The sequence below is a fragment of the Aquarana catesbeiana genome, linkage group LG09 (assembly GCF_042186555.1).
Source record: "Aquarana catesbeiana isolate 2022-GZ linkage group LG09, ASM4218655v1, whole genome shotgun sequence".
Taxonomy (NCBI): Eukaryota; Metazoa; Chordata; class Amphibia; order Anura; family Ranidae; genus Aquarana; species Aquarana catesbeiana.
In genome coordinates this window covers 98,661,752-98,805,930 of record NC_133332.1, presented here as the reverse complement: position 1 = coordinate 98,805,930, position 144,179 = coordinate 98,661,752, and the positions used below count along the sequence as shown (strand labels likewise).

Sequence of the window (144,179 nt, the reverse complement as noted above, 5' to 3'; positions counted from 1 at the left end):
CACACTGAGCAAGCGGATGTTCACAGGGCGGATCATCATGGATCCGTCCCGTGTGAAAGAGGCCTTAGTCTAGATTTGTCTGTCAGTTTTCCAGATGGATCCAGAGTGAACAACATTGTATGTTTATAGGCGGGAGGATGTAAACAGATGTCCATTTACATCTATTTCAGTCCAAGTCAGTTTATGTTCGCAGAAAAAAAAAAAAGTCAGTGTCCTTTTCTCCTTTTGTGGGCTTAAATTGATGTTGTCCTCTTATTCCCACTTTTATGCAAGAAACATTTTTTAGTTCAATCTTATTTTATTGAGAAAAGAAAGGATATACAAATAAATCATTCAATAATACGTAGATAGAAATAAACAGTATTACAAGTTTAGTACCATATGTTCTTAAGGGATAGATAATTCGTTGGTATCAATTCGTTTTCATGATGGATCTGATGAGGCTTGTGTGAAAGGAACTGTAAATGACCAAAAAGTATCTTTCTTGCCTAAAAATAGATTTAAACAGATGGCATCCGTTAATGTCCACAAAAATGAAAAAGGATGCAAACATTTTCAGTTTTCTCTAAAAACAGACTCGGGTGTAAACAGAAGTTCGGCCGTTTACATCTGCCCTCCTATAGACATACATTGTGGTTCAGTCTGGAATAACCAGGAAGACTAGCACACAGATCCAGACTGACTGCTCCTGTGGGTGAGCACATGTGGATTTTCTGGACTGTTTTGACACATCTACTTCAGCTGTATCAGGATGGTTATACTGATCAAAGTATAACTAAAGGCAAAACTTTTCCTTTTTTGCGTTTAAACAGAGTTGGCCATACACATCTAATGCTTCCCCAGTATTGCTTGCAAAAAGCACATCCAACACCAGTGCTGTTATGACATTTTTTCTCACTGCCAGCAATAGAATGCTAATTACAGCTGTAACCTGGATACTGCATTGGGCTCCCTGACAAACTCCAAATCTACCAGAGAGGGCTGTCTGACTGGAAATAATAGGCCTCTAGTTTCTAACCAAATTAACACTGACTATGCTGTTGCTAACCAGATACCTTGTGACCACTACTTAGGCTTTAGGTCACATGAGAGAGCTTAGAAAGTGTTTGTTTTTTTAGTTCACGGAAGAAAGGAGTTTATTTCTACACAAACGATGTGACATGTGGTATTGATTCAGGATAAAGTGCATCTAAAACCTAAATCTAAAACACACCCAGCGGGCTGAAAGAAAAAAAAAAACCTGACAGATTGCTGTACTAACACATGCAATGTTAGTACAGCGACCCCCCCTCCTGTGCTATTGTGCTCTGACAGGTGGACCGCTTCCCTCCGCCAGTACACATTGATCAGCGCTAGCAGCCATCCGCTGTATTTCCAGTTGTCACAGCAGGGACTGGGGGGGGGGGGGGGCACAGGGGCAACTGCAGCAGTAACATGTTACATCTGCACCTCCCCATCCACAACTCACTTCTGCACCCTCCATTTGCAACCCCCCTCTGCACCCTAAGTCCGCAATCGACTTCTGCCCCCCCATCTGCAACTCACCCTTAAACTCCCTAACTGCAGGTCACCTCTACACACTTCTCCCCTTCTACAACTCACCTCTGTACCCCCCGAACCGCAGCTCACCTCTACACACTTCTCCCCTTCTACAGCTCACTTCTGCATCTCCAAACTTTAAATTCACTCATGGTCAACCAAATTGAGTCATGCAGACCACCACCAAAACCCCCTTGTGTGTGCGCTGACCTCTCAGATGAGTTTGCTACTTACATGGTCCTGATTAAAAACAGAAAGTGCAAATGTGTCAACGAATATATCTACCTGCAGCTGCCAGCAGAAACTGTTGGTTTATCATTTAAAGGCTTTTTTGTCCCCTGTAAAGAAGGGTCCATCTTAGAGGTAAGTGCACACTCAAGGTGGTGGTCAGCACAACTTAATTTGTATGGATTTTACTTTTTCACACAAGCAAATTTTCTGGTATAAGAATAAGGTTCTGAAAATCCACAAAAATAACTTTGAGTGGAATAATTTTGAGTGGATTTCATTTTTTCACACACTGACTTATTTACCTTTGAATGCAAGAAATGCAGAAATGTTGACGTGTTTCACGCTGTAGTCAGTGCTTAACCGGTTCCCGACCGCCGCACGCCATTGTACGTCGGCAGAATGGCACGGCTGGGCAAATGGACTTACAGGTACGTCCATTTGAATTCCCCGCTGTGCCATTGCGTGCGCGCTGCCGGCGGCACACGCGCGCACCGGCCGGGAGCTCCGTGAGTCGGGTCGCGGGTCCCGCGGACTCGATCGCTGCGGGGATTCCGCGATCGCCTCACGGACAGGACGAACGAGGAGATGCTGATGTAAACAGCATCTCCCGTTCTGCCTAGTGACAAGTGTCACTGATCACAGCTCCCTGTCATCGGGAGCTGTGATCAGAGTAATGACACTTCTAGCCCATCCCCCTACAGTTAGTAATCACTCCCTAGGACATACTTAACCCCTCCCCGCCCCCTAGTGGTTAACCCCTTCACTGCCAGTGTCATTTACACAGTAATCAGTGCATTTTTAATCGCACTGATCGCTGTATAAATGACAATGGTCCCAAAACTGTGTCAAAAATGTCCGACATGTCCGCCATAACGTCGCAGTCACAATAAAAATCGCTGATCGCCGCCATTACTAGTAAAAAAAAAAATATTAATAAAAATGCCATAAAATTATTCCCTGTTTAGTAAACGCTATAACTTTTGCGCAAACCAATCAATAAACGCTTATTGCGATTTATTTTACCAAAAATATGTAAAAGAATATGATCGGCCTAAACTGAGGAAAAAAAATGTTTTTTTATATATTTTTGGGGGATATTTATTATAGCAAAATGTAAAAAATAATGGGTTTTTTTCAAAATTGTCGCTCTTATTTTGTTTATAGCACAAAAAATAAAAATCGCAGAGGCGATCAAATACCATCAAAAGAAAGCTCTATTTGTGGGAAAAAAAGGACGTCAATATTGTTTGGGAGCCATGTCGCACGACCGCGCAATTGTCAGTTAAAGTGACGCAGTGCCGAATCACAAAAAACGCTCTGGTCAGGAAGGGGGTAAAATCTTTCGGGGCTGAAGCGGTTAATCATAGCTATGATTAAGCACTGACTACAGTGTGAAACACGTCAGTTTCCTGCATTTTTCTGCTGTGGCATGTATCTTTGATGATCGTTATTCAATAAAGGCAATATATTATTTTGAGTGCGGCTGTCCAGGACTTTTTCTCACTACTTCATTGCACAAGCATTACCGGCCTTCCTAGAGCGGTGATATCTTTCTTTCTCATCTTTTGATATACCCATAGATTAAATTGTCAGTGGCTGGATTGGGCAATGATGCCACGTCTAGGGGTTGAGCCAAGACCAGATCATTGACAGCTCTTGCCGGAAATGACCGACGACCAGACAAGTTGGAAAACTTGCTCTGATACCTTCTGCTTCTTCTTATATGCTGGTGCCTGCAGCCCTCTTGTCTGCATAGACATAAACACAAATTCTTATGCCGCGTACACACGGCCGGACTTCCCGACGGAAAAAGTCCAATGGGAGCTTTTGGTCGGACATTCCGACCGTGTGTATGCCTCATCGGACTTTTTCTCTCGGCATTTCTGACGGACTCAGATATAGAACATGTTCTAAATCTTTCCGTCGGAAATGCCGACTGAGTTTAGCCTGTTGGCAAGTCCGCTTGTGTGTACGCGGCATTAGTTGATCCAGTTGGGCCAGATGCATCACACTCTCTTGTCTATGGCTACGCCTACATCTCTACACCATTCAAAAGTGAAAGCTTTACTGTTGAGGGTAAACAGCAACATAAGAAGGTTTGATGACAACCATGTGCGTTCATTCCTATCTGTAAAAAAAAGTGTATTAAAGGTATGGAAGTGTGTTAGCTTAATACAATTATTTTGCCTTCACTTTTTTTTGTATATACATTTTTACAATGGCAATAAAATACCTTGTGTGCAGCGACAGCTCTTGAGACTTTCGTATGTGTAATTACTAAGCTTTTTTAAAGTATACAACCCTTAGTATGCACCAGAGGCGTGGGGGGTGCAGTCCGCACCCGGGTGACACCCACTAGAGGGGGACACCCTCCCAATGGTGAGGAAAGCCCTGGTATTTTTATTTTTTCAGCTGACCCGTTCACCCCGCAGCCCACTGGGCTGGAACAACACACCTCCAGCGCCGCGCCTGGTGTGTCACTGTGTGAGTGTGTCCTCCTTCTTCTTCTTCCTCCTCCCTACCCTACTGAGCCAGCGAGCCTCAGCCTGCCACATCTCACACTGCACTGCAGACATGATGATGACGTCACTACACACACTACTAGTATCTTCTGAACAGGTGCGGGGGGGGGTCCTGGTTCCACTGCCAGCCCGAGCCCAGGGTGAGGTGTGTGTGTGTGTTTGTGTGTGTGTGTGACGAGGGTGACTCCATGTTATACCGCACCAGGTGACAAAAACCCTAGTGACGCCACTGGTATGCTCACATGTACTATCAAGTGTACTATGTACTATCAATAGTACAATATTGTATTTATCAGCAGAGAATGGGATTAGGATAATATTGGAGGGAGGAGATAGAAGAGTATTATGTTTCTTTCTAGGAATTTAGGTCTTGAGATGATTGTGAGGTCACACTAACAGAAAGATTTGCCAATTTCCACAGGTCTCAGGAGGATCACTGGTGAAGCTGTACATTGCTAGCTGACAATATGGTGTGTCCTAGTAAGTAACGTCTAATTTTCTTATCATTACCTTTCTTTCTTTCTTCTTTTCATCATCTGTTTGCTTGCACGCTTCTACCTTTCTTATCCAACCTAGCCCAGGTGTGCATTTGGATTTCATATAATGCAAACATGTTATCTGTGTTACTCTACTATTTATCTCCCCCTTCATCAGTCATAAAGGTAAAGGATTACAGTAAACAAATATTGCTCATACATTTAGTATTTATTACAAAGGAGACTATTTATTATATTTTAAGCAATAAAGAAACCCTTGATCTTGACATGCATATTCACAAGAAAGTTCACATTTAGTAATCTCCCCAGCTTCATGTTGGACACTCAGCGGGATCAAATAAATCAAATTGTACATTACAAATCTATTTTAGTAGTTAGTATTGAATAAAAATTTGAATAGGAAAGTAATTTGTTTTTTGCTGACTAACTCTCTATATGTAGCACCCTGATGTTTAAATAGGGTTGCTATTAAATTTATTTGCCAAATGATAGTTGCCTTGGTCAATTGTTAGGAGATCAATTAATTTCGCCCTAATTCTGAAATTGCTGCCCTTCTTTCTTCTGTCGCTAGGTGGCTGGATATCTGGTGATATTAGATAAGACAAGGGCATTGCAAGGACAGATTAAGAATGGATGGGGTGTCTCAGCCAATGGGCAGGGATTTTCTTGGATCCCTTAGCCTATTTATTTGGGTGGAGTCAGGTGATCAGGGTTCTGTGCCACCTGGACGGCTGTCTGGGTGCATGTGTGTTGTATTGCCCCGGGCTACTAGGCCAGAAACCTTAGGCCTATCCCGGGGACATCTGGCTACTAGGCTGTCTGAAGGCCTATCCAGAAGCAGGAGAGCAGCATAGGGTTGGGACTATGGGCTTGTAGTCCAACTAGAAGTAACGGTTCCTCTGGCCAGGGAACCAGTCGTGGTCGGAGGTAGAAGGAAAGCTGATGTCACTAAGGTACCACCCACCTTGCTACTGGAGAACACAGTGAGTAAGCTGAGGCTAGTACCAGAGCAGACTTCTGGCCAGCCGGGGATGGTGAAGAAGTGGGAAAGCTTCAGCAAGTTCCAAGTCAGGAACCCAGCAGGACAGCAGAGGTGACGCTTGTTGAGTGCCAAGCCAGGGACCTAATGTGCCAGCAGGGGTGAAGCTTGAAGAGTATCTGTGAGTGACTAGCCAGGGACCCAGCAGTGAGGTGGGGGTGATGCTTGAGGTAGATACTGAGTGCTACAGTGAAAGAGCTCAGGGGATCCAGAGGCTAGTGGATCTGAAGTCTAGTTAGAGAGACTGGGAGCTCCTTCAGTGAAGACCCACAGTTAGTGAGTGTGGGGTAAAGAGAACTGTTCGTGTTGCCTATAGAAGCCTCGGAGTCTGCCAGTTAACATTGCATCTACCTAAGGGTGTCCTGGCCCTAACCTTCTCTCCAACAATTCTGTTTAAGAGACAATACATCTCTTTGCATTCGAAAAGTGTCTGGCGCCCACCTGTTCATCTTGCATTACACCCACCATGCCATGTAACCCACTCTACACTGAAGGATGTCAGCTCTCCCTAAAGCAGGCCATACACAGTCGAATTTCGAACAAATTTTCTTTTCAAAATCAGAAAGTTTGTTTTTTTTGTGATCTGATGATGCCACCATTGATTTTCAAAATTCGGCCGACCAAACCTTCAATTTCACCGCATGTTGCTATAGAAAATAATTTTCGTGGCCGGGAATCTTCTTTTCTCTCCGTAAATTTTCTTTTCTTATTACATTTCTCGCACGATTCTCCCATCATTGATTAGAAAATCGTTCGTTTTTCAAAAAATTTCCATGTCCAATTCCTCAAATTTGATTGCCGCACGAAAATCGGCCGTTGCTGCAGCCCACTAATGGTGCGAAATTCGTACGAAAATTCTTTGATACGATTTTCGAAAGAAAAATCTTTCGAAATTCGAACCGTGTATGGCCGGCATTACTCTAGAGGTCACTATTGGGCTTAAAGAGGCCCGGGACTTTGCTACATATATTTTAGTGCATATATCAAGAATACACAATTGTGCTTTAAACCACAGTTTTATTAAACACGCCAGAACACTCCAGTCAGCTCTCTCAGCCATTGGCCAATCGGCAGACCTCTTTCGATCATGCCCCTTCGACAGAAGCCAGCCGACATTTGATCCGCCTGTACTAGGCTTAGAGGGTGAAGGCTTGCAAGCATTTTATAGAGAATGGTAAGCATTTTGATGATCTGTGTACCATTTTTATGCTATTACTCAAGGGATTACTGAATTTACACAATTAATCCACTATAAAATGTCAAATGTGAGTGTTGATCTGTAACAGCTAATCAGCTTTTATCAGTTTAGAGCCAAAGGATCAATGAACGATGCATTTATTCTTTTGCTTCAGCTGGGTACATACTATTCATTTCTTTTTGTTCAACCCAGCGTTGAATGAAAAAAAACTGTCAGCTCCGGTCGGAGCCGCTGTACTGACCATGTGAGGTTAGTACAGTGATCTCCCCCCCGCTGAGCTGTTGTGTTCTGACAGGGGGAGCCCCCCCCCCACAGATCACTCCAATCAGCGCTCTCTGCCATTGCCTAAGAGCGCTGATCAGGAGTCGGTTGGATACACGTCCGAAAGAAACCAGCTTCAGTCGCACAGACCGACATACACACACATTTTTATTTAACTGGCTGCTGTCTCCCTACATTTGGCTCGTGTGTACCCGTTTTTATTCACATATGCTGTCCATAAACAGCTTTGTGTTCGATTTTCTCTATCAGCTCAACAAAAATGAACAATTGTGCATTGTAGTGACCTAACTGATTGTAAGTAGATTGTAGGGTTGCCACCTCATCCCTTTAAACCCGAACACCTTTGAATTACACAAGTTCTGAGGCTGATTTAATGCAGATAAGGCACCTAGTGAATTTAATTACCACCTTAATCAGCAACAGAACCTTTGTAATTCATATGTTTTCTGGTTTAAACGGATGAGGTGGCATTCCTAGTAGATTTTTGAGCTGGGGCCACATAGTATTTTGTTTTTGGTAAATTTTGAGATCTAGGAGACTAAAAAAATCAGATTCTTTGGGGCCAGTTTTATATCTATTTATAACAGACATTGTGGTAAGGATCTATCATGATCCTGACTTTTCTGTCTAATTGCTCTTATATTCCTGAGCATAGGTTTCCACCTGAAAGTGATGCAACAGTGACAGAGACAAAAAAATAATTTTTAGTGGAGCGGGGAAGGAGAAAATTTTCTGACAGTGTTTTTTATTGCTATGTCTGCCTTTGCACCTCTCTGACAATCACTCTTTCATTTCTTATATTTATTCATTGTGTTCTTGAAGGATTTGAAACCAAGGATGATGTCTACTGCTTTTCTCTGGCCAAGGCTCTATACTATGTTGCTTCTCCTGTGACGGTGGGATTTTATGCCCCATGGGGTAGACGCAAGGACTTTCTACTTAACAAAATTGAAAGTAAGTATCAAGCACCACACTATCCCCTACTTCAGCTGACAATAGAGACCTGCTGGAGCTATGAATCGCAATGTGAATTCAGCCTAATATTGGAGTACCCAGTCTTTGCATGCAAGGTTATCCATTGACCGATGGTTCCTTAACACCGATTGCAGGGAGAGTGCTGATCATCATCTGTAGCACAGGGACCCACCACTACATCACATGCAAGTTGCCTGATGAGCATAAACAGCCAAGTCTGGTTATCGCTAGTTTAGAGGACATCAAGGTTCTAGATAACATATTGAAAGCACTGGCTGTAACTAACTAGGAGGGCCCATACAATGGCCCAGAACACATATTGCATGCTATCAAATCAGAGTAGGATATATGAACAACCCGAAGTCAACTTTTTATACAAGACAAATAAAAAAAAGACTATAGGATGAAGGCCAAAAGCAGCATTGGAGCTAATAACTTCAAGAAGTAAATGGAGGATGGAGGGGGGTAATAGTTTATTGAAATAGGATGAAGAGTGGAGACTGGTGGTGAAAAGGAAAGGACTTAATCATGTGTGAGTTTTCCAACAATTATTTGAGCGGAATTTAACATCTTCCTTTATGCCAGAATACTTGGGTATTTAGACATGTGGACTGCCGAGAAATTTGTTTGTTTTCTCTTCATTCGTTTTTGGGTTTTTTTTTGGGTCATTCGTTATGATCGAAATTCGTTATTTCGAATAAATTTGTAACTTTAAAAAAATTCAAATTCGTTACGTTCTATTCATTTAGATGCGGTACTCGTTATTTTGATCATTCGTAAAAATTGAAAATTCAAAAACCTGAAAACTCGAAAATCCGGAAAATAAGAACGAAAATCCAAAAATAAGAATGAAAATCCAAAAATTTGAAAAACGAAAATCCGAAATTATAACTAACTAACTAATAATAACTACCCTGTTTCCCCGAAAATAAGACCTAGCGTGATTGTCAGTGATGGCTGCAATATAAGCCCTACCCTGTTTCCCCGAAAATAAGCCCTACAAGGACTTTAACTAGGGCTTTGGGGGGTAGGGCTTATATTGCAGCCATCACCGACAATCACGCTAGGTCTTATTTTCGGGGAAACAGGGTAACTATTAAATTCTAGGTATTGGAATTTACTTTCAAATTTGGCTGTTAGTGAACGTAACGATTACTAATGTATCCGAAGTTACGAATTATCTGAAATAACGAATGCCGCATCTAATTGAATGGAACGTAAAGAATTAATAATAATAAAATATTATTATTATTATTATTTATTATTATTAATTTGTTACATTCCATTCGTTTAGATGCAGCATTTGTTATTTCGGATAATTTGTAATTTTGGATAAATTCGTATTCGTTACGTTCACTGACAGCCAAATTTGAAAATAAATTCTATTACCTATAATTTAATAGTTAGTAATAGTTATTATTAGTTAGTTAGTTATTATTTTGGATTTTCGAATTTTCGGATTTTCGTTCTTTTTTTTGGATTTTCGGATTTTCGAATTTCGGATTTTCAAATTTCGGATTTTCGTTCTTTTGAATTCTTTCAAATTTCGTTCTTTTGAATTTTGGAAAAAATCATTAAACAGGTTTTCGTTAATTTGAACTAACTAATTTGTCGAATTTTGTCAAAAAACTAATTCGGAACTAAACAAATTGCACATGTCTAGTATTTATTGATTATAAATAAAGAAAAAATGTCATCCGGGAATTTCTGAATTGCAGCTGGTTTAAAGCAGTATTAAACCCCAAATCAAATATTTATTATATTGCAGGTTACCAATTCTTAGATTTGATGGCTGCATTTGTTTTCTTTTTTAGGCTTTCTTCTTTCCTTTATTTTCATCTGTTGATCCTGCCAGTAATTATTTTGTTTTTCAACAAAGCAAGATCTCCTACAAATTTAACAGTTAGGCTTCGAACACACGGTACGAAAATCAGAAGCGAAAAGTCTGAAGCTGTCTGCGGATTTTCCGATCGTTAGTACGGTGCTTTCGACAGACATTTTGACTTTTTCATCAGACAAAAGCTGGATTTGCAGGCTATAAAATGTTTTTTGGATGTGAAATCTGATCTTTGAATGGTCAGTACAGAAATCCGTCACACAAAAGTCGAAAGTACAAACACGCATGCTCGGAATCAAGGAACGACTGGAAAGAATTTGGTCTTGTATGCTACCTTTCGTAATCTAGAAATAACATTCGTGACGGGGCAATTTATGAAATGTCATAATGCAGCGCACATTCTCATCTTATTTAATGGGATAATAATGAAGCTGCTTTGGTGGTGATACTGATGTAGTTATGCCAAACATATTTTAAAAGGCATTTGTTTTGTACAATCTGAATATCGCAAATCAACGCTCACCAAAATTCTACTAACTTCTACTAACACGAAATTTAGCATAAGGGGCCCAAAGTGTAGCGCTTGAGAAATTAACTTCCTCTTTATACTCTCATAGGTGGTCACTACGTTCGTGTTTGTCAAACGACAATAGTTAGTATGCTAGAAAAAATCCTGAACACCCGCTTTTGACAAAAATCAGACGCTCGGTCATCCAACAATCAAACCGTGTGTACGAGGCTTAAGAGTCGAGACAAACCATTTACCACTTACAAGAGAGTTTATTACCAGCTTTTTTTTGTTCATGTAAAACATTTATCCCAGAAAGAGAAAAATATTGCTGTAACTGCTTATAATGTATTAGCTGGAATTTGGCTTCAATTTGTCAGTGTATCCAACTCTGCTAATCCATCTAACATTCTCCTTCCCCCAGACTGGCAATGCTGTTGTCCAAGGTTGCCCTGAACTCCTTCATCCAGAGTGGAGGCACTATGTGTTAATGGCCAGATCACCAGATTTAATACCACCTTAAAAACTAAAGCAGCATAGCTTCTACTACTGCCTTTGCAATGACTTCATATTCTTCTTTCTTTGCTTACACTTTATTTTTCTAATTTAATTTACAGAATATCTATGTTGGGAATCATGGAAAAAAGAACAGGATGAAGTTGCCAGGACCACACAGCAAACAAGAAAATGCACAGGAAAAGACCTCATCAAGCTTATCTTCTTTATGATATTTTACCATCCTGTCATCACGGAAAAGCACAAAGAACGAGAGAATATACGTTTTATCTTCATCCGTTTCAGTGCATGGGAATACGCAGGTAGTGACCAGCTCTGGGCTGGTCTTGTTACCACCCTCTGTGATGGTATTGAAAACTACTTTGGACTGGCTCCTATAAGCGTCTATCGAGCCGTAGCCAGAAAAACCAAAATTATAGATGCACCACTCAAACAAGAATGGATTAGTAAGAAGTTTCTATGTATCCCACTCTGGATTGCCATCATTTTAGTTATCTTGATTGGAATTATTGTTGGTGCTTTGTTTATAATATATGGTTTTCCATTTGGTAGCCCAACTGGAGATATGATGGCTGCTGCTGAAGGTGTTGGAGCAACTGTTGTTGGCATCTCTGCAGCAGGGATATTGAGAGTAGCTATTATGACCATTAAAAACACAATTATCACCCAAAAGGGTGTGGTGCAGCAAAAGATGAACCGGACAGACATGAGTTCCCAGCTGGGCTTCATGAGTGATGTAAAGCGGGAGGTTAAGGTCATCACCCGTTACCTACAAGTCATGGAAGTTTTCCAACGGCAGAAAATTAAAGTGGTCCTAGAGATCACAAACCTGGACAAGTGCATGCCAGACAAAGTTGTAGGAGTCTTAAATGCCATGAATATTCTACTTTCCGATCCCAGTGCCCCATTTATTTCTATTCTAGCCGTGGACCCCAGGATCATTGTGGAATGCGTAGAAAGCTCACTATTGTTAAAAGGCATGGCAAACAATGGATATCTGTTCCTAAACCGTATTATAACTCTGCCTTTTTGCATTCCCAAAATGGACTCTATGACTAAGTGTTACCTGATGAAAAATATAGTTGAAGGAAAAGGTGAGCTGATAAGAGAAACTGAAGAAGAAAACATAACAGATTTAGCAGAGGTACCAAATGAGAAAGAACAACTCCTTCGACAACGAGCTCCCCATCAAAACGATTTTGGAGTCCAGGACTTTCCTTCGAATTTTGGATGCTCTGGAGAACTAATGCAAAGTAGCAATTTGCTTGCAGATAAAGGACCGCAGACAAAAACCTTAATTGACGATGCCTTCGGATACCTCTTTAATGAAATAATGAAAGATTATATTACTGACAATGTTGTCCACATCAGAAGGATAGTAAACACTATCACCATAACAATCAGACTTATGATAAGAGATGTGCCAAGGACTGAGATTAAGCCTCACAAAGTAACAGAATGGGTACTTCTGGCAACACAATGGCCTTGTCGCCTTAGTTGGATATTGCAGTGTATTGAAGACGAACAGCAGAGGAAGTGCCTTGATGAAACTGATGCAACAGGAGAATCATCTATATACTCTCGAACATTCCTTTGGGATGTTTTTGAGAAGTCTTTGGAAGAATTAGATGCCATAAAAACAAATCTCAAACAACTTTTGGAGCTGGATGGGGACCCAGAGATTTTCCACAAACTATTGTATGGAAATTTCACAGTAGCAGATGCCAACTTTTTTTTGCCATTCACTGTCAATTTAGACCAGTCCATTAAGAGACAGATGGAACTTTTAAGAGGCAGCAACAACTTGTGGGAATCTAAGAAGAGCAACAGACTGACCATGTTGACTTTACTGAATATGACCATAGATGAAGTCTGTAAAGAAGTAAGTGTATTCTTTTATTACAATCACTGCATGAAAATAAATGTTTCTATGCTAATACTTTTTCTACAAATTACTGAACATTGCCTTGTTGAACAAATCCACAGGGGTTAGCTGAGGTTAAAAAAGATCTTTACCAAATAAGCAATAAGTGTATTACTATCATACTACAATACATAGGACAATTGTCCCCCCAAAAAATGTCAAGCCCTTTTATTGTACATGCATTCCACTTCAATTCATATTTATGCGCTATATCCTCTTTCCTTTTTTCCAGATGACTAAATTATGTTTCCGAGAGGACAACTTCCAGATGTATGTACAGAAGATAAAAGAGCACAATCTGAATGGCAGAGCCCTGGTCTACAGTGATAATAATGAGATTAAAGATGTTTTATGTATGGGTCTAGGAGACTGGACACTCTTCAGTGTATACTTCTTAGGTGTACTTCCACCACCTCCTGCTGCCCCCACAACAGCCCCAGCTTTTGGCAAGCAGGAAGCACAAAAACTTGGTGTTGGATTCAATGACAAACTATTAAAACAAAGCAAAATGTCACTGTTTATTTCAAATGAAGATATTTCCTAAACCATGTTCACATATACTGTATGGAAACAAAATTTATAAAAACTTGATGATCACACCTATATGAGCTTGTTGGACATCTCATTCCCAAACCATGAACATTGATATGAAGTTGCTGTCCCCTTTGCTGCTATAACAGCCTCCACTCTTTTGGGAAGGCTATATGACCTGGCTTTGTGTACAGGGGCAAGCTCATGCTGTAACAGGAAAGAACCTTCCCTACGCTGTTGCCACAAGATTGGAAACATCTTTGTATGCTGTAGCATTAACAGTACCCCTCACTGGAGACACCTGAACTCAATCATTTCAAAAGTGAATTCATGCTTTTGGCCATATAGTGTTGTAAATAACTCCTTTTTACGGGTCCTCACATTTCACTGGCACTGTTCTTATTCCTCACTTTTCCTTTGCGTACATCCATCCAGTAACATTGACAATAATACCACAGATCCCACCATGTATTGTGAGTTTAGTTGTATAGCTAAGCTGCTCTGGGCACAAATGCAAAATATAAACTAATGGTTCATGATAGATTCCCACTGTCAAGAAAGCTTACAAAATACATAAATTGCACATTGCCATATTTTTTTGTCTCCTGTTCCCCTGATGACGCTGTTTGATTGTGAAACATGTTGGGTGGGGCTTAACTTGTGATGTCAGTGCGCTTACCATATGGCCAGCGGCAAGGCATCAGTACATGCTGTACCATGCTTTATTTTCTTTTACGTCTGTAAATACCTCTCTATTGTTTTAATAAAGTGTTCGGCGATTTTACACTATGTGTGGCCTCTGTTCTTCTCCATGAATGCGGAGGCGGCTTGATCTGACATGCTGATCCTTGGGATCACTGAAACCTAGGTGTCCTGCTATTGCCATTGATGAATGTCTGGAGGTCTGATTATTACATGCCTGGCTTGGTGGTGGGGATCTTTCATATTTGGTAAGAGGCCAATCTTATTTGTGGTGAAGTGCACAAGTGTCTTGGTCATCTCTTCAAGATACATTCACAGAGTCGGTGGATAGTTAAATGTTTTTACTTGTTCCTGGACAAAAATCCTGAATAAAAATGTCAAAAGTGAAATGCTTGTTTTTATTTTTTAAATGTATTGACACTCTCAGTGGTCAAATGTTATGACCCCAACCATGAGGCTCCATGCACACTGAAGCTCATAAACAGCCGTTTTTGGGAGCTTGGACATTTTTTTAACAGCCCATAAACTCCCCTCTATGTTATCCTATGTGTCCATGCACACATGGACGTTTATCACCAGTGGAGTTAATGGGCTGTTGTCTGAACGCCCTAAAATCGCGTTCAGGAGCTGTTTTTCTGACCACAAAAAAATGCTTAAAAACGTTAAACGGCATAAACGCTGCTAAACATCGACAAACACTCAAAAATGTGGCTCACCAGCGTTTTTTAATGTTTTTGATGCATTGAAAAAAAAATATTCTTAAAGAAATAAAACGCTAACCCGGAAAAACGCTATTGCAAAAACGTTAAAAAAACGATGAAAGACTCACTGCAAAGCTACTGGCATTTTTATAACATTATTTTAACTTCCAGTGTGGCATAAAGTATTAGTTTGCTAAAAGTGATAAATCAGTTGAAGGTGGTGTTTGATATCTGTATAGCACTAGTGGCAAGATTTGCTTTCTTAGGGGATAGCTCTGTATCCTTTCACATAGGGGATTTGATTTAAATTTTCCTGTAATTCTAGAAAGTTCTCAAGTCTCCTGCTACATTCTCTACAATACAATTGTCACTTAACCTACCTGGCAGTATGATTATTTCAGATTTTTGATGCTCAAAGCGGTACAATGTTTTGTCTTGAAATTTGGCGTTTTACATTGTAGGCCTGTAATTCTTAGGAATAACACACTCCAAACAAGAGTCTAGTAGACATCCTGGGTATGATAAAGTTTGAAACACAAAATCATAAATTATAATATAATAAATAACTATAAATAATTATAACAAATAATAATATAATAATGATTCAATAATGTAATCAAATCAAAAACACTGAAATTTGCTCAGTTGCAGAATTGTCGCTGTCATTACTTTCAGTGTTTGATGACGAATTTCCCACCAAATCACTACCGCTCAACTCTGCAAGTGATTCTAATTTATTATCGCTGTTTTCTAGCTGGTCTAAAACTGCTTTTGATGTAAAGGGACGGTTTTGGTTGCTATGGACAATCTCCAGTTTCCAGGCAGAAAGAACAGTATTTATATTATATAACTGCAGGCAGGGCACTGGACAAACCACTAGGGACAAAAGGGATGTGAAATAATTTGATACAGTAATGTAATCTGTAAGAGTACAGTGTACTGTATGTATTGTGTGTGTTTCACTTTTTGAATTTGGCGCCGTTCTCCATCCCCATGCAACACAACACTCGAAGGGAACGGAGCCCAGCACTGTGATACATCAAGCGGAGACACAGCCGCCGCACACAGCGGGAGGACATCACAGGATCCTGGGGACAACGTAAGTAACTGTACCTGGATCCTGCGATGCAATCCCGAGTGTGGCTTGGGGTCACCGCTTTTGGCACTGAAAATCCACCCCGAGCCACACTCGGGAATACCGTCAGGGAGGTTAATAGTAAGGCCGGCCATAGATGAAGCAAATTTCTTTTCTGCCACCACGAGTAACAGACAGTGTTGACAGGGGAATCCCTCCCACCGAGCCAATGTTTTCTCCCGGCGGGGAAACTGTCCCTGCCGGAAGAAGACGGTAATTATTCCTAGCAGTGTGATTTTGACGCAATTTGCGGAGCGTTTGTGAAGTGCGACTTTGATACATTTGTTTATGTTTTGTATGTGGTTTGCACATTCTATGGGGCAACATCGCACTGTAAATCACACCAAAGTAGCACAGGACCCTTTTCCAAATTTCATTGCAGCTGAGCTGCATTGATATGAAAGGGCACCATGTTTTTTCCATTGTTATCAGATTCAGTGCCACCCAAGTCGCATCTAAAATTGCAGCAGTGTGAATCAGGACTTAGTAGTTTAGTCAAACTGTGGGTGACTATGTGTACCTAGATAGAAGCACATGGTGGGAGGATGGTAACATGCACATCTGAGATTCAAAATGTTTGCATAACTGGACACTTGTAAGCAGGGGCAGTCTACTGTCTCCATTGCAGGTGGCTCTCAACCGCAGTGGCAATGCAAAGGGAGAAGAGGTCATGCGGAACAGGGTTCCTCTATGGTTTCCTGAGTCACTGGGGCAGCGAACCATTTGGATGCTGGCCACTCATGTGACTGGTGGCCATCTCAGGTGTGGCAGAGTCTATTTAAAGTGTTACTAAACCCAGGACCCTGCATTCACTATATCTGGTCTCCCACAGTACACAGAACATGGAAATGCAATTATTTTAGCAAATATAAACTGCTAAACTACATTTCCTCATCAGCAGTATATAGCAGACTTGTGACTTTTATCAGTGTCCGGCTGAGCACTGATTAAGGGTTGTAGGAGGAGTTTTCTTTCTCCTCTGACTGTCCTATGAGGCTGCATGCCTCCTGACCCTCTGTCCGGACAGTGCTGATTGGCCCTGTGCTGATCACATGCACCCTACAAAAAAAAAAAAAGAAAAAAGAACTCTCTAGCAATATACAACAAATTCAGCATGTGCAGAGTGCTTCCAAGGCTCTGTTCTGTCAGTAGATGGATTGGGGACCGTGGAAGAAGGGGAGCATCAGAGAAGATAGGATCAAACAGCCTGTTTGTGCAATGCGGAGTATTAACTCCTTATGTTCAACAACAACAATAACAAGCAATAACAAGCACAATAACAAGCATGCTTTACTGCATATACAGACTGATTTTACTGTTGTGGGTTTAGTAACACTTTAAGACCCTGGCCCCTGGGTTTGGTCTGCTTTATGCAAGTGGGTAGAGTCAAGAAAGGTACCCCATCTGTGGGGGACAGTATTATTGATAGGGAAAGGTTCCTGATGAGGAGGGAAAGTTTCTCTGGATACCTTCCTGATTGGGCACGAGACGGCCAGGCCGCATTCTTTTCCCTCTCAACAGATACTGTCAGTGCGGTTGGAACCTGTTGTTTCATGTTACTGGAACTGTGAGTGTGCGCAGCTGGGTAGCTGTCCCACTGGGTTTGTTGTGAGCTGTTGCTGTATTAGACCCCTTTCACACTGGGGCGGTTTGCAGGCGCTATTGCGCTAATAATAGCGCCTGCAAACCGACCCGAAAGTGCCGCTGCTTTGTATCCAGTGTGAAAGCCCTCGGGGCTTTCACACTGGAGTGGTGCGCTAGCAGGACAGGAAAAAAAGTCCTGCTAGCAGCATCTTCGGAGCGGTGAAGGAGCAGAGTGTATACCGCTCCTTCACCGCTCCTGCCCATTGAAATCAATGGGACAGCGCGGCTGTCTCGGCTGCTAGCAGGGGGTAAAACCGCTCCGCTAGCGGCCGAATACCGACGGTAAAGCGCCGCTTACAATAGCGGCGCTTTACCGCCGACGCCGCCCCCGCCCCAGTGTGAAAGGGCCCTTACTTCTATAAAAGTTTTCAATTGCATCTGACTGTGTGCATTGCTGCCGCCGCACCACACTGCACCCCACCTACACACTGATTATTCTCATTACTATTTTCACCCCTTCTGTGCTACATAGGGTTGCCACCTTTTTTTCAAGCCAAAACCGAACATTTTAGCGGCACAATTTTTTTTCTTGTGGAGTATACATTATAGGGTTGTAAAAGATCTAGGACACCTTTGAGTGCCTTAAGGAGAGTAGTATTGCAGCGCGCTAAGTGCACCACGGTGAGTGTTTGCCAATGTGCATTGGGAGGGGCTGAAAGGGGCATTGTTAAATGTAACAAAAGCATTCTTGTACCCATAAAATATGATTAAATTATAAAACAAATGTCACTGTAAAAATATGAATTAGTCTACCTTAAAAGCAGACAGTGTCAGTAAAGCAAAGGATGGTGTTAGAAGGGCAGTGAATGGTGTCAGTCAGCAGAGCAGTGGATGGTGTCAGTAGAGCAATGGATGGTGTCAGCAAAGCAGAGGACAGTGTTAGTAGGGCAGTGGACGGTGTCAGTAGGGCAGTGGACGGTGTCAGTAGAGCAGTGGATGGTGTCAGTAGGGCAGTGGACGGTGTCAGTAGGGCAAAGGATGGTGTCAGTAGGGCAAAGGATGGTGTCAGTAGGGCAGTGGACGGTGTCAGTAGAGCAGTGGACGGTGTCAGTAGAGCAGTGGACGGTGTCAGTAGAGCAGTGGACGGTGTCAGTAGGGCAAAGGATGGTGTCAGTAGGGCAGTGGACGGTGTCAGTAGAGCAGTGGACGGTGTCAGTAGAGCAGTGGGCGGTGTCAGTAGAGCAGTGGACGGTGTCAGTAGAGCAGTGGACGGTGTCAGTAGAGCAGTGGACGGTGTCAGTAGGGCAGTGGACGGTGTCAGTAGAGCAGTGGACGGTGTCAGTAGAGCAGTGGACGGTGTCAGTAGAGCAGTGGGCGGTGTCAGTAGAGCAGTGGACGGTGTCAGTAGAGCAGTGGACGGTGTCAGTAGAGCAGTGGACGGTGTCAGTAGGGCAGAGGACGGTGTCAGTAGGGCAGAGGACGGTGTCAGTAGAGCAGTGGATGGTGTCAGTAGAGCAGTGGATGGTGTCAGTAGGGCAGAGGATGGTGTCAGTAGGGCAGTGGAACGGTGTCAGTAGAGCACTGAATGGTGTCAGTAGGGCAGTGGACGGTGTCAGTAGAGCAGTGGATGGTGTCAGTAGGGCAGTGGAACGGTGTCAGTAGAGCACTGAATGGTGTCAGTAGAGCAGTGGATGGTGTCAGTAGGGCAGTGGAACTGTGTCAGTAGAGCACTGAATGGTGTCAGTAGGGCAGAGGATGGTGTCAGTAGGGCAGTAGTCAGTGTCAGTAGAGCAGAGGATGGTGTCAGTAGAGCAGAGGATGCCAGTAGGGCAGTGGATGTGTCAGTAGACCAGAGGATGGTGTCAGTAGTTTTTTTATTTATTGATTTTTTTTACAAATGTATTTATTTTTACATTTTTTAACAGTCTTGTTGGGAGGCTTTGGTGAAATAGCAGGGGTCTAAACCAGGGATCCTCAAACTACGGCCCTCCAGCTGTTGCAGAACTACACATCCCATGAGGCATTGTAAAACTCTGACATTCACAGACATGACTAGGCATGATGGGAATTGTAGTTCCTGAACACCTGGAGGGCCGCAGTTTGAAGACCCCTGGTCTAAACAGACCCCTGATAGCTCACTTTTGAGACAGAGAAAGGGACTGAGGGCAGATTCTCCAGTACCTTTTTCTGTAGCTTTCTATGATGCATAATAAACATAGTAAATTGGAAGAAATTTACTGTGTGTACCCAACTTTACCTGATTTCCTCAATCTCTGTGACTGGTCCCCTGCAGTTTCTGTGAAAGTTTTGACAGGCTGTGGTCACACTCCAGCATCTTCATTGTACCTTAAAGGGTTAATGTTCCTGTATGGTATGCAATGATGCTGAGGCTTTGGGTGAAAGAGGAGAGCACTGCAGCTGGCTGGAGCATGGAAGCATATACAGTATCTCACAAAAGTGAGTACACCCCTCACATTGTAAATATTTTATTATATCTTTTCATGTGACAACATTGAAGAAATGATACTTTGCTACAATGTAAAGTAGTGAGTGTACAGCTTGTAAAACAGTGTAAATTTGCTGTGCCCTTAAAAGATCTCAACACACAGCCATTAATGTCTAAACCGCTGACAACAAAAGTGAGTACACCCCTAAGTGAACATGTCCAAATTGGGCCCAAAGTGTCAATATTTTGTGTGGCCACCATTATTTTCCAGCACTGCCTTAACCCTCTTGGGCATGGAGTTCACCAGAGCTTTACAGGTTGCCACTGGTGTCCTCTTCCATCCCTCCATGAGGACATCACAGAACCGGTGGATGTTAGAGACCTTGCGCTCCTCCACCTTCTGTTTTAGGATGCCCCACAGATGCTCAATAGGGTTTAGGTTTGGAGACATGCTTGGCCAGTCCATCACCTTTACCCCCAGCTTCTTTAGCAAGGCAGTGGTCATCTTGAAGGTGTGTTTGGGGTCGTTATCATGTTGGAATACTGCCCTGTGGCCCAGTCTCCGAAAGGGGGGGGTCATGCTCTGCTTCAGTATGTCACAGTACATGTCGACATTCATGGTTCCCTCAATGAACTGTAGATCCCCAGTGCCGGCACTCATGCAGCTCCAGACCATGACACTCGCACCACCATGCTTGACTGTAGACAAGACACACTTGTCTTTGTACTCCTCACCTGTTTGCTGCCACACATCGCTTGACACTATCTGAACCAAATAAGATTATCTTGATCTCATCAGACCACAGGACATGGTTCCAGTAATCCATGTCCTTAGTCTGCTTGTCTTTAGCAAACTGTTTGCTGCCTTTCTTGTGCATCATCTTTAGAAGAGGCTTCCTTCTGGGATGACAGTCATGCAGACCAATTTGATGCAGTGTGCGGCGTATGGTCTGAGCACTGACAGGCTGACCCCCCACCCCTTCAACCTGTGCAGCAATGCTGGCAGCACTCATACGTCTGTTTCCCAAAGACAACCTCTGGATATGATGCTGAGCACGTGCACTAAACTTCTTTGGTCAACCATGGAGAGGCCTTTTCTGAGTGGAACCTGTCCTGTTACACCGCTGTATGGTCTTGGCCACCGTGCTGCAGCTCAGTTTCAGGGTCTTAGCAAGCTTCTTATAGCCTAGGTCATCTTCATGTAGAGCAACAATTTTTTCAGATTCTCAGAGAGTTCTTTGCCATGAGGTGCCATGTTGAACTTCCAGTGACCAGTATGAGAGAGTGAGAGCGATAACATCAAATTGAACATACCGGTTCCCCATTCACACTTGATACCTTGAAACACTAATGGGTCACATGACACCGGGGAGGGAAAATGGCTAATTGGGGCCAATTTGGACATTTTCACTTGAGGTGTACTCACTTTTGTTGCCAGCGATTTAGACATTAATGGCTGTGCGTTGAGTTATTTTGAGGGGACAGCAAATTTACACTGTTATACAAGCTGTACACTCACTACTTTACATTGTAGCAAAGTGTCATTTCTTCAGTGTTATCACATGAAAAGATAGAATAAAATATTTACAAAAATGTGAGGGGTGTACTCACTTTTGTGAGATACTGTGAAAGTTTCAATTTCCCCCCCCCCCAGCACTGCAAGGATGGATTTTTTTCCCTTTCCTGGAGTTGGGCTCTATTCTAGCACCATGTCTCTTGCTGTTTATGCTCAAATGTTTGACATGTTTTATATCAGGAATATACTGGGACTTTTCAGGTTCTACATAGAAGTATTCCACATTATCAAAAAGAATGATTTTTAATAAGATAGTGTGTATATGTGGGATACATCCATGTGCAACCTGAAAAGTCTCAGTACATTCCTGGCATAGTCAAGATTTTTACTTTCTCTTTCAGTAAACTTACAGCACAGAATCATACAGTTTGGAAGGCAGAACAGGTTGGGACTCACGGAAGGAGAATATGCAGTCTGGCATCCATCCTCTGTTATCTTCAGTCTGCTCAGGGGTGAGCCTTGATGTCTGCTGGGCAGGAAGCAGTGATCAGGGCTGCAGGGTAAGGTCTGCCCATCTGCAGGAGGAGCTACATTAGGCGGCACAGTGGTGTAGTGGGTAGCACTCTCGCCTAGCATTAAAAAGGGTCGCTGGTTCAAATCCCAACCACAACACTACCTGCCTGGAGTTTGCATGTTCTCCCTGTTCCTGCGTGGGTTTCCTCCGGGTACTTCAGTACTCCGGTTTCCTCCCACACTCCAAAGACATGTGGGTTAATTGGCTTCTGTCCAAAATTGGCCCTATATGAAGGTGAGTTGGGGACCTTGGATTGTGGGCTCCTTGAGGATAGGGTGCGATGTGTGTGTGGAGTGCTGCGTAAATTGACGGCTCTATATGGGTACCTTAAATAAATAGAGATAATTGTAGACACGCAACCACACTCACTCGGGTTGAACTGGATGGACTAGTGTCTTTATTCAACCTTACTAACTATGTAACTATACATTCCCAATCCAGCCTGAGAGCAGCCTGTGCCCGGGAGAAAGTGTGTTTCTCCTGTATGGAAAGGGGGTGTACTGCTGCCATAGAAAAGAAGCCGACTGCCAATAGATATGGGCGCATCCTCCTCACTACTTTTGGGCATGCTTTATTATCAACAGAGACTGAGGCATAGCGTGATGTTGCAGTCTCTGTACACAGATTCTTCAGCTGCCTCCCCCTTGTCTGAGCCACCTGTGGCTCCCTCCTGCGTGCAATCAGTGGCAGGCAGTGTGACTGCTGTACTGAGTAGCCAGGCTAGGCTGAGCCCCCGGCCAAAGTTCGGATTCCCCTACACTCAGCATTAGTGCGGGGTGGGCTCACACTGACCTGCTAATGGTGAGACAGAGGGGGAGGGGAGACACACATCATCCACTGAGCTGAGCAGAATTGTCACTCTCGGTGCAGTCCGATCTGAATGATGTGTCCGGGTCTAGGGCAGATGAAAACCAGAACACATCATTCAAAAATCGGACGGTCCGGGAGAAACCCGTACGGGTGGCAACCCTAGTGCTACATATGGTATGGTTGTTGGCAAATCTAGGAGGCCTGAGGCTTCTATACGGGTTGCTGAGTCTAGATTACTAGAGCACTGCAAAGCAAAGTAATGAACTATAAATCCTTAAAGCAATTAAAGGGACCTACAGTGCCTTGCAAAAGTATTCACCCCCCTTGGCAGTTTTTGTGTTTTGTTGCCTCACAACCTGGAATTAACATGGATTGTTTGAGGATTTGCATCATTTAATTTACAGAACATGTCCACAGCTTTGAAGATGTTTTTTCTTATTGTGAAGCAAACAACAAATAGAACAAAATAACAGAAAAAGTCAATGTGCATAACTATTCACCCCCCTAAAGTCAATATTTTGTAGAGACACCTTTTGCGGCTATCACAGCTCCAAGTCGCTTTGGATAAGTCTCTATGAGCTTGCCACATCTTACCACTGGGATTTTTGACCATTTCTCCTTGCAAAACTGCTCCAGCTCCATCAAGTTGGATGGTTTGCGCTTGTGAACGGCAATCTTTAAGTCTGACCACAGATTATCTATTGGATTGAGGTCTAGGCTTTGACTAGGCCATTCCAACACTTTTACATGTTTCCCCTTAAACCACTCAAGTGTTACTTTAGCAGTGTGTTTGGGGTCATTGTCCTGCTGGAAGGTGAACCTCCATCCTAGCCTCAAATCACACACAGAGTGGTACAGGTTTTGCTCAAGAATATCCCTGTATTTAGCACCATCCATCTTTCCCTCAACTCTGACCAGTTTCCCAGTCCCGACTGCTGAAAAACATCCCCACAACATGATGCTGCCACCACCATGTTTCACTGTGGGGATGGTGTTCTTTGGGTGATATGACGTGTTGGGTTTGCGCCAGACATAGCGTTTTCTTTGATGGCCAAAAAGTTCATTTTTAGTCTCATCAGACCAGAGCACCTTCCTCCATACATTTTGGAAGTCTCCCACATGCCTTTTCGCAAACTCAAAATGAGCCATTTTGTTTTTAGCTGAAAGTAATGGCTTTCTTCTGACCACTCTGCCATAAAGCCCAACTCTATGGAGCGTACGGCTTATTGTTGTCCTATGTACAGATATTCCAGTCTCTGCTGTGGAACTCTGCAGCTCCTCCAGGGTTACCTTAGGTCTCTCTGCTGCCTTTCTGATTAATGCCCTCCTTGCCCGGTCCATGAGTTTTGGTGGGCAGCCGTCTCTTGGCAGGTTTGCTGTTGTGCCATGTTCTTTCCATTTGGTTATGATAGATTTGATGTTGCTTCTAGGGATCAACAAAGATTTGGATATTTTTTTATAAGCTAACCCTGACTTGTACTTCTCAACAACATTGTCCCTTACTTGTTTGGAGAGTTCCTTGGTCTTCATGGCAGTGTTTGGTTAGTGGTGCGTCTTGCTTAGGTGTTGCAGCCTCTGGAGCCTTTCAAAAAGGTGTGTATATGTAATGACAGATCATGTGACACTTACATTGCACACAGGGGGACATCATTTCACTAATTATGTGACAGGTAATTGATTGCACCAGAGCTTTTTATGGGCTTCATAACAAAGGGGGTTAATACATACGCACATACCAATTATCAGTTTTTAATTTCTAAAAAATTGTTTTATGTATATATTTTTCTAATTTTACTTCACCAACTTAGACTATTGTGTTCTGATCCATCATATATAATTCAGATTAAAAAAAACATTGAACTAAAGGCTGTAATGTAACAAAATTGGTTAAAAAGACAAGGGGGTGAATACTTTTGCAAGGCACTGTAACTGCATGCAAACATTGTCAGATACAAGCCAAATTAATTATTTATTTATTTATCCAATGCCAGTAAAAAGTTCTCTACTTTTTACTGGCAATGGAGAAGAGCTGGGTCCATATCTTTCAATGAAACATCTTGGCAGCTAATAACTGGTTACGCACAGTTTCAGATGACCCAATATTAACTGAAAAATGTGCATTCATTGTGTTGCATGGTATATTCTAAAATCATATGTGCTTTTCAGTAATTAAAACAAAACCCACTTTATTGGGCAGCCCAATCAAATGAAACAAATTTCCCTTTAACCACTTCTGTCCCTGCTATAGCTGAAAGACGGCTACAGTGCAGGACTTAATTGCCGAGTGGGTGTCAATAGATGTCCTCCTGTGCATGAGCTGCCTGCACTGCACGCTCTGTGATCACCGAGTCAATGAGACTCGGCTGACAGCGCGAGGAGAAAAAAAAGCCGATTGCCAGCTTCTGTCAAAGGGACATCGGTCCTGAACAGGGAGAGCCACCACTGCCTCATCTGTGTCCACCAGTGCCGCCTGCCAGTGCCCACCAGTGCCGCCTGCCAGTACATATCAGTGCCCACCAGTGCCACCTACCAGTGCCCACCAGTGCCGCCTATCAATGCCAATCAGTGCTGCCAATCATTGCCCATCAGTGCCTCATCATCAGTGCCACCTATCAGTACTGCCTATCAGTCTCACCTACCAGTGCCCATCAGTGCCACCCATCAGTGCCCATTAGTGCCACCTATCAATGCCCTTCAGTGCCGCCCATCAGTGCCTCCTCTCAGTGCCACCTATCAGTGCCCACCAGTGCCACCTATCAGTGTCCATCAGTGCCGCCTTATCAGTGCAGCCCATCAGAGTCAATCAGTGCAGCCTATCAGTGTCCATCAGTGCCACATTATCAGTGCAGCCCATCAGAGCCAATCAGTGCAGCCTATCAGTGTCCATCAGTGCACATCAATGAAGGAGAAAAATTACCTGTTTGCAAAATTTTATAACAAACTATAAAACTGTTTCGTTTTTTTTCAACATTTTCGGTCTGTTTAATTTTTTTTTTAGCAAAAAAATAAAAAAACCCAACAGTGATTAAATCCCATCAAAATAAAGCTCTATTTGTGGTAACAAAAAAATTATAAAAATTTCATTTGGGTGGAGTGTTGCATGACAATGCTGAAAGCTGAAAATTGGCCTGGGCGGTAAGGGGGTTTAAGTGCCCAGTAAGCAAGTGGTTAATAAAGCAATGGTCTTTAGCTACATAGGCTGATTGGCCTTCCTTTGGGCCAAAGCTGCTTGATTTTGTGAAAGATTGAATTCGGTGGATCTGTGTCTTTTTCAACTTGATTTTATAAAGTTTATTTTTAAAGACAGTAAAGAGGCATACTGTATTTTGCTTAGCGAACTTAAGCTAAAAAGCAAGTCACAGCATGTCTCCTTATCCATAGCCGTGGCCTACGCAAATCCTCCTATTACCTTCTACCCACGAAAAGAAAGCAAATAAAGGCTTGCCAAAGTAAACTGTTTTCTTCATGAAGCTCCTACCTACCTAGCACAAATATATTGTGGAAAATACTTATCTCCACTGTGCAGTTCATTTTGCACAGAGTGGCCCCGATCCTTGACTTCTGGGGTCCCCCAACGGCACTCGCGGCTCCTCCCCGCATCGGAAAACCCCCTAGGAGAAGCGCTCTCCCTGGGGGTTACTGCGCGCGCTCCCGAGTCCAGCATTTGCGTCCATAGACACGGAATAACGGACTCGGCCAGAGAGGGTTTGCGCGTCTCCGGTGTGGGAATGATAGGGCTCAGGTGAGTAAAACAGGGGGCTGGTCAGCATCACGAGTCTTTTCACCTTAATGCATAGGATGCATTAAGGTGAAAAAACACAAGGGTTTACAAGCCCTTTAAGAGAAACGCCTGAAAAAAGAAAATAATGTAGCTAGGGTCACATTACTGTGATTTTGCATGCTTTCTGACACACAGAGAAGTTTTCTGCTCTTTAGAAAAATGCGTCGGGGGTGGCATTCATTTAAAATGTCACCCCCATGCATCCGCAACTATGGCACGTTAGCACAAGTGCAAAACCGCATGGTACTGCTGCACAATGAGGCTTGGTGCAGCATGATTATAAAAAATAGTCGAGGACTTCTTTCCCTACGTTTCTTATGGGTAGGGCAGCCCATTGAAATTAATACGCTGCCATACCCACAATGTGCACGTGCAAATGCGCATACACAGATTTGAACCAAGACTAAAGGTAGGTAACCTGCAGTATATCTTTTTTTTTTTTTTTTTAGTTTACATCCACATAAAGCCTGTATGACTGATAATTAAAAAATGCCATCACTGCCTCAAAAGTTAAAGCAATAATGGCGTGGAGCAACAAAATCTAAATGAAAAAAAAACCTAGACTGCTGCAGGTTTCCTTGATCAATTTTATAGACTTTAAAAAAAGCTTTTATTGCCCATCCAACTTCCTCATATGATTTTTAAGCAACTTAAATGTTTAAAGTGGTTGTAAACCTAAGACATGAAATATGAACAAAGCATATTCCTCTATAGTGTGTACTTGTCTCAATTAAGAGCAATAAATGTTATTTCTGTCTGCTGATTAGTTCCTCTGCTATCAGTACGAATCACTTCTGGCAGGTGTTCCTGAAATCAAAAGAAGAAAGGTGACCGGGGCGGGGAGAGACCTCCAGCACACAACCTGTGACTGACAGCCTCAGCTATGTTCTTTGTGCTGTGTGAAGGAGGGGGTGTCCCTTCCCTCCAATCAGCTCTCAACTCTTCTAACTGAACTCTGCAGTGTGTCATTTCAGCTCTACGTCCCCATTTTCTGAAAGCTCAGACAAGCTTTAGAAATGTTGGACTTTGAACGAATGTAGAGAAAAGAATATTGCAGATAAACAGGTATAACTTATGTAGTGGGATTTGTTTCACCTCTGTGCATCACCTGAGGCCAGTCACAGGGTTTACAGCCACTTAAATACAGTGGAGCAAAAATGAGCATAACTTGTCACCTGTCTTTCAAAAGCTACAATTACTGCACAAACAGCCCAGCAAACTACTCGCTCACATTGTATTTTCCTAGCAAAAACTGCTATAAGCTTAACTACCTGGTCTAAAAAGGGGAAGAACCTTAGTGTTACTGTCCTTCGGATTATGCAATAAACAAAACGTTTAGTTATTTAAAGTCTGGGTGGAGTTTTATTAGTGGGCATCAAAGGATTAGTTTGAGCTATGTGCTCTGCTCATATCAGCACCGTGTGAGTTAATATTTATTTACTTGAAAATATAAAACACAGTAAAAAGCAACAATAGATATCGTGAGAGAAATGGATATGATTCACAATGAACCTCATTTGTTAAAGTGTCATTAAAAAGTTCCAGCACTATAGTGTGAGGGTAACCAATCACCTTGCAAATGTCATTTTCCAGTGCATTTTTTTTAAAAACCACTTGCCGACCATCGCATGTACATATACGTCCCTACTTTGGGGCGGATATCGTTGTTATGGCAGCAGCTAGCTGCCATAACCCTGGTATCCCCGTTTTCGGCCGGCGGTCGGCTACAAGATAAAAGTGGTCTCTGCAGCGGATTCGCCACAAGATCACTTTTATCAGTGGCAGGGGAGGCCCCCCTGTGTCCTTTCCCTAGCTGTGCATGGAGACGAGTGAGGGGAAGATGGCCCCCACCCGTCTCCATGACACTGCAGGGCGGAAGCGACGTCAAAAAGTCACTTCCGCCCTTACGTCTTAAAGCCACATTTTTTCAATGTCATTTTTTCAAATGATTTTTTTTATTGCATTTAAGTCCAAATATGAGATCTGAGGACTTTTTGACCCCAGATCTCATATTTAAGAGGTCCTGTCATGCTTTTTTCTATTACTAGGGATGTTTACATTCCTTGTAATAGGAATAAAAGTGACACCATTTTTTTTAAACAGTGTAAAAATAAATAAAATCAAGTAAAATAAATAATAAAAATATATATTTTTTTAAAAACGCCCCGTCCCGACGAGCTCACACGCAGAAGCGAACGCATATGTGAGTAGTGCCTGCATATGAAAACGGTGTTCAAACCACACATGTGAGGTATCACCATGATCGTTAGAGCGAGAGCAATAATTCTAGACCCCCTCTGTAACACAAAACATGTAACCTGTAGAATTTTTTAAACGTCGCCTATGGAGATTTTTGAGGGTAAAAGTTTGACGCCATTTCACGAGCGGGCGCAATTTTGAAGCGTGACATGTTGAGTATCAATTTACTCGGCGTAACATTATCTTTCACAATATAAAAAAAATTGTGCTAACTTTACTGTTGACTTATTTTTTTTATTCAAAAAAGTGAATTTTTTCCCAAAAAAGCATGCTTGTAAGACCGCTGCGCAAATATGGTATGAAAAAAAAGTATTGCAATGACTGCCATTTTATTCTCTGGGGTATTAGAAAAAAACAATATATAATGTTTGGGGGTTCTAAGTAATTTTCTAGCAAAAAAATTAATAGTTTTAAACATGTAAACACCTAAATTCCAAAACGAGGCTGGTCTTTAAGTGGTTAAACAAAAAACTGTTGGCTCGTGACAGGCCATATACAAAGCAACCAGTAAATATGAAACATTTGACCAGCCTACAGTATATATTTAAAGCTGAACTCCAGCTTTTGTTACACTTTACATAGTTTATTTGGGCCAAGCTGACCCAAACAAACTATGTCCCTCACTAACCTGTGAGGCCGCTCGATGTGTGGTATAAACTGTATGTATAGTAGCTGGGGCTACATACAGCATACCGCACTGTGTTCCGGTTGCGAGCCGAGACCTTCCTGTCTCATACTCGGAACACAATAGAGTCAGAGGTTGTGACATCATCGGCCAACCTCTCTGACTCAGCCAATCAGAGGAAGATTTGTATTTATTGCTAGAATGCATTGCTTTCTATGAATGGCTGAGTGCCACTCAGACATATTCTATTGTGTTCCAGGTATGAGACAGGAAGGTATCGGCTCGCACCTGGAACACAGTTCGATATATCCTCTGTGTAGCCTCAGCTACATACAGTTTATACATCACATCCAGCGGATGGGTCTGAACCAATGTTTGGTTCTCACAACTATCAAGGATCAGGTTTCTGCCCTTCCTATTCTGTTTCAGTGACTGCTGGCCGCTCACTCCTTGTAAGACCTCCATACAAGGTGTCTCCCATTTGGCTCCTCATGTCCAATCCCTGTTGCTCTGTGGTTCTTTCTGTAGAAGCTGCTCAGAAACCGCTGTTTTAACCCATTAAATATTCAGCTTTCTACTCTTGCCCACAGGGTAACCCATTAAACATTCAGCATTCTACTCTTGCCCACAGGGTGAATTTTGTTGTAACTATCACCTCTCCAAGGGGAGTGGCTGAACTGGTGGCCTTATTCTGCAAAGAACAATTTTTGGTTCTGCCTATGGACAAGGTGGTGTTGTGGTCCAGAATTTCCATCTTGACTAAAGAAGTTTCTGCCTTTCATCTCAACCAGTACTATGGGGGTTATTTACTAAAACTGGAGAGTGCAAAATCTGGTGTAATTCTGCATGGAAACCAATCAGCTTCCAGGTTTTATTGTCAGTGCTTAACTGAACAAGCTGAAGTTAGAAGCTGATTGGCTATCATGCACAGCTGCACCAGATTCTGAGTGCACCAGTTTTATGCTGGCCATACACTATACAGAAAATCGGCCGAAAAATCGTTCGTATGGACACTTCGTTCGTTTTTCGGCAAGTTAGTGGGTACAAATCGATAATCGTTTGTGACGTTTTTGTGGAAAAAAAACGAACGGCATGTTTGGAAAATTTCTGCCGAACGTACGATAAATTGCAAGGTTAATGTGTTTCCCGTCCGAACTGCCTGCACTAGGTATATGTAAAAAAACGAACACAAAATTATTTATTCATGTCCACTGAACAGATTATCGGTCATTATATGATGGCACGATCGTTTGCGGTCACGGTCGAACGTTCGTTTTTCGAAAATGGGTTCGGCCGATTTTCTGTATAGTGTATGGCCAGCATTAGTAAATCTACCCCATTGCTCTTCTGTTCCTCTGTCTGGCTTCATTTTACCTAAAAGAAAGTTCACTTCAATGTCTTTGCTGATATATTTGTAGGCTGTGCAAGTCTATCTCTCAGCTATTATTTATTGGTTGAACTAAATGGACTTATGTCTTTTTTCAACCAGACTAACTATGTAACTATGTAGCTATTTCTTCTCTCAGAAAGACGTATTCACTTTAAATTGTGGTAAATATACCCTGTAAGAGAGCATTGGCTTCTCCTATCTTTATCTTTAGGTGGCTCAGGCAGACTATCATCCATAGTTATGTTCTCAAGGAACGAATTCCATCATTTCCTTTCAAGAGGCACTCTACTAGATCTATGGGCACTTCTTGGGCTCCTTAGCATTTGCAGCTGTTTCCAAGATTTGCAAGGCTGCCACCTGCTCTTTTGTTCTCACTTTCTCTAAGTCTTACAAGGTAATTATTTCAGCTTCAACTGATGCTAGCTTCGGGTGTAAGGTTTTTCAGGAGGCTTTTGAGCTGTAAAGTTCTCTGTTGTTTTCTTGGACCTGTTAGTTTTTTTGGAGTGTTGCCCACCCCTCAGCTGCACTGTTTTGAAACTTCCTGAAAGTTAAAGACTCCCTGTGTACTTCAATGGAGGAAAAAGAAAATAGGATTTTTGTTCTCACTGTAAACTCCACTTCTTGGGGACCATTGAGGAACACAAGTCTCAGCCCTCTTTGTTTATGATCATGCTCTTGGTACTGCTTTGCTACAAAACTGAGGCTGTTAGTGGGAGGAGTTATCCTAGTCTGGCCTACAGTTTTTTGTTTGCCAGTGTCCAATCCTCCTGTAGTTGGCAGTATAACATGAAGATTATAGACTCCTGTGTCCATCAATAGACTCCAAAAAGGTTGAAAATTTAAGCATTGCTATGCCTTGGAGTTGTCTGCACTTACTGGCTAGTCTGTGAAATGGAGGGGCCTTTGGAAGTGCATTGTTATCTGAAAATTGCAGATCCCCAAAACACGTAACCTTATTTTGAGAACCTAGTTTTTCATTAGGGCTAGTGTGTATATGACAATTGGGTTCTTTCTAGTGCCAACCCAATAATCTATCTACCTGACTCAAGAACCCAGACACTACACTGTTTACATTTGGTGATAAATTATTGGTTCTTCTAATGGTAGATTCCTCTGCCACTAGCATCTTTCTAGCCACAATCACAGTATACATACCCCAAAAAAGACATTAATCTGATACGTCAACAGCTAAGAACTATATTCAAATGTCAGTTATAGAAGGAACTTTAAAGCTCACTCCAGGCAGAATACTATGAAGCTTTCTTCAGGATTTGGACATGCACTTTCCATCCTAGGTAAATGGTCAGATGGAGACAATTAACAAGTCTTTATTGCAAAATGTGAGGTGTTATATAGCCTAAAAGCTTTGACAAATTTTGATTCATTTGTGGCATTTGATTTTATCAACTTTCTCTATTTATCTTCAAGATTGTCACCCTTCAACATCCACCATATTTTCTGAGCTTGTAAAAGTTTCACAAGCTTCTGGAAGAAAATATTTAACACAATTTCAGAAATAACTGACATACTGTCTTCCCCAGACTCGGCAAAGTGAACAGTCTATTTGCCTTTAGTAAATCAACCCCAAGTACATCATATATCCCATTTAGGACACCAAGAGAAACCAGTACTATGATAACTACTACACCAGTCAATTAAAAAAAATACTTTATTGTAAACTTTACAACCTTTTTAGATCCGTTGTCTTCAATTCACCCAACTTTACCTATATGTAGCCAAAAAATATTTTAGGAAAATTGCATTTTGTATGCCAACATGACTCACCAGCTGGTTCCATTACCCAGATTGCCATTTCACTACATTTTGGCCTTTATCCTGGCCTTGAATGGGTGCTATTTGCTCTGACCTTGGTCTGTAACCTGACCTCAAACTGTCTTGTCTATGATCTCGACTTCTAGAGTCTCACCTCCTTGACATATCTCTAAAGTTGCTTTTTTTTAATATCACATCCCTATGAGGCCCCAAAACATTGGCAGATTATCTTATATGACAATGCATACCAAAGCGGTGAAAGTAACACTACTGGAGAGCTGATGACTTTATGTATTTTGCATTGAATTATATGAAACCATCTTTGGCTGTCATTGCACCCACTTTCTCAAAGACTATGTATTAAATGGAGTACAGCTTGTATATATGCTTTACTAATATTACATCTGCCACCAGTGGGGTGAATCTTTGGGTTGCCATCGGGGGCTCTGTTTGAGACCCAATGCTTTTATATACTGTATGTCTCAGAGGAGCCACTTGACCTACTGCCAGTGTAATGTAGTTGCTGACAGATCTTTCAAATGTATCTTAAAGATAGTTGCATGACTATTTTTATCCCAATGACCCCAATATTATTAAGTGGGGTAATTATTTAGCCCATTGACACCAATTAACGGAGATTCTTTTATTCCAACTTAAATCAACAGTGGTGTTTATTTTGCTGCTACTGACAATGAAGATAAAATACCTTAATAGCATGGGGTCAGTGGAATAAAATTAGCCATATTGGGGTGACAGTGGGAGATAAGTAGGCCCAGCTTACCTGTAAAATCCTTTTCTTTTAAGTACATCACGGGACACAGAGCCATAGTAGTTACTATGTTAGTTATAGGTCACCTTCAGGTGATGGACACTGGCACGCCCTAAATTAAAAAGTGCACTCCCTATATAACCCCTCCCACTGGTGGGAATACCTCAGTTTTGTAGCAAAGCAATACACGTGTACAGGGCTTTTTTTCAGCGGTAATGCGGGGGGATACAGTTCCGGCACCTCCAGCATTGAATGTATGTATTAGCATGGGGTGTGGAGTGTGCTGGAGGGTCTATTGATGTTGGCTGCTGGGGGATCTATTGTCACTGGTGGGGATCTGATTTTGTGTGAGGGTCTATTGTTGCTGATGGAGAATCTATTGTTGCTGGGGGGGGGGTCTTATGTTGCTGGAAGGGATCTACTGTTGAGGGAAAGGTCTATTTTTACTGGCTGCTGGAGGATCTATTGATGCTGGCTGCTGGGAGATCTGTTGTTGCTGCTGGGGGGTTCTAATGTTGCTTGGGTGGATATTTTGTTACTGGGTGTGATATTTTGTTGTGGGTGGTTCACTGTTGCTGCAGGGAATCTATTGTTGTTGGGGTGGAGTCCATTGTTGCTGGGGGAGTCTATTGTTGTGTGGGGATCTATTGCTGGGATTCTATTGTTGCTGGCTGCAGGGGTTCTATTTTACTGCTTTTCTTTTTATCATTACCATGTTCCATACAAATGATTTAGCACCACAAAATTATACTCAGTTCTGTATTCTCTAAAAGGGGCAGTACTGGTAGGTGGGTAGTGGGTGGAATCAAGGGACGGTGGTCAGAGGTGGGTAGGGGGCAGAGACAAGGGGTGACTCAGACGGGGGGGTTCCTGCACCTATTATCCGAGAAAAAAAGCCCTGCACGTGTATACCAAAGAAGGGAGAGACCTCTGTGTCCCGTGATGTACTTCAATGAAAAGGATTTTACAGGTAAGCTGTTATAAAAATCCTATTTTCTTATTGTACATCACGGGACACAGAGCCATAGTAGTTACTATGTGGGATGTCCCATAGCAATGCCAACTGAAGGGAGGGAGACACAACAAAAATAGGTCACCAAGAGACTAGAGGACTCATACTGCAGCCTGCAGTACACTGTGCCCAAAGGCGATATCCTCATGATCTTTTACATCTACTTGATAGAATCTGGTAAATGTATGGACTGAAGACCAAGTTGCGGACTTGCAGATCTGAGCCATGGAGGCTTGGTGATGCACTGCCCAAGAAGCACTAACAGCCCTGGAGAAGTGCGCTTTAATATGAACAATCACTTGACGAATCCATTTAGAAATAGTAGACTTTGACGTTGCCTGTCCTTTTTTTTTTTTTAACATAAAGTTTATTAAAGATTTTAGACAAAATAAAATAAAACATTACATTGCCGTTTATACCATCCAATAAACAAATATCAAGAATTGCTTCACATATCCCCACATGCAGTACATATTGCAATATTTCCATTAGTATGTACTTATCAGAGTAATATCAGACAACTCCTACCCTGTCGTACCAAGGAGGTATTCAGGATCTACCCTAAGGGGGGGGGGAGGCAAAATGGCGGAGCAATCCTACCCCTAGGTAACATTTAGATTACAACTATGGAATGGTAAGGTGTTTTGCTTTTACCCATTCCGACCATATTTTCCCAAACTTTTTTGCAGTTTCTGCCCATATACGTCAGTTTGTAGAGTGGGAGTGCTGTGTTTATCAGTGATTGCCATAGCTGTTTAGTAGGTGGTGAGTTTTGGTTCCACTTCAGCAAAATAGCATTCCTAGCATAAAACGTGGTGTAGAAGAGGAACAGCTTTTTACCCCATGTTAAGTCAAGGAAGTTACTTATGCCCAGAAGAAGAGGAATCGGGCCGTACGGGACTGATAATTTCCCAATGTTATTGATTTCAGCTAGGATTTCTTTCCAGAATTCCGTCACTGCAGGACAAGACCAGGTTATATGAAAGAAGTCGGCTTCATGATAGTTACATCTGGGGCATGTAGCCGTGCGGTCAGAGTAAATTCTTGCCAGGCGAACCGGGGAATAATATGCTCGGTGGAGGAACTTCAGCTGAATATATCTGTCTCTGGCCGAGATCACAAGGGGCAGATATTGTTGGACACCCTCCTCCCAATCATCATCTGTTAGCTCCGGGATATCCCTCTGCCATAAAGCAAAGAGCCGGGAGACACCAGAGGTATCCAACGTAATAAACAGACTGTATAAGGTAGACATCGTTTTAGTTTGATCAGGGGATCTAAGCAATTTCTCCACCGGCGACATCTCGAGTGAGATCGAGGAGGGGAATTGGGATCTAAAAGCATGTCTTAATTGGATGTACCTGAAAAACATATGGTTCGGGATATCACGGTCGTGTTTTAGTGCATCAAATGCAATCAGCTGCCCCTGAAGCGTTATGTCGCTCAGTTTTGTTATTCCATATCTGGCCCAGGCAATAGGATCAGGTATGGAGCGAAAATGTGGTAATCGAGGATTCCCCCACAGTGGGGTCTCAGGGGACCACCTCCCAGAACCACCCACCTGTCTGGCCACTGAGTCCCACACCTTCAGGGTCGCAATCATAGGAAGGGTGACCCGAGAGTTAGATCTAGGGCCCCTATGAATCAGGTTTCTAAGCTCCGCATATGAACCCAGCAACGCCGCCTCCAATGAAGAGGCAGGGTTAGCTGGCTCCTCCGACAGCCACCACTTGACCGTCACCAGGACCGCCGCCCAGTAGTATTTCAACAGGGACGGCAGTGCCAGGCCGCCAAGCGGCGTGGGCATCTGCAGCTTTACTTTGGCCACCCTGGGAGCTCTCCCATTCCAGACAAAGGATATCACAATGCTATCCAACCTCTTAAAAAAGCTATGTGGTATTGGTACAGGGGCTTGGCGGAAAAGGTACGTGAGCTTAGGAAGAATTGACATTTTAATTAAGTTAACTCTTCCGACCGGTGTCAGGGGGAGTGACCTCCATCTGGCACAGCTCTGGGATATCTGCTGAACCACCGGGTTGAGATTGAGAGGGATAAACTGCCTTAAGTCCCGATGTATCTCAACTCCCAGGTATCGAAACTGAGAAACCCTCCGCAGCTGTCCATCCATCTGCAGGCCCCCTGTCCCAGAATGTAGGGGAAATATCACTGACTTCCCCCAGTTTACTCTGATTCCTGAGAAACACCCAAAGTTGTCTATAATTGACAGAGACGACTGTAGCGAGCACCCATCATCCTTCAGATACAGTAGGGTGTCATCTGCGTACAGGGACACCTTTTCTTGCAGTGATCCTCTGTCAATCCCTTTAGTTTGTGTTGATGCCCGCAGAAGTGCCGCCATAGGTTCAATTGCTAGAGCAAAAAGTCCCGGGGACAGGGGGCACCCCTGTCGCGTTCCTCTGCCCAAAACAAAGGGCGAGGACAAGACTGTTCCGGTACGCACCCTGGCCCTCGGCGCCCTATATATCAACCTGACCCAGGAGATGAAGGATGGCCCAAATCCGAATTTGTTGAGGACCTCCCAGAGATAGCCCCACTCTACTAAATCAAAGGCCTTCTCCGCGTCCAGAGAGGCCACCATTTCCTCAGCCCCTCCCCCATCTCCTGAGGCCAGGACTGCATAAAGCCTTCGCAGGTTGATATCTGTTCCCTTGCCAGGCACGAATCCCGATTGATCTTCATGGATCAAGGTAAGTATAATTTCATTTAGACGCCTGGCAAGAATTTTGGTGAGTACTTTGGCATCAGAGTTGAGCAGGGAGATGGGCCGGTAGGAAGAGCACAACTGTGGGTCCTTCCCCCGGTTTGGGTATTACAACTATGATGGCCTGGGACATGGATGGTGGGAGGTCTTTGTCCTGCAGTGATTTTGTAAACATGTCATGCATTTTAATAGTCAGGTCATCTAGGTACTGTTTATAGAATTCAGGGGGGATCCCATCCTCCCCTGGAGTCTTCCCTGTCTGCATAGATTTCAATGCCGCTCGCACCTCCGGGATCGTGATCGGGGCGTCTAGATTTTCCCTCGCCTCAGCAGAGAGAGTCGGGAGGGTCACCCCCTCTAGAAAATTGTGCAGCTCATCTGGGGAGTAATTTACCCTAGTAGAGTACAGGGCCTCATAGAATTCTTTAAAGCATCGATTGATGCTCAACGGGTCCGCCACTTTAGTCCCATCCTCCCTTCGCAAACTCGCAATGGTAGAGATTGGAGACTGCTCCTTGGAGATCCAAGCCAGTAATCTACCTGGCTTGTCACCATGCTCGAATATCTTTTGTGTTTGGGTAAGCTGACGTTTATGAACCTTATTTACTCTAAGCAACATTACCTCTCGATATGCTACCTTCATATTTTGAGCCGCGATAGGATTAGAAGTCATGGCGAACCTAGACTCCAGATCCTGTGCTCTGGCCTCCGCCTCCTCTAGTGTAATTTTATCATTGTTCCTTTCTCGTGTAATAGATGATAGATAGCACCCTCGTATATAGGCTTTAAATGAATCCCAGACCATCGCCATCCCTGAGGAAGCGGCATTAGTCAACCAAAAACCTTTTATCTCTTTGGCCACCTCTATTTCTATGGTCGGATGTTCAATCCAGAATCTAGAGAGTCGCCAAAGTCTGTCTGCTTGGGGAGTGTGAGTTTGTATTGTGCAGAGTAGGGGGGAATGATCCTGGGGAGCATTACACCACTAACATAAGCTACATCAATACGGGACAAGGTATTATATGAGGAAGAGTGGCAGGTGTAAGCTCGTTCTGATGGATTCTTCCATCGCCATATATCTACCAACCCGTACACATCAGCCCATTTAGACAACGCGGAGTCCCTAGCGGGATCGGGAGATAATTTATCCATATAGGGGTTTGGCGGTATATTAAAATCTCCCGCTATGACCACATTGTCAGTCTGAAATTGGGCAATCAACCCTATCAGTTTCTGCACCACAGAAATATTAGCCGGGGGTGGCAAATACACTCCCACCACCACCATGTCTACTGTATCAATGTTAGCATGTATCAAGACATATCTCCCCTCCGGATCCGTAACCACATCCATCAATTCAAAACTAAGATTTTTGTGTACCAGGACACTAACTCCTCTAGAGTAGCTGGAGTAAGTGGCATGGTAGTGTCGGCTTACCCAAGGTCTCTTCAGTCCCATCACCCTACCACCCACCAGATGTGTCTCTTGAAGGATGCAGATTTGAGGGGAATATTTTTTAAGATAGTCAAAGACCAGGGATCGCTTAATTTTGTGATTTAGGCCCCTGACATTCCAGGACAGAATTTTAATAGGAGCCATCATATATTATAATGTAGTGGATTATCGAAGGGATCCGGAAGAGAGAGTATCCCACATAGTTAGGGTCCAACAGAGACATCAGCGAGCACTGAAAGACGTCATGGCGGGTATAGTAAAACAATCTCATAGACAGTAAGGCATAAAAATAGGCAATTAAAGTGAAAAACATAAAAAACTGAAACAAATCAAACTCCCCCCCCAACCCACCCCACACCTCCATTTGTAACTCATGGGGTGTACTTATACCCGAACCTAACCCAATAAACATTTCAGATAGGAGAAATCTCCCTTGGGGGGTGGCGCTTATTACTAAGCGCACCAAGGACCTAGAGCCCCAGCCGGGGCTAGGGAGCCCCGCCCACAACCGGTCATGAAGACCACTGTCGCCAAGGGGGCCCCAACAGAATTAACCGTCCAGGAGACCCCCGGCGACAGTTCACCTAGAATTACCTAGGGGCACAAACTTAAAAACTTTTTGTAGACATCATACACAGTTACCTGGGATCATGTGAATGGCCACATCTCCACCCCTATGCCAAAATCATCTTCGTTTCTCTCAGACTCGCTAAGGGCAAACGTCTGCCTGGAGATACATCCTGCTTCCCCTGTTGCAGGGGGAGAAAGAGGCACGGAGCAAAGCCTAACCCAGGCATCTGTATCCTCCCTTCAATACATCCCTATCCGACCAATGGCACCGGCTAGGAAATGTATAAATCATGCCTAACCTCCCAACTGTGGAGAGAGAGTTACTATTCCTGACTCAACCCGGCTAAGCACAATGATCCCCCCCCCCATCCCATCCAAAGCAAGCCAAGGGTACTTTCCAAATTACTTTATACATTAATATGGAGTTATAACCCTCGAGATCCCCCATAAGTATCGGTAGGGCCAGTAATAGAGTGTCGGCTGAGGATGGGGGGCTTGTCTTCCCCAAAGCTAGTTCAAGATACGAGTTCTCCAGAATAAGGTAGAAAGGCTTCTTTAAGTCCCTCTCTATGATCGTCAGGAAAATTATGTCATTCAGAGTAGAAGTACACAGCCGGGAGGAGGAAAGGCGAGGATTCCTGCAGTAGTAGACACTATGAGCATCTAAGGGTAGTCGGCTTTTCCTTCCTGAAAGGAGAGCCTCTGGGTGTCATGGAAATATGAGCTCATGTGTCCTCAGACCGAGGATGCTGCTTCCCCTCACCCCTCCCGTCCTCGTAGCAAACAAACTGCCCAACAGGGGAGTCCTCCGGGAAAGCCTGTGTGAAAACCAGCCCACATATTAAATCTGTAGATAGCCATGCACCTCACCGGCAGCCGCGCACCTCACCAGAAGCCTCCAAAGAGATCAAAAGAAGAAAATAAACAAACAATCAAAAAACAGGGGGGAATGAGGAACAAAGCGGCGGGCATCTTAATGATGCCTAGGCAGGGATTCAACCCATCTGGAAGCCTCCTCCGGGGAAACAAAAAACTTGGTGGTCTCGCCGTCGATCACTCTAAGGCGTGCTGGAAACATCATGCTGTATTTGAGACCTTTGCTCCTTAATTGGGCCTTGACCTGGTCGAACGACCTTCGTTGTCGTTGTGTTTCGATGGAGAAGTCCGGAAACAGCATGATCTTCACGTTCTCATAGCGCAGTTCTCCAATCTTCCTGGCCTCTCTGAGAACCAGATCCCGGTCTCTAAAGTTCAATAGACAAAAAATAAAAGTACGTGGCGGAGCGCCAGGGGGGCCCGGAGCGGATGGCATCCTATGAACCCGCTCAACTGCAAAGTGGGGGGAGAATGGCGCCTGCGGGAGAAGCGTACGTAGCAGTTGTTCTGCATAGTTTTCGGGGTCTCTCCCTTCAGCCCCCTCCGGGAGACCAACCGTGCGTAAATTGTTCCGCCGATTCCTATTCTCCTGATCTTCTGCTCGGGATTCGATCGCCTTCATTTTAACCTGTAGCGTGCGTAGGGAGGTGGAATGTTCCCTGAGCGTGTCCTCCGTCTCCCCCACTCTCCGCTCCGCCTCCGTTAATCGGTCCCGGTGTTTGTCCATGTCCCGCCTGATAAGGCCCATTTCAAGCTGCATCTGCTCGATTTTGTTGGTCAGAGTTGCTTGGCAGCCCGTGATGGCTTGCATAAGCGCCTGGAACTGATCAGTTCCCAGCTGGGGCGACTCGGTTTGCTCCGTCTGGGACGCCATGTTGGTGTAGGCCGTCCCGCATGCACCGCTGGATGTGAGCGAGGTCCCAGTAGCCTGTTGCCTCTTCCTCTGGGAACCGGAGCCTCCCCTTCTCATACCCGCTTGTTTCCTCCACCGCTCGGTAACGTCAGGGTGAGGATATGTCCCCTAAGAACGGATAAGGTATCGGCATAGGACGGAGCTCCCTTCACACACGTCCTATCTGGTCGCCATCTTGGCCACGCCCCTGCCTGTCCTTTTTTAGGACCGCCTGGCAACACAAACAAAACATCTGTTTTATGAATCTGAGCGGACATTTTCAATAGACTTTGACCGCTCTCACCACATCAAGAGAATGTAGTAATCTTTCTTCCACAGAACGAGTTTCTGGGAAAAAAATTAAGATAGAACAATATCCTGGTTTAAATGAAAAAACGATACTACCTTCGGTAGGGTTTCAGGATGAGGCCGCAATACAACCTCATCCTTATGAATAAACCAATATGGCTCGTTACAAGAAAGAGCAGCCAACTCTGATACTCTTCCTGCAGAAGATATGGCAACCAAGAAAATTATTTTTCCTCGTCAAGAGGACCAAGGGAATATCTCGTATTGGCTCAAGAGGTTGCTTCTGTAAAGCAGACAGGACTAAATTTAAGTCCCAAGGGTTCAGGGGTGACCTGACTGGAGGATTAATCTGCATTACCGCTGAATAAAGTTATGAACCAGAGAGTGTGAAGCAAGTGGTTGTTGAAAAAAAAAAACACAGATAAAGCTGACATCTGGCCTTGATAGTACTCATTTCTAATCCTATCTGTAGGAATTCAAGGATCCTACCTATGACATATTTCCTGGGGTGCCAACCCCTGGATTTACACCAGGAGACATATGCCTTCCAGACTCTATAGTATATGACTCTGGAGGCCGGCTTCCTAGCATTAACCAAGTAGAAACTACTGAAGCTAACAGCCCACAATCTTTTTAGAATGTGGGTCTCAATAGCAAAACCGCTAAATTTAGTGTTTGTAAGGTAGGATGGAATGCCGGACCTTGCGAGAGAAGGTCTGGCCATAGCGGTAGGGCCCAAGGGCCCCCTACCGCCATTTTTACGATCTCAGCTAACCAAGATCTCCTGGGCCACACTGGGGCCACAAGAATCACCTTCTTCCCTTCTTGCTTGATCCTGCGAGAAGGTGCGGAAGCAGCAGAACAGGAGGGAACGCATAGATCAGTGAAAAACTGATCCCATGGAAAAAAACCAAGGTATCTGTTCCTTATGCCATCGGATCCCTTGTCCTTGACACAAAGTTGTCGATCTTATTGTTGAACCTGGACGCAAACAGATCCACGTCCGGAACTCCCCATTTTTAGCATATTGACAGAAAGATGTCGAGGTGAAGGGACCATTCTCCAGGGAACAATTGTTGGCGACTCAAGTGGTCCGCCTGCCAATTCTCTCTTCCTGGAATGAAAATTGCTGATAGGCAAGGAATGTTGTTTTCCCAAGATAGAATATTATTCACCTCTCTCTGGGCTGCACGACTTCTCGTACCCCCTTGGTGATTGATATGGGCCACAGCTGTGGCATTGTCAGATTGGATCCTGACAAGACAATTCCATAGTCTGAGCGTCCAGGCCTCCAGGACCAGGCTTACTGCCCAAATCTCTAGAATGTTGATGGGCAAGGTCATCTCTGATTTGGACCATTTCCCTTGGACGGACGCTTCTTCCAGGACTGCTCCCCAGGCTGGCATCTATTGTTACCACCTTCCAGGTAACTGGTAGAAAGGATTTTCCTTTTTTTGAAGATTCTTGGATATTAACCACCAATTGAGGCTCTGACGCACCTTGGGGGATAAACGCATTGGGAATTCCAGAGCTTGGACCTTCTTGTTCCAAGTTGACAGGATACGGTTTTGCAGCAGTCTTGAATGAAACTGCGCATAAGGAACGACCTTGAAAGAAGCCACCATCTTTCCCAACAATTTCATGCATAGTTGAATAGGATTCTTCTTTGTTTTGATCAACTCAATCCGTTCCCTTATGGAACTGATCCTTTTCTGGGGCAAAAACACCCTCTTCTGAGCTGTATCTATGATCAGCCCCAAGTACTGCAATCTCCTTGATGGTTTTAAGGAGAATTTTTCTAGGTTGAGAATCCAACCTAGGTATTCCAGGTAGCTGACTGTGGTGACCAAACTTTGGGTTTAAGCAGGCTACCGATTGATCTATCAAGAGTAGATTGTCTAAGTAGGCTAGTATCGTTATATCTTGAGCCCCTAACCTGGCTAAAGGAGGAGCCAGGACCTTTGTAAACACTCGAGATGCAGTAGCTAGACCGAAGTTAGAGCTACAAACTTGAATGAAGATTTTCTACCTCGAAGTGTAGAAATTTCTGGTGAGCGGTGAAAATAAGCACATGGAGAAAAGCATCCTTGATGTCGATTGACGCCAGAAGTTATCCCCCTTGTACGGTGGAGACTACTGATCGCATTGACTCCATGCGAAAAGATAGGATATTCAAAAAACATTTTAGATCTTTGAGACCTAAAATGGGTCTGACATCCCCGTTTGGTTTTGGAACCGTGAAAAGGTTTGAATAAAAACCCTAATCATTGCTATTCCAAGGGGACCACCAATATCACTCTTTGAGACAAGAGATGATCCAAAGCTAGAAAGACAGACTTCATTTTTCACTGGATCTCTGGGAACGTTTGATCTGAGAAAATGAGGAGACGGGAACACTCGGAACTCTAGCTTGTAACCTGGAGAAATTGAGGAAGCCACCCATCGGTCTTGACATTGTTCCTGCCAGACCCTTGAAAACTGTAGAAGCCTCCCCCCCACTTGAGCAAGCAGGGGTGCCCCTTCATAAAGAGGCTTTAGTCTTTTGTTTTGTGGGTTTCCTCCCCTAGGTCCTCTTTTGGCCCTGGGACTGACCCTGAGGTTTACCTCATGAACCTGACGGTGGAGGCCATCATAACTGCCTGGAGGCTAATGCCCCTGGCACCGGAGAAGAAGCATGTTTTAAAAGAAAAAATGCTTAAACTTCTTTTTAACCTGTAAAAGGGAACTTTTTCCATTAGAAATTCTTTGGATATACCTATCCAGATCGTCTCCAAATAACCGTTCTCCATGAAATGGGAAACTGGCCAAGAGCTTTTGCATGGCGCTTTGGCTGACCAATTTTTCAACCATGGGATTCTACGCACATGTACCAGCCCTAGCATGAGCTGTGAGGCCTGCAGAATAGAATCTTTCATAGCGTCTACTGTAAAACACAATGCTTCTGATATCCCGGCCAAATCTTGGGCCTGCTGATCAGGAATAATCTTGAGTAACTCCATAAACTGGCCCTTTAAAGACTGAGATACTCTGATCGCTGCCAGCGCAGGCTGAACCTGCGAGCGAAATATAGCTTTTAAAAAGGAATTCCAACTTCTTATCTGTTGGATCTTTAGCATATGAGCATTGTCTACTGGACAAGTCAGGTAAAGAGGATATAGCAGCGTCAACTGCTGGAAATCCCCATTTCTTATAGAACTCTTCCTCCATAGGATAAAGTATTGAAAACTTTTTTTGAGGAAAAAAACTGTTTATCTGGGTGCTCGCACTCAGAATACATAAGCTTTTTTAGCCATGAATGGATAGGAAAAACGTGAACAGATTGAGGAGGCTTTAGTGAACCCAAACCAGAGGTGGGCTCATCGATTGACTGCGCTCATTGGCAGTAAAAATGTTGAGCGGACCAATTCAGTGAGAGACTGTACCAACAAACTTTCCTGCGAACCTGATCCTTTCTTATTAGGTTTTTCGGACATCAGCCTCTTCCTGGTCCCTTGAGAGAAATTTGTCATCTCTCGCCCCTTGTTCCTCAGCATGAGGGTCCTGAGCAATGGACGGGGACCTGTTGTGCTTATTCCCACTCTGGGATGCGATTAAAGCATCAATTTTTTGCTCCAAACTTAGAATGGTTGGAGAAAAAACCTCCTTAGTCATATATACAGGGGCTGCAATGCTAAAAGCAGCTGCAACACTTGCGCTCCCTGATGGCTCATTCTGACCAGCCATATTACTCTCAGGGGAGGATGCCATCTTTTCTGAGATGGGTCTAGGCTCCCTAGTGACTATAGTCTTTCTAGAGCCCTTTTTGAGGTTATTTTAACCTCCCTTCCGACCGTAGCCCGATGCACAAAGCTAAGGTCCTACCAGAAGGAATGCATGCACTGCTTGAGCAATAGTCCAGTTCCGCTGCTGCTATTACGCTCAGCCTGATGCAGTAGTAAATGTGTCAAAGGAATGCCTGTGTCACCAAACCTCATACATACCTTCGCTTTTGTGTCCCTCCGCAGCCTTTAATACACACATTCCCCGCGCTGGGCGTTGGAGGACGCCAACGCAGCGCTAAGCCCCTCCCCCCCATCTTCGCTACGGCCCTTCCTCTCTCCTTTCAAAAGAAAGCTTTTTCCCACACGAGCGCGGGCTCCGATCCTCTGGGATCAACAGAGAAAAAATGGCGGAAGGGGGCCCGAAGGCCGCCGAGTGGCATGCCGTTCGCGTTTCTTTTTTTTTTTTTTTTTTTTTGAAGCGCTCCTTCCCTGAAGAAAAAACAGCACAGGGGGGCGTCTGGTGGGGAGGCAAAACCCCCCAGACTTACCGGAGGTCTGCTGCCGGCCGGAGGAAGAGAAAACTGCTGTTTCCTGGACACATCATGGGCTCTCTGAGAAGCATATGACGTAAGTGCTCTATACAGCCCCCAGTGGTGACACATAGGCATGACAAGATTTACTAATTAAAAGAGACATTCATAAGAACATTTTGAAAATTTCTTAGAAAAACTCCACTTACCTTTCCCGCCACAGGGTTTTCTGTGGTAAACCAACAGACCCAATCTTCACCCTTCACGGTGGGTTCCGTTAAACCTTCAGGAGCTGGGGATCCTTGAGGAAACCCACAATCCTGGACCTGTAATAGCACCACTGCCAGTAAAACTTTATGGCCTTAATACCAAAAAGTACTGGATCCCGGGGTCCAGCTCTCTAAAAGAGAAGCGATACAGGCAAGACCTCGTTTCTTCGGATACGAGGCCTGGGTACCATTCAATTCGGCAAAAAAGACACTTTGAATGGATCCCGCTGCATGGCTAGCCCCAGCAAGGATTGCTCTAGTGGAGCTCAGCACTGCACATCTTTACTCATGACCAACACCTTAGACACGGGTGAAAAAACTGAGGTACTCCCACCAGTGGGAGGGGATATATAGGGAGTGCACTTTTTAATTTAGGGCGTGCCAGTGTCCATCACCTGAAGGTGGCCTATAACCCACAACGGTAACTACTATGGCTCTCTGTCCCGTGATGTATGATAAGAAAAAATACAGTTAAAATCATTGGTGTTAGCGGGAGAAAAATACACCCAAAATTGTTGTTGGTGTCAGTGGAAACAAGAATAGGCATTGGTGTTCAGTGATTACTTATCTAATCAATGCTCCTGCACTGTTGCTCCACCTCTGTTGATGCCAGGATTGTACTGTAACTCTTAGTGGCAGGAGCTAGAATAATTGGTGTGTGTGTGTGGTAGCACTGGTGTAATATTGGTATGTTACCTAGAGTCAGACCTTTTGAAGTGGCTGACAGATAGTAAAGAAGTGTAGACTAGGCTTTGTTCTGGTCTTGGGCTGTTGCCTCCCTGATGGTCTTAAAAGAATATGTACAGTGGATATCCAGCTTTAGGGTGAGTGCTGAGGAGCGACCAATACAAAAGTTCATAACAGTTAAAAAGTTAAATCCAAAACTTTATTAAGCAAGAGAAATCAACATTTTTTGGGGAAATTACCTCCCCTCTCCTCAGGGCTGGAGTTGCAGATGCAATGGAACTAGCACTGGGATTCAATTGGAGATTTTATAATGATGCTTCCCTTGTGGATCTGGTATGAACATGCACAAATACAGGGGCAGGTGTGCAAGGCACAAAGTAGCAAAGATGCCAGAGCTCTGGATAGTTGGTAGTTGGTTCACATGGACATCGACTTAGGCAACAGACTGGAGTCTCAGGAATGTCAGTGGAGTGAACTGTAGCAGGCAGATCATGCACTCTTGGTATGATGGTGAAAGGTAGAATCCAGAGAGTGGATCTGGAAAGCAGTATTGCAAGGACCTTGTGCACGTGAGTGTCGTTAGAATCTAAATTTACTTTGCTGTGTGGTAAATGGCCCAAGCTGACTTTAAAAGAGAAGTATGGGTTGTTTTTTTGCAGATTAATATTTACCTAGGTGGATGCAGCATCAGAGGGATGCTGTATCTGTCCCCCGCTGCCTCTTCACTGAGAACCGAGCCACCGAACATCGCTGATGGCTCGGTTCTCTCACCTTCCCTAGCGGAGAGCTGCTGTCAGTGAGCATCTCTCCTGCATGCTCAGTGGAGCGATGAGCTGGGGAGGGACAGAGCGGCCATCTCAGCGGTTTGCTTAGAGGCTGAGACTGCCATCAGTCCAGGCAGCTGGCAAATCCAGACTTTCTAAATCGGGATGAAGCGCTGCCTGGACTGATTCCAGTGACTTCAGCTGAGAGCGGTCTAAAGTGGCCAACAACCAGGAGGTTTATTGCCAGTTGTGCATGCTGAGGAATGACATAAATATTAGGGGGCTGACATTGTGACGCTCTCTCTTCCACCAAGCTTCATCCTGGGCAGGTGAGCTGTCTGCAGTCTGACCTGTTAGGCCTGTATGAGACCTAATGTGTGCTTTGTGCTGAGGTCTGAAATGGAGCTAGAAGTGATTGTCAGAAACTGTCCTGCCTGGTCAAGGGGGAACCTAAACAAAGATCAAAAACCAGGAGGAAGACTCCGCTGGAGGAAGGATCTGTGAAGAAGCTGGATGATAAAACCCAGACAGCTTCAGGTTGTCTTGATCAATTTTACTGACGTTTAAGAAAGCTTCTATCACTCACCCAACCTCCTCATATGATTTTAAGCAACTATTAAAGTATAGCCAAAGGCAAAACGTGTCAGTTTTTATTGTTCTCTGTGCCCCCGTTAGGAACATTCACCCATTCTATTGGTTCTGTTTACCATTAGCATTAAAAGTTAAAGTAAAAGAAAATTCCAAACTTTGGGTTGTCCCCAGAAAAGCAATATAGGGAAAATCTTCCAATGGGGACACTAGTTCTGGTGACCTGGGGGTTCCCAAGGAATTCCCTTATTTTGCAGGACTTTCCTCTCACTTCCTGTTTTAGCTATGGGACAGAAAGTGAAGGTAAACCCCCCCAATGGGGCACAGATGGCAAAAAAATACTTACTCTATCCAAAATGAAAAAGATTTGCCTAATGTTCTACTCTTGTTTTATTTTTTATTAAAGGAGTAAAAGTGAGCATAACCTGGCCCTTGTCTCACAACAGCTACAATTACTGCATAAGTAGCCCACCAAACTACCCATCAGCCACCTTTCTCTTCTTTCTAGCAAAACTGCCATACAAGCTTAACTTCTTGGTCAAGCATGTGGAATTAGATTAGTGCTCGTGTCCTCTGGATTGTGCAATAAAAATAGTGCAGTATTTACAGTCTAGATGTATTGGGCATCACGGGATTAGCTTGAGCTATGTGCTCTGGTCATATCAGCACCATGTGAGTTAAATATTTGTTTACTTTAAAATATAGAACACATTAGTAGTAACCACAAGTAGATATTGTGAGAAAAATCAAAGCTATGGTTTGCAATGCACCTAATTTATCAAAGTGCCTTTAATAAGAGCTAGCACTATTGTCTGAGAATAAACACTTGCAAATGTCATTTTTTTAAATTATGTAACTGGTAACCATTGGTTTATGAGAAACCATGTACAAAGCAAACAATACAAGTTACAAGCAAAGCTAGAACCTGGAACCTAGCCTACATGCTTTAGGCTCACTGGTCTATTTAGGTCAATCTGTACTTTGCCTTTTGAAAGCTCACTACCTCTCTGTTTATACTTCCTTTTCATCTGCTGCGATGCTGCCCCCTGAACCACCAAAGCCAGGTGTAAAATCTAAGTTGGTCTGTTTGTAGATTACACAGCAATATTTGTCCCCCCTTTCCCCCAAATGACAGCTGTCGGGCAGGGAGCTTGGCAACTTTGGCTGGCAGTGCATCATGAGAGGAACAGGACACGCTCCCTTAAACCCAAGGCATTTAAACCCCAAGGTATTGGCTAGTTCACTATGTTCTGATGAGCAAGGAGCAACAGGGGAGAGAATGTGAGAAGGTGCGTACAAGCAGGAGCAGTTAAGTGGGTTTCTAAGTGGACCTGTTACTTTGCTTTAAACAGGTTCATGTTTTCTTGGAAACATTACAATAAAGGAACAATCAGGTACAGCTGGGTTACACAGTCAGATCCTGATATCAGGTAGTAGGTTACAGCTGGTTATGATGTCAATCTTATCAGACACCCCTTTCAAGTCTTCAAGGGCAAGCCGAATGTTGTGAGATGCATTAATGATCCCATTTTGTGAGTTATTTAGCTGGCTGGTCAAAGTCCGGATCTCACTGGTAGTTGTATGATAGACCTGTCGTATTGTGTTATTTACATCATGATACAGCCGTGCATTACTTTCAAGAAGTTTCTGCTGTAATAAAGTGCTGTAACGGCCTGGCTGCTGTATATTCACAAGTGGTTTTTCCTCCAAAGTAACAGGAAAGCTCTCTCCCTCATTTCTGATGACCACCAGTTGAGGTAGCTCCTTTTCCAGCCTCTTGGAATGTATGTCATTTCTATCCTTAATACTGTCTTCTTCATCATCTGTCTCCGAAGCTTCTCCTTGGATTTTTACACCGCAAGCAGCAGATAGGGTACTCACTGGGACAGATGTCACATACATCTCTTCTTCATCATCAGTTTCAGAAGCTTCACCTTTAACAACGGTTTGGAATTCTGGAAAAGACATCTTGATGTACTGAAATGGCCAGAGTAAAAAATAAAGAAATGTCATGTAAAAAAAAAAAAAAAAATTATTATAATATGTATACATATATTTTAGGCACATACAGTATCTCCTCTAAAGGGTGCAAATAACAAGCAAGTATAAAAAAAACGAAAAACACAGATAGCGAGTGGTATCCTAAAGTCAAAGTTTGATTAAGGAACACCAGTCCCCTTGGTGCTGCTATAAAAAGAGCAACATTCAACTCCCCAAATAGTTTCTTTTCTCCTGGAATCCAACAACCTGCTGCATGTGGCCATTTGTTGAAGTTTAATTCTGTGTGGCACAACCAAGCGACAGTTCTGTGAGGTAGTGGTCTGCGCGCGGGTCCCGTGAGTGACGGCATGTTCACCTTCACTAACGGCATGCTCAGTGCGCCTGCGCCGTTGTCCAAAGCGCACATGCGCCGTAGACAGCGGTGCCCGGTTTTTGTAAAATATCTCCTTAACTGTGTAGGAGATATTTCTTGCACCTACAGGTAAGCCTTAATCTAGGCTTACCTGTAGGTTAAAGTGGTCCCAGAGGGTTTACAACCACTTTAAGTCCTGGCAATTGGAGCTGTTGAAAAAAAAAACAAAAAAAAAAAACAGCTAGGCAATGTTTATCAACAACATTGCTCACTTGCTGAAACAGAAAGATAATAAGAAGCATTGTTTCTATTTGTATATTTCTGTTTATTCATTTACAGATCAAAGGGATGAACGTCGATTTGCAGATGAAGTCAGTTTAACTACTTGCCGACCAGCCACCGCAGTTGTACTGCGGCAGGTCGGCACGGCTGCGCAAATCACCGTCATTGTACGTCGGCTCTGTCAATCAATATGGCAGGTGCGAGCGCAGCGTGTCCCCGGAGCCGATGTGCGTGGCCCGCGGGCTCGATGTCCGCCGGGCTCCCGCAATCGCCCCTTACAGAGCCAGAACGGGGATTTGTGTGTGTAAACACACAAATCCCGGTTCTGTCATGGGAGTGGAGACAGCGAATATTTCTCCTCCCCCAGTAAGTCCTATCCCCCCACAGTCAGGACACACAGTGAGGGTACACATTTAACCCCTTGATCGCCCCCTAGTGTTAACCTCTTCCCTGCCAGTGATATTCATACAGTAATCAGTGGCTATTTTTAGCTCTGATCACTGTATAAATGTCACTGGTCCCAAAAAAGTTTCAAAAGTGTCCAATCTGTCCGCTGCAATGTCGCAGTCCAAAAAAAAAAAAAAAAAAAAAAAAAAAAAAAAAAAAAAAAAAAATCGCAGAACGCCGCCATTACTAGTAAAAAAAAAAATAAATAAAAATTCCATAAATATATCCCCTATTTTTAAACGCTATAACTATTGCGCAAACCAATCAATTTACGCTTATTGTGATTTTTTTTACCAAACATATGTAGAAGAATACATATCGGCCTAAATTGAGGAAGAAATTTGTTTTTTTATCCCATTTATTTTTTGGATATTTATTATAGCAAAAAGTATAAAATATTGTGGTTTTTTTTTTTTCAAAATTGTCGCTCTTTTTTTGTTTATAGCGCAAAAAATAAAAACCACAGAGGTGATCAAATACCACCAAAAGAAAGCTCTATTTGTGGGGAAAAAAAGGACATATATTTTGTTTGGGTACAACTTTGCTTGACCGCACAATTGTCAGTTAAAGCGATGCAGTGCCGTATCGCAAAAAATGGCCTGGTCATTAAAGGGGTTGTAAAGGTAATTTTTTTTTTTTTTAAAAATAACAAACATGTCATACTTACCCTCACTGTGCAGCTCGTTTTGCACAGAGTGGCCCGAACCTGGTCTTCTGGGGTCCCTCGGCGGCTGTTTCAGCTCCTCCCCGCAAGCATTTACCACCTTAATGCGAGCTCCCTCGCATGGTGGTGAGTGCTTGCGGGCGCGCTCCCGTGATACAGCCGGCGGCTATAGCCGCTCGCTGTATCACTCGGCCCCGCCCCCCGGCGCGCCGCGTCATCGGATGTGATTGACAGCAGCGCGAGCCAATGGCTGTGCTGCTTTCAATCCATCCACTGCAGCCAATCAGCGACCAGGCTGAGCTGCAATGAAGATGACGAGGACAAGCAGCGAAGATTCGAGGCGTCAGGTAAGTAAAACGGGGGGCCTGGGGGCGGCGGTACTGTCAAAAGTTTTTTCACCTTAATGCATAGAATGCATTAAGGTGAAAAATTTTTTACCTTTACAACCCCTTTAAGGGGGCAAATCCTTCCGGGGCTTAAGTGGGTAAAGCAACCTGTCAAGGAAAAAAAATTTTTTTTTTTTTTTTTGTTATTTAACTGTTCCTCTGTTTAACCCCTTATTAACCCTTAATTTTACTATAATCAAGCCTTAGTTAAAGGGGTTGTAAGGGCAGAAGGTGTTTTATCTCAATACATTCTATGCATTAAGATAAAAAGCCTTCTGTGTGCAGCAACCTCCCTCTGTTCCCCTAATACTCACCTGAGCCCCATCTCTGTCCAGTGATGTGCACTAGTGCCTTGGCCTCGCCCTCGTGATTGGCTGAGACACAGCAGCGGAGCCATTGGCTCTCGCCAATCAAAGTCAGTTATCCAATCAGGAGAGGGGGGTGGGCCGCGGCTCCGTGTCTGAATGGACACACGGCGCTATGGTTCGGCTCAGGTGCCACCATAGCAATCTGTTTGCTGTGGGGGAACTCAACAGGAGGGAGGGGCCAGGAGCACCGAAGAGGGACCCGAGAAGAGGAGGATCTGGACTGCTCTGTGCAAAACCATTTTACAGAGCAGGTAAGTGTAACATGTATGTTATTTTTAAATTAAAAAAAAAAAAAAAAAGCTAGACTTTAGAAATACTTTAACTCCTTATTCTCCTTCACTTAATTATTATTTTCCTGCTGATTTTTTATTTACTTCTATTTTATAAACTATTAATAATTAAAACTTTTTTTTTTTTTTTTGCTTTGTTCGTTAATATTTTTACACCTCTAACACATATTTACACGTTTCACATAAAAAAAAATAAATACAAAAATCACAAAATTAAAAAAAAAAAAAAAAGTATTTAATTTGTAAATAACTTTTCAATGCTTTGTACCATTGCAGACCGCTGAAGTGTAAACAAAACAGTTGTGGTAGGTATCAGTAATTGGAATGGACGAGTACTATCGGTACGCGTACAAAAAAGGGTATCGTTGCATCCCTGATAAACGGCTACAGTTTTTTTCTTTTGGGATAAAAGTTTGGCATGAATAAATAAGAGCTGATCGTTTTAATCACAGCTACCAATGTTAAGTGGTTTGTCTCATCCATGTAAACTGATACATTCTGCTGGAGAGCTTGTGCTGTCAAAAACAACAAACTTACTGACTGGATCACCAAATGCAAATAGAAGAAAGCCTAAAAAGAAAACTAATGCAGCCATCACATCTATGAATTGGTAATCTGCAATATAATAAATGCTTGATTTTGGGTTTAATACTGCTTCAAACAAACATTTATCAATGTGTACATAAACCCTGCACCATGGAATAGCCCTGATCTTAAAAATTCCCCTCCTTTATACACTGACTACAGGGCAGGGAGAAGAATAGACTGTACAATGACACACACAAGACACTCCTCACCTCCCAGTGCAGGTGACACCGACACACAACTTCTCAGTTAAGTCTTCCCCTTCTCTGGATAATAAGTGTCAAGTGACCGGAAGTGGGGCACATCTACACTCTACACAGGAAACACTGCGATGACACAACAAGCAAAGCAATTATATCTGTTATCGTTTCTCTCATTGACATACAGCAGTCCCAGAGTGCTAGGAAAAGCCAGAAACAATTATTGCCGGGAGCGGGGAATCACATGAGTGAGGGAAGCGCCGGAAGTGGGGCAAAGCTTCAGAAAGGCTTTTGCCGGAAATGGGGCAAGGCTTCAGAAAGGCTGAGCCGGAAGTGGGGCAAGGCTTCAGAAAGGCTGCGCCGGAAGTGGGGAACCCAATTACCAGGAAGACGTGAGAAGTGCAGAATTTACAGCGGATATTTATGTTAATTCTTAATTATTGTAGCTCTGTCGCCCAGTAGTTGTATTTGTGATCAGTGTTTTGGTAGAATAGATGGCTGGTGTAAGAAGAGGGTATTAGTGCAGCCCTAGGACAGCTGTATGCCATATGTGACTGTGAAGGAGGATTACAGTGGCATGTTATAGGAGGATGATGTGCCCAGTTACTGACTGATTCCCCCCAGCACAGCAGGTGTAGAGACCTCCGAGGAGCCCGGCTATGGCGGATGAGACCCTGTTTGCACTGTTACATATGGAGATGATCTCCCATGCACAGAAAAGTGCAGGACACGATGAAGAGGTACGATACAACAACAATCTGATTGCTCCTGTCATTATACACCGATCAGCCGTAATATTATGATCACCCACCTAGTATTGAGTAGGTCCCGGCCTTGTCGCCAAAACAGCGCTGACCCGTCCTTGCATGGACACCACTAGACCTCTGGAAGTATGCTGTTGTGTCTGGCACCAAACCGTCACCAGCACACAAACATTTATTATATTGCAGCTTACCGCTTCTTAGATGTGGTGGCTGCATTCATTTTCTTTTTTAGACTTTCTTTCCTTTATTTTCACCTGGTGATCCAGCCAGTAAGTCTGTTGTTTTTCAACAGAACAAGCTGTCCTGCAGATGTAGCAGATAGAGGGATGACAACCCATTTACCACTGGCATGGGGTGCTTGGAATGATCAGCTTTTATGTAAAATGGAGGAGCACCGAATGCAAATTTTGGTGCTGAAACCAAAAATGCAAGATGCAATTGGTTGAAAACCAAAATCAAAAATGACAGTTTTTAAAATATATGTGAATTATATTCAACTTTTAAAATAATACCATCAATTTAAATGAATATGAATATTATTGTTGGCCATTATTGGCACCTTTAGCGCAAGAAAAGCTCAAGAAAAATGCACCCCTTTAAAGTGGAAGTCGATGCTAAAACTAAAATCATTACATCTATAGACACCCACCATCTAACACTAACCCATCTAGCCCTGTAAAGAAGAAATCGGTATATATACCTTTTCTGAAGGTGATCCGACCCGATCTCCAGCAGCGGAAGATCTGATCCCACGCTGAGCTGTTGGCTGCAGCTTCGCTGTGTGGACGAGTGCAAAGGACACATCCCACAACTGAAGCCCCATAATAAGTCTATGGGTGAAGTCACTTCCCATTCATTTCACAGCCGTTGTCAGCCATGCCCTCTGCAGAGCTTTCGCTACTGGAGATCGGGTCGGATCACCTTCAAAAAAGGTATGTATACTCATTTCTTCTTTACAGGGCTAGATGGGTTAGTGTTAGATTGTGTGTGTATATAGATGCAGGGATTTTACTTTTAGCATGGACTTCCACTTTAAATTCTATGTATGTCTTCACATGGTCCGCTGCGCTTTCGTGGTGGTGTTAAAAAATCTTGCTTGCTGTATTTTTGGTCAGTTAAAAGAACCGCACCAAAAAGGCACCTCTCAGTTGAAATGCATTGAAAATGCAGCAAGAATTCATCAATAACACATCTGTGTTATGGTTTTGATGCCTTTTTTGAGTCACATAATCTATGAAAAACAAGCCATGAGCAAGTAAAATTTGCTGCAAAATCACATACGTATTCAGCGCTGTTATCGACACCTTTTTTTTTTTTTTTTTTATGGGTTTAACTTCAGTTTGCTAGTGTATCTAAATCTACTAGTACATCTAACATTCCCCTCCTCCAGAATGACAATGCTGCTGCTGTCCAAAGATGCTCCTGTGCTTCTTCATCCAGAGTGGGGGCACTCTAATACAGGAGATGTGCTACGGGACGGATCACCAGGTGAAAACAGAGGGGAAAAGCCTAAAAAAAGAAAAGGAATGCAGCCACCACATCGAAGGATTGGTAAGCTGCAATATTTTGCAGTTATGGTTTAATGCCGCTTTAAGTCCTGTAAATTGTGAGGCGAGGCCTCCAAGAATCAGACTGATTTTGTCCAGCACGTCCCACAGATGCTCAATTGGATTGAGATCTGGAGATTTCAAGTCAGCACTTCAAACTCGTTGTTGTGTTCCTCAAACCATTCCTGAAACCTTTTTGCAGTGTGGCAGGGAGCATTATCCTGCTGAAAGAGGCCACTGCCATAAAGAAATATTGTTTCCATGAAGGGTTGTACTTGGTCACCGGCAATGTTTAGGTGGGTGGTACATGTCATAATAACATCCACATGAATGGTAGGAGCCAAGGTCTCCCAGGAGAATATTGCCCAAAGCATCACATTGCCTCCACCGGCTTGTCTTCTTCCCAGACTGCATCCTGGTGTCATCTCTTCCCCAAGTAAATGACACATCCAGCTATTCACATGATCTAAAAGAAAACATTCATCGGACCAGGCCGCCTCCTTCCATTGCTCTGTGGTCCAGTTCTGATGCGCAGATGCCCATTGTAGGCACTTTTGCTTGTGGACATGGGTCAGTATGGGTACCCTGACCGGTCTACGGCTACTCAGCCCCATACACAGCAAACTGCGACACCCATTTTTTTATGCTTTCAACACACAACTTCAAGGACAACATGTTTACTTGCTGCCTAATATATCCCAGTGAGTTTTAGATGCTATTGTAACAAGATAAGCAATGTTATTCACAGTCAAAGTTACCACTGTCAGTGGTCATAAAGTTATGGCTGACCAGTGTATGTAATTCAAATCGCCTACTGCTGTCATAAAATGTGTCTGTTTCTTACTATGTTTACATTTTTATATAAAGAAAACACCTAGGTTCAAGAATTTGTGTTTAATTTTTAGATAGGAGGAGTTGAAAACTCTGGTTGGGTCCCAATCACATCCTTGCTGTCTGATTTATTGTGTCAAGTTGGCCGTACGCAGAGGGATGGATCGGGCAGAATTTGCTCAATGGGTGGTCCTGTCAGCATCCTCCTGCCTGACATCTTTCAATTAAAAAATTGCAGGAGCCGGGTGGAAAATCGTCAGCCAAACAGCAGATGTATCCAATCAGAGGCAGGCGATGTTCGAGTATTCATGACAGTCAGAATACAATAGCTGCAGCGGGAGATTCGTCCATGTACAATGTTTAGCATGGATGGAGAAATCTGTTGGATTTTCTTTTATTCAGGCTGTAGGCTGATTGAAAAAAGCTGTGTGTGTATGGCCAGCTTTAAAGATGAATTCCAGGCATGGTATATTTTTACATAGTTACATTGGTCTAGTTTGGATCAATGTAACTATATATGCACAATACCTGGCCAATCCCCCTAGAAGCTGGAAATTGCTGAACTAGAAGCCACTACTCCAGCGACTTCCATTTGCTTCCAGATCCTGTGCTGAGTGACCAGCCTGATGCATTCTGAATACAGGGGGTCACCCGCTTGGCACTAATGCCTTGCATTGTCTGAGAGAATGCACAGCGGTCTCTGATTGGACGAACTGGAGAGGCGGGGAGGTGACATCACATTCTCCCAACTCATTCATTTAGAGGATGCTTTGAATTAATTTAAAAGATCGAAAGCATTCTCTGAATGGCGTCCGTGCCAAGGAGCCAACCTCCTGTGTTTAGAATGCATCAGGCTGGCTGCTCAGCACAGGACCCACAAGCAAGTGGAGGTCGGTGGAGTAGCGGTGATTTCCAGCTTTCAGGGGGATCGGCCAGGTATGCTAGATACAGAGTTACATTAGCCCCAGCTAAACCAATGTAACTATGTAAAAACAACCCCTGCCTAGAATTCTTCTTTAAAGCCATTGTCCACGGAGGATAAAAAATAAATAATATAAAAGTCGGCAGCTACAAATCCTATAGCTACTGACTTTTAATAAAAGAACACTTACCTGCCCATGGGTTCCAGGGCTGTCCTCACCTGAGCCGAGTCTTCAATCTACTTCGGGTCCATGCACCAGCATCCTAACTGTGGGCAGCCAGCTATGCTGCTTTTCAGCTTCACAGCTGGCTGCCCACTGTGAATTCATGAGCCGCGCTGTGCTTTGTGAATGGTCCTACAGTCTTCTGGGACTTGTGACGTGTGCCAGAGGACCGAGGGGAAGGAAGGAAGTGAGAGTGGGTACCTGTTATAACTGGGTACCCACTACCCCCAACCCCCCCCCCAATGATATGCCAAATTATCAGAGGAAGGGGGGAGGAAGTCTTAAAGCAGAACCCCTTTTGGGTGAAGTTTTGCATTTTTAAAAATCAATGGAGCATGCAGCTCTACCCATTGATCTAGAATCATCTTTAAATTGCATCACAATTCAAAGCTTTGGTTGTAAACGTACCCCCCCCCCCCCCCCCCCCCACACACACACACACACACACACACACACACACACACACACACACACACTGCCTGGTTTCCCTGAGGCACTTAGTCATAGCCAGAACCTCTCAACATCCTGGCAAGTGTGCTTCACGAGTACCTTCCAGCATCATGGGTAGAGATGAGCCTGGGCATCCACCAAACTCCTCTCTTAGCTAACCTCTGAATTCCTGCTTTTTTTTTTTTTTTTTGACTCCAAAGAGTTGTGGGCGATGATCATTCTTCTCCCCACAGCTCACATGAGCTGCAGGACGAAGAATGACCAGTTCTGCAGTTCATTGGCATGCAAAAAAGTGGGCGTTCAGAGGACACCCAAGCTCTTCTCTACCAAGATCTGTGAAGGGGGTGCTTTTCCAATTGTTAACAGATAAGTGGAATGTTGTAAGTTGCATGCACGAGATAAGTTGCATAACTTCATGTACCTCATTTATACCTATCTGGTGAAAAAAAAAAAAAAAGCCTTTTACCCCTAAGATCTTGTGAGATTTGGTAAAATTATGTGAGACCTTGGGTGGGAAAGAATTTTTTTTTTTAACAGATAAGTGTAATATATATGACGCTTGCACAAGATGAGGCACAAACTTCATCAGAAGGAGGTTAGTATCTACTACTAAGGTTATTAGTTTTAGGAAATACATAGTATATTCTCTTGATGTAGTTTATTGGAAAGGGGGGGGGGGATTTAAAGGCATCCCTTCATTTGAATGGGCTACCAATTGAGGAGAATACACTGAAAAATGTGCGGCTATTATATTTTGCAAAGCAGTAGACAATGCATGGTAGTGCTTTACCGTGGGTTGCAGTGCAGTACAGGTGCGTTGGGTTGCCATTCAGTATGAATGACACCACAGCACACCAATGTGCATAACGTGCATTGCCGCAACACAATAGTGTAAATGGGCCCTTTGGTCTCATTGTTCACTGTGTCCCCATTGAGCTGATTTCTCCTCACTCAGACAGAACAGGACGTGAGGGGAAATATCCCCATTTCTTATTTATTTAGTGGTTATCAGAACAGTTGGTGAAGGTAAATCACCCCAATAGATTTGTAAAGAATCTCTGTCTTGGTTTTACTGATATTCCCCTTGATTTCTGTCCAGGTAATGGATATCAGGCAGGGTACGAAAGGACAGGGGCACCAACCTTATTCAGAAGCTCCCAACATCATCCAAAACGAAAGAGAAGTTTTGGCTTGTGTTGGACTTTAATTTTATTTGTGTCATAAAACTGATGACCTCAGCTTTGTAGTGTTTATAGTGAGACATTATAACCATAAATTCTTCCTGGAGAGTGGATACTGGACAAATTGTGCACAGATTGACTAATGCTTTAATGGTATTTATTCTTGTCCTTTTGGATTTGGTGTATTATTATTTCCTATTGTTAAAAAATGTTGCTATTTTTTAAACTATGTTGTGCTTACAGGATCAAGGCAAACACATAAGGATCTTAGAAAGTATGGGTTTCCGTGTTGGCCAAGGACTTATTGAAAGGCAAGTGTAAAATCTTATCTTTCCCTCTTTGTACTGACATTTTTTTTTCTAGGGGAAGGCAGGTGGAAGATATGAAAGGGAAACTGTAATGGTTTGTATCAATTTTATCTATGGTTTGTCTTCTTTTTTTATTCTTTTGTGTTTTCAAATAGTCTTCGGCCCAGAACTACTTTAAAGTGACCCTGTCAGCACAGAAACCCTTGTATGCAAAACATATCTGAAGATAATTACCTTTCTGGCACCCTGTTTTCTTGAAAAGCAGTTGTTTTCCTGCTCACCATCCTCTGCACCTGAGGGGTTGAATACCTGTTTTCCCCTCTGTTGGCTGTGGTTCCTCCCGCAGGCTCATACATCCTGTGATGGCATAACGAGTCAGTGGGAGAAACCACAGTGAGCAGTGGGGGGAAGCAGGTTATTTGCACACTCCATGTTTATTTGGAGTTCAGATTTAACAAGCGTGATGCACTAAAATCGAATAGGAGAATCAAAGATTCCAGCCGATGGATAACTGCAATTCCCAGCATTATTCACTGACAGCTCATAACTTTTTGGAAGTGTGTGTGTTTTTTTTTTTTTTTTATCATTTTTGCATCTAGATGTCTTCTATAACACCATGGAAGCCCATGGAGACTTTAATGGCTAAAAGAAAAACTTAACATGTATTTTCATTTTCTTTATCATGTTTTTTTCTTATCCTTCTAGATTAACAAAGGAAAGCCCTTCATTCAAGGATGACCTGGATGTTGTGAAGTTCATTTGTAAGGATTTCTGGACAATCATTTTCAAGAAACAGATTGATAATCTGAGAACAAATCACCAGGTATGAGATATTTGGGCACATCAAGGTTCATCTTGATGAAGTCACCATAGCAACAAAATGTATTAGGGCGGAGCTACAGTGTGGGTAGAAGTACCCAGAGTCTAGGAGTTCCCAGTGCACAGAGAGTGAGCCGACTTTTAATTCCTGTGTTCACAGTGTTTTTAGTTTACGGGGGACTGGACTGGATTTATATCTTGATGCCTGCTTTTATTTACTTGTTACTGTGTGAGTATAATGGTTGTTTTAAAAAATGACTTTACAAAAATGTATTACACTGTGTGAGTATTTCCTTTCTGTGGACAAATCATCCTCCTTTGGAGCCTGGACCAGCCATCTATATAGGCGGGAAGGACTCCTTGAGAGGGGGCTTGAGTCTGATTTCACCCTATTGCGGAGGGGAGGCACTGCATTCTGGAGTCCGAAGCAGCCATCCATGCTAATAGAAGAGGATTCCTTGTGAGCCCGGTTAAAAGAGAAGTGCGGGATTAAAATAAGCAAAAAAAATTCATACTCACCTATGTGGATGCAGCAACGATCCAATGCTGCAGGAGGCCCCCGCCGGCTCCAACACAGAGAACTGAATAATCACATGACCACTGATTGTTCAGTTCCCTATCTTTGATGAGCATGGAGCAGGTCAGTCAGCGGCTCTCTGCTCTGCCCCTCCAACGCTCACCAGAGCACCGGGCTGTGTAGGGCACAGGAGCAGCTGGCTCTCACTCTCAGCGGCTTGCTGAGAGTCTGAGCCAGCTGTCAGCCAGGCATCTGGGATGAACCCAACATGTGACATCAGCTGACAACTTTAGCCAGCAGTTTTTTTTGTCTTAGATAGAGTAAGGAAGGGGTAAAGCCCTTATCAGTTTTTGTTTTGCTGTCTTTGTCCTGTTGGAAATTTTTTTTCTTCATTACCTGTCTCAGAGACACAACAGGAAGTGAAAATTAGGTGTCCTCATTGGAAGAGTTCCCTTCACCTTCTATTTAGAGGACATCTTATACAATTTGGATTTTCCATCACTTTTTGTTTCAGGGACAGTAGTCACCAGGAAAAGAAGAGAGGGTGAATCTACCTAGAAGGGACACTGATAGCAAAAATCATTTAGCGTGGGTTCTTACACTTCCCTGCTCTATCCAAAAAAGCTATACATACACTTTAAGGCACTTTTTTTGTATTTGAATGTTGTTCCTTGTAAATTTTCACATCTGTTTACTTTATGAAGGCTTCTTTTTAAAATATTGAGAACATAATGTCCCTTTTTTTATTTATATTTTTTATTTCTGTAGGGTACTTATGTTTTACAAGACAACCAGTTTCTGCTCCTGACACAGCTTTCCTGCACTAAGCAATACCTAGAGGAAGCACCGAAGGTAAATCGCCTTGCCCCCTTCTCTGACAGCGGTCCAACAACCTAGCTAAAAGGCAGACAGCTGCTTGATAACTCTTGCTCAAGCACTTGCACCAGACAAGCAGTGGCAGGGGGGATGTTGTGAAGGGGGGAAATACCCTGTCCAACCTTGTATCAAGGCTTACAATGATATTAGGAACATGAGACTACATGTACTTTTTCCCCTGGAGGAGAAAACACTGAAAACAAATTAAGTGAGAGTTTTTCTTTAACTCATTAGTAAAGGGGTTGTAAAGGTTAGTTTTTTTTTTTTTTTTTTTTTAAATAAAAATAACAAACATGTTATACTTGCCTGCTCTGTTTAAGGAGTTTGAACAGAGTAGCCCCAGTCCTCCTTCTCTGGGGTCCCCAGCGGGCATGCCTAGCTTCACCAGTGCCCCCACAGAAAGCCACTTTCCCTGGGGGCACCTGTGCGGGCTTGCTCCCGAGTCCCCCTGCTTTGTCCATTGACTCGTTCCGCACGTCCCCCCCCCCCCCCCGGCATGTCAATGAATTTGATTAACAGCAGCGGGAGCAAATGGCTCCTACTGCTATTAATATAGTCAATGAGGAGAGAGACAGCGGCTGAAACCACTGGGGTTGTGCACATAGCTGGATCGGATCAAGCTCAGATAAGAAAAAGGAGGGTCTGGGTGCAGCTGTAACAAAAAGTTTTTTTCACCTTAACGCATAGAGTGCAATAAGGTGAAAAACCTTGAGACCTTACAATCACTTTAATGATATTGAAAAACTTTTGTTCCTCTTATTGTCTTTCAGTTTCTGGCTTATACTTGTGGACTCATAAAAGGAGGTCTCTCCAACGTGGGGATCAACTGTACAGTATCTGCGGAAGTTCCTATAATGCCTACCTGTGAGTTCTTGTGTTTTGTTTTAGCCTTTATAAAACAATAAAAAAATCTGCTGGCATATTTACAGGATTATTTGCCTACAGTGTGCCTAGTGCAGTGACCCATAGAAACAAATCTGATTTAAGTTTCTGTAGTCAGACTATTAAAAAGGTAGATTTAGTTTGGGTGTCGTGGGTTGCAGCTATTTTGTGCCTCATTACACCGTAAAAACACTAGATATCTGTGATTGAATGAAGAGATTGTGTAGGGTTTTAGTCAGGGAATATGTAATATTGTATATCAATATGTTTTTTGTTCACCAATTGCAGCTGCCGTTTAACCCACAACTGCAAGCTTTCTGACCAGTATTTTGCTGCTATGTTGTGAATAGGCTATGAAAAGTGATAAGGCTTCTATTCGGGTATTTTCACAATTTATACACATAGCTGAATAATTCAGAGGCTGTACACACTCCCTTCTTTCTTGCTAGGTGATGTGGACCCTAGCCCTAAATGTAGAGCTAGCCTAAGCCAAGCCCACTAGTTAAAAGTGAATGTATCCTCGCTCCAAGTATATTAAACTCCCACAATAACCCTATAGCAGGCACAAAAATGTGCTTGTACATGCCTTAATTGCTCTGAAAAATCATGCTCGTACATCCTACCATTTCCTATGGCCTAGGCAGGCGCGTAATGCTGAACCCCACATGTAGCAATGCACTTATTTAAGAAAGTCACTCAGAAAAAAGGAACTGATTATCACTGTTTAAAATGGGCACGGGAAGTAAGCTTTTTAGTGTTAAATAAGCCAGTCTAAGTAACTTGGTAACACAGACAAAAAAAGGGAAAAAGTTTCTCTAAGTGTAATGTGTTAAAAACACATGTATTAAAAGCTACAAAGGGGCCACTCACATATAATCAACCATAACAGGCTCATCAATTTAGTGGGCAGCCGCTGAATGATGCTGAAAAGTCCACAAACAAGCTTAGCATCACTCGCAATGGAGGGGAGGAACGCTGGCCACTGCTTTCCAGAGCATGCACAGTGCCACCTCCTGCCGTGCTCCGAAACGCATTGCACATCCTGCTTCTGGTGACGTGATTACACGTACGTCGATTATACATCTAGATTTTTAAAGGTCTATTTTTTCATAATTCTCTGTGATTGATGCATATGCTACAACTCAAAGCCTTATTTTTTTTCCCTATGAACCTACAGTACTCCCACTTCTCAAGTAATTTAGCAATGCTAATAGTTTGTTTTCTTTCTTAGGTAAATTCCAGATTATGATTAACCGGACCTAGTGGGCTACCTGTGGACGAAGTCTGTTTTCTTTTACACAAAGTTTGAAACAGAAAAACATGCAAGAATCTAAACCAGCAATTTTACATATGCAATGGATTTTAAATATACCAAAAATCCAGCTATAAGATATAGCCTTTTTCACACTGATTACCAAATTTATTTGTGGGATAAGTCCAGGCTATGCACTTTTTATGAAGAATTGGGGTAATTTAGGATTCTGCTATCACCTTCCAGCTTTTTACAGTGTAAACTTTAGTTTATATTATCCTTGCTTCTACTTCAAGCCCCTCTCCAAATCTTTCTATAGCTTTTTAGTGTATTATGTCATACCTACTCTAAAATAAAACCCATGGGCTCAGCTTACCTACTAAGAGCAGGGCCCCCAGGTGTCTGCTAGCATGCTCTTGATTTCAAGGTGCTTTGGTTTTCCCAAAATCAAAAACGACCTTTTTTTTACATAAATTTCTGTGATCCATAAATCACCATCTCTCATCCCTTTGCCTTCCTAATGCTTGCAAATGTGATGAGCACATTTGCAGGTTGGTGAAGAGGAACTAGTAAGGCGAGACAAATATCAACACAATGAAAGTTGTGGGTATAATTTAAAGGGTAACTCCACTTTCGTGGGAAAAAAAATGGCAGCTATAGAAAAAAATATAGTGTATACAATTGTGACACAAGTCATATTGTAATTCAATGTTATTAAAAATGATCTTTCCTTTTCAATCTGCAACTCTGTAATTTTCTGTAAAATGCAATGCAATATGACTACCTGGAGGTGTTCTGTACACAGAATGTGTACAGAACGCCCCCCAGAAATATCATTTCAATCATATGATTGGCTCACCAATTTTCCCAGAAGTCTGCACTAAGATACAAGATATCTGGCATCCCCTGCAACAAAAATCTCATTTTTTTTAGATACTCCCAATGGGAAATCACGTCTAAAGGGATGCAGACCCTGCAATTTTCCTCATTAGAGCCCTGCAGGTACAGCAGCTGGTTGATAAATAAGAAACCTCTCCCATTAGATTACCTTACCACATGGACACAGATAAACACACAGGGATCTCTTCAGAATAACAAAAGGTAGGAATCTGCAACAAAGTTTGTTAAAACCCTTGTAATGTACATAGATCATCCAGAGGGGAATGTTTTATTTTTTGTTTTTTTTCTCAACAAAAGTAGAGTTACTCTTTAAATGATAAGTTCAGCTTTGGGAACATGTTACATATTCCACCCGTTTTTAGCACTGTGGTAGTTCATAGATTTTTCCTGTCAGTGTGAAACGGTGTATGGGGCAGACAGCTCATACTGGCAGTCTGCAGGAGACCTGCACTGCACCCTCGGCCTGCTGATCACTGGTGCAATGCTTTCCAGGTTTCTAAAAAAAAAATAGTAAATGCACATTTTTTTTTTTTTTTTTTTACCTGCATTTAATATTTTTTTTAAAAGGTTAACTTATCCTTTAAATAATAATGTGCCCTGGGTTATGCAATATTTAGGGCCTTTAGCAGATAAAATAAACATGTGAGTCGACACCTTTGCAATGACTGCACTATGGATAGTGAGTTACTTTGCAAAGTAAGGTTTCTAAAAAGATCTTACCCACAGTACCCTGTAAGAAAAGAGCAATTATAGTCACCTCTTCGGTGGCCCGTTTCTCCTACCTTCCCTCCATTCTAGTGCCAGAGCCTCTGTCAGTGATCCAGCAGTTGATTTTTCTGGGAGTTTAGGATGCCTGTGTCTCCTATTGTATGATCTCCTTCCTCTAACCCCTGTGTTGCTAGTAAGTCCTGTGGTGATATTGGGTTTAGCTCCTGCCACAGCGCTGGCAAAAAAAACACAGGCATCCCACACTCCCAGAAATTACAAATACCTAAGGCAGTGATGGAGGCTGCAGTGCTGGAATGGAGAGAACACAGAAGACATAGGCCACCAAAGAAGTGAATATAGTTGATCTTGTCTTTTTTGAGTACAATCTTTTATTAATTTTTTAGAAAGGTTGACAGAATATTTGAGGTGCAAAATACAATATTGTGGAATAGGCAGTTATCTGAAAATTGAGGTTCTAGTGAACCTTTCTGTTTAATCCTTATTCAAGCTGTATGATGCATGTAAAAGCCTGTGACAAGGGGATTTTGGGTTATATTTACTGCAGTGTAAACTGGCTTTTAGTAATGGTACGCTGTCTGATCTAAACTACGAATTGATCTGTAACAGGGATGAGCTGTGTTGGGACACGGGTCTGAATCTGCTTGAACTATACTGCCAAGCTGTCAAAGCGGACAGCCAAAACATAGGCGACTGAGGTATTTCCCCACCCCTGCAGCTGCACACATACATGCCCTTTGTGTATGTGCTGGGCATGTCTCTGCTGCCTCTGATTGGCTGTCCGCTTTCACAGCTTCTTGGTGGAATAGCTCAGGTGGATTTGGACTGGTGTCTGAATGCAGCTGAGTTCATCCCTAGTCTGTAGCTATACAAATTGCACTTTTTTTTGTTTTTTGTTTTTATCTAAAGTATCTAAAGCGGTAGTAAACTGCCATGCTTTTTTTTTTTTTTTTTTTTTTTACTAGCACATTACGTGAAACTTACCTTTAAAACTAAGCCCTCCAGTGACGCATTGTCACCGCTGTCAGAGCTTCCATCTTCACCCGGTCTTCCTTCCAGGTTTGCGTCCTACAGCTGTCTGGCCGCGCTGCGATGACGTCACTCCTGCACTTGCGCGCGGGAGCCGCTATTCACGGCACAGTACTCGGTTGGCCATTGCTTCAGAGCGCATATGCCGGTGAAGTCACTGGCCCATTCACAAGTAAATCTCTCCTAAACGGTGCATGTTTAGGAGATATTTACTGTACCTAAGAGGTAAGCCTTATTATAAGCTTACCTAATAGGTAAATTTCAACCATGGGAGTTTACTTGCACTTTAAGGCACAAAATATTTCACTCACTTGTCAAGCCTAGGACACTTGGGAGGTATGCTGTAGTTGTGGAATAGATCTCTTTAAAATAGAGTAATTAGTAAACCCTCCTGTTTGGCCCTTTAGTCACTGCCCCGTTGTACTATGCACCTGAAAGCAACATTCAGTTTAATCAAAAGGGGATTTTAGGTTCTATATATAGCAGTGTTTTGTTTCAATAAGGTATCTTTTCTGATCCAAGGTCAAAATCAGTGTGTAGCCTGTACATTTTAAGGTTTGTTATCCAATACCTTCCTACAAAAGTCAGGACCCTTGGGATCTGTGTGATATTTATTTTGGTACCCAGCCACAGCTGCGTGAAGCCCCATGTGGCCTTTTAGTCACTGCCAAGTTGTACAATACATGTAAAAGCAACATATAGTTATTGCAATGTATACCGTTTTGTTTCATACGGTACACATTAAGGCAACTTGCCCTGCTTACCTGTAATTATACTGTTGGGTTCTAACTTAAAGCTGAACTCCAAGCAGGAATAAAAAAACATCAATTATATAAAGTACATGCATCTAACTATTGTAAGTAATTGAACTTGACTTGATATCACCCCTATTTAATCTTCTGTACAGCAGCTCCCAGACTGGGAGAGGAGGGCAGCACCAAGAGCCAGTCAGGCTGTGCTAATAAGGAACCTGCTGACAGGAGGAGAGAACAGAGGCAGCAAAGCAGCAGCAGTTAAAAGGACTTGAACTCAAAAAGTGAGGATTTCTCATGTTACAGGGAATATTTAGAAATGTAGTTAATTTAATCTAGCAGTAGTGTGAAAGAAATTACCTTTTTGTCTTAAAGTGGAACCTTACCCATAACAACGTGATAAAAAAAATAATGTTCTTTGGCAAGGAACATACATTCCACATTAATAATTATGCTACCAAAATTAGTGTGTGCTGTAAATTACCTCCAGCATTGCTCCTGTTTCTTCTTGCTGAAGTCTGCCATTTTGGTGAAGCCCAGAGCCCCTGAACAGAGGTAAATCATAAAGCGAAACTAAACTCATCGTATTAATGGTTTCAAAAACAGTTACATTCCTGGAATGCTGGAACCGCTAAGGTCTAGTTTACACTTGCTTCAAAGTATGGCTTTGGACACACTTTGTTAAAGCTCTCTGAACGTCAGTCAGAGCCTCTGTCACTAAATAAAATGTTTAGCTTACAGTCCTGTTTACACCTTGCTTTTGCTTGGTGCTTCGATGAGGCTTTGGTGGAGTTTCAGTGGGGCTTCAACCAAGCTTTGCCATAGACTTTTATGGAGGCTTTGAAGACGCTTTGAAGCACCACTAAAGCTACATGGGGTAAAATTTTTAAAGCGAAGCAAAAGCAAGGTGTAAACAGGACTGTAAGCTAACCATTTTATTTAGGGACAGGAGCTTTGACTAGCGTTCATAAAGCTTTAACAAAGCCTGTCTGAAGCCTTGTTTTGAAACAAGTGTAAACTAGCCGTTAATGTGTGTTGAAGCCGAAGCAAGTGTAAATGAGCCCTAACTGTCACATTTGCTTGTGTCCTCAACCAAACTGTCAAACCATCAAATGGCTGGTGTCATAACTGATGGCGTGTGCAGCACCATGGCAGTTGCGGATCAAACAGAAGCAGCTTTATTGGCTGTAAAGGATAGGAGGGTTTATTTCAGCAGATCGGCCTCTACAAATTTGGCAGTGCCTAAAAATAGAGAGCTACTGAGCATGAGCAGAGCAGGGTGAGACATTGCATTGCTGGATTTTAAACAGTATAGACACTTATTTTTAATGTTTTACATCGCTATACCTGCAAAAGGGGCCAACCTGAAGTAGTCTAGCAGGACTTAATTGTCTGACTAAAGTTCCACTTTAGATTTCTCATGAAAGTGAACAGTCCACTTCCTGGCAGGTGAGGGAGGGGGAGGGGAGGGGGGCTAGGTACTCCTGTGCTTGCAGCTTTTATACTTGTATATCTGCTGTGTGGGGAATAAGGTACTGCTGCTTCTGACAACTTGTCTCTGGAGATTTGGGGTGAGTTTTAGCAATGTCACTATTGCGCTGCTCCTTGCTGAACACTCTAACAGGAAGCAAAACCCTGCCTATACCAAGATGGACACCTCTACATTGAAATGAAGTGCAGAAAAATAAAAATGCACGGTAAATCAGTGATCAGGAATAAATTGGCTTCAGATCAGACCAGAGGCAGTACTGGTTATTATTTTTTTGCCCTCTGCCCTCCTTTTTTGGGCACAGCTTTTAGAGTTAAGTTCCTCTTTGAGTCACGTTGCTGCTCCTTTACTCTCTGTTCTTAGACTTTGGGTCAGGGAAGTGACCTACCCCTATTCCTGTAACTATAGTTAAGAAAATCGAATAAACCATCAGGGCTGTGCTCAGCATGCCTGTGTAAATCTCAGGGCTGGATGGATGGAAATATAAATACTTTGGCAGGTAAAACCGATTCTATATATTTATTTCAGTGGCATATTTAACTGTTTTCCTGGAGTTCAGCTTTAAAAAAATGACTTTAGAGAATGTTTTTGAATCATTTTGAGCACTGCATATCTTTGGATTATTACACTTAATTAAGCTGTGATTTATGTTTGGTTAGTTTTGCACTGGTTTTTGTCTTTCTAAATTCTTGTTTTTGTTAATAAATTTGAATTTAATATACAGATGATGGTTTATCTTTCAGCATAAATAACATCCCTCCCTCTCCCTCCATATTCAATTCATTTGTAGAAGTGGTCTGAAATGGGCCGAAAAAATGCGGCGCACTCAATTATGCTCAATGATTTGCTTGGCTTAAAGGAGTGTGGTTAAATAGAGTGTGAGATAACTTGCATAGTGGAGAATGTGGTAATATATAGGGAAAGGGGAATGAAGAGAGAAAGGAAAAAAAAGGAACTCTGCACTGATCACTGATACCAGCCTCTAAATAAAGTTGTGCAATACTCTGCAGAGTTCCCTAATGCCAGACCCCTAAGAAGAGTCCTGTGTAATGCTCTGCAGATTTCTCTCATCAGTCATACCATTCCTTAAAGAGGAAGTAAACCCTGATGGGTTTTACTTCCTCTTTATTTCCCTGCAAAGGTAAAGCATAATGGGCTACTATACTGATAACGAAGCCAGCGATGTCCCCGCTGGCTGAAAGCATCCATCTTAAGCCCTCTTCTTTCCGGGGCCATGGACTCCGGCTCTGTGACTGGCCGGAGTTGCGCATCAGTCACGGCACAATCCCTTTAGAAACGTCTCGAACATGCCCTTTCTTAAGTGCACATGCACTGATGACGTTGGCGCAAGCGTATATTGTGAATATCTCCTAAACCTAAAAGGTTTAGGAGATATTTCCAGCACTGACAGGTAAGCCTTAATATAGGCTTACCTGTAGGTAAAAGTGGTTGTACAGAGTTTACAACCACTTTAAAGAGTTATCCGTGAGTTCCTTTAATACCAGCCCCCCAGGATTAGTCCTGCGCATTGCTCTGCACCAGTGATAGCAGCCCATATGGGAAGTTTTCTGTTCAACACTGCAGATTTCACTGATCAGTGATATTAGCCCCCCCCCAATATCCTGTTTTGTGCAAGACTCTGTACAGTTCTCTGATGACTAGCTGCCCATATGGAAAGTTTGCTGTGCAATACTCTGCACAGTTCTCTGATAACAGCCAATAAAGAGAGAGAGAGATATGCCACCCACTACATACAGGTTCCGTCTTCCTCACTTGAACCAGTACTCGTGTACACAGTAGCTCCATGCACATGGCCAGTCTAATCCACAGTGTACCCATTGGCTGAAATGCGGTGCAGCCCACCTCCTGCTACCTCCCGGTCACTCACTGCCTGAACATGTGATAGATCCCTCCATCACCCAATCCTGACTCCTAGCCCATCCACCTGACTACGTGGGTGGCCCGGGATGACACTGGATGATGGCGGAGCAATGCAATTTTTTTTTTAAGGGGGAACTGAGACAGCCCAGTTGAGATTCTGATCAAGACAGCCATAGCTAGGGACATGGGTCTGAAGCCCGTGAATGTCCCAGGAAAATCATGACTGTTGGCAACTATGTATTTATATGACAATTTAAAACCGTTTGTCGATATTAATTATTTTTACTATTTTTATTTTTATATTTCAAAGGCTGTCTATTCTTATTTTGAACAGCAGCAGAGGACTAGAAGCTCCTCCTGCTTATGTTTCCCTGCAGACAGGCTGGGAAGAAGCTGGGTCATGTGACAACTGTATATTGATTAGAAAAAAGGACACTTTGATGTTTTGGATTTTTTTTTAATTTAAACTATTGCAATGCAATCATCCACATACAGGAATAGAAAGGACAATGTAACTTAAACAGTGTGTGTTTAGTATCACTTTAAAATGGATTAGGTGGAGAAGACATGAAGAGACCCTTCCTCATTCTTCAAACATTTCTTGCTGGTCTTCCTTTTCCTTTGGCCCAGGCTTAAAGTGTTCCAAAACCCAACAGATGTCGCCTGTCAAACTGCAAGTTAAAGGAGAAGTATGGGAATGCAAAAATAGGTAGTACATGCTACCCTTATACCTGCATTGCATTTCTTTCTTTCCTCAGCCCTTTAGATTTTGCAGAATAGTCTTTTGAAGTGTCCAGAATCAGCCTCTAATGGTTATTTTTCAGTTCAAAAGTTTCCAGAGGGTGGACACATCTCCACAATCCAGCCCCTCCTTCACTCCCTCCCTCTGGAGGACATGTGGGTGTGTTTGGTGAAGAGGTGCACACCCAGGCTGCTATCTAGAATTAGCACGTTCTTCACATGCCTCTAGTTCCATTGCAGCATGTCCCCAGCTAAAACCCGGAAGCAGAGACGGTGTGATACAAGTGAAGTCTCCTCACCTTTCTCTGGCTGTTATCTGCAAGACTCCAACACCTCTCCCCTGTGCTTTGATGTTCCTTCCTGTGTCCTCTGAATTCCCTCCCCCCCATCCCCTCACTCATTCAAAGTTCATGTCAGTGTCTCCTCCAGCTGATGGGGGAGGGGGAGAGTCACTGAAAATGTATCATGTACAGAAATGAACACTGGTGAGCTCTCTACACATAGTGAATAATGAAAAGTGTATACTGCGCTGTGACCCCGCAATTCAGCAGCCGGCACGGCTGTAGACAAAGAGCTGAGTAGAAGATAAATAAGTGCAGCGCTATGATTGCAAAAAAAGGGAAAAATTGTATGTGATTCAAACATATATGTGATAAAATGACACAAACTCTAACATAATAGAAGTGAATGGATATTAAGCAATGTGCTAATATAGTGACTGCACTACACACAAATATCCAAATTGAACGAAATGATGAAATACAGTCCAATTGGGTTTGTGATCCAATACACATGTGAGAAGTTCCTGGGAACCTTGGAGTGAAAAAATGGAAGTAAACCCCACCACCGTGAAAGAGGGAGGAGGCTTACCAGATAATATTGACTTGGCGAGGCATATACCACCCAAGTCAACAAGGCTTGTTGGGTTCAAACCACCCAATGGGGGACAGCAGATCCTGGAACTCCGTCAGTCGATCGGCCTTAGACGGTCATGAGATGTTAGCTGAAGGCTCCAGGAGTCTCGGGGAGCATGAAAACTTATTGTCACAGGAAGGGTATCATGTAATAGAAAAAGGGGGCTGACATAGCACGATACAGTTTAAAAAGGAGGTGGTTTATTAAAAATATAAATTAAACACTCACATTTGGAAGAAATTGATACAGCATGTAAAAGCATGAGGTGATGTTAGCGGAAGGTCCATCCAACGCGTTTCGACTGACCCCAGATGACGACTGTGCAGTCGAAAACTGGGACATGTTGGCGTTTTGTTGGTTGTGTGTTTTCTACTGTGCATTTTGCAGCATTTGCCATTCATTTTTTTTACATGCCAAAATGTGTGTTTGCTTCTGTGTTTGGTGTGTTGTTAACAATTAATGGCACTGAAAGAACAACTAGTAATTGTAGGTGTATAAAGGTGGCCATACACTATACAATCTGATTGTACAATCTCTTTTAGATCTGCCATCAATTATGTAGTGCAAGGGCCTGCCTGATTGGATATAGAGTAAATGGCTAGATAGGTGTTTCCTCCTATTATATAAATTTGGTAAATCTAAAGGAGATTGTACAGTCAGATAGTATAGTGTATAGTCATGTTTATGCACCTAAAATTACTAGTTGCGCTTTCAGTGCCATTAATTGTCAATGGCACACCAAACACAGAAGCAAACACACGTTTGGAAAAAATGAGTGGCAAATGCTGCAAAACGTACAATAAAAAACACTCAACCCAAAAAATGCCAACATGTCCCATAAGCCATATATAGCACAGCCCATTTAAATCAACGGGCTGCCCTAAGCGTGTCACAGGACAAAATGAGCCACAAAACATTCGCTCCCACTATACTAGATGTGAATGGGGCCTGAAAGTGAAATTGGTGAAGTAACACAAGAACAACGAGGCTCCATTCACATTTGTGTGTTTCCTTGCATTTCAGAAATGCGCTGCACCAAAAATCGCAGTAAAAAGCGCAGCATGCTCCGCTCTTAAAAAAAAATTCTGAGGCTTCTTTGGGGCGGTTGCTGTGTTTAGGGCAGCCCATTGAGGTGGATGAGCTGCCCTATGTGTGATGAGTGAAAATGCTCCAAAACACCTCCCCCATCGAAAAAAACCCCCAAAAAACGCATGTGGCAATGCGAGTTCCCGCTATGCAAAGATGTGAACGGGGCTTGACAGCTGAGTGTTTCTGTCCACTCCCTCCTATGTACTTGTATAAAGATGGCCATACACTACGCAATCTAATTGTATATTGTGTATTTAGTGAGAAGGGTGATCACTGATTGATTGCATTTCATTTAAAAAAACGTGCAGCTGGGAGTGGGAGGGTGGATGATGCAGGGTGTGTGCGAATGAGGTCAGCTGGTCAACTCCTTCCTGTGTCATGATGACCTATAGTCTGTAAAGACGTAAGGCAGAAGCAATAGATATGTTTGGAATCATGGATGTAGGACAGCAAGGTACGTGTCTGTAGATTTTATGGAAAGCTTTGATATTTTTGCAAAAAAAGTACATGAATGCTATACTTTAAAAAAAATAAAAAGGTGAACTTAGCCTTTAAGGAATAAATCGCATGAACATGAAAATGTCTCTCGTGCTGTTCAAGGTGAGTGAAAACTTAATCTTTAAAGTGCAATCAACAAATGAGAAGGTTGGCACGCTTACCAGAAATGGTGGACTCATATACTGTACAGCATGTGAGTTAAACAGGCAGTCATGAGGGAATATCTCAACGGGATCCAACACAGAAAGATCAATGTTTTAGAGAATAAGCCCCATTCCGTTTGGAGGGAGAGATTCCAACATCAAAAGGGCTTGCGGTGGACCGCGTCAAATGTTAAAGTGATCTATGATGGCGTGCATAGAAAACAAACAACTGCACATAGTGTGACACTATATGGTAGGTTCAATATTGTCAGAAATCATGAATCGGACTGAGACAGAAGTACAGGTAAATCACACTTGTATAATAATAAAATAAAGTAAACAGAGTAAACGTAATCAAAACATAGCCAGAGTTCAGGAGCCGGAATGGATAGTCAGACAAGCCAAAACGTCAGGGAGCCAGAGATGAGCATAGTAGAACAGCAAGTAGGAGCTGGAGCCAGAAGGAATGTCAGCCAAACAAGTCTTTAACAGGAACACAGGAGAGCGTCTCTAGAGATGTGACCAAGGCAAAGGCAGAGATCATCTGGACTGGACGGCTTAAGTAGGCAGGACTGACGAGCAGGATATCATCAGCAAGTGAGTCACTGTGGAGAGATAGGAGCTGGCAATTAGCCGACAGCTGAGCGGCCAGCTTTGAGAAGGAAGGGCTGAGCCCAGCCCTGACAAATGTGTAAAAAAGGGAGGTGTACACTTACAAAACTTCCAATTCCAATAAAAACACGTTTGTATCCTTCAACTGTATAGGCAACTTGCAATAACTCCACAAGCGTCACCCGACGCATTTCGTCCTATTGGACATCATCTGGGGTGACACAATTGTTCATCCACGAACGTTGAAGCACCTTGAACATTGTTTATTTACACTTATTTTTTATATTGTTCACAATTTTATTTTATTTTTTCACGTTATTGGTTGTTCATTTACTATAAGCAATAGATATGTTTGGAATCATGGATGTAGGACAGCAAGGTACGTGTCTGTAGATTTTATGGAAAGCTTTGATATTTTTGCAAAAAAAGTACATGAATGCTATACTTTAAAAAAAAAAGGTGAACTTAGCCTTTAAGGAATAAATCGCATGAACATGAAAATGTCTCTCGTGCTGTTCAAGGTGAGTGAAAACTTAATCTTTGAAGTGCAATCAACAAATGAGAAGGTTGGCACGCTTACCAGAAATGGTGGACTCATATACTGTACAGCATGTGAGTTAAACAGGCAGTCATGAGGGAATATCTCAACGGGATCCAACACAGAAAGATCAATGTTTTAGAGAATAAGCCCCATTCCGTTTTGAGGGAGAGATTCCAACATCAAAAGGGCTTGCGGTGGACTGCGTCAAATGTTAAAGTGATCTATGATGGCGTGCATAGAAAACAAACAACTGCACATAGTGTGACACTATATGGTAGGTTTAATATTGTCAGAAATCATGAATCGGACTGAGACAGAAGTACAGGTAAATCACACTTGTATAATAATAAAATAAAGTAAACAGAGTAAACGTAATCAAAACATAGCCAGAGCTCAGGAGCCGGAATGGATAGTCAGACAAGCCAAAACGTCAGGGAGCCAGAGATGAGCGTAGTAGAACAGCAAGTAGGATCTGGAGCCAGAAGGAATGTCAACCAAACAAGTCTTTAACAGGAACACAGGAGAGCATCTCTAGAGATGTGACCAAGGCAAAGGCAGAGATCATCTGGACTGGATGGCTTAAGTAGGCAGGACTGACGAGCAGGATATCATCAGCAAGTGAGTCACTGTGGAGAGATAGGAGCTGGCAATTAGCCGACAGCTGAGCGGCCAGCTTTGAGAAGGAAGGGCTGAGCCCAGCCCTGACAAATGTGTAAAAAAGGGAGGTGTACACTTACAAAACTTCCAATTCCAATAAAAACATGTTTGTATCCTTCAACTGTATAGGCAACTTGCAATAACTCCACAAGCGTCACCCGACGCATTTCGTCCTATTGGACATCATCTGGGGTAACACAATTGTTCATCCACGAACGTTGAAGCACCTTGAACATTGTTTATTTACACTTATTTTTCATATTGTTCACAATTTTATTATTTTTTTCATGTTATTGGTTGTTCATTTACTATATATCCATTTATACCTTGGACTTGCCAGGTATATATTCATATACGTTTTTTAATTTTGTTCATATTTTGCGTGCCACATTATTGTTTTATATGGGCAGTAGGGTTGTCCGGGTTTGGAATCATGTGTCTGAGTTTCAGTCCATCGGACACATTATTCAGACAGAAATGTGGCTCAGAACAGGGCTTGACAAGAGGATGAGGGGGGACTGTGTTCCAGCCCTAGGGTGATAACTGTACTGAGCAGTGTTGTCACCTTAGGACAGGAAGTGTGTTAGGACTAAATAACAACTCTTTTCTCCATACAGGGGACAGTGGTTTGTAACCCACAAAGATAGTACAGACTACAGCCTCTTACACACTGTCAGATTTTTGGACGACCGTTCTTCCGTTTTTTGTTGCATGCTAGTCTCATGGCGAAAGTGAATAGGTTACTCGCCATATGAAAATTCTCGTACGACAGAATACAACTTCAGACGTGACACGTACATCATGTGTTGAATAGTTTTGTATGTATTTAGTTTCTGAGCAGGCGTAGCCTTGCTCTAACGATTATTTTTGGTACTAATAAAACGAAAATTGGACGTTGTGTAACAATCTGACAAAAATTAGATAGTCTGTGCATCCTGCTTTTGTCGGATGAAAAACCAGAATCGGCTGTCGAAAGCACCGTACTAACGATCCGAAAATCGGCAGATTGTTCAATAGACGAAATTTTACTTCCGATTTTCGTATCGTGTGTATGGGCCTTTAGTCTTATAAGCAACATGAACAGCCATTCCCCCACTTGTCAAACAGATATTATAAAACACTTTCAATTGACTATTTAACAGACTAAAAGGAAGCAATTAAGAGAGATTTATTGTTATAGTTTACATACATCAGCCTAATATGGATGTATCTGCCTACAAGAAACTTGGTCTCCGGTAAAATGGCCTCCTTCCATAATTGGAGACATGAGATACAGTCCAGATTTACTGAAAGGAAGTCAACACTTTCCTCTAGTAATAGACGGAGAAATGCCTGACACCCGTCACGTGATCTTTTTTGAGCAATCAGCAGCTAGCTTATTCAAGAAGGCGTAGACCTCCCTAGAATTGCACGCTGGATGTGCGGGGAAGGTTAGGAGAGGCCGCCGGTGCTGGGCCTTTCCCGCTAGTCACAGTACGCGGCACCGACGGACGCCAATGTGCACCTCGCTGCGCCGTGCTACTCAGAGGGCTGAGTGACGTAACATTTGTGGCCAGATAAGCGCGCATACTCAGTGCGGGTTTAGCTGCTTTGCGTTTCGTCATTTCCGGTGGTAACTTGCAAGTAGCTGGTAAGAGTGTGTCCTGTAGGGTGTAATGGGCATAGATTGTGTGTGGTGTGGAGGGCTTCTATGGAGGAGTATGCTCAGTTTCTCTATAGCTCTGTACAGCATGGAAATGTACAGGGAGCTCAGAGACCAGCTCTGCAGGAAGTCATTACTTGGAATGTACATATGGAGAGTGTAATACTTCTGTTAACACAGCAGTTCATACAGATATATATATATAGCTTAGTTTTTGCTTTGCACAGGGAGGGATGGAAACCCTGGCAGTGTTTAGCCTCCGAAGGTGAGGGTCACAGCTGTGCGATTTTTAGCATGTTTTCAGGAACGCTCGACCATTGATTTATCATGGCTTCCTATGGTTCCCCCTCACATCTATGTGATTTCCTGCAGTGCGCTTTTGAAAGAGGTGTCAGTGTTCTGTCGATAAGGGATTCCCTGTAGGTATAGGACGCTCCCAAAGTGCGCAAGAAATACAATCTTCCGGTATGCATCTCATACCCTTGCTTTGCGGTGGTGTTCCGTCAATATTGAACACTCTGTGAACGAGCGGCCTTTTTCTACAAAGCAGCGGCTTTTCTGTAAATGCGATGTTCGGGAGGGTTCCATATGGACAGAACACCTGTCACAAAGTGAGTGGAATGCATACCGGAAGATTGTATGTTGCATGCACAGTTTGCGAGCGTCCCATACCTACAGAGCGTTCCATATTGACATAACGCTGGGACTTTTTTCGTGAGGGGGGGGTTGGGGTTTTTTTTTAATTTTTTTTTAATCCATGGACTAAACTAGAAATGCACAAAAAAAAATGCATGTACAGATGCTCCTCGTTTAACGACTGCTCGGACTTACAACCAGCTCTTCCCCACCCAAATGACACGCTGTACATCGTTGTACAGTACAGAATTTTTTTGTGTTATGTACTTGCGCACATTAAAACGTTATTGAGCTAGAGTTTTGTAGGTTTAAAAAAAAAAAACAAACTACAGTAGTTAAGTGCTTAAAATATTGTTTACCCGTGGCTCCTCGTTTTAATGACCTAGTCGTTGGAACCTGGTCGTTAACCACTTGCCGTCCACCGTATAGCAAAATGATGGCGCCAAAGGGATTGTGTGATCCTGATCGGACATAATCAAGATAACAGAGCCAGCGTGCGGCAATCGGAGGTGCTGTGTTTCAGTCAGTGTTGCCAACCACCAGTATTTTTACTGGCAGCCAGTAAAAAAATGAGCACTTTTCTACTGCCAGTAAATGCCAGTGAAAGAAAAAGGTTGCTAGTAAAAAACATGGCTGTGACGTTTGGCTGAGACCATCCGAGTGCCTGCTACAGTGTGTTCAGACTGTGCCGGAAGTGTGTCACGTGAAGTCATGGTGCAAGGGAACGGAGCAGTTGGAGCCTCGTGTGCGGGTCTGTGGAATGGGAGGAAGGCAAGCCGGGAGTGGACTGAAGGGACCACCTGGCATAGATAGAGAGGGTCATTCTGACTCAGGAGGGGAGCTGGCATGTTGGTGAGGTGCCATCATCATCTGTGCTGCTGCACACTGCTGTCAGTGTCACTGTGAGAGTCAATTGCATGTGTGTGTGCCGCCCATTCTAATTTCTTGCCTTCTCGATTCCTGTCTTTTTTTTTTTTTTTTTTTTTTTTTTTTTTGGTTTATAGCGCAAAAATAAAAAACCCCACAGGTGATCAAATACCACCAAAAGAAAGCTCTATTTGTGGGAAGAAAATGATAAAAATGTATTTTGGGTACAGTGTTGCATGACCGCGCAATTGTCATTCAAAGTGCAACAGCGCTGAAAGCTAAAAATTGTCCTAGGCAAGAAGGGGGGAGAGTGCCTGGTATTGAAGTGGTTAAGTGAGGAGAGCCTGTACATGTTTTGTGTTTAACTACCAGTCACCTCCTCTTCCAAGAAAAAAATGTGTGAAGCATGAAAACGCATCAAAAATGCACGAAAAGCACATGCAGAGGTGAGCCTAGCATTAATTCATAGCGCAACTTGATAAAATATAATGTTCTTTAGCAAGGAACATACATTTCACATTAATAATTATGCTACCAAATTGAGTATGTGCTGTAAATTGCCTCCAGCATTGCTCTTGTTTCTTCTTCTGAGCAGAAGTAAGACCCCTTTAACACTGGCACCACTCTGAGTTAGCGGTAAAGCGCCACTAGTTATAGCGGCTGCTTTACTGTTGTTTTAGCGGCGCTTTTAACCCCTAACAGCCGAAGAAAGTGTTAAATACGCTCAAAGTGCCGATGCCAAAGCAGTTTGCAGGCGCTTTGGCAGCAGTGCCCATTCATTTCATTGGGCAGGGGCGGTGGAGGAGCGGTGTATACAGTGCTCCTAAACCGCTCCGAAGATGCTGCTTGCAGGACTTTTTCTAAAATCCTGCAAGCGCACCACCCCAGTGTGAAAGCACTCGGGCTCTCACACTGGGGCTGCAAGGGAGGTGTTTTTCAGGCGCTATTTTTAGCCCTTTAGCGCCTGAAAAACACCTCAGTGTGAAAGGGGTCTAAATCATAAAGCGGAAGTAAAAACATTTATTTATAGATTAAAAAAAATACGTTCTTGTAATGCTGGAATTCCTCACTGTCAAGTTTGCTTGTTTCCTCAACTAAACTGTCAAATTATCAAATGACTGGTGTCATAACTGATCACATGTGCAGTACCATGGCAGTTGCAGTTCAAACAGAAGGAGCTTCCTTGGCTGTAAAGGATAGGGGGGGGGTTTATTTCGCTTTAGGTCCATCAGCTGATCGCCCTCTACGAATTCGTCAGTGCCTAAAAAGAGCAACTGAGCATGTGCATAGCAGGGTAAGACTCGGTTCACACAGGGACAACTTGTCAGGCGACCTAGTCGCCTGACAAGTCGCCTCCTGTTCTGTACAATGGAACCGTTCTAATCGGAGTGACGCAAGTCGCTCCGACTTAGAAAAAGGTTCCTGTACGACTTTGGGGCGACTTGCATAGACTTCTATACAGAAGTCGTTTTGCAAGTCGCTGCGGAAGTCGTTTGCAGGTCGTGCCGCCCGTGTGTGAACCAGGTCTAAGACAGTGTATTACTGGATTTTATACAGTATAGACCCTTATTTTTAGTGTTTTTCATAGCTATACCCGCAAAAGGGGCCAGCCTGAAGTGATCTAGCAGGACTTAACTTTCTGATTAAAGTTCCACTTTAAAGAGATCTCCCTGCACTTCCCATCTATTAAAACAAGACCCCTTTTTTTTTTTTTTTTTTTTTTTTTTTTTTTTTTTTTTTTTGCCATTTGTGTCATTTTGAAATGAGAGGAAATCCCTCCAAAATGAGGAAATTCCTGGTTGTCACCAGAACTAGTGTCCCCAGTAGAAGATTTTCCCTCTAGTCCTGTTCTAGGGACAACTCAAAATTTAGCATTTCCTTTTGATCATAGTAAACAGGACAAGGAGAGGGTAAACCTCATTAGCGGGGGCACAGGCAGCAATAATAACTTCACAGGCGTTCTAGTCCCTTTCCTCTCTATCCAAAAGTTTTTTGCCTTTTAGTTATAATTTAGGGAAATCTCCTCATAAGCTCACCACACTATACAATCTGATTTTACAGTCTCCTTTAGGTCTACCAATAATTGTGTAGTGCAAGAGCCTCCTGCCTGATTGGATAGATCAGATGGGTGTTCATATAGTTTTGGTAAAGTTGATTGTGCAGTCAGCACTGATGGGGGAGGGAGAACACAGTGATTATCGTATGAAAACTCCAACACGTTGGTTGTACTAAATTGGGTACATTCAGCCTGCGCATACATGGTTAGAATCTTGGCCGGGATTGGAATCTTCTTTGGCTGGCTTTATCATTCACAGCATGCCTTGAATGTAACTGTTTTGGGAAACTATTAAATTGAGGGATGTAGTTCCACTTTAACCAAACAAACTGAAGATGGAAGCTGATTGGTTGCCATGCACAACTGCGCAGGTGGAATTATTTCCTGCTGCTGTAAAGCTGTTCGATCACTTCCACAACCAGCTGATGATGGCACCAGCACCCCCCCCTTCTCTGCCGCCTGGCTCTGCCATGTATCCTATGCTCTGCTGCGGACCTGGGACTGGCATGGTTAGTGGAACAGAGGTAGACCGTTGGCAGGACTCGTGTCTGAAATACAATGCGTTAACCTAAAGAAATTCAGCTCACATCTGGATCTGTGTTGTGTATTTCATGATCTGTTCTCTTCTCTCCCATATCTTAGTCAGTTGGCGGATGAAGACCGGTTCAAGGATGTGGCATGAAGCTCGTAAACACGAGCGGAAGCTTAGGGGGATGATGGTGGATTATAAAAGGCGGGCGGAACGACGACGGGAATACTATGAGAAAATTGTAAGTGGTATAATTACTTTGTTCTTATGGCCACAGTTGAAGGCACTGATACTTATTCTTCAAGTTCCAGTGAGCTGAATGTTATGTATCCTGTTTTGTAGATTTACGAAGTGTACACAAAGGAGGTCTCATTCACATGGGCACTCCAGCCCCATGCAGCGGCCAGAGCCATTTGTTTCCGGTTTTCAATACCAATGAGCTGCATTCAGGCAGCCCATAGAAAGTGAAAAGGTACGCATTAGCTGTACGGACTCGCCTGCGTACCTATCAAACTCGGATTTGTGGGTGAGTCCGTACAGCCGATGCGTACCTATTCACTTTCTATCGACTGCCTGAACGCAGCTAGGCAGTAAATAAACAGCTCTGGCTGCTGCATGAGGTAGAGTTCCCATGTGGATGACACATTGGTGCAGAAAATTTAACAGTATGGAGTACTTTACTAAAAAAAAGGAACCTGTCACCATGGATAAATAGTAAATTTACTTTTAAAGACAGCCTGTACTAAAACAAATATGTAAGCTACCATTGCCGACCTTCTTCTAAGAATGTTAGCTACCTGTCTTAAGCCTGCCATACATAGATTGAAATTCGGCTAGGCAGGGACTGCACAAATTTCAATCCATGTATGGGCACCCTGGTTGTACACCATCGATCAGCTTGTGTACAGCCAGCCTGTTTGGTTTCAGCAGGATCTGTAGGTGCAACCAGTGCTTCTTAAGATTCATCTAACTATACATACACCAGCTGTCCGAGGATGCCTGTGACTCTCCTAAGTCCACCTATCTGTCTTTCTACATGGTGCCAACATTGAAACGCTTCATATTTTGTGGAGAATTACTCTAAGGTTCTAGCATCATCTGAACACCTCTGACAAAAAGAGATTGTAGCCAAGGGTGACCATATGGGTAGTTTCTATCAGAAGGTCAGCAATGGCAGCTTCTGTTTATGTCTTAGTTCAGATTTCCATTAACTTTGCACACTCCATGGCTATTGTGTAAAGTTATTGAATGATTCACTCTGAGCAGAGAGTCCGAACTGTCAGTCGCTGGCTCTCTGCTTTTCCCCCTCCAGCGCTCACTGGAATGCTGGGCTGTGAAGGGGGCAGGAGAGACTGGCCAGGTGGCAGTTCAGACTGGTGGGTGGATCCTGACCATATGCCGGGTAAAAAGGGTTCACAGGAGTGCAGAACGAACAGCACTCCTGTGATCCAGAGGAGACAGCCAAAAAAGCTTTGGCTATACTTCAAGATGTAGAGAAGGTAATACGCATAGTTAGCTTTCAGGTTTGAATGGAACCTGTGAGAGTAGAATTGTACAAGCTGCCATTAATTGGATAAAGGTGCAGACTGTGGCCCTGTTGTGCTTTCTAGCACATCACTAATGTGAAGCCAATATGCAGTCTGGCTTTGTGTCAATACTTTGAGCATCTATCCTAAAGTGAGAACTTTGTGTCTTTACACTATGGGGTTGATTTACTAAAACAGGAGAGCGTTAAAACTGGTGCACCTCTGCATAGAAACCATTCGGCTTCCAGAATTTTTTTTTCTTTGTGAAAGCAGCTTAATTGAACAAGCTGAAGTTGGAAGCTGATATGCTACCATGCACCAGATTTTGCACTCTTCAGTTTTAGTAAATCAACCCCTAAGTTCCCTTTCTTCTTCCTTTCTTCTTCCTTTCTTCTTCCTTTCTTCTTCCTTTCTTCTTCCTTTCTTCTTCCTTTCTTCTTCCTTTCTTCTTCCTTTCTTCTTCCTTTCTTCTTCCTTTCTTCTTCCTTTCTTCTTCCTTTCTTCTTCCTTTCTTCTTCCTTTCTTCTTCCTTTCTTCTTCCTTTCTTCTTCCTTTCTTCTTCCTTTCTTCTTCCTTTCTTCTTCCTTTCTTCTTCCTGCAAAGAAAGGTATTCAGAATGCTAATTGGTTATAGTTACCCTTTTCCTCAAATCATCATTCTAAAACCACATCCTCCTTTTTTTTTTTTTTTTTTTTTTAATTTAAATTAGAGCTTTTAATACAGTATGCACATTTTAAAAAGGTGCTTATTAGTGTATGTTGGCTATAAAAACATGTAATTATTCTCTCCCGCAGAAAAAGGATCCTGCTCAATTCCTTCAAGTACATGGGAGATCATGTAAGATCCATCTGGATTCTGCTGTGGCTTTGGCAGCAGAGAGCCCTGTTAACATGTGAGCATTTTTACAGCAAATGGCCTAGTTTTCAAAACACACTTCAGACAGAATTACAGCCTTTCAATTTAAATATTTTTACTTCCTTTAAGGATGCCGTGGCAAGGCGATCCAAATAACATGATTGACCGATTTGATGTCCGAGCCCACCTTGACTACATTCCAGAATATAAACCCCCTCTCCTTACAACAATGTGAGTATCCAGTTTTGTAATTTGCACAGTACAAGGTTAATGGTTTAAAGTTTTATATGTAACCCCTCCCTAGAGCTGCACGATTCTGGCTAAAATGAGAATCACAATTTTTTTCAGTCAGAAAAAGATTTAGACTTTAAGTGGTTAAACTTCCTGCATTTACACTTGTTTAAAAACTTGGCAGACTGCCTGGATTTTTTTTTTCACACAGAAGTTTATCCCTTTAATCTAAGAAGGAAGAGTTAGTTACAATGTTTCAAGTTAAAAAACTTTGCAGAATACCTGGATGTTTTCTTTTGACAGCTGAGTGAGCAGATAAGACTCTCCACTTGTTATATGAAAGATTTGGCAAACTCTGCATTAGAGATCCTCAAGGGGGTTTAATCGTGATCACGATTTTTTTTTTTTTTTTTTTTTTTTTTTAACGATCAATTGATCAATTGTCCAGCTCTACCCCCTCACCTTGTAAAACAACCCATTCAGTTTAAAATAAAAAGCAAAATGTGTGTGTTTAGGTATTATAAAACTATATATATAGCGCGCATAATTCCGTTTTTATCTTTTATTGAACTCAATGGCACACTCCATAAAATGCGACAATATATTCCAAGGCTTGCTTATACATCATCTGAATATTGGAAACCAGGTTAAGACCAGTAGCAGTAATGATTCTAGAGGGATGTTCATTTTGACTCCAGAGGTCTTGTGCTCACAGGTTCAGCTGACCTTTGTATTGTCATGTCTGCAGTGTACATCTAGGATATTGCATTAGGATCACCACTGTCTCTTTCTGGACTCTTATCACCATCTGTCATTCATTCATTTTTTTTTTTTTTTTTTTTTTTCATATGAAAGCTAGTCATAATGAAGCAATGACCGTAGCGCTGCTTTAGTTTTCAGAGATACTTATTGAAGTGCCTGTAGACATTTTACTAATATTTTGTGTATAATTTCCTTTGCATTTTATGCGGCTGCTAACATTTAAATCACTGTGTTTTATTGAATTACTGTGATTAATGGAATTCATTAAACTGTTGTATTGTCTATATCAGGGGTCTCAAACTGGCGGCCCTCCAGCTGTTACGAAACTACAAGTCCCATCATGCCTCTGCCTGAGGGAGTCATGCTTGTAAATGTCAGCCTTGCAATTCCTCATGGGACTTGTAGTTTTGCAACAGCTGGAGGGCCACCAGTTTGAGACCCCTGGTCTATATGATTTTGAGATTTATAAGCTCCATAGTGCTGAGATAGTGGTAGGAGGCTTGTTGATAGATGGAGATATATCTATCAATCATAAAACGTCCTCTCTCCTCAAGCTCTCGTTTCTTTACACCCCCTCTCCAGCCCAAAACCTGTACATGGCTCCCTCTCTTCTGCCCACTCTATTACTGCACTTATCGCCTCTTGCTCATTCTAAGCCCACACAGTGTCACCACCATCAACTCCACTAAGGCATCTGCCCTCCTATAAATCTCTCCCACCTTACCACCCTCACCCTTCTACTACTCCTAATATCTGGAGACATCACACGAAACCCTGGCCCTCCTACACCCAATTCCCACCCCCCAAAATTTGGCTGTCTACCTCCAACTCCCCTGATTTCACAAGTTGGGGGCCCCCCCCCCTTGTGTGTCCTTTTGGAATGCCCGCTCAGTCTTCAACAAACTAGCTTCTGTCGATTACTCCCCACAATGAACCTTGCAGGTTCTTCCCACACCTCCCTCTTTTTCCCTCTGCTCTTTTGAAGTGCACTGCTTTTGTCTTTTCTCTCCAGCATGTCTGAGGGTCGCAGTCATTTATCGGCCTCCGGGACCAGTGTCATGCTTTCTGGATGACTTCTCTGCATGGCTACCCTATTTTCTCTCCTCTTAAGTACCTGCCATCATCCTAGGTGACTTTAACATTCCACTCAATGTTAATACTACAACCATTTCTCCACCTAACCCCCTCCTTTTTTTTTTTTTTTTTTTTTTTTTTTTTTAACCTAACACAATGGACACAAACCACCACTCACTCCAACGGCAACACTCCCGACCTCATATTCTCCCATCGCTGCACTCTCTGCAACCTCTCTAACACCCCCTTTCCTCTCTGATCACAACCTTATCTGTTTCACACTCTCCGTCTCCTACCTTCCATGCTGCCAACCTGCAAACCACTACCCGCAGAAGCCTTCGCAACCTCAACCCTTCCCTTCTTCCTTCTGCTACTGATGGCCTTTTACGACAAAATCACACCCTGTCCTGCCCAGACCTAACTACTTCCATCTACAACATGCGGTCATCCTCCCTAGACTCACTTGCCTCTCTTTCTACACGTAGAACCAGGCCTCATCTGCCACAACCCTGGCAAACAGATGACACCAGAAGTCTCGAGAGATGTAGCTGTGCTCTTGAGCAAGCGTGGTGTAAATCTAAATCCCTGCTGGGTGTAATCCTTAGCTCTGACATCTCCTTCAGCCCCCACATCCAATCACTGGCTAAATCATGCCGCCTTAACCTCCGCAGTATCTCCAGAATTTGACCCTTCCTGACTAACGACACCACAAAGCAACTTATTCACTCTCTCATCCTCTGGAACTCCCTGCTCCCACACCCACCTAAGAACTGTCCCTGAGCCACCACTATCAAATCATCCCCAACAGCTATTACCTTTTTGTATTACTACATTTACTATTGAACTGTACTGTTATTGTACTGTCCCCCCCCCCCCCCCCCCCCCAACTGCCCCCTCCCTCCCCTCTACATTCTAAAACGCTGTGTAAACTGTTGGCGCTATATAAATTGTGTAGAATAATAATATATGTGATCACATACCCTCTGCTCTCAGCTGCATAAGGAGCTCAAAGAGCTTGGGTAGGAGAAACTGCAGCACACTTCCCACTGACTGACCATGCGGGGGGGGTCATCAGGACAAGTCTGATCATTGAAGGAGAGCAGGCTGAGTTCCCATCACAGCTAGAAAACTGACTACGCTGTGCTCTCATGCCTAGTGTGGTCAGTTTTTGAAAGGAGGGCAAAGGAAGGTGTTTTTTTTTTCATAGGAAATCAGAGGGACTGGCAGGAATACCAGGAATTTCACACAAAGGAAGCAATACAAAGAGAACTGAACTTTTCATACAAGTACATAGTACAGCAGGCACATATCAGGAATATGAAATTTTGGATTTACATACTCTCTTTAGTTTTTAGCAATGTAGTAAGTTTTCATATATACGCAGCTGAGCCTTGTTTGGTTTGTTTTTTTTTACTTGCCGCCTGCCAACTGCCCACTCTTAAGCTGCAATAGGCAGTGAACAGGGGTGTTTACATGCCACAGCCACGATGCTCCATGCCTTCAGCAAAGTCTACCTGACATGTTGCTATCTGCTGGCGAGAAACACGACATGCTCAGGCAAATGGGGAAGCGCACCGCATGCAGTGCATGTGTTTGTTGGCAAAAATGGGGTTAAAACAGGTGGTCAAGAGATGTCACATCACTTCTCACCGCCTGTCAGTAGCCTCTGAAGCATGATCCAATAGTGGATCATGCTTCAGAGGAAAGGGAGATTTAGACGCATTTCCAAATCTACCCTAAAGAGAGAAGACTTGATTTACTCTATATTAAATGTTTTTTCCTTTTTTATTTCTTTCTTTAGCTCGCCTGAGCAAGATGCGGACGACAGAAAGTGTAATTACGAGCGATATCGAGGTTTGGTTCAGAATGACTTTGCTGGAAGTGAGTATCAATTCTGGGTTTTAGATTGATTTGTACAAAAACAAATAAAAAAAAAAAAAAACAAACTGAGTGATCACATTTTGTATTCTGGTATTCATCTGCACATAGCTCATCCACCTCTTCTGAGTTTGAACCTGTAAAAATGAATATCGGGTTATTTTGATTGTTCATGCCTTGACCACACTATGAGCCCATTGCAGTCTTTTTCCACTTGGGCATGGTATTGATGTTGCTAAGCAGATGGGTATTATGATAGGAATGACCACATTCTTATGATTTCAGTGCAGTGATGTTGTTGAAGTGGAGTTGCACGGGTGAACACTCACAGGGTTTCTGGTGAGAGCGACAGTTATTTTTCTGTACTTGCAGCATACTTACATATACGTTGCGATTTGCAAGTGGATTACCGGGGTTATGGCTGAAGCCATCAACCATAACCCCAGTATTTTTTATTTATTTTTATCTGGCGGCTGGCTTTCTCATGAAAATGATCTGAGTTGCTCATAAGCCACCGTATCACTTTGAAAAGCAGAGGGAGATGTCCGCAGTTTGCCGGTGTTTCTTGGGCTTGCCATTTCCACTGGCTTGCCCGAGAAACGATTAGATGGTGCGGCCGGCTGGGTCACAGAAGCAGCAAGAGACTAGATCGTTCGATTGCCTCCATGGCCTTGGAGGACCAGAGTGATGTCATGGCGTCACTTCTGGTCCAGGGTGGAAGTAAACTATTCTATTCTATCTTTTGCTTTTAAAGCTAAAAGAGAAAGTTGGGGTCTTTTTGACGTCGCCTATGGAGATTTTTAAGTACCGTAGCTTGTCGCCATTCCACGAGCGTGACATGTTTGGCATCTATTTACTCGGTTGTAACATCTCTTACATTTTACAAAAAAAATTGGGATATAAATTTGTGTTAGATTATATATATATATATATATATATATATATATATATATATATATATATATATATATATATATAATCTATCTCTATCTAATCTCTCTATCTCTATTTTTTTTTTTTTTTTTTTTATGCGTTTGAAAAACCGCTGTGCAAATACCATGTGTTATAAAAAATTGCAACGATCGTCATTTTATTCCCTAGGGTCTCTGCTGCAAAAAAATGATATATTGTTTGGGGGTTATAAGTAATTTTCTAGCAAAAAATACTGATTTAAACTTGTAAACAAGTGCCAGAACAGGCCTGGTCTTCCACGTAGTTAAAGAGACAAAACATAAGGAACTGTACATGTATTTTGGAGATCGACTACAAATGGTTTTTGTTGCCTAGATATACACTTTTAAGGCAGCATATATCAGGTATAGGTAAAACATGTAACAGTAATTGTCTGAATAGGTTACGTGTCGTATACAAAAACCTTGCTCCAAAATATGTGCAGATGGTACTGATACAGCTATTTAAATGCTTTGCAGTATAATCATTTTTTTGTTTTCTTCTTCTTCTTTTGTAGTTTCTGAAGAGCAGTGCTTATACCAGATCTATATTGATGAGCTTTATGGTGGTCTACAGAGACCTGGAGAAGATGAGAAGAAAAAGTAAGTTCTTGTTTGAAACCTTCAGTTTCCAACCCTGGCTAAAACTGGAGTTGTGGTACAGATAATATCAAAACAGAGATAATGTTTAGTCTTAAAAGGTGTTCTGTACCATGAAATGATCACTCCTTTTTTTTTTTTTTTTTTTTCTCTAGTCACTTTGCATTTCTGTGATGTTAATCTATTACTGTGATTAGGGACAACATGGGATTGTCGTCTGTAGAGAGTGTCACAGTAAACCTCTTATCGATTTGTTTGCAGGCTAGCAGAGAAGAAGGCCACAATTGGCTATACGTATGAAGACAGCACTGTTGCTGAATTGGGGGAATCTCCTGATAAACTGGATGATGAGGATTCTGATGATGAGAGCAAATCTGATGAAGATGAAGTAATCCCTGACATAGGTTTGTTTGTTTCAGACTTGGGAGAAAAATGCGCACAACTCATTTATTTTCTCTTGATAATTAAAGGGTTGCTTGCTAAACACAGACCTATTTCAAAATGTAACTAGCCTTCTAGAGCAAGGGCATGTTAGAGCCTTGGTCAAGCCTTTTATTGCTGTTGCTTCAGAAAATATTTCTGTTTTAAATTGTCAGTCAATGAAGAAGAAAAACAAGCAGGGGCACATATAGTAATAAAAATGTGATTAAAGTTGTATCTTCTCCCATGCTACTGGAGGAGAATTTGATTGTATTAGGCTTGGTTCACACTGATGCGAATTGGATGTGGTTTTCTCCGCATCCAATTCGCATGACAGGAGACTGACTGGTTCACACAGCTCTGGGGGGGAGGGGGGCTTTGTGGAGCGCACTGGAAAAGGGTCCTGTGCATTTTTGGCTCAGTTTCTGGTCCTGACCTGATTCACACCTGAAACAGAACAGGGACGCACTGAACCCCGTGCTGTGCCCCGCGGCTGCAGCTAGTGTGAATCCAGCCTCAGTGTTTGTATTCACTGTCCTGGTGAGAGCAAATATTCCCAACAGTACCACAAGTGGCAGTAAAAACCTGACAGGTTGTAATCACCCCCCTGTCCACTCTCGGAAGTGCAAAGGTTTTGGCTGCAGCTCCATATTGCGGTCTTATAGTTTATCTGTTCATATTTGCTGTGTTGGCGAGATTTAGGCTTTCTCTTCATATATATTGCAGGACTCACTTTATGTATTTTTTTTTTTTTTTTTTAGATGTGGAGGTGGATGTGGATGAGGTCACAGAAGAACAGGTTGCTGATCTGAACAGGCAAGCAACAAGTTATGGAATGGCTGAAGGGGATTTTGTACGGTAAGTAGCAGTGCAGTTTTCCAGAAGGCGTGTTAGAATCACAAAATTCACTGAACATGGTAGTAAAAATTTTAGGTAAACCATTTGTCCATAGGTTTTTTTATTTAATTTTTGTTGCTGTGTATGTAGTGGTTTGCCTAGAGTGCAGCTTTATTCATAAACCCATGGCTTGGTTTTTGTTGTCTCAACAATCATTTGGATTTGGGAGTGTGGTGATAACTACAAGCTTACTGGAGTTCTGTCTGGTGTGTGACAGCTGCCATCAATGACTTTTAAATGGGTAGGCTCTTGGTTGGTCTTCTTGGTTTTACTGCTAATTTAGTCAATAGTCATTAAATGAGAATATCTGACTCATCCAAATTGATGTCATGAAGTCAAGTAGAAATGAGGATGTTATTCCTATATCCTGCAATTCTATACATTTTTAGCTTCAATGTTTGTTTCTTGAATATTTCTGACTTGCAATCCCTTTTTTAGACCTCTCTAATTCCATACATGAAGGTAGGAAGGTGTAATAAGAATCTGTTTTATTATTGTATTTTGTAGAATGCTACGTAAAGACAAAGAGGAATCCGAAGCAATAAAACATGCCAAGGCACTGGAAGAAGAGAAGGCCATGTATTCTGTAAGGATCTGCACCATATAACAGCTCGACGTGACATGGTTCATTGCAGCAGACTGATATCCTCAGCTAGTAACTTGCTTATCTCTGCCTTGGGGGTTCCCCCAACAGATTGTTTACTCTCTACAGACCTCTTTTGTTTTATTAGGATTGGTCTCATACAGCGGTAACATTTTTTTATATATGTACTTTCAGGGACGCCGTTCCCGTCGCCAGAGGAGAGAGTTCAGAGAAAAACGATTAAAAGGAAGAAAGATTAGTCCACCAAGGTATGGATGATCAACCTAGATTCACTGAAACTTGTCATTCATTGGGAGATATGACAGGCTGTCTGACAGTTTCTGCTGATTCAGTAAAAATGTGAAGCTATGTTGTAAAAAAAATAAAATAATCAGTGGTCCTCCTGTACTCCAAAATGTGAAGATTTCATATGCTATAGGGACCCTCCAGAAGTGTGCCTAAGTAGTACTTTGTCTGGATTTCCTTCTGAAAAATAGCAGTGTACCTACTGGATGTGCCTTGTGGCTGAATATTTGCAGTGTAATATCTAAAGCACTGCTGTCTGACTGCTAGCTCTCAGGAAATTGGAGTGAGATGTGGTGATCTCACTACTGCACATCTCTCTTAAAGCGGTAGTAAACCCAGCCATAAAACAGTTTAATTTCCGGCACGTGCCAGAAATGCAGCACTCCCATTGGTTGTGCTCTCAACCAAACTGTCAAACCATCCAATGGCTGGTGTCATAATTGATCACATGTGCAGCATCATGGCAGTTGTAGATTAAACAGAGGCAAAGATGGCAGCTTCCTTGGCTGAAAACGGGAGGGTTTACTTACACTTTAAGCTAGAGGCTCAGATATGAGGGAGAAATACCAGGCCATCTACCAAGATGGGTACCTCCACACACAGATCAGGCATGATGAGTCAGTAATGCTGGAATAAAGATGAGCTGCGTAGCTAGTGTAGAAAAAAGAATGGGTCCCTGGTGTCCGAAACCATGAATCGGACTGAGACAGAGGTACAGTTAAATCTCCCTTGTTTTAATAATAAAAAAAGGTAAACCGAGTAAAAGTAGTCAAAACATAGCTAGAATTCAGGAACCGGAACAGATAGTCAGACAAGCCAAAACGTCAGGAAACCAGAGATGTGCGTAGTAGAACAGCAAGCAGGATCTGGAGTTAGAAGGAATGTCAGCCAAGCAAGTCTTTAACGAACACAGGTGAGCGTCTCTAGAGATGTGACCAAGGCGAAGGTGGATGGCTTAAGTAGGCAGGACTGACTAGCAGTATCTCAGCAGGTGAGTCACTGTGGAGAGATAGGAGCTGGCAATTAGCCGACAGCTGAGCAGCCAGCTCAGAGCAGGAAGGGCTGAGCCCAGCCCTGACACCTGGTTACATGTGGGGTGGTGTGTGTTTTTTCTTTTTTTTTTATTTTTTTTAACCATTGTTACCAGATATGAGGGGGAAATCTACCAATGGACACACCCATTTGATGACTACTAAGAGGGGAAACACATACACTCTTTGTAAAGACTTTCTCACTTCCTGTTTTGTTTCTGGGACAGGAAGTAAAAGGAAGCCTTTACAAGGGGACATAGCAGATTTATACATGTCCAAAAGTTTTAACCATTCTTTACTCTATCCAAAACAACGACAAAAAAGTTTTAGGCCTACCCTTCCATCCCGGAGGGGTATATTTACTTGAATCAGAAAAACTTTGCACTGCAGGAATCCTCAGAGCCTATGGACAAAAAATGCCTTTCCCCTGGCCACAAGTGCTTTTAATTTACTTGGCCACATGCACATTTTAATCCCCATGGACTTTAAAGTACAGAAGTACTTGGAAGATGGCATTTTAAAGGTCTGTAGGAATCGACTGTACAACCACAGCCAGGTGAAAGATGTTGTATAAAATATAAGTGAAAATATCACTCAACCTGCGCAAATGGTGATAAACAATTGTGTGGGAGCAGCTCGTTGTAAACAAGTAGAAATAAAAAAGGTAATTAAACCACCCTCCCTATGAAATGTGTTCAGTGATATTAAAGTGCAAATGCTCTGGTGAAAAAAAACGCTCAAATTATATACATTAAAAAAATAATCAAATTATACACATGTGTTGTATAGATTATATGTGACATCCACAATATAAAGTGATCAGGTGCATATAATGTGACAACCACAATACAAGTGCATATACTTGGTAAATATTCAGAAAGAAAATTAATTCAATTCTCTGAATTTGTTCCTCTATGAATTATTCTGGTCTTGGTAAAACAAGGTGAAAGATGTTGTCTGGGGAGCTTTGAGAAGGGCGGCCATATCTGTCTGCTTCATGCAAGCATACATTTAGGACTAAATAAGGAAGGTTCCTCTACCTCAGGTGAAGTAGGCCAATTCGATAACTTTCTCTGTTAGTGCAGTTATGGATCAGTGGTATCTGTAATTCAGCTGACCGGAGGCTGCCCAATCTATTCTGTGTAACTTTTCTTTTTTTCTGCTCTGTGCATTGTCAATCAGGCTTACCCTTTCTAAGCAATTTGGTGGCAGCTTGACTGACCTAGTACTGACAATTTGGTACATCAATCTTTCTGTACATGAGTAACCATACACAGTCTATAGTGAAAATGTTTGGAAATTCTTCAAATGTGTTACAAATTTGTGTAAGTAAAAATGGTTTCCAGAGCAACAGAACACTCAAAAGGGTGTGGAGTGCACTTCAGCAATTCCTAGATAAAATACAAACTGAAGACTTGAGCAGGTGTGTAGTGTTCATTAACCACTTCCTTCCCCGCCCATAGTCCGGAGGAGGGATCCCCCATCCTGGGTGGACGTCATATGACGTCCTTGGCTTCCCGACCGTCTAGGGGGCGCGCGCCCCGCTGCTTCACTCGGGAGCCGATGCGCGTGCCCGGCAGCTGCGATGTCTGCCGGGCACCCGCGATTGCCGGTAACAGAGCAGGGACGTGGATCTGTGTTTGTAAGCACACAAATCCACGTCCTGTCGGGAGAGGAGACAGATCATGTGTTCCCAGTACAGAGCAACACCAATCGGTCCCCTCCGCCTACAGTTAGAATCGCTCCCTAGGTAACACATTTACCCCCTTGATCGCCCCCTAGTGTTAACCCCTTCCCTATCGGTAACATTTATACAGTAATCTGTGCATTTTTATAGCACTGATCGCTGTATAAATGTGGTCCCAAAATAGTGTCAAAAGTGTCCGAAATGTCCGCCACAATGTCAGTCATAATAAAAATCGCAGATTGCCACCATGACTAGTAACAAAAATAAATTAAAATAAAAGTGCCATAAATCTATCCCCTATTTTGTACACGCTATAACTTTTGGACAAACCAATAAATATACGCTTATTGCAACTTTTTTTTTTTTTTTTTTCTCCAAACTTGTCACTAAGAAAATTGGGTACAGTGTAGTATGACCGCTCAATTGTCATTCAAAGTGCGACAGCGCTGAAAATTGGCCTGGGCAGGAAGGGGGTGAAAAAGCCCTGTATTGAAGTGGTTAAACAACTCAAGATGAGTGCTAGGTGCTATTTAAAAAAAAAAAAAAATCTTGCCCTAAATATTAGGTACAGAATTAAAATAAACCTTCACAACATAAGCTGTCAATCGCCCTTATGCATATGTGCAATAATCAACATAATCACAAGTGAAACTGATATTAAAGTATGAAGAGTGCCAAAGTCCATGTGTAAATCATCGGTCCACCGTGCGCTACACACTCCATGCAGATGAGACTGCCTGTCTCCACTCGGTGCTCCTCTGTTCCCCTGTGCAGTTATGACTCACCAGATCCCTAGACCCAGGGTGAAGTGTGTCTAGTAACGCTAGTTGTGAGCCTTAAAGCGTTTGTTAACCCAAAAAATGCTGCTCCTGTACCCTTTTTATTTTTTTATGTGCAATTAGCAGCATGGTGCTTTTTAAATTATCCCTCTAGCTCCTAAAATACCTTTTTTGATAATGCCAAGTCCTGACATCGCTAAACCCCCACCCCCCCTCCTCCCAGTGCAGTGTCCGCTGAGCCTGAGAGATCGTTGTCAGTGTGTGTCTGCGTCATCTGCAGCTCTTTGCTCTGTGCCTGTCCTCCTCCTCTCCCTTCCTCCTCCTGTCAACGCGTAGTCTGTAGTGAGATGAACGATTGCCTACACTTCCAGGCCCACTCTGCTCCTCCCACAAAATTCGTTTTACAGGAATCAAATTTTTGTTTGTACATGATGGATATCATTTGTCCACTGTCTGCAATGTTTCTGGTGCATTTACAAACAAATTTTATTTACTGTTTTGTTTTTTATTTGTTTCACAGCCATGTGACCGACGCGGTGCCAAACGGCACTGCACGGCCACCCGGTGGAGAATTACAGATTCCTCTTCTGACGTATCTTGCATACGTCAGAAGTAATCTGTGTCCCTCCTACACGGCTCCCTTGGCAAGGAACAAGGGAGAATATAGGACATGTGACCGTGCTAGAAACAGCTTAAAAAAGGTATTTAGATTTTTTTTAAAAAGACGCTGCAATACATAGGGAACTATGTACTGTTTGCATGATTAATTTTGAGGCAATTGGGTTAACATCCACTTTAAGCATAAGTGGTGGTGAGACCAATATTCTGCTATCTTCCTCCACAGATCCTCAATGGTAAGAGTAAACCACAAACAGCAAGATCATAGTGCAACCCATTTATTAAAGAGTAGGTCCACAAGAATTATAAAATACCCACTCGCATATGATCGTGCCAAAGCCGGTACTAGCGAGATCCAGCTGTGTCACCGTTCCACCCCACCAACAAGATGGCAGCTCGGTTTGTATTCCACCACCCGAACCCCATGATCCGGACATGATGTCAGACATACCATGTCCCCGCCTCAGCACGTTTTGCTGCACACAGTGTCATCAGGAAGTCTTGAGAAGAAAATGATGAAAGAACTTCCCAGATCTGCAATATTAAATATGTTGGCCGCCAGCATGCTTTCTAACTAATTTTTGTTTTTGGGAGTCTTTAACAAAAAAAAAAAAAAAAATTTAATAACATTGCTCCTAGGTATTAAAACAGTCAACATATTTTGAGCTTAATGTGTTAAAATATTAACTACTCCTACTTTTATTGCCCTACCCTACAGTTACGCCCGGCGAGACAGTCCAACATATGATCCCTATAGAAGGTAAAGGGGGTGAACTACATACTTGATGGCATAGATATTAATTTGGCCATTTGGGTTTGGCGATTGTGTGTTTTAAACATGTCCCTTTTTTATTTTTTTCAGGTCCCAGTCAGAGTCTTCCTCTGGTTCACGTTCTCATACACCAAGCCCCGGAAAGGAGGAGGCCATCACTTTTATAACCAGCTTTGGGGGTAGTGAAGATGAGTCAGCATCTGGTCATGCAACCCAAACTCCTGCAGGAACTGGCAGCAAAAGGGCCCCACATTCACAGGCCTCTGGGACTTCTTCAGGTCGTAAAGAGGCCTCCCGGTCGGTAACTTTAGATTCTCCCCAGCCGTATGTCGTGTGGGTCGGCCTTTACGGGGGAGGGCGGGAGGCCCAGAATCTTCTGCCTTAGAAGGGCCGGAACTCCCCAACCGGTAATTGGAATGGGGCAGTACTTCTTGTATGCGACCCTGCTGTTTCAATCATTTTCAGTCTTACTAAAGTTTATTGAAAAGTATTTATCGATCTAAGTTCTTGTGACACAATTTAAAACATAGATGGATAATGCTATGTCCTTCAAAATCTGATTTAACTTATTGAAGAACAACTGCTGAGAGCAACCCTGTCAGTTTAAAAAATAGCCAAATCAAAGGCTCATAAAGAGCTTTTATGCTCTCTGGTGACCTCTGTCTGCTACCTTCCCTCTGTTCCAATGCTGCAGCACCTCTGTAAGAGTCTTTGGCAGGTTATACGTTGGGGAGTTTTGGATGCCTGTGGGTTTTGGCTTCATGCTTCAACCCTTAGGTCTAAGGATGAGCTCAGGCGTGTTCGCACAGCCCACGTGCAGAGCCCGCCAGGAAGTCGGGGCTGCGCTAATCACAGGCAGTGAGACATTGTCCCGATGCACGGCTGCAGAGATCAGGGAAATGTCTCACTGCCTGTGATTAGCGCAGTGCCGACCTCCTGGCGGGCTCTGCACGTGGGCTGTGCGAACACGCCGGAGCTCATCCTTAGACCTAAGGGTTGAAGCATGAAGCCTCCTACCACAGAGTCAGGCTAATATTCATTACCTACTGGGTTATACTTCATCATTAGGTGAATGGACACTGCTAGACCGAAGGTCTAAAGACAGGAAGTGATCCCCTATATAACCCTTCCCATACAGGAAGTACTTTAGTTTTTTACCAGTGTCTGCAAGGTGGAGGGCATGGTTTGTTTGAGCTCCAGGTCTCTAGTCCCACAAACGGTTCCAAAATGAATCAAGGGGTTGACCGAATCCATTTGACACAGGGTTTTATGCTTGGCTAAATGGTACCCGAGCCTCACAAAGAAGACTCAAGATCCTGCAAGGTTTTGCCTGTAATGTGGCCTCCGGGCGCTGGACCCTGCGGAGTACAAATCCTGGAAGCCCCAGCGCTAAGGCATTTCCTGCAGGGTGCTGTACAGGTCCATGGGAGTGGACCCTAAACATGAAAGGGTACCGAGTCCTTGAAGGTCCAAGTGACAGGAACCCGCCGTGAAGGGTAAAGATTGGGCCCTTAGTTTCTAAGTGGCCCTGCACCTGGATTGGTAAGTGAAACCCCTTTATTTTATTATTGTGGGTTGTCCCAGCGATTGTTACAATCAGTCACGCTAGCTAAGAGCTGGACACTTGTGTGTGTGTGTGTGTGGTGACCATACGGGGGAATTCTGGGCTAGCTGTGGGTGTTTGCAAAGTGTACTTTTTTTTTTTTTTTTCTTGTGTCTGGCTGTTTTTTACCTGTATGATGGCTCACAACGGTGCACCATTTTGCCTTGTTTCGCCATGGCGCACGTGCGTTTGGAAGATCGACCCTGGGCTCAGCAGTTTGTTTGGCGGCCATGGCGCATGCAGCTTCACCGCACATGCGCCGTAGCCTTTATCTGGGCGCACGAGGATTCGTGTCGTACGCGAATACAGTCACGCCTGTTCGCCAGGACCGCGCACATGCAGGCATAGAACGCTCCAGCGCACACCCAGTTTATTTAAGCTGTGTAGGCCAAGCATATGGTGCTTCCAGAAGGCAGCTGTGGGACACAGAGCCAGCTCTGAATAGACACTTGCAGTGGTTCATTTTTTCCTTACCCGGGGCACGTGAGTCACCAGGTGTTGCTTGGCAGGCTAAAGGTGCTTAGCAGGATTGTTGCATAGTGGCTTGGTGAGCCCTGTTAAAGGGTCTCCCTTCTGAGGTGTTTTAATATACACCCAAGTACTATGTTTGCAGCTATTTAATGTCTTCCAAAAAGAGGAGTGGGACTAACACCACAGGGAAGGGCACACCTATGTCATCAGTAGTTCCTGATGAAGCTAGTCGTATCCCTAGTATAGTATCCCCTGAAGGACCAGAGGCTTCCGGGCAATCTGAGCCGCTGCGCCTATCTGGTATTGTGTGCCTATAGTCAATGCTGCTGCTTCACCCTTTATCACTAAGGATGAACTGTCCTCAGCCCTAGTCAGGTTAGAGCACAGGATTGCCATCATGATTACCCCCATCCCGCAGGGTGGCAGGAAGCGTGACAGGTCCCCCTCCCCAGAGTCTCCTAGTCTGGAGCAGGAATGGGTTGAGGATGGGGAAGAACTTAAAGCTCAGGATTCGGGGGAGTGCCCAGCAGATGCGTCTGTTTCTGAGCGATCTGGACAAGAAGATATCCAGTCGATGTCTGCCTCTCAGTCGCAGAGGCTTTTGATCCAGACTCTGACCGAAATGGTTCGTTCTGCCTTTAAGTTGCCTCTTGCAGAGGTGACTGAGCCCCCCCCCCCCGGCCCTTTTTTGGATCCCTGAAGCCTCTTCAGGTCGCACCGGCTTTTCCTCTACACCCCCTGTTAGAACAGGCGGTGTATGCTGATTGGGAACATCCTGACGGGACTTTTTTGCCTCCTAAAAGGTTTTTCCTTTTTTATATCCCATGGATGAAAGGTTTATTAAAAAATGGAGCATGCCAGCCATAGATGCAGCAGTCTCTTCCTTAAACAAGAACTTAACTTGTCCGGTAGATAACGCACAGAGCTTGAAACACTTGACAAGAAATTGGAGTTATTATTAAAGGCTTCCTTTTTCTTTGGCCAGTTCAGCCAGCTGTTTCAGCAATTGGTATTTGCCAGTCTGTAAAGGATCAGGTCAAACGGCCTGATAGGCCCAACCAGGAAGATGATCTGCCTGAAAGTAAGGCAGAGATTGCTTGAGCGCTGTGTTTTGCTGTTGATGCTTTAAAGCAGGGGTCTCAAACTGGCGGCCCTCCAGCTGTTGCAAAACTACAAGTCCCATCATGCCTCTGCTTGAGGGAGTCATACTTGTAACTGTCAGCCTTGCAATGCCTCAAGGGACTTGTAGTTTTGCAACAGCTGGAGGGCCACCAGTTTGAGACCCCTGCTTTAAAGGATTCAATACAGCAGGTTTCTCTTCTGGCTCTCTTGTCTGTACAAATGCACAGACTTTTATGGCTTAAGAACTGGTCAACCGAGCTTCCTTGTAAAAAGTTATTGGCAGGTTTCCCGTTTCATGGGGAACATTTATTCAGTGATCACTTGGGCAAATATATCCAAAAGATTTCTGGAGGGAAGAGTTCTCTACTTCATGTGAGGAAAAGCACCAGACGTCCCTCATTTAAAAACCCAGGGACTGCTTCCTTATATGACTTGGCATCAGGGGGGTTCCGCCGCCAACAGGGCGCTAGGGCCAGAAAAGGCCCTGGGTCCAAAATTCTAAACCCAGCACCAAGCCCTCCTTTTGAAGGGACGCCCCACTCCATCGGGTGGGGGGGAAGGCTGCTGCACTTTGCGGACATTTGGAAAACAACAATTGGGGGCGAGTGGGGCACCTCAATTTATATCTCGCGGTTACAAGCTGGAGTTGCAGGGGAGTTCCCCCTCAGAGGTTTTTAAGATCCAGCATTCCCTCTGATCCTCCAAAAATAAACTTATTGCTTCAAGCACTAGTGCATCAACGAGTGATTGTAGAGGTTCCTGTATTTGAAAGGGGCACAGGGTTTTACTCAAACCTGTTTACGTTTCAGAAACCAAATTGGGACACAAGGCCCATTTTGGACCTAAGGTCCCTGAACAAGTATCTATTAATACAGTCCTTTTGGATGGAGTCTGTCCGCTCAGTAGTAACCTCACTCCAGAAGGTAGACTTTTTAGCCTCCATCGATATAAAGGACACGTACCTATCCTTCAGCCTCATCAGAGGTTCCTACGTTTTTCAGTAGAGGAACGTCCTTTTCAGTTTGTGGCTCTACCCTTCGGGCTTGCTACAGCTCCCCGGGTGTTCACAAAGGTCCTAGCACCAGTACTGGGTCTTTAAGCACCAAGATCCCTTGGGCCCTTAAGTTATCTGGATGACCTCCTGCTCAGAGATCACTCAGGATCATAAATACCGAAAAGTCAGCCTTGAGACCAGCTCAAGGTCTAAGGTATTTAGGTCTGATCCTAAACACGGTTCAAGCAAGAGTATTCTTGCCACCTGTAAAAGATCTGTGCCCCTGAAGGATCAGGTGCGTCCCGTAAAGGGGCACCAGACAACCCTCCATTCGGCTCAGTATGAGTCTTCTAGGGAGGATGGTATCCTCCTTTGAGGCAGTGCCCTATATCCAGTTCCATTCCAGGCCTTTACAACAAGACAGCTTGTTGGCTGGGAACAGAGGAAGAAAAGCCCTGAATTATCCTGTGTGCTTATCTCCTCAGGCATGCTTAAGCTTAAACTGGTGGTTGCAGGTTCAGAACCTGCAAAAGGGAAAACCCTTTCTCCCAGTAACTTGGAGAGTACTGACTACAGATGCCAGCCTCCTCAGGCTGGGGAGCGACCCTAGACAGGCTCACAGCTCAGGGGAAATGGTCAGGGACAGCGCAGACCCTGCCCCTCAACATCCTAGAATTACGGGCAGTACGTCTGGCCCTACGGTCCTGGATGGTGGAGCTTCAGGACTGCCCCATCAGGGTTCAGTCCAACAATGCCACGGCAGTGGCCTATATAAACCACCAAAGCGGTACCAGGAGACGTTCAGCTCTGAAGGAGGTGAACTACATACTAGCCTGGGCAGAGGGACACGTGCCAATTATATCGGCAGTCCATATCCCCGGAGTAGAGAACTGGAAGGCAGATTATCCCAGCCGCTAGCAGATATGCCCGGGGGAATGGTCCCTACACCCAGAGGTGTTCCAGGAAATTTGCCAACGTTGGGGGTGGCCAGAGGTTGACCTACTAGCATCCATGATCAACAACAAGCTACAGCAGTTTGTTTTGAACAAGAGATCCTCTGGCAATTGGAGCAGATGCTCTGATAGTTCCATGAAGCCGGTACTCCCTGGTTTATGCTTTCCCTCCGATCCCTCTCCTTCCACATTTGTTGCGCAGGATTCGGAGATGGGGGGGGGGGGGTTCCAATCATTCTAGGTCAGGCTGGTGCCACCAGAAGGCCCTGGTTCCTGGAGATTGTGAGACTGACAATAGACGGGCCATGGATGCTTCCATGTTGCCCCGATCTACTGTCTCAAGATCCAATATTCTACCCCAATTTACAGTCTCTAAATTTGACGGCATAACTATTGAAGCTAGGGTGTTAAAGGACCAAGGCATCTCGGGACCAGTGGTGTCTACTCTAGTGAATGCTAGAAAAGCTGTCACTAGGAAGATTTATCATAAGGTCTGGAAGACTTTTATGTTGCTTGGTGTGAAGCCAGAAAATGGCGTTCTCGAAAATATGTGATTGGGAGGATTCTCTTTTCTACAGTCAGCTGTGGAAATCAAATTTGGCTGTGAGTACAATCAGAGGTTTAAGTTTAGGCCCAATCAGTATTCTTCAAAAGGCCTTTAGCCTCCCATTCACTAATCTGAACCATTATGCAAGGGGCAACTTGCTTGCTTCCCCCCCATTAGGTCACCTATGTGTCCTTGGGACTTGAACTTGATGCTGTCTGTTACAGAAACAACCATTTGAACCTATTAAGGAAATTCCATTAGATTTGCTGTCACGCAAGCTAGCCTTCCTGATGGCTATCACCTCGGCTAGAAGGGTTTCTGAGTTGGCGGCCCTTTTTTATGCAGGGAACCATACTTGATTCTTAACCATGACAGAGTCGTGTTACGACCTGTTCCATTCTTTTTGCCAAAAGTGGTGTCGGCCTTTCATTTAAATCCGGACATTATTTTTCCTTTTTTCTCTTTTTTTTTTCCTCTCTCAGCCTCGTTCAGAAGAAGAGAGATGACTGCATTCTTTGGACGTTGACCGGGCAGTCAAGGTTTATTTGTCTAGATCTGCGGAGATCCGACCTTCTTCCTCCTTCTTCCCTCCTCCCAAAAGGACCCAAGAAGGGCTAGGCAGCCTCTAAAGCTTCCATTGCCAATTGGGTCCGTCAATTGGTCATTCAGGCTTATGGTCTGAAACCTAAATCTCCTCCCTTTAGGGTGAGAGCTCATTCTACCAGGGGTGTAGAAACCTGGGCTTTTCGCCATCAGGTATCTGTGGCTCAGATTTGTAAGGCTGCCACCTGGTCTTCAGTGCATACGTTCACAAAATTTTATCAAGTGGATGTTTGAGCAGCTAAGGATTCTGCTTTCGGCCTCAGTGTACTGCGGGCTGCCGTATAAATTCTGATGGCTTTTGTTTGGCTGGGTGTCTCCCTCCCCTCAAGCCTATTGCTCTGGGATGGCCAGCAGGTAATGAATATTGGCCTGACTGTCCCATGATGTATGAAAAAGAAAATAAGATTTTTACGTCCTACTTACCTGTAAAATAATTTTTCTTTGAGTACATCATGGGACACAGATCCCTCCCCTCTCTCTTTTTGAGGATTTAGTGCTTGCTACAAAACTAAAGTACTTCCTGTATGGGAGGGGTTATATAGGGGATCACTCCCTGTCTGAAGACCTTTTGGTCTAGCAGTGTCCATTCACCTAATGATGTATAACCCAGCAAGTAATGGATATTAGCCTGACTCTGTGTCCCCATGATATACTCAAAGAAAAAGATTTTACAGGTAAGTATGACGTAAAAATTAAATTTTTTGTCAATATTGTAACTTTGCATGTATGTACAAAATTCCAAAAAAATGATTGAATTTGTGGGTTTTTCATTTCTTTTATATTTGGGAAAATGGTAAGTACCATATTGTTTGTCAGGGGATGATTATCGTTGGCTTAAAGGAAAACTCTCATCTTTCAGGGGAAAAAAAAACACACAGCCAGTGTATCCAGGAGCAGCAGACTTTTGGCAGAAAAACCGCTTGACACGCTTAAGCTCTAGGCACTTTTATTGCTTGAGCATTAATTCATTTCAATGGCTACAATTATTATTCTGGTCAATTAAATGAACTTTCTTCCAAGCATTTGATATGCCTCAAACTTCGCCAAAACTCTGCTGCCAGGAGAAAAGGAGTCTAGGAGAGATCGCAAAACTTCCAGTGTGCATGATGCCTCATTTATTTTTGTTTCCCACATGAAATATGACATGATTACCTATGGATGTCCAAATTTTATGCAGATTGGGCCATCTAGGCCATGTATCTTGATTGGTTTTTAAAGCCCAACTCTAGCTAAAATTCTTGTTTAATAAGGGGACAAAGTGACCTAAAAATGTTTTGTTTGCTGTCTGTGTCCCAGGGAGATTCTGCCTACAGCCTAGATTTGTACCCCCCCCCCCCCCCCCCCCCAAACACACACACACACGTTAATTCAATTAATTTTGTATTGAAAGTTTTAAACTGTTGTGACACATGTTTTTCAGTAGATATTAAATATATTAATCATTTCACATAACCATTATTAAATGTGACAGAGCATGGATGTAATTTTTTTAAATTTTAACCTTTTTCTATTCTTCACTTATGTAATTATGGTAACTTCATAAACTGCTCTATAAACCATATAAAACCTACATCTATGTCAAAATGTGTAGTCTAAGATTAAACATCATTAGATTTGTAAAGTTAAATTTTGGCTTTTTTTTAAATAAAAAAAACAATCCATTCCTGTGATCCAGGCTGTTGATATACATAGAGAACAGTGACTTTGAAAGGGCAGCATAATGTTTGATATACAGGTTGTAACTGACAGCCTAGATTAACCTTTTCTGTGCTGTACAAGAGGCAGGATGGTAATGCCAAATGGAGGACTAACTGGGCCTCGAGGCACAGGCTGGAGCAGCATTTTGTTCATAGATTATGCCGTGGGTTGTGTTAATAAAGCTGAATAGTTCATATTTGTCAGTTGGTGCTATAAACACTAGCAAAGGAAAGGGTTAGCCTAATGGAAATGTTTAATCTCTCTGTTTTTTTAGAGTCTGGAAGCTCTTGACGTACACTGGTAATGCTTTATTGTGCTCTGTGCTTTCTGTGTTTTGACACATTTTGTGTTCTCCCCGTCTTCTTCAATTTTCAGACGGAGGGTTTCATCATCTTCCTCATCGTCTTCCTCCTCAAGATCCAGAACATCTTCCAGGTCTCGGTCCAGCTCCAAATCTAGAAGAGACAATCGGAGGCGCAGGTCAAATTCTCGTTCTCGCTCAAGGCGGTATTCTCGCAGTCCTGTAAGACGATACTCAAGTGGAGGAGGGGCAAGAGACAGCAGAAGATATTCCAGATCAAGGTCACCTGATCGCAATAGACATTATGGAGGAAGGCGTCGCTCCCGGTGAATGGCAAATTGGTTATAATCACGTATTTGTTTAGTTTATAGCCTTGCCCATTGTTTTTGATGTATAGAAGTTCAGGATTCATTTAAAAAAAAAAAAGTGTCATCAAACACCACTGTCATCGCTCAGTTCTTCAGGTTGCTGAGAGCCGGTGATTGTCAGCCTCCGGCTCTTTGCCCTGCTCTTTCAGTGTTCACTGGAGCGCTGGGCTGTGGAGGGGGTGGGAGAGACTGAGCCAACTGCCAGTCCAGGCATATAGGTGGATCCTGACCATATGATTGGGATCTTTTCAGAGCCAGGACCTGCTTTGTGATGACAGCAGGCTTTAGCCCGCTGTCAGCTGAAAACCGGTTACAGGAGCGCAGAACGAACTGCACTCCTTTTTTTTTTTTTTTTTTTTTTTTTTTTTTATATGTAAACCTATTCTTATTGGCTTCCTTTTTTAGTTGGTCAAATATTTCTGCATACTTTGTATCTTATCAGTAAAAAAAAACCTCCCTTGCTTTCTGCTTGTGCTACCTGTTATTAATTAGGAGTGTTATCCAATCAATCTGAACTACTACTATTCTTTGGATAGGATACACTGTAAATCTTTGCACCTTAATGTCTGACTGTGACTCTTGTGTTTTTAGAAGTCGCTCTCGGTCACCTGACCGTCATGGGCGTGGTGGAAGGAGCAGTGGGCGCCTACATGGAGATAACCAAAGCAGTGTCTCTAGGAGTCCTTCACCAAATCGAGAAAAAGTATCTGGAAAGAAGGTATCCCCAGCTGTGGTGGAGCGATTGAAAAGGTAAGCATTTCTTTTCTCATATCACCTCATCTTCAGTTAAAATTATAATACTCTCAGAATGAGGTTTCACTCATAATAGACTGTAGTTTCCTTTTTAAAACCTAGCACAAATTCCAAAAAAGTTGGGATGCTGTGTAAAATCTACAAAAAAACTATGCAATTATTAGCAAATCTCAAACTCATATTTTTACTATAAAGGTAAATTTTGAAATTGATGGCAGCATCACGTCTCCAAAAAACTTTGGACAGGGCAACACAAATCTGGCAAAGTAAATGATGGTAACATGGAAGAACATTTTACAACTAACTGGGTTAAGAGAAGGGTGAAATTTAAAAAGCAGCCATACTCCCTTAGGTGCATGCAGCAACGATCCAATGGTGCATTTCTTCCCCTCTGCCTCCTACACTGAGACCTGAGCAATCAAAGACTGCTGAGTGCTCAGTTCTTAGGTCTGTTCTGGGCACAGAACGGTGACTGCTAGGGGTGCAATGGATCAAAAAACTCACGGATCTGATCATTTTCGGATCAGCAAAAAAAACAAAAACACAAATCTTGTTACACCCACCAGAGTTTGATTTAACAGCTATTTTCAACACAAAACGGAGCTTATGTGCATAAATACAGTATTTGTAGATCGTACGGACTGTTTAGATGTTAAATTTTAAAAGCAACAGCAAACCTGCTAACCTTACATGGTTGCTAATGTGACAGAACGCCTCTGATTTTCACATTTAACATTAAATGTGAAAATCAGAGGTGTTTTGTCACATTCGCAACCATGTAAGTTCAGCAGGTTTGCTGTTGCTTTTAAAATTTTATGTCTAAACAGTCCGTCCGATCTACAAATACTGTATGCATCCATTTTGTGTTGAAAATAGCTGTTAAATCTAAAACTCCGGTGGGTGTAACAAGATGTCCGCTTGCCCCCTTCTCACTCTCTCATTACAGTACTGTGCAGGAGTGTGGGGTGTAGCAAGACGGCGGCGACGAAACGTCACTTCCTGACGAGACAGCAGCCGCCGCCGGGTGTACCAAGATGGCCGCCGCTCCGGAGCTTGGCTGAAGCCGCGGCCTTTCCTATGGCCGAGGCCGCAGAGCACTCCGCGGATCGTGGGTGTGCCGATCCGCGGAGGTTGACCCGTACGGATCGGTGACGATCCATTGCACCCCTAGTGACTGCTAGTCACCATTCTGTGCCCTGCCCCTTCAGCGCTCAATAGAATGTCAGATTGTGGAAGGGATGGGAAAAGCATGCTGAAAGTCTAAACCAGCTTCCGGTTAGGTGTGGTGGGTAGATCCCGACATTGTTGGGAACCCTGCAGCGATGAGACCGGCTCTGTGACGTCAGCCAACAGGAATTAATTCTGCTGTCTGCTGAATCTATGTCACAGGAGTGGAGAACAAAGTGCACTCCTGTGATCCACAGGAGAAGTATGGCAGATTTTGCGCACTCCAGTTTTAGTAAAACAATCTCAGTGAGTAAAGATGGGCAGCAGTTCACCAATCTGTTAAAAACTACGCCTAAATTGTTGAACAATTTCAGAATTGTGTTCCTTGACGTAAAATTGCAAAGGCTTTAAATATATCTACCATACATAATCAAGATTCAGAGATTCTAGAGAAATCTGTGCGCAAAGGACAAGGCCGAAAGGCAATATCAGATGCCCATGATCTTCTGGCCCTCAGACAGCACTGCATTAAAAAACAGGCATGATTCTGTGATGGACATCACTGCATGGGCTCAGGAATACTTCCAAAAATCAACGTCTGTGAACACGGCTCGCCGTGCCATCCAAGCATGCAAGATGAAGCTCTATCATCAGGCAAAAAAATGTATATCTGAACATGATTCAGAAATGGTGCTGTCATTTCTGGGCCAAAGTTCATTTTAAAATGATCTGTTGCAAAGTCAAAAACTGTTCTGTTTCTTTATGGCTTCCACCAGACTAAAGAGGAAAGGAACCTTCCAGGTTGTTATCAGCGCTCACGTTAAAAGCTGCATCTCTGATGGTATAGGGGTGCATTAGTGCATACAGAAGGGGCAGCTTGCACATCTGGAAAGGCACCATCAATGCTGAAAGATATATCCAGGTTTTAGAGCAGCATATGGCTCCCATCCAGACAGTGGGCTTGATTTACTAAAACTGGAGAGTGCAAAACCTGGTGCAGCACTGCATAAAAACCAATAAGCTTGCAGTTTTTTTTTTTTTTTTTTGTCAAAGGCAAATTGAACATGTTAGAAGCTGATTGACTACCATGCACAGCTGTACCAGATTTTGCACGCTTCAGTTTTAGTAAATCAACACCAATGACTGATTCAGGGAAGTTTCAGTAGGACAATGCTAAACCGCATACTGCATCTACTGCAACAGCATGGCTTCGTAGTAGAAGAGTCTGGGTGCTTATATGGCCTGTCTGCAGTCCAGACCTTTCATCCATTGAAAATATTTGGCACATCTTGAAACAAGACCCAGGTGTGTTGAGCAGTTAGAATCCTATATCCATCATGAATTGGACAACATTCTTCTCCCAAAACTCCAGTAACTGATTTCCTCAGTTCCCAGATGTTTACAGATGTTAGGGCTCATGAACACTGCATCTCAAAGAAACCGCTCATACAGGCTTTTTGAGCCTCTTTGAGCTCTCGTTTTCTCTGCCTGGATACTCCTCTCCATGTTGGCCAATGTGTCCAGGCACACCATGGGGTTGATTTACTAAAGGCAAATGCACTTTGCACTACAAGTGCACTTGGAAGTACAGTCGCTGTAGACCTGAGGGTAAGGGGGTTACATTGGTACCTTTTTTAATTCTTCTTCTCCGTATGGGCTTATGTTTTGGTTATCTGTGTGATCCTCCCTGCAGGGAGCCTGTGGCTGCACGGTCAGAGGTAACTTTGCTCGGACCCTGCAGTCTGGACTTGGTGGTTGCTGCTAGCTGGGGCTTGCACTGTTCCATTCTGTCTGGTGGTGGTCTATTTGTGCACAAAGGGTAGGAAAGTTTTTTTTTTTTTTTTTTTTTTTTTCAGGGACGCTGAGGTGAATTTTGTTCTCATTGCAGGAAAAAGCGTTAGAAAAAAACTAAGCATTCAAACCCACCAGGTCAGAGGAAATGCCCTTCCTGCAAGAACCCCCTCAGAGATTTGTGGCAAAAAGCAATGTGCAGGACCTGTATTAAGGTGTTTGTTGAAGAGGAAACATCCCAACAATATAAGGACTTGTTCTCTTCAGTACAAGAGCATACGAACTCGTTGAGTTCGATCAAATCTATGCTGGCCCAGAGCCCGGCAGGCTAGGTTGAGCCCCAGCATCCACCATCCAGCACAAACTATCTCAGGGAAGCTCATCTGCTTCCCTGAGATTGTTTTCCAGTATGTCGGATACCAAACAATAACTGAGGCCATGGTGGAAGAGGAGGGATTTAAAGACTGCATGTGTTTCCTGGAAAATGGGCGGTGCTGCGCTCGAAGGTTGTGTTGAAAGGCTCTTAGAAATACTGCTATCAGTAAGCCTAAGTCTTTCTCTCAAATATTGTTTACAAATCTGTGTTAGTGAGCACTTCTCCTTCGCTAAGATAATCCATCCATCTCACAGGTGTGGCATATCAAGATGCTTATTAGACAGCATGATTATTGCACAGGTGTGCCTTAAGCTGGCCACTCTAAAATGTGCAGTTTTACTGTGTGGGTGTCTGAAAACCAGTCAGTATTGGGTGTGACCACCATTTGCCTCACTCAGTGCAGCACATCTCCTTCGCATAGAGTTGATCAGGTTGTTGATTGTGGCCTGTGGAATGTTGGTCCATTACTCTTCAATGGCTGTGCGAAGTTGCTGGATATTTTTCAGGAACTGGAACACGCTGTCGTAATACGCCGATCCAGAGCATCCCAAACATGCTCAATGGGTGACATGTCCGGAGTGTATGCAAGAAATGGCATGTTTTCAGCTTCCAAGAATTGTGTACAGATCCTTGCAACGTGGGGCTGTGCATTATTATGCTGCAACATGAGGTGATGGTCGCGGATGAATGGCACAAAAATGGGCCTCAGGATCTCATCACTGTATCTCTGTGCATTCAAAATGCCATCAATAAAATGCACCTGTGTTCGTTGTCCATAGCATAGGCCTGCCCATACCATAACCCCACCGCCACTATGGGCCACTTGATCCACAATGTTGACATCAGCAAACCGCTCGCCCGCATAACGCCATACGCGCTGTCTGCCATCCACCCTGTACAGTGAAACCGGGATTTATCTTTTGAAGAGAACACCTCTCAAGTGCCAGACACCATCGAATGTGAGCATTTGCCCACTCAAGTCGGTTACGACGATGAACTGCAGTCAGGTCAAGACCCCGATGCGGACGACTAGCATGCAGATGAGCTTCCCTGAGATGGTTTCTGATTGTGCAGAAATTTGTGCAGAAATTCTTTGGTTATGCAAACCGATTTTTGCAGCAGCTGTCCGGCTGGCTGGTCTCAGACGATCTTGGAGGTGAAACTGCTGGATGTGGAGGTCCTGGGCTGGTGTGGTTACACGTGGTTTGCGGTTGTGAGGCCGATTGGATGTACTGCCAAATTCTCTTCTCTTCTGCCTTTGGAGACAGCTTATGGTAGAGAAATGAACATTCAATTCAAGGGCAACAGCTCTGGTGGACATTCCTGCAGTCGGCATGTCAATTGCACACTCCCTCAAAACTTGCGACATCTGTGGCATTGTGCTGTGTGATAAAACTGCACATTTTAGAGTGGCCTTTTATTGTGGCCAGCCTAAGGCACACCTGTGCAATAATCAGGCTGTCTAATCAGCATCTTGATATGCCACACCTGTGAGGTGGATGGATTATCTAGGCAAAGGAGAAGTGCTCACTAACACAGATTTAGCCTAGGTGCACACTGAGTGCAGGAATGAAAGCGTGCGTGTTCAACTGAACTCGCATGCTTTCATTCCCGCAAGTCGGTCCTGATTTAAGAGACATCCGATGCGGGTTTCTGCACAGATGTCAATAGAAATCGCACCTTGAAATCGTGTTAAATCGACGGCAATGTGAACCAGGGCTTAGACCGATTTGTTGAGATAGAGAATATATATATATATATATATATATATATATATATATATATATATATATATATATATATATATATATATATATATATATATATATATATATATATATATATATATATATATATATATATATATATATATATAAATTATTAAACATCTCTAGCTCTCTCCAGTGCACACTGCAGCTAAGGCAGCTGGCTTGAAAGCTCCTCTCAAAAATGCGAGTTTTTGGTTGGGGGGGGGGGGGTTCTGCCTGTAAGAGAGCATATGCCTGAAAAAGCCATAGTGTGCATGGACATATTGGCTTGGGAAGTTTCCAGGCAGAAAAAAATTAGAGCTCAAAAAAAGCAGCTTCTTTGAGATGCAGTGTGCAATAAACCCCTAAAAGACCAGGGCATGCTTCACTGTGGTAAATGTGGCACTGTCAACTTTTTTTTGAGACGGGTTGCTGCCATCAATTTTGAAATTACCTTTTTTTTTTTTTTTTTTTGATAAAATGGTACATTTTCTCAGTTTAAACATTTTGTTATGGTTCTTTTCTGATTAAAGAAAATATGGGCTTATTAGATTTGCAAATCATTGCATTCTATTTATGTAAATGTTAGTGGGTTAGGGTTAGTCTAGTAATTAGTATAGTAATCTAGTAATCTTGCAACTTTTTAGAATAGATTGTACTGTACAGTAAACTAAAACCTCATTGTCTCTGTCTTTTCCCAGACCTGAGCTTGCTGTTAGCAAAGAGAGCGGAACAGCCAAAGTCAGTAAGAATTTTACCACCTTGTTAATTGACGCAGGATGCAGTTTTGTGTATAGCACGCAGAGCATATATTGCACAGGCTACGTTATGCTGCACCCCTTTGCAGAGTGGCTTGTTGATGAGATTTTTGAAAACTTAGAGTAATGTAATCTTTGCATACATTGCATTTATAACTCACAGCAGTGGTGTTTGGTGAAAAATACTTCTAAATTGAGGTGTTTATTGACTTTGAAAATGGTAGACTGGAGCCCATTTACATGTGGGAGTGCCTTTTCCCATTATCTTTATGCGTGCTTAACCTTTTTGTTTCTGTAAATATGGTTTTGACAGGCACACCTTTTATGCATGCAAATGCAAAATATACTGTAAAATTTACATCTGCGTGATCTGAAATTATTGTAATATTGTATTGTAAGTTATACTTTATGCAAAACTTATTAGCATTATTTAATATGCACAGTGATTTGCTTTCTTAATAAAACCATACAATTCTAAGTTTTTTACTTCAACATTTCCTTCAATCCCTAGCTCCTCCATTTTTCTAATAAATGTTTTCTCTGCAGCCATTTTTCATTTCCCTGGACTTCATTTCCATAATACTTCTGTTGTAAGATTTGGACTTTTTTGATTCATGCCTTTTTTATTTTTTTATTTATTTTTTTTCTTATTTCTAGGCCAAGTTAACACCGCAGGAAAAGCTAAAACTCCGCATGCAGAAAGCACTTAATAAACAGTGTAAGTACTAACCTGTAAAAGAATATGAATATGCGGTGAAGGTGGATTAAAGCAACCCTGCCATGACTAAAATATTTATTTATTATTTAATAAATTATATATAATATTGAAACGCTATAAGGTAAGAATGCTTTCAAATCATTTTTTTCAATTTGCAAAATTGGCAAACAGAAGAAAAATCTGAATCAAATTAATATTTGATGTAGGTTGCCTCAAATCCTTCTGTCCTGTCATGTAATCTCAGACAGACTTGATGTTGAGATCAGGACTCTGTAGGGGCCAAACCATCGCTTCCAGGACTCCTTATTCTTTATGCTATCATTTATTTTTTTTCAAAAAGTTGGTCTGTTTTACTTTGTTTAGCAAAAAATAACCCCAGTGGTGATCAAATACCACCGAAATAAAGCTCTATTTGTGGGAAAAAAAATTATTAAAATGTAGTTTTGGGTTCAGTGTTGAATGATCGCGCAATTGTCATTTAAAGTGTGACAGCGCTGAAAATTGGCCTAGGGGGGAAGTGCCCTGTATTGCAGTGGTTAATGACTATAGCTGTATGTTTTGAGTCATTTTCTAGCTGCAGAATAAATTTGTGGCCAGTCACACCCCTCCCTGATGGTATGGCATGATGGCTTTCTCAGCATTGAGGACACAATTGATCCTGACCAAATCTCCAACTCCATTTGCATAAATGCAGCACCAAACTTGCAAGGAACCTTCTCCATGCTTTACTGTTGCCTGCAGACAATCATTTTTGTAGCACTCTCCAGCCCTTCACCGAACAAACTGTTTCCTGCTACAGCCCAAAATTTCAGATTTTGACTCCTCAGTCCAGAGCACCTGCTATTTTTCTGCACCCCAGTTCCTATGTTTTCATGCATAGTTGAGCCCCTTAGCCTTGTTTCTACTTCAGAGGTATGGCTTTTTGACTGCAGTTTTTCCATGAAGATCATTTCTGATCACACTTCTCCGGACAGCAAAAGAGGGTGTACCTGGGTCCCACTGGTTTCCACCAGTTCTGTGCTGATGGCGCTGCTGGACATCATCTGCTGTCAAAGGGAAGTAAGCATGATGTCTTTTTATCAGCTGCATCAAGTTTCCTTGGCTGACCACTAAGTCTATGTTCTTCAACAATGCCTGTTTCTTTGTTCGTCAAAAGAATTTGGAACAGCAAATCTTGAAACCCCAGTCTGCTTTGAAATTTGCCAGGAGAGACCTTGCTGATGCAGTATAACTCCCTGTCTTGTTGCTGTGCTCAGTTTTGCCTTGGTGTATGACTTGTGACATGAAAGGGTCTTCCACACCCTCAGTTTGGCTATTCCTCACCAAATTTTAAGCCTCCTACACAGCTGTTTGAAACACGGTCAATAACTGAAACAATCTACATATGAAATTTGATGATCATTATCGCCTGCTTAGTATAATTGGTTAATACACCTGACTCTAAACCTACAAAATACCTGACTTTAGAAGTCTAAAGGTGAGTGCACACTATAAGAAAATCGGGCAAGTGATCAAACTTGAGGAGAAAGGGGCGAGGACACAGCAGCCTCAAGCGTCTTCATCTACAGCTATGTTATAAGGACATTAGCTTGTGCGAAATAATCCTCCATCTGTGTGCAATTTCGTCGGATCTGCAATATCTGTCCCTTCGGGATGTTCCTTGTCCATGCCGGATGATGACCACTTCTGAAGGAAAGTTTGGTGATTTGTGAGCCCTGATCGTCTGGGATTCCTCCGGAGGGGTGCTGACAGTGGCCTGTGGCTTGGATTTTTCTTTCCTTGGAAGCTTATGATTATTAGGCTCTGGTGAGTTTAACCCCCTGAGGGGAGTGTGTTCTCACAGGGTGGAAGTGGATGGATCGGTGGAAGGTGCACACTGAATTTCTATACTCTGATCACCTATGAACACTTTCTGAACCACTGTGTCTACTGCCCTTCTCTCTCAAAGGACTTTTGTTTGTGAAGTTGGCCACATATATCCGCTATAGCTCAACATTAGCGCTGTTTTTAGTGTGTTATTATAGTCTTATTTTCTGATTATGGTATGCCACTATTTATTTATGATGATTTATCTACATTTTTAAACGGCTGCTGCTCTCTCATTATTTTGAGTTTTCACTTCTTTGTGACAGCAAATTGGTGTTATCTTTATATATTTTTTCTCCCTTCGCCTTTCAGGACAGCACCTTGGAGAGAGCGTAGCTCCACCTCTTAGACAGGAAACACTGCGTGACAACGCCCCTTTAAAAAGCAGCTGCTTCCACCATGCCATCAGTTTTTAGTGTTTCCTCCGCCATGGTGGAAGCACTGCTTGGGGAACCAGAGGGGCTGCGCTCTCTCCAAGGAGAGGGTTTTGGCAGGACCTCCACGTTTGGGTACTCAGACCAACCCAGCTCCTTCCCTTACGTGAGGAGGGTGCTCCGGTGTCCTTTCCTTCTCCGGCTCACAGGAGTAATGGTCTGCCGGAAGTTTTCCACCCGGGGTGTTCGGGGGGCCGCGGTTGTGCTCAGTAAGAGCGTCCATGCCAGGCCTCTGCATGGCGGCGCCGAATCCCGGACAGCAGGTGATGTCAGTTCCGGTGGGCGGATACTTCCGGCGGGGCGTAGCAGCGATTGGTTCCTGCTGCTGGAACGCAGGAGGAAGGGGCGGGTCCTCTGGCCGGGACTTCCTTTTGTTTGGCACATGGAGCCTAGTACACAGTGCAGCAGCTGCGGATTGCACTATGGAGACAGCGGAATCGTCAGCAGCAATGGCGGATGCAGGCGCCCAGGTTCCCGGCCAGGCCCAGGTAGGAGAGGTGCGGTGGCACCTCTTTCCTTTTATATCACTGGGTGTTTTATCTTTGATGTGGTTATTCAAAACCTGCTGCTGTCTGCTATGGGGTAACAGTTTCCATTAGCAGTTCAGCAAAGGAGTGAGACTCTGGGCACTTAGGGTGTTGGCTGGAGGTACTACTTTTCTCTGAAGCCTTAGTTCTAAAGGACCTGGGTTTTTTCTTGTTTCTCTGTTTCAGAAAGCTACTGCCAAATCAGAGAGAACAGGGAGAAAGTGCCCCTCATGCAAAAATCCTTTAAGGGACTCTTGGCCCAAACCACTGTGCAAATCCTGCATTGTGGATTTAGTAAAAGAAGAATCCTCACAAGAGTGCAAAGAGCTCTTATCTTCTGTGAGGAAGGAGTTAGCAGAGGCCCTAGGGACAGTGCGTTCCCTTGTAAAGCACGGCCAGAGTTCCAGCCAAGAGCAGAGTTCTCACTCCAGTTTCCCTCAGTCCACTTCCAGACAGGTGGAAAGTGAGTCGGAGGAGGAAAGGGAAAGCATTCCACCCTCAACCATTGATTCTGAGGAGGAGGAGGTGGAAGAAGAGTCAAGATCATCTAGATATAAGCTGTCACTTGAGGAGGTGGATGAATTACTCAAGGCAATTTATACTACCCTGGAGATCCAGGAAGAAAAGGCTCAGCTGTCTGTGCATGATAAGATGTACCTGGGGCTGGAGGAAATTAAACACAGGGTGTTCCCTGTGCATAAAGTGTTAACAGACACTATTAAAAAGGAATGGAAGAACCCAGAGAGAGGACAGTTTTTTTCTAAAACCCTCAAAAGGAGGTTTCCTTTTGAGGAGAATGAGGAACTATTGTGGAATAAAAAACCAAAAATAGACGCTGCCTTTTCTCAAGTATCTAGGAAGACTGATTTAGCTTTTGAGGACATGGGTATTCTCAAAGATGCTATGGATAAGAGGGCAGATGGGCTACTGAAGAAAGCCTGGGACTCATCTCTAGCTAATCTTAAGCCAGCAATGGCGGCTACGGTTGTGGCTAGGAATCTGGAGTGCTGGTTAGAGCAACTTAAAAATCATGTTGTGGCAGGTACCTCCAGAAAGGACTTATTGGAGTCCTTCCCTACCCTGCTTAAGGCAGTAAAATATATGGCAGATGCCTCTGCAGAATCTATCAGGATGTCAGCCAGGTCCTCTGCGCTTGTTAACTCAGCAAGAAGAGCACTCTGGCTAAAGACCTGGTCAGGGGATTCAGCTTCTAAAGTAAAACTGTGCGGAATTCCCTTTTCAGGAGACCTGATGTTTGGGCCAGAACTAGAGACTGTCCTTGACAGGACAGCAGACAAGAAGAAAGCTTTCCCACAGAAGAAGAAAACGGTACAGCAGAGGAAAAATTTTCGTCCTTTTCGACAAACCGATAAGGAAAAGGACCACACACAGAAGAGACCCTGGTCTTCTCAGAGAGGAAGAGGTAGAGGTGGGGTACTCTTTAGAACCCCAGAACAAACCCCTAAAAAACAATGACCATCTAGTAGGGGGGAGACTACAGGACTTCTTACCAATCTGGGAAAAAACAACAAAGAGTCCTTTTGTTCTGGGGTTAATCAAAAAGGGTTATCAATTGGAATTCTCACAAAGCCCCCCAAGTCGGTTTTACATCACAAACCTGCCAAAGGATCGGGAAAAGGCTCTGGCCATGAAGTCTCTGTTACAGGAACTGATGCAACAGAAGGTCATTTCCCAGGTTCCGAAAGATCAAGAGGGGAAGGGGTTTTACTCCCACATTTTTATGGTCAAAAAGCCATCAGGAAAGTTCCGCCTGATTCTCAATTTAAAGGTTCTAAATCGATCCATAAAATACAAAAAATTCAGGATGGATACGATTTTCTCAGTAAGGAATTTGCTAACCCCCAAATGTCATATGGCTTCCATCGATTTGAGAGATGCCTATCTCCATATACCAATAGCGCCCCCATCACAAAGGTTCCTGCGTCTTGCAGTCAATCTGGGGGGAGGGGAGATTTGGCACCTGCAGTTTCGGGCTCTGCCTTTCGGTCTTTCCTCTTCTCCCAGGGTATTCACAAAAGTGATGGCGGAATCTTTGGAGCCCCTGAGACTGAAGGGGATTTCAATAGTACCCTATTTGGACGATCTGCTACTGTTTGCAGACTCAAGGGGTCAAGTAGAGGTCAACCTACAGACAGTTCAAACACATTTAAGAGGTTTGGGATGGCTTCTCAATCTTCAGAAGTCAAACTTAATTCCATCTCAAAGGGTAAGGTTTCTGGGGTACGAAATAGACTCGATAGAACAGAAAATTTTTCTACCCCAGGAGAAAATAGAGAAGATGCAGTTGACCCTGATAACACTTCAATCCAACGCAGAGATCTCTGTAAGACAAGCCATGTCTGCTCTGGGTCTGTTGACAGCAGCAATTCCTTCGGTACAGTGGGCCAGGTTGCATTCCCGTCCTCTGCAATCGGATATCCTGATGAATTGGTCATACCAGGAACCTCTGGAGAAGAAATTCAACTTGGGGGCAAGAGCAAAAAGGTCTCTCTGGTGGTGGAGGAACCTAGGAAACGTTTCAAAAGGGCTTCCTTGGGTCTTTCCGGTAACCAGAAGGCTGACTACAGATGCCAGCGCCTGGGGATGGGGAGCTCACCTGGAAGAAAAAACGGTTCAGGGAGTTTGGACCAAACCAGAAGCAAGAAGATCTTCAAATTGGAGAGAGTTAAAGGCTGTTCACTTAAGCCTCCTCTCCCTCCAGGAATTTCTAGTGAATCAACATGTCCAAATATTGTCAGACAATATGACGACAGTATTATATTTAACAAAGCAAGGGGGCACAAAAAGCAAAACCCTAATGGGTCTAGCGCATCAGATCCTAAGATGGGCAGAGAACAATGTGGCCTCTCTATCAGCAGTCCATCTAAAGGGGACGGAAAACACCTTAGCAGATCTCCTCAGCAGGAAAGAAATAAGGGAAGCAGAGTGGTCTCTCAATCAGGAATTATTCGAAAAGATTTCCAAGAGTTGGGGTCATCCCCAAGTGGACCTCTTTGCAAAAGAGGAAAATGCAAAAATACCAGTCTTCTTCTCTCTTCAGAGACAGGATCAAGCTCTCGGAGTAGATGCGTTAGCTCACAAATGGGACTTCCATCTGTCCTACGCTTTTCCCCCGTTCCAACTGATACCAAAGGTGTTAGCCAAATTCAGATTGGAGTCCACGGAGCTAATATTAATAGCTCCTTATTGGCCAAAAAGACCCTGGTTTTCAACCTTGATGAACCTCTCAGTGAAACCTGCTTGGAGATTACCAATCAGGACAGACCTGTTGAGTCAGGGCCGAATTCTCCATCCAGATCCAGCTTACCTCAAACTAACAGCTTGGTTTCTGAAGAACAAATCTTAAGACGAAAGGGTTTATCAGAGAGGCTTATTTCTACCCTTCTTGCAAGTAGAAAAAAAGTGACGAGAGACATTTACTTTAAAGTCTGGAAGATCTATAATTCTTGGTGTTCCAGTAAAAACTTTGATTTTCGTACCACATTTTCAGTTTTGGAATTTCTTCAAGAGGGATTGGAGAAGGGGTTAGCAGCAAGTACGCTCAAGACGCAGGTAGCTGCTTTATCAGTTTTTTTGGAAAGAACCCTGTCAGGGGAACCTTTAATAATCAGATTTTTTAGGGCAATGGCAAAAGTAAAGCCTAGACCTGTTGTTAGTTTTCCCAAATGGGATTTATCTTTAGTTCTTCAGGGTCTAACTATGGCACCGTTTGAACCCATAGAAGAAGCATCATTACGTTTCTTGACGTTAAAGACTATTTTATTGGTAGCAGTAACTTCCGCACGTAGAATTAGTGAGTTACAAGCCCTTTCAATTAAAGAGCCCTTCATGAGATGTCTACAGGATAGGGTAGTCTTAAGGACGGATCCAGCATTTCTACCAAAGGTGGCTTCAGTTTTTCACCGTACACAGGAAATCATTCTCCCTACTTTTTGTCCTTTACCTTCGGGAGCAGGAGAAGAAGCTTTCCATACCCTTGATGTCAGGAGGTGCCTGCTTAAATATCTGGAAAGAACAAAGGAAATCAGAAAGTCATCCTCACTCTTTGTTTTAATGGAAGGTACTCACAAAGGAGGTAAAGCTTCCAAAAGCACCCTTGGAAGATGGTTAAAGCAGGCCATCAAAGAGGCATACATATCTTTGGGTCTGGAACCTCCGGAAGGGGTATTACCTCATTCTACTCGAGCAGTGGCGGCATCATGGGCAGAAAGGGCTGGGGCATCTCCTGAGCAAATCTGCAAGGCTGCCACATGGTCCAGTTTTTCGACCTTCATAAGGCACTACCGCTTGGATCTACTATCAGCCTCGGACCAATCATTTGGTAGGAAGGTTTTGCAGGCAGTAGTCCCACCCTGAAGTAAGTTTCTCGGTTATCCTCTCCAAGGTGCTGTCCTGAAAGGCGAAGGGAGAAAACCTTAGTTAGACTTACCGGTGACGGTATTTCTACGAGCCTTTCAGGACAGCAGCCTACTTCCCTCCCTTGGTTATCATATGTAAAGTATAATTATAGGACCTGGTAATTGTCTGATTATATTTTCCAGCATGTCGGAGGATTTCTCGGTAACAACTGATGGCATGGTGGAAGCAGCTGCTTTTTAAAGGGGCGTTGTCACGCAGTGTTTCCTGTCTAAGAGGTGGAGCTACGCTCTCTCCAAGGTGCTGTCCTGAAAGGCTCGTAGAAATACCGTCACCGGTAAGTCTAACTAAGGTTTTTTCTTTGTTTCGGAGCTGCTTGGGTCCCTGGCGCTGAGTGGTGTACTTTTGGGCCCTTGTAAACACCTTTTTTACATTAACCCCTTCCCGCCGACCGAACGCATATATGCGTACTCGGCTTTCCGGGGTTATACCGGGATGATGCCCGCAGCTGCAGGCATCATCCCGGTACCGTTGTTTTCAGCGGGCGATCGGCTACCCGAGTATAACAACCGATGCGGCTAAAAGCCGCTCGGTTGTTATACCGGAGGAGCGGGAGGGGACATCCCGTCGCTATTACCGTTCCTCCCGTGCGATCGGGAGGCCCGGTGTCCGTTCCGCTACCTTCGGCGGCTGGGGGCGGACTGGAACGAAGCTGCGAGCGGCTTCGTTCCAGCCTCCTTCTTGTAAATGCGGAAGCGACGTCATGACGTCACTTCCCGTTTACTCGGCTGCCAATGGCGCAGAATTTAAAAAAGTACACAGTATTCAGAATCGCCGTTTTCGGCGATCTGAATACTTTGAAGTGTAAAGGAGGGATGGGGGGTCTTTTAGACCCCCCATCCCTCCATAAAGAGTACCTGTCACCACATATTACTGTCACAAGGGATGTTTACATTGCTTGTGACAGCAATAAAAGTAAAAAAAAAAAAAATTTTAAACACAATTTATAAAGTACAAAAATAAATAAAATAAATTAAAAAAAAAAAAAAAAAATTTTTTTTAAAGTGCCCCTGACCCCGCGAGCTCGCGCAGCGAAGAAAACGCATACGGAATTCGCGCCCGCATATGTAAACGGTGTTCAAACCACACATGTGAGGTATCGCCACGATCGTCAGAGCGAGAGCAATAATTCTAGCCCTAGACCTCCTCTGTAGCTCAAACCTGGTAACCGTAAAAAATTTTTAAAGCGTCGCCTATGGAAATTCAAAGGCACCGTAGTTCGTCGCCATTCCACGAGTGCGTGCAATTATAAAGGGTGACATGTTTGGTATCTATTTACTCGGCGTAACATCATCTTTCACATTATACAAAAAAATTGGGGTAACTTTACTGTTTGGATTTTTTTAAATTCATGAAAGTGTCACTTTTCCAAAAATTTGCGTTTAAAACACCACTGCACAAATACCGTGTGATAAAAAATATTGCAACAATCGTCATTTTATTCTCTAGATTCTCTGCTAAAAAAATATATATAATGTTTGGGGGTTCTAAGTAATTTTCTAGCAAAAAATACGGATTTTAACTTGTAAACACCAAATTTCAAAAATAGGCTTAGTCATGAAAGGGTTAAGCGATCAAACTGGTTTCCTTGTTGTTTCACAGCAATTCGAAACCAAGGATGGAACTAATGTACGAAAATTCTTTTTTGTTTCTGATCATGCACAGTCTTTCGTATCCTTCCTCTTCCTTTTTTTTTTTTTTTTTTTTTCTTCTCGAACGAAAACGGTACACATTTTAAACGAAAATCTTTCTGTTCACGTACAAGAATTTTGGAGTTTATTTTGTACATTTTTGTTAAGTCTGAATCCGATGTCGAAAGTTGTGTACACGCTATACGAATTGATATGGTTTGAAGCCAAAGATTAGTCGCAGATCGTAGATTTCTATTCTGTTCGCTCACTTTGCACTTTGTAAATTAATAAAAATAAACAATTTAAAATATATATATTTTTGAAAGCATTCTTGCTTTACAGCATTTCTTCACATCTGCCTAAAAAAATTTGCACAGTACTGTGTATATATAATAAAATCCTACTGGAGTTTCCCTGCAATACAAGACACCATATTCTTACCTCTACAGTGCTCTGAAGCCTCAGTCAGTCTACTTGGCATTTGTACTTTTGGAAGGATCTGATGCCCGTGTTCCTTGCTGTGTTTGGCACCATCCTGTTACTACAGGACACAACAGCGACATAAAGGTCAGAAGATAGAACCACACTGACACTTCTGGAAGTGACAAATGCTAGGACAGACTTTGGACTGCAGTGCTGGAATGGAGCAAAGGTATGAGACAGAGGCCACCAGAGATGAGCATACAATACTTCTGTTGCAGGTACCTTCCAATGATTGTTTTAGCCTTGCACCCTGTTAGGGGCCATTGATTTAGAAGTGGGAGAGTCCTTGAACCCATGAGTATCTAACAAAAACCAACATAGTGTTTATCCAAATGCCCTAAGGGTGCTGTTTGTATGCCATCACCTTGGATGTGATGTCAGCAGACTTGGAGGTGTCATTCTAGTAACACTAGTATTCCCCTTCACTCCACTCCTCCCTTGACGGCTATATAAGTTTATATTGTGTATATATAATATATGTTGGGAGGTAAGGTGGGGTTGGAGGATCTTTTAAATGTAAATAACGTATATAAAGTACATTGTGTGCACATATAACTTGTGATTTTTTTATTATTTTTTTTTTTTTATTATTATTATGATGAAATAGTCTGGGGACAGGCTTTCTTTCAGCATCAGAAACATAGCATCATTGTTTAATATGTCAGACCCCTTCATGCGCCCCTTTTTATGTAGCTATACCATACCTTCAGATGTGAGAAATTAGAATCACTTCTCTTTCTAAAGTTCTTACAGGCTGCAGTGTGTCAGAAGTACCACCTCCAAGTCAACTTGGTGCTAGTAAAACGAAAAACTAAAATGTTTCTGGTTAATAATTTTGTTTTTTGTTTTTTTTATTAGACAAGGCGGATAAGAAGGCAGCTCAAGAGAAGGTTATTCAACAGGAGCATGAACGCCAAGTATGTAGACGTTAAACTGTTTTTAGCGCAGCCAACCTTTTGAGATACCAGATTTGTTTTCTTCAAAGGGTCAGCCCTCTTAAAGCTGTATTTCATTTATACCTTTTTTAATACAATTTTAAACTAATCAACTGATACAGGCATACCCCAATTTTAAGTACACAGTGGGTTTTATTTACTAAAGCTGGAAGGTGCAAAATCAGGCTCATTTCTGCATAGAAACCAATGAACTTCCAGGTTTTATTACCAAAGCTTAATTGAACAAGCCGAGGTTAGAATCTCATTGGTTTCTATGCAGAAGTGAGGCTCATTTTGCACTTTCCAGCTTTAGTAAATAAACCCCATTGTGTACTTAAAAGTGGGGTATGCCTGGTATTCTATTAGATTTGCTGACTCTATTTTTGTCCATCATCCCTGCTACATGAATGGTGGTGTGTTCTATAACACAATAATAAAAAAATAAAAAAAAAAACACAGGGACAGTGTAACTCCTGGTTTGTTGCCATGTCTGGTTACAGATCAGAGATCTCCGTTTCGGAATTCTTAACTGTGAAGTCCTTAGGGAAAACAAAACCGATAGTAAGCAGGTATTGTACAGTAACAATGAAATACTGACGTATGTGGATGGACTGACCTAAGCGCAATACAGAATGCGTGGAAGATATTCCAACAACTTCTATTCCTTTCTTACAGGAGCGGGAAGACGAGCTACGAGCCATGGCACGAAAGATCCGCATGAAGTGAGTGAACTATGGTAGTTATGTGTAACTGTGCAAACAGTAGTAGGTTATATCCCAGTTTGTTTCGGTTACCTGTATTGGGAAAACACCAGATGAAATTCTTTATGCAGAATTAGGCATGTCGCCTACAGACCCTACTGTATCTCCACCACTGCATCCTTATTAGCTTTGTGCTACCAACTCACTCATTTCAGCTATTACTACCACATCCTGGGAATAACCGCCCTCTGTTCTCACCATGTGTACAAACTAGTATCCAGATACTAATAACTCTTATTTTAATTGCAGTGAAAGTAACCTGATTTTGCCATTTGTGTGTCCTTTTGTAGACCTACAGCCTTGCCCCATACAAACCAACTACAGACCTTCAACATAAAATATGATTCCTACAGTCTGCTACCTTGGTGCCCTCTGTACTGAAAACGCAGCCTATGCATATCTCCTTTACTAACAGCTTACATTCTTCCAGCATTTTTGATCTCTGTACTTTTGGCCTCAGATGGGACGAGAGTAGTAGAGCCAATTCTCAAGATAACAAGGCTTTTATCCAATAGTAATCACTGCTGTTTTAACCCGCAACTCCATTTATACTTGAACAATAAGAATACCCTTGTACTAGCTATACTATTCTTAAACAGGGGGCACCGTTCACATGCTCTGAGTCGTACAATGACCTGCGGGGACATTTTATCATTCTGCGCGGCCACTGGCAGGAGTAGGCAGTCACCTTTTGTGTCATTTATGCCCCGAATGTCTTCCAGATCCGCTTTGTAACTAAGGTATTTGCACCTTTTTTTTTGCACACCAAATTCTTAATTGTAGGTGGAGACTTCAACCTATCTCACTCTGCGGTTCTAGATCGCCATGTGGTGAACCCACAGGATATGCCTGCCCGAGCCTCTAGGGACTCAACTCTTCGGTCAACTTGACAAACAATATGCTCTTTTTGACCCCTGGCGACCGGCAGTATACGTTTTATTCCTCCCCTCATCGCATGCACAAGCGTATTGACTACCTCTTTGTTAATAATACCACACTGCGCATCATCAAGTTTGCGCAGATACTCCCAATCACCTGGTCCAATCATGCCCCCATCTTACTTACACTGGACTTAGGAGCCCCGAATTGCAAGCCCTGCCATTGGCAGCTGAATAACTTCCTATTGCAGCACCTCCCATCCAAAATAGAATTGGAGACCACACTGAAATTGTATTTTCTTGAAAAAGCACCCCTGAGGTTTCTATTTCCACCCTCTGGGAAGCCCATAAGGCAGTCCACCGGGGCCGCTGCATCGCACTCACCTCCACCATGAAAAAAGACGCTAGGGCTACCAATTTACAAACAAAGGGAACTTGGGGCCCTCGACATTCGGCTACAGGTATCTCCATCCCTACCCTTACTGGAAAAAAAAAATCACCCATCTCCGAACAACACTAAGCTGAAACAATTGTGCTACGACAAATAAGTAATAAAGCTCACTCCCTATTACCTAGAAAACTGTCTGACCACAGTCATACATCCACCCCACACCAAATTTAAAAATAGATCGGGCTGTATACTATCCCACTCCCGAGACATTGGCCATTCCTTAGAGGAGTTCTATTCAGCTTTATATAATAACACCCCCCCCCCCCCCTGATCTCACTGACCACATAGATCAATACCTGCAGCAGAGTGGAATCCCCCAACTGCAACCTTCGGACCTTCTTCCCCCTCAATGCACCCATCACTGAGGAGGAACTTGAGTCGACCATTAAAAATCTACCCACACGTAAATCTCCCTTACGAACACTACAAATCCTTTCTCCCCCTCTTGTTACATGTGTAAGCTTTTTAATGCTTTCCTTCAGCAGACCCCCATACCCTCAGATATGCAGAGATCCTTCCTCACTTTAATCCCGAAGCCAGATAAGGACCCCTCTCTCTGTGCTAGCTACAGGCCCAAAGTGCTCCCCAACTCCGATTTGAAAATCTTTACCAAGCTGCTCTGGATTCGCTTGAATGCGGTCTTCCCCTCCCTAATTCAAAGGATCTGGTGGGCTTTGTCCCTCTCCGTCAGGCGGGTGACAACACAAGGAGGGTCATAGACTTAATTGACGTGGCAAACAGGGATGGTCTAGGGTCCTTTTTAGTACTAAGCTTGGACGCGGAAAAAGCTTTTGACCGGCTTGGTTGGCCCTTCCTGTTTGCCTTGTTGCGCTATATGGGATTTCGCTATCTCACACCTTTTATGCTAACCCTACATCCCAAGTGAAGACCCCCTTCGCTCTATTCTCCTCCTACCCAGTCACTAATGGCATCCGTCAGGGGTGCCCGCCCTCACCCCTACTTACACTGTGATGAACCCTTGGCAGCAGCTATCCGTGGAAACCTAGACATTCAGGGTATAACTGTCAGGGGAAGGGAGTTTAAGCTGTTTCTGTTTGTGGACGACGACATACTTACCATGACTCAGGATTTCCTTACCTAATCTGCACGCTGAGCTAGACACCTAAAGATCCCTCTCGGGTTATAAAATTAATACGTCCAAATCGGAGGCCCTCCTGATCAGTATCCCTGATGTAGAAGTCCACCACCTGCAAACGAGTTTCCATTGTAACTGGAAGACCTCGGCCATCAAATATCTGAGGGTTCACCTTACACCGACATTCGCCACCCTATACCAAGCAAACTCCCCCCCCCCCCCCCCCCCTCTTTTTCGCTCTACACGGGAACTACTATAAAAATGGAAGTCCCACCACATATTCCTCTTGGGGCGTGTGGCTTCGGGACCATTCTCCCTAAACTCCTATACTTATTCCAAACACTGCCTTTTCCTGTCCCCTGTATGCACTTGAGAATACTCCAAGCGAATCTGATACGCTTTGTTTGGAACTATGAGACATAGGATTTTGCGTCCAGATCTGATGGGGAACTAGCGTTCCCTAACATTGTAAAATATTACCAAGCGACCCAACTGCGCGCTATAACCTTCCTTGTTCCCCTTGGTTCTTATAACAAGTGGACGGAGATTGAAAAAATATGGCTGGCACCCATACACCCGAACAGTTTGCTCTGGAACGCGAATGCAGAGGTGGACCCGGGTAGGCTCCTGGGATCCATGTCTGAAATCAGTTTGCGGTTTATCTCGTGACCATGGGCTCTGCAAAATCACTCCTAACTTTCTTTATCTGCAACCCCAGGCTGCCTGCTGATCTCACCCACCAGGTGTCCACTTTGGACACTTGGTAGACCCTAGAACTCGTAAGCTACTAACACTTGCTGAACTTCAGAATAAATCTGAGTTACCTGGCAAGGTGTTCTATGGATACTTGCAAATATGCCACTATGCCCAAACCATTGCTCCAAATTTACAGTTTTCAGCGCCTTCCCTTTTCAAGCGCATAATCTTGGAGGGATTCACACGACTGGGCCTGATCTGACGTATATCAGTTACTCAATGCTTATTCTATGCCAAACCAGGGTAAACATGCCTATATGCTCCATTGGGAAAAGATACTAGGTTAAGAGATGACTTGGCAGGCAATCTGGACCCTGGTGGCTAAGAGCTCCTTTTGCACGCTTTACAAAGAAAATGCCTATAAAATCCTTTACTTTTGGTACTTAACTCCAGACGTGCTCCACGCCATCTATCCGTCTAGCTCTGACCGATGCTGGCGATGGCAAAGGGATGCAGGTACTCTTTACCATATCTAATGGAGTTGCCCCCTGATAGTGCCCTTTTGGCATTGGACATTGAACCTGTTGTCCCGCCTATTTGAGGTGCCGGTTCCTTTAACGCCAACATTTTTTCTGCTAGGTGTAACACCGCTACAAATTCCAAAACCGCACAAGAAACTACTCGGACACATCCTTACTGCTGCATGCTGTCTGGTTGCCCTCAACTGGAAGTGGAGCTCCCCGCCTTCCCAAGACGCTCTGTACGCCAGAATAAAAGACGTGGAGCTAATGGAGAAATCTACTGCTAGAATACAGGATAGGCTGGAAATACATAAGGTCTGGGAGCTGTGGCATCTTCGGGAGGACCCCTCTTGAGCTGATGGATGAGCTAATGTGCTATTTCCCTATCATTCTTTTATTCCCTCTTTTTCCCCAAATACTTTTTTTTTTTTTTTTTTTTTTTTTTTTTTTCTACCCTTCTTTTTCCTCTTTTCTCACACTCTTTCCTTTACTTTATAAGCTTATATCTCAGCTGTGACAAACTTCATAGGTTACCCAACAGTTCATGGTACGATCTAGCACGAAGATTGTACCAATTGTTACTACATTGCTTGAACTTGCTGTACTCATGTTTCAGTATTACTTGGAGCTTACTTTTTTCTTATTCTCTGCTGAGATGACGAATAAAAACTTATTTGAAGAATACCCTTGTACAGTTAACAAAATTGATGCTTGTTGAAGCCAAAGCAGCATTTAAGAAATTATGACAAGCTTTTTTTCCCAAGGCGTCTTTCAGGACAGCACCTGAGACAGCGACTCCACCCACCGGAACAGGAAACACCCTCTTCCTCCAAACTTTAAAGGGAGGCGCCTCCCCACCATACCTCAGTTTTTGTTTCCTCCGGCCTGGAGGGAACATCTTTTGAGGGGGAGTCAGGTTCTCTCAGGTGCTCCTGGGAGACGGGGCTTCCTTTCTTTTTTTCCTCCTTCAGGGACCCGCTGTCCTCCCGGCCTACCCAAGCCTCGGCAATGGTAGCAAACGGGCTCCTCTTCCCCTCCTGGTGCTCGGTGAGAGCCGTAGACCCGGTGATCCGCGCGGTCATAGGGCGGCGGTGCGCGTGCGCCGCCGCCATGTTTTTTGGCCGGCAGGCGCGGCGGAAGTGACAGGGCGGGGTCGCTGGGTCAGCAGAAGCGTCATTTCCGGCGTGGATGCAAGGGGGGAGGAGGGAGGACAGGAACTGGCGCCTACTTCCGCTTCCGGTCCGGTGCAGATGCACTATGGGAGTCCGGAAGCGGCTTATAAAGCCACAAGTGAGGAGCTGCACACCAGAGATGGAGGACTCAGCGTCTGCAGCGGTGGGGACAGGCACAGGCGCCAGTAAAGCTCAGGTAGGAGCAGCAGTTTAAGTCTGCCTTTCTTCCTTTTCCTGGGTTTGGTCTATTTTCTTTTTTCTTACCCCCTAGTGGCAAGGGGCCTGTCTGGGCACTAGAGGCTGACTGGTTTCTTCTTAGTGCACCTGTGGGTGATTCTTGTGTAGCTGAGACCGGGTCTCACTAAAAGGTCCCCTGGTTTTTTTCCCTTTTTTGTTTTTTCTCTCACAGGCTAAAAGCTCTGACCCAAAAAAGAGATGTCCTTCTTGCAGGGCCAAAATGGGAGAAAATTGGAAAAAAGTCTTATGCAGTACATGCATCACTTCTTTAGTTAAGGAGGAATCAGCTTCGGTTTGTGATGATCTGGTTGCCTCTGTAAAGAAGGAACTATACGCCACGATTCAGACTTTTCGTGACTCTTTAGTTAATCCAGCTGCTAGTCAGCCATCCACTTCTGAGGCTTCCCAGGGTTCTATTTCTTTCCCCATGGTAGAAGCTTTACCTGAAGGCCCCTCTATCAGGGAAGAGCAGTCCCCTACTCCTTCCGTTAAAGATTCGGAGGAGGGGGGTGAGGAAGCGGAGGTGGCTCCTTCCAAATTTAAGCTTTCCCTAGAGGAGGTAGACGGACTCCTTAAGGCTATCCATGTTACACTTGCCTTAAGTGAGGAAAAGAAGGAGTTATCTCTTCATGACCGCATGTATGCAGGGTTAAATGAGCCTAAGGGGCGAACATTTCCGGTTCATTCGGTCATTTCTGACGCCATTACTAAGGAATGGCAAGATCCAGAGAAAAAGCCCTTTTTTTCCAGAGCCCACAAAAGGCGATTCCCTTTTGAGGAGGACCCTTCTGCGGTGTGGAATAAGGTGCCCAGGTTGGATGCGGCCTTTTCACAGGTCTCAAGATCCACAGACCTGTCTTTTGGAGACATGGGTGTTCTAAGGGATCCAATGGACAAACGCATGGATCTTTTGCTCAAGAGATCATGGCAATCAATCATGAGCAATTTAAAACCAGCAATGGCCACAACCTGTGTAGCCAGGAATCTGGAATACTGGGTGAACCAACTTAGATCTCATATAGTGGCAGATTCCCCCAAGCAGGAGATCTTAGATTCCTTTCCTACCCTGATTTCTGCGGTTGCTTATATTGCTGATGCTTCGGCTGAAGCTATCAAAATGTCAGCTAGGTCTGCAGCTTTAGCAAATGCTGCGAGAAGAGCTTTATGGCTAAAAACCTGGCCAGGTGATACAGCTTCAAAGAGTAAACTTTGTGGTATTCCCTTTTCAGGTGACCTTTCTTTTTGGCCCATATCTAGATAATATCCTAGACAGAACTGCCGATAAGAAGAAGTCCTTTCCGGTCAAAAAGGAAAAAGCAGACCCCAAAACGTCTTTTTCGACCTCAAAAAACTCAACAGCAGGAAAATAAGTTTCAGGGCAGGAGAAAAAATTGGTCCGCGCAAAAGGCGAAGGGCAAAGGCGGAATTCTCTTCCGTCCTCCTTCACAGGCCGAAAACTCACTATGACTCATCTCTGCGGGTCGTCGGAAGATTACGAGAGTTTCTTCCGCAGTGGTCAGTGATAACTACAAATCAGTTTATTCTGACCACTCTCTCGCAGGGTTATACTCTCGAGTTTTCCAGAAGCCCCCCCAAGAAGGTTTCTGGTAACAAATGCTCCTCGAGATCCAATAAGGGCCCTGGCCATGAAATCCTCTCTGGAGGAACTGATGCAACAGGGTGTAGTAATCCCGGTGCCACCAGAGGAATGGCACGAGGGTTTCTATTCACATGTCTTCCTGGTAAAAAAACCAACAGGAAGATTTCGTTTAATTCTAAATTTAAAGCCACTAAACAGAGCCATCAAATACAGAAGGTTCAAGATGGACTCAATTTTCACCGCCAGAAATCTTCTGACTCCAGGTTGTTTCATGGCGTCAGTGGATCTAAAGGATGCATACCTGCATATTCCAATCTCATCCCAGTCCCAGAGGTTTCTCAGGTTGGCGGTAAGGTTGGAAGGCAGAATTCAGCATCTGCAATTCAGAGCCCTCCCCTTCGGGCTATCATCCGCACCCCGAATTTTTACCAAAGTAATGGCAGAAGCCCTAGCTCCGCTGCGTCTTCAGGGAATCGCAGTAATTCCTTACTTGGACGATCTGCTATTTTTCGCCCCCTCAAGAGAGGAGTTGAGGAGCAATTTAAGCAGAGCATGCAGCCATCTGGAGTCTCTAGGTTGGATCCTAAATCTCCAAAAATCTTCCCTGGAACCATCTCAGGAGATTCGGTTTCAAGGGTATATAATAAATTCGGTAAGCCAAAGAATTTTTCTTCCTTCAGAGAAGAAAGGAAAAATCCAGGATACAGTGTCTTTTTTGCAGACCAACCAGCAGCTGACGGTAAGGTTGGTCATGTCAGCCCTGGGTGTTCTGACTTCGTCAATGCCAGCTGTTCAGTGGGCAAGACTGCACTTCAGACATCTGCAGGTTTTTCTTCTGAGATCTTGGGATCACAATTTGGAATCCCTAGATTCAGAGGTAAGAGTTCCAACCCAAGTGAAGAGGTCACTATGGTGGTGGAAAAGGCAGGATATCCTATCGGAGGGGTTAGTCTGGGCCTTTCCAATCGGAAAAAGGCTGACAACCGATGCCAGTTCCTGGGGTTGGGGAGCCCACCTAGAAAAGGGTTTCACTCAGGAAAACTGGTCCAGGAAAGAGGCGACCAAGTCCTCAAACTGGAGAGAGCTCAAGGCGATCGACTTGGCTCTGAAGTAATTTGCTCAGGGGCTTCGGGCCCAGCATGTTCAAATACTAACAGACAATGCCACGGCCGTGGCTTACATAAACAGGCAGGGAGGTACAAGGAGCAAATCGCTGCAAGTACTAGCCATGAGCATTCTCCGTTGGGCAGAAGGACACCTGCTGTCTTTATCAGCAGTCCATCTAAGGGGATCCCTGAACGGGGTAGCGGATTTCCTGAGCAGAAACCCCATTCGGGAAGCAGAATGGTCGCTGAACCCAGAGGTTTTCGCCATGATTGTCGAGAAGTGGGGGCTGCCAGAGGTGGACCTGTTCCCCTCCAAAGGAGAATGCCTTGGTTCCGCAATTTTTTTCCCTAAGCAATCACGACGGGTCACTAGGAACAGATGCCTTGGCGTATCCATGGAGATTCCATCTCTGCTACGCTTTCCCCCCATTCCAGTTAATTCCCTTAGTATTAAGAAAGATTCAAGGGGAAACAGTACCGGTTATCCTAATCACGCCTTTTTGGCCAAGAAGGGCTTGGTTTTCAACCGTTCTGAAAATGGCGGTCAGGCCTTGTTGGCATCTGCCCCTCAGGCACGATTTACTATTTCAGGGGCCAGTAAATCACCCAGAGGTAGCCACTTTGGCGCTCACAGCCTGGTATCTGAAGAGCAGCTCTTAAGGAGCAAAGGTTTTTCCAACCGGTTAATCTCTACGCTATTATCCAGTAGGAAAAGGGTGACTAGAAATATCTATTCCAAGGTCTGGAAGGTTTACATTACATGGTGTAATTCATCTGACCATGACCCAGGGAGTCTTGTTTCCATTCTGGAATTTTTACAGGTTGGTGCTGACAAGGGACTAGCAGTTAGTACCTTGAAGGTGCAGGTAGCTGCGATAGCAGTGTTCCTAGAAAAATCGGTGGCCTCAGATCCGTTGGTAACCAGATTTTTCAGATCCCTTACGAGATCCAGACCAGCACCACTTAAGTTGTTTCCAAAATGGGATCTGTCGATAGTCCTCCAGGCTCTAACAAGGAGTCCTTTTGAACCTTTGGAAGAAGCGCCACTCAGATATCTCACTTTTAAGTCTGTGTTTCTGATTGCCATGGTCTCTGCACGCAAGATCAGTGAGCTTAATGCTTTATCAGTTAAGGAACCCTATTTATCTATCTTCCCAGATAGGGTTATACTTAGAACAGATCAGAAATTCTTACCAAAGGTAGCTTCAGTACAAAATCGTGTTCAGGACATTGTACTTCCGACCTTCTGCCCCAACCCAGTAGGGGAGAAGGAGACTTGTTTTCACATGTTGGATGTTAGAAGAGTTTTGTTATGTTACTTGGAAAGGACAAAGCTCTTTAGACGTTCAGATTCTCTGTTTGTGCTATTTTCAGGCAACAGGAAAGGTTGCCAGGCTTCTAAAATCTCTTTAGCAAGGTGGCTAAAGCTAGCCATTTCAGAGGCTTATTCGCTTGCAGGTGTGTCTCCTCCAGCAGGAATTTCTGCGCACTCAACAAGAGCATTAGCAGCCACTTGGGCAGAAAGAGCTGGTGCCACCCCTGAACAAATCTGCAAGGCGGCAACTTGGTCGAGTTTTCACACATTCGTGAAACATTACAGGCTGGACCTCACATCTGCTAATGATCAGGCGTTTGGCAGAAAGGTCCTGCAAGCTGTTGTCCCGCCCTAAGGGGGTAAGTCTCTGTTATCCTCTCAGGTGCTGTCCTGAAAGACGCCTTGGGAAAAACCAAGTTAGACTTACCGGTAACTTGTTTTCCAGAAGTCTTTCAGGACAGCAACATCCCGCCCTATTGTATTGTATATACTATGCTGTGACTAACGTATGTGGTTATGTGTTCCAGCCGGGGCCGGAGGTCTTCTCTACTACAACTGAGGTATGGTGGGGAGGCGCCTCCCTTTAAAGTTTGGAGGAAGAGGGTGTTTCCTGTTCCGGTGGGTGGAGTCGCTGTCTCTCAGGTGCTGTCCTGAAAGACTTCTGGAAAACAAGTTACCGGTAAGTCTAACTTGGTTTTTCCAAGCAGCTTTGTTTCCAAATTAAAAGCTTCCCTGGAAAGATGATAGTAAATACTTGCTCCTCCTGCTGCCCTCACCCCTAGTCTCTACTATATTGAAGAGTTGTCGCCACTCAGACTCTTTAGAATCCCACACTTCTGGTAGTGTCAATTTACTGGTCCCCGCCAGTATGCTATGTGACTCCTTCCGCCGACCCCTACTTTTCTACAGGACATGAGGAGGATCAGAAAGTTGATACTCCTGCAGGCGTCTGATTTTGAATTTCACTTCACCACTGTCTACATATTGCAGCAGTGATGAGTGGTAAGGATCTTTTCTTTTAAATGTATGTAGCAACTTCAGAAGCATAGTAAGTGGTCTGCATTCATTGCTTCTCAACAGAGAGCGCGAGCGTCGTGAGAGGGAGCGTGACGAGTGGGAGAGACATTATACCAGAAGCAGATCGCCTTCACCAAGACACAGTAAGTGTAGTGTGAGAATAGCTCTTAGAAGTAAGTTTTCCATTGGGATAATTATAGACTAAAAATAATGCCACTTTCTACGTTGTGTGTGTGTGTGTGTTTTATATCGTTATATGCAAGCTACCTTCAGGTCATAGGACACTGAAAAATAACGTTGCCAGTGCTGCCCTTTTGCACGCTTATATAACCCCATTTACTCCGTGACTCTATTTTTGCTAGTGTCCTTAGGTGAAGGCTCTATTTAGAGGTGTGGGCTGTGTTGTGGTGTGTGGTTTTTCTTTTCTTCTTTTTTTTTTTTTTTTGCCTCACTTTTATTAGAATTGGCCGCTCACGGGGGAAAGGGACTGAGACAAAATTACCCAATAACACGTGTTCTGCTGATGGCCTACAGGAAACGCAAAACACTGCTCAGGGTAAAGGCTTTTCCCTTACCTTGGAGCAATGTCCTATTATAACACCCCCACCCCCCCCCCCCTCTGATTATAGCTTCCTCTAATGTTCACATAATGGGGCCCATTTGACTTAAAGCGGAACTTCCGTAATTTTTTTTTTTTTTTTCATCTTTCCATCTATTAAATCTTCTGCCCTTGTTGTTTTTAACTTTTGGATAGTAAAACCTTCTTCCTTTTTTTTTTTTTTTTTTTTTTTTTTTTTTTTTTTAAATTTTTTTCTGACAGTAAATACCTTATACCGCTCACTTGCTGTTTCTTGTCTGGTAAAAAGCCTAGGCTTATGACATTGTGCACAGCGCTCTCTCACTCTCGTGGGAGTTTGCCAGGAAGGGAGTAGGGGATGAGTCAAGAGGGCCAATGAGAGCTGCAGAGCTGGAGGTGTGCCTCTGTGTAAATCCAGGAAGTGAACAAGCAGCAGCTTCAGCTGCCCACAGTTAAAATTGTTGCAGCCAGACTCGGTGGAGGGAGATTTCTGCAGCATATTTGGCAAGTACAGAATCAGATATATATATATATATATATATATCTATAGATGTATATCTCTATACACAAAGTGGTTGGAGGGAAGCTTCAGAATGGCAAAGATGTTTTTATTACAAATTATGTGAGCAAACTGCAGTTCCTCTTTAAGCAGTTGTGGTTTAAGCAGTTTAAGGCACTTTGAATTGTAAAATGGTCAAAAATTCTTAATCTCGAAGAAGCTGGCAAGAACGTGCCAACCAAGCGAGGTCACAGATGTCACATTACTTGAGTGGATGTGAGGCAATGCTAGAGTGGCGCTTCCACTTTAAAGGTGTCAGTTCCCCTTTATGATTAGGCCCAATGTGTGTAGAATGTCATGATCTGAGCAGAAGCCTGTCTTTCATTTCGCCTTACATTGGAGTTGAATATAGTGTGCATTGATCTATCTCTGCCAGCACCTGAATACAAGGTGTAAACCTGGGAGGCTGATCTGTTATGGTATTTCAGTTCCCAAGTTTGTATGCCAGTTCGTTCCCCACTGCAAGAGATTTGTTATTTTTAGGGCCTTCTACAGCTCTTCTTTTAAACAATATCTTACTTTCTTATTAGGCCCCATGCACACTGGACGTTATAATAACGTTATAAAAACACCAGTAGCTTTGCAGTGAGTTTTTCAGCGTTTTTGCAATAGCGTTTTTAACCACTTCAATACTGGGCATTTTCACCCCCTTCCTGCCCAGACTAACTTTCAGCTTTCAGCGCTGTTATACTTTGAATGACAATTGGGCGGTCATGCAACACTGTACCCATATGAAATTTTGATGATTTTTTTTTTTTTTTTTCCCCACAAATAGACCTTTCTATTGGTGGTATTTGATCACCTCTGCGGTTTTTATTTTTTGCGCTATAAACAAAAAAAAACAACTATTTTGAAAGAAAAACACTTTTTTTACTTTTTGCTATAATAAATATCCCATTAAAAAAAAACTATTTTTTTCCTCAGTTTAGGCCGATTATGTATACTTCTACATATTTTTGGTAAAAAAATCGCAATAAGCGTATATATATTTGCGCGAAAGTTATAGCGCCTACAAAATGGGGGATAAATGTATGGCATTTTTATTTATTTTTTTGCTAGTAATGGCGGCAATCTGCGATTTTTTTTTTTTTTTTTTTTTTTTTTTTTTTTTTTTTTTTTTTTTTTTTTTTTTCCGTGACTGCGATATTGCGGCAGTCACTTTTGACACTATTTTGGGACCATTCCCAGAGGGGAATCTTCTCTCTCCTGACAGGACGTGGATCTGTGTGTCTACGCACACAGATCCATGGTCCTGCTGTGTTTACCAGCAATCGCGAGTGCCCCGCAGACATCGCAGCCGTCCGGCATGCGCATCAGGTGCCTAGTGATGCGGCAGGCGCTCGCACCCCCTAGAGGGTCTGGAAGTAAAAGACGTCATAGGGCGGCAGCCCAGAAGGACAGAGGGTTCCTGCCGCCGTCATGTCACTATGCGTGGTAGGGAAGTGGTTAAGCGTGTGTGGGTTGGTTTGTTCATCTTTTGTGGGATCAAAAACGCTGGTGAGCCGCGTTTTTAATCGTTTATCTGTGTTTTTCTATGTTTTTAGGAGTTTTTTGTCACTGGAGCGTTTTTTTACAGCTGAAAAACGCCTCTTGGCATTCACTCGTTTTTGGTTTGTTTTTTTTGTTTTTTTGTTTTTTTTTTTTTTTCCACCAAAAATAATTAACAGCCTATGTGTGCATGGACATATAGGATAACATTCTGGAGAGTTTAACTGTAGAAAAAAACGTCTGAAGCCAAAAACAGCAGCTGTAAAAATGTCCAGTATGCATGAGGCCTTACGGTGTATTTCTCTAAGTATTTTGATAAATTTGATGCCATTGTTTAGTTGCCATATCACAGCACAGGCCTTTTTCTTTATGCAGGTCGGGAGCACAGCTCTTCAAAAAGGTGAGAGATCTAAAAACTTTATCAGGTTGTGTGATTTTTGTGTAGTAAGGTAGAGCAGATGTCAAATATTTGTGAAGCAGTGAAAATACTAAGGAGTGAGCTGTGTGGTTTGTTTTTTTTTTTGTTTTTTTTTTTTTTTTTGTTTTTTTTTTTAAGATTTGTTTATGCCATTATGCTTTTTTATTCCCTGTAATATGACATTTAACATTGAAGCCTGTATTTTAATTTTGAGCACATTAAACTTCTTTTTTTTAATTTTTTTTGTAATTGGATACAGTGCATCCGGAAAGAATTCACAGCACTTCGCTTTTTCCACATTTTGTTATGTTACAGCCTTATCCCAAAATTGATTCAATTCTATATTTTCCTCAAAATTCTACAAACAATACCCCATAATGACAACGTGAAGAAGTTTGTTTGAAATGTTTGCAAATTTATTAAAAATAGAAAGACAAAACAAAAATCACATGTACATAAGTATTCACAGCCTTTGCCAGGACACTCAAAATTGAGCTCAGGTGCATCCTGTTTCCACTGATCATCCTTGAGCTGTTTCTACAGCTCAAAAAAAGGCACCTGAAGGACTCATAGACCATGAGAAACAAAATTCTTCGGTCTGATGAAAAAAAGATTGATCTCTTTGGCCTGAATGGCAAGTGTCATGTCTGGCGGAAATCAGCCACTACTCATTACCTGGCCAATGCCATCACTACAGTGAAGCATGGTGGTGGCAGCATCATACTTTGGGGATGTTTTTCAGCGGAAGGAACTGGGAGACTAGTCGGGATTGAGGGAAAGATGAATGCAGCCATGTACAGAGACATACTTGATGAAAACCTGCTCCAGAGTGCTCTGGACCTCAGACTGGTGCATAGGTTCATCTTCCATCAGGACAACGACCCTAAGCACACAGCCAAGATAACAAAGGAGTGGCTATGGGAAAACTCTGTGAATGTCCTTGAGTGGCCCAGACTTGAGCCCGATTCAACATCTCTGGAGAGATCTGAAAATGGCTGTGCAACGACACTCCCATCCAACCTGATGGAGCTTGAGAGGTCCTGCAAAGAAGAATGGGAGAAACTGTTCAAAAATAGGTGTTCCAAGCTTGTAGCATCATACTCAAAAAGACTTTGGGTCTGTAATTGGTGCCAAAGATGCTTCAGCAAAGTACTGAGCAAAGCCTGTGAATTAGGGATGCACCGAATGGGTTTTTTGGTGCCGATACCGAAAATGAAAAATACGCTAAGCCAAAAACCGAAAATGACGTTTTTTAAAAAATATATTTATACAGGAGATGGTCAGAGACTGGGGACATGGCACAGGAGATGGTCAGAGACTGGGGACATGGCACAGGAGATGGTCAGAGACTGGGGACATGGCACAGGAGATGGTCAGAGACTGGGGACATGGCACAGGAGATGGGTCAGAGACTGGGGACATGGTACAGGAGATGGTGCCTCACCAGTGCCCATCATGCAGCCTGCCTTAGTATGACGGGATCAGGACAGGGCAGTGTTAGCAAGGCAAAGCCAAGAACAGTGCTCTATCTATGAGGGAAAGCTGTCAGCACACTGCGTTAAGGAGCAGCTTGCCGGTATGATCAGTGGGAGGAGCATTATCGGTGTGCAGCACCGCGGAGGTTAAGAGTGCAGGACTTGTTGTTTGACATGCTGTTAGAAACGGTGAGCCCGCTCAGTGAAACGACAGCATGTCAAACAACAAGTCCTGCACTATTAACCCCCGTGGTGCTGCACACTGATAATGCTCCCCTCCGCTGATCATTCTGACAAGCTGCTCCCTAATGCGGTGTGCTGACAGCTTTCCTCCATAGATGGAGCACTGTTTCGCTTTCAGTCGCTTGTCAGGGAGGAGAGGACTGGACTGGGGCTAGAGGGGGATGCTCCAGAACGACACCCCCGTTCCAGCTGGCACCAGGGGCGGGGCCCTGCCCCATTTTCTGCGCCGCCATTGGCGTGATTTCCGTTTCAGCATTTTGCCAAAGACCATTTTCGGATGATATGTTTCGGTGGCTGAAATTTCAGTGCATCCCTACTGTGAATACTTATCTACATGTGATTTATTTATCATTTTTTTTTTTTTATTATAAATTTGCAAAGATTTCAAACAAACGTCTTTCACATTGTCATTATGGGGTAGTGTTTGTAGAATTTTGAGGATACTAATGAATTTAATCCATTTTGGAATAAGGCTGTAACATAACAATGTGGAAGTGAAAAAGCAAAGCGCTGTGAATACTTTACAGATGCGCACTGCACCTAAAGAAACCCCGTCCTCTTGCCCATTAGGAAATATTGTAGGCTCTCTTAACAGACAACCTCATAACCTAGTATCCTTCAAAGCAGCCCCTTGCTTTCTTCACAGCTAGGTTAATACCATACAAGTAAGTATGTTGTCTTTTTGGATCTGCAGGTGATCAACTGTAACTATAGGAGTCTTTGGTATAAAACGCACTCTTTTAGAATGCATACGCATTAAGTAGCCATTTCTTTCGTAAAAATAAGAGTTTGCACATTTTTAAAATAAAACTGATGGGATGGGAGTTGCCACCAAGAAGCTGATCTATTTGGCTCCGATCAGCCTAACTGTGACCAAGGCTTTTAGTAACAGGCCAGTTTAGAGCAAGGATGCAGTGATTGTGTACAGGCTCTTAATTAAGGAGAAAATTATTTTAGCTTTGTTCCTTTATGAAAAAGTGTATGCCCGTTTTTAAATGCTTAATTCTTTTCTTTCCTGAAAATAAACTCTTTTCTATAACAGGAGGTCCCGTTCGAGATCCAGGAGCCCTCATCACCGTCATTGATCCTCCCTGGTTTTTTTTGTTTTTTTTTTCCTTTCTTTTGTACTATGTCGTCACATAAGGTAAATGTGACTTTTTGATCATGTTGGTACATTCCATTGGGGCAGAAGGTATGGAAGCCACGAGAATTTGCCCACAGAAGGTGGAAGCCGTTTATTTTGGGGAAGTGAACCATTGATGTTGATCAGAACGCACTTCAATACGGTTTGCATCAATGAGGCCAACAAAATGACTGCCTCCTTTTTTTTTGGAGGCATAATGACTGAATAAATGCTATAGCAAGGTTATCAACTTGGTGAATCTATGTTGAAATGACCACTGTTTGAATATATTGTCTTCCTTTTGAAGTCCCAGTGGGTATCCTAATAACTGACTGAGTTGTCCATAGCAACTACCCTCCTTCTTTCTGTGTTTTCGAAGCATGTATGAAATTAAATGGAGGAAGTTATTAATTACTAATAACTGCACAGATCTTTTTCCTTTAACTCTTTCAGTAATCAGTTTTGTTCCAGATGCATACAAAATGGGTGCTACCTAATATGTCCATCTGCCTATATAGACCTGATCTCTAAATCAAAGGTTGGGCAAGTGGATCTTTGTCTTTGCTTGTGGCCAGATTTATATATTGGCAGTTTGGTGCTCAAGCCCATCAGCTCTGTACAGTGTATGCAATCAAACACATTTAATCTTCGTACAATCTCTTGATACTGTTTTTGTCAGTAGCATTTCATTGCCAGATAGTCAAGCGCAAAACTAACATGCTGTCTTAATCACCCAAAGTATAGGTACATGGTCATTATTTTACCTTTTGAAAACCTTGAATGATTTCAAGAAAAAGCATAAGAGGCCTAATTTATTTGTTCTCCAGACAGTGCATTTTTGTTACTAAATGCACAGATGCAATGCAAATCTCTCTTGTCCAGTTAGTCAGTCCTTGGTTATTCTGTTCAGCCATTTCTGGGATCAGTTCACCCCTGCCAGAAAACTCAGCTAGGTGCTTGACATCCATTGCAGCAGCAAAACTTGATCAATCCTGCTGATTGGAGAGAGAGAAAGAGCAGCAGTACATTGAAAAGCCCTTACCTTGTTTATTCGGCAAGGTCCCCCATCACCACATACGCCTTTTATATTGGCCTGAAGTTCAGGTTTAAAGCCCAATTGTTTCATATTAATGAAATTTAGACAAACTGGGGATGCATAAAATATATGTTTTAAATGTATTAATTTTGCTTGATTTTTATTTACACACCAGTACAAATTTGAGGATTTCTGCAGGGGGCATGTTGGGCTGCTATAGACTTTTGTACATAAACAGAGAGCTGTCGTCTTTATCGTCGTCCTTCTCACAGATCCTGAGTTTTGAGCTAGCTTTGGAGCCAATTAACTGGACAATTTTGTAAGGCATTTTAGGACATATGCTTTACTGCACCCTAGTTTATATAATATGAATCGGGGCACCCTCTGCTTTTGTGTCAGAGGACTACTCCACCTGCTCATTACTACTTTATCTTTGAAAACCAGGCTGGTTGTAAATCCACTGCCGGTATCTAGACGAAATAGCCTTCCCACTGGCTAATTTCATTGGTTTCTAACCAACAATATGACCACACTAAGTTTCCAAGACCCATGTGGATTTGCCACAGGTAAACCAAATAAACTACACATAGTTCAGCTGGCCTCATCCAGGGAGTTGGACTTACTGGCTGGCCATGAAGCAAAGGCACATTTGATGGCGAACCCGACTTTGCAGGTAGCATAGTAATGAACAATTGGAGCTGCGCCTAACACTGGTAAGGGACCTGCTTTGGTTGTGCTGGCGTGGAAATGATTATGCACATGCTCTCCATGTAAAAATGCAGCTAAGTTATTAACCAGGAATGGGGGGTGCAAGTTAAAAAGTTTGCACTGTAGACCTTAGGGAACAGCTGCCTAGAGGGAGCATAAGCCACTCATCATAACAGTAGGCAGCTAGTAGACAACCTGCTAAGGTGTTTCCACAGGGATTCTCCCGATCTGGAGGTCCAGTTTGACACTTCCAAAGAACCATGGAAAGACCTTGATTGGCTAGTCCAGTGCAGAAGGTGCAGCTGTTAGAAGCTCAGGAATCTTCTGGCAGGGACTGTATCCTTTCTGGTTGTGTGTGGGGTTTTTTTTTTTTTTTTGCACCGTTTGAGCACATTCATAACTACTCTACACCAACGGTTCTCAACCCTGTCCTCAAGTACCCCCAACAGGCCATGTTTTGGGAATTTTTTTTGGATAAAAACACTGTCCAAAATACCAAGCCATTGACTCTGATTTTAAAGCACCCGTGCAAGATAAAGGAAAACCTGCAAACATGGCCTGTTGGGGGGTACTTGAGGACAGCATGGAGAACCCACTGCTTTACACAACACACCTTTTATTGCAGTGTTTTCACTTTGCACCTCAAGTAGCCCCAACAGGCCATGTTTTGGGAAATTTTCTTAAATAAAATAGCTGTCATAAATGACACACCATTAACATTTAAAGGATAAGTTCACCCTTTGACAAAAAATAATAAATGCACATTTTTCTGCTGGTAAAAAAGTGCATTTTTTGTTTTGGGAGCCTGGAAAGCATTGCACCAGTGATCAGCAGATCGCTGATGCCATGCAGGTCTTCCTTGTATGAGGAAGTGGATACATTCTGACAGACTCCATGAACTACCACATCGCTCACAGCGCCATGGTAGTTAAATGAAAACTACAAGCCGACAGCCACAAAGGTTGCCGGACCTTGTAGTTTAACATTTAGAGGACTGTGAATGAGTGGCGCTGCCCAGTGGGCGGAGCCCCATGTGGCCATGTCTCCTTTTTTTTTTTTTTTTTGATTTGTGGCAGCAGGCAAAGGGAGAAGATTCCCGGTCTGCTGTCACAGCGGAGATTGGGGGGGACCAATGCAGTCATTACTTGTTACACCCTTAATTATGGGTGTAACATGTTATGAAAGGTGAACATATCCTTTAAAGTACCTGTGCAAGGTGAAGGAAATCCTGGAAAACATGACCTATTTGGGAACCACTGCTTAAATGCATCCCAATGCACATATATGAAAACACATGCACTGTGTTGCCTAGAATGGGAAGGACTTATAAGAAGCAACTTCGTCAAACACGTATACGATCTCATGCACACAGTAATTGTGAATGAGTCCTTAGTGCATATCCTCCTATGAGTAGGGTCTATACTCCAGATGTCTGCTGTGCCCTCCAGTAAAGTTTGTCCCTAAAATGTGTGTAACCTAAAATTTTTAGGTTCTCTATTGCTTTTCTAATGTGCTCTAGACAAACAGAGGACTTTGGTTGTAGTGGGTTTTTATTTAGGGAGGCCACCTATGTATTGTAGTGGCCAGTGTAAAATAAATGAACTATGATTTTAAGAGCTTTTTGCTCTATGAATGTATGAAACTTTTTTTTTTTTTTTTAACCTGAGCTCATTGACTAGATTGCTGTGATTTTCATGAATCTGTTTTCTGAATGTAAAGGGCTTTGTGCACATTTTAGACCGTGGTTTTTATGTTGTTCCTATATTTAGGATGCAACCTGAAGCATGGTCGCACACTTCCTCCCCCTCGCCCCACCACTTTCCTGAATCGCAGGCAGCTTATCCCTGCAGAAGCACACTGTCATCCAATGTTTGTAAACAATACCACAAGTCCCATCAAAACTCCCATGCCGGTGATCACTCACTCACCACTGTAATTGCCTGGTGCTTCCACCAGCCAGCTCTGCACCTCCATATGGACCTAATCCTGATAATTTGCAGGAGCCTGAGCATTGCACTTGTGACGATGCACTGATCACAGTTGCAATGCTATACAGGCCTGAATGTGAGAATTTAATAAATGCACATTTTTAGTTATATTAATGTGAATGCATTTAATATATTTTTGCAAAAATGTAAAATCAGATGGTCCGTCTATTGCTCAAATGTGTCTGTGACTGGCCAGAGAGTGAGTTGTATATTGTACAATATTGATATTGTTACCCATATTTTGCTGTAAATAAAATTTTGTTTTCTAACGTAAAGATTTTGTTTTGTGTTGCGTCCATACAAGCTTCTCTTTTTGAAAATTAAAATGTCTTGTGTAAGAGAACATGTACAGAGAAAATTAGTGGGCTGCCCATTGCTTTTGTGGTTTTTATCTGTTTCCTACAACAGTTGCATTCAATGCATACCTTGAAAAATAACTGTTAGTTACCAATATGGTTATGTTGGCTTTTCACAGAATTGTCAAGCCATCAAATGGCTGATGTCATAGCTGA

At 43.2% G+C, this 144,179-nt stretch overlaps 4 protein-coding genes across 7 annotated transcripts in view; 3 read left to right on the top strand and 1 right to left on the bottom strand.

Moving 5' to 3' along the window:
* Positions 1-14,383, top strand: part of LOC141107957 (NTPase KAP family P-loop domain-containing protein 1-like) — a 20,380-nt gene extending 5,997 nt beyond the window's left edge. The window contains exons 1-5 of one of the 2 annotated variants that reach the window (XM_073599058.1): positions 4,256-4,389; positions 4,714-4,772; positions 8,131-8,262; positions 11,246-13,026; positions 13,301-14,383. In XM_073599058.1, the coding sequence (XP_073455159.1) occupies positions 4,760-4,772; positions 8,131-8,262; positions 11,246-13,026; positions 13,301-13,612 (2,238 nt within the window). In that variant the 5' untranslated portion in view covers positions 4,256-4,389; positions 4,714-4,759 and the 3' untranslated portion in view covers positions 13,613-14,383. Of the gene's footprint in view, positions 1-4,255; positions 4,390-4,713; positions 4,773-8,130; positions 8,263-11,245; positions 13,027-13,300 lie in introns of those variants that run through there. The other variant, XM_073599057.1, reaches the window with a different exon arrangement.
* A 32,541-nt stretch (positions 14,384-46,924) lies between these two features.
* On the bottom strand, positions 46,925-53,974 carry BLOC1S3 (biogenesis of lysosomal organelles complex 1 subunit 3). Its single transcript, XM_073599054.1, has 2 exons — positions 53,687-53,974; positions 46,925-50,076 (listed from the first exon to the last, which is right to left on the bottom strand). The coding sequence occupies exon 2, from the start codon at positions 50,065-50,067 to the stop codon at positions 49,513-49,515; it is 555 nt and encodes a 184-aa protein (XP_073455155.1). The 5' UTR covers positions 50,068-50,076; positions 53,687-53,974; the 3' UTR covers positions 46,925-49,512.
* Positions 53,975-53,987: 13 nt separating this feature from the next.
* Positions 53,988-69,865, top strand: TRAPPC6A (trafficking protein particle complex subunit 6A). 2 transcript variants are annotated; one of them, XM_073599056.1, is made up of 6 exons: positions 53,988-54,414; positions 59,836-59,903; positions 60,606-60,723; positions 62,005-62,088; positions 62,883-62,976; positions 64,226-69,865. In XM_073599056.1, the coding sequence occupies exons 1-6, from the start codon at positions 54,334-54,336 to the stop codon at positions 64,255-64,257; spliced, it is 477 nt and encodes a 158-aa protein (XP_073455157.1). In that variant the 5' UTR covers positions 53,988-54,333; the 3' UTR covers positions 64,258-69,865. The 2 variants fall into 2 exon arrangements, with proteins under 2 accessions (XP_073455157.1, XP_073455156.1); XM_073599055.1 differs by lacking the exon at positions 53,988-54,414 and adding an exon at positions 55,811-55,989.
* A 7,718-nt stretch (positions 69,866-77,583) lies between these two features.
* CLASRP (CLK4 associating serine/arginine rich protein) lies at positions 77,584-143,942 on the top strand. Of its 2 annotated transcripts, XM_073599053.1 has the most exons (21): positions 77,584-77,849; positions 82,063-82,190; positions 84,270-84,367; positions 84,460-84,561; positions 88,199-88,278; positions 89,744-89,828; positions 90,087-90,229; positions 91,007-91,103; positions 91,650-91,728; positions 91,921-91,994; positions 96,865-96,906; positions 97,009-97,215; positions 105,285-105,536; positions 106,170-106,328; positions 112,115-112,154; positions 112,829-112,889; positions 123,126-123,184; positions 123,878-123,924; positions 134,116-134,195; positions 137,052-137,076; positions 139,855-143,942. In XM_073599053.1, exons 2-21 carry the CDS (start codon positions 82,074-82,076, stop codon positions 139,895-139,897), a joined length of 1,890 nt encoding a protein of 629 aa, XP_073455154.1. In that variant the 5' UTR covers positions 77,584-77,849; positions 82,063-82,073; the 3' UTR covers positions 139,898-143,942. The 2 variants fall into 2 exon arrangements, 1 of the variants encoding a protein (XP_073455154.1); XR_012235990.1 differs by lacking the exons at positions 137,052-137,076; positions 139,855-143,942 and having other exon boundaries at positions 112,115-112,158; positions 134,116-134,149.
* Positions 143,943-144,179: the final 237 nt, after the last annotated feature.

Coding starts and splice junctions, on each gene's coding strand:
- CLASRP (XM_073599053.1), top strand. CDS start 82,074: ATGAAGACCGGTTCAAGGATGTGGCATGAAGCTCGTAAACACGAGCGG. Junction 88,279..89,743: donor TCAGAATGACTTTGCTGGAA/GTGAGTATCAAT, acceptor CTTCTTTTGTAG/TTTCTGAAGAGCAGTGCTTA. Junction 105,537..106,169: donor GGAGGAAGGCGTCGCTCCCG/GTGAATGGCAAA, acceptor TTGTGTTTTTAG/AAGTCGCTCTCGGTCACCTG.
- BLOC1S3 (XM_073599054.1), bottom strand. CDS start 50,067: ATGTCTTTTCCAGAATTCCAAACCGTTGTTAAAGGTGAAGCTTCTGAA.
- TRAPPC6A (XM_073599055.1), top strand. CDS start 55,855: ATGCTCCTGTGCTTCTTCATCCAGAGTGGGGGCACTCTAATACAGGAG. Junction 55,990..59,835: donor GCCACCACATCGAAGGATTG/GTAAGCTGCAAT, acceptor TTGTGCTTACAG/GATCAAGGCAAACACATAAG. Junction 60,724..62,004: donor ATCTGAGAACAAATCACCAG/GTATGAGATATT, acceptor TTATTTCTGTAG/GGTACTTATGTTTTACAAGA.